The sequence below is a fragment of the Phodopus roborovskii genome, unplaced genomic scaffold, assembly GCF_943737965.1.
Source record: "Phodopus roborovskii unplaced genomic scaffold, PHOROB, whole genome shotgun sequence".
In the NCBI taxonomy this organism is placed as follows: Eukaryota; Metazoa; Chordata; class Mammalia; order Rodentia; family Cricetidae; genus Phodopus; species Phodopus roborovskii.
In genome coordinates, this window is record NW_026126418.1 from 25,171,442 (window position 1) to 25,292,306 (window position 120,865).

Here is a 120,865-nt window from a genome sequence, read left to right on the forward strand (position 1 = left end):
TTTCCTAGGTAATGTTTTGTAAATTTAGTGATTAAGTATAGAAACCCTATTGGATTTTGAAGCAGAATGTCTTTAATTCTTAGCTACTGTTGGCTGTTAGCAATTAATACCAACATGTCGTAACCCATAGTCATAAAGGTATTCATAAAATGGTAAAATAATAATGAAGAATGTTTTAAGGATCTAAAGAGTTCTTGAAACACTGCTGGCCCACAGTGAACAGAAATGAATATTGATTGGTATTTATCCAGACACTTATTTTTATTGTTGTTGTTGAGTTTGTATGGAAGATCCAAGGCAAGAAATTCTTTATCCATGCCTGAAATGTGGCCCCAGGCTAAATTTTGGGTCTGTCATTTGTCAGTTTTGTGGTCTTCTCCAAGCTTTTACTTCTCATTTTTAAAAGGGAGATAGTAAGAATATTTATCTTTTAGGGTTATTGAAATGAGTAAATTTACAGTGCTAAAAACTTTATGTGACACGTAGGAAAACACTGAAATGATATGATTTATAAAGGAAAGAACATTCTAGAGGTAGTACCCACTTCCCATAAAGTAACTTGAGTTTATATTTTATGTAATATAGCTGGCCTTTAAATTAGTTAACAATATTCTAAAAGCCTACATGATAGGACGGGAATATTTTTCCATGAGAAGTGTAAGCCAGCCATTCTACAATCGAGATCATATTATCTATCAATAACCCAAATTTGAGCATAGGTGATATAGACGAAAATGATATGGACAGGCTGAGAGTGAGATGCAGGTTGATGTACATGTACAAATAGAGAAGTAGAGATGGAAATGTTAATTGACCACCACTGGTTGATTTATCATGCAGGCAATCTGATTTTAGAATTAAAAATTTTAATGCAACCATTAAAGAGATAGATATTGAAATAAACATAAAATATCAATGGCCTTTATAGTTCCTTAATGGTGTGTTAAACAATACATATTATTGGTGATTCAAGTGCTGCTCAAGCAACAACAAAAATTGTGGTTTCCCAAACTACAACAACAACACAAACAAAGCAAGGCAACTGAATTGGTGAGCACAGAGGTACCTGCCTATAATTCCAGAATTTGGGATGCAGACACAGAGGAACACCACAAATTAAAGCTTAGCTTGATCTATACAGCTATTACCAGGGCAGACCCTACCTCAGAAAACAAGCCAATAAACAACAATGGTGCTTCTCAGCCTTTCTAATGCTGTGATGACTCCCCAACCATATAATTACCTCATTGCTACTTCATAACTGTAATCTTGCTGCTGTTATGAATCATAATGTAAATATCTAATATGCAGGATATCTGATATGTGATCCCCTAAAGAGGTCACAATCCACAGGTTAAGAGCTTCATTCTCTCTCTCTCTCACCCACACCAACTCCCACACCCACTCCCACACCCACAACCACACACACCAGTTGAATCCCATCCCCTATAATTTCCCATTAGCCAAACAAGAAAGCAGATGGTCCTTTATGATATGGAAGGTGCTGTGTAAAAGGAACAGACACGTGAACCATGAGTTAGACACAGTCTGAAAGCCAAATGAATCAATGCTGTAATCATAATCTTCAAACCCACCAGAGAACATGCTGTTATGAACATCCACGGGGCAACAGACATTCTCATGTGGAGATAACATGGAGAGTTATCAGCAGAAATCTACCAAGAGGCCGCATGTATCGAGGGGCCAGCAGAGGAAAAAAGTTAGCCTTGCCTCCCTCAACCCTCTCATGTCATTCTTCTCTGGGCTGCTTCAACACAGTAGATTGGAAATAATTGGGAAGCATTTATTAACAATTAATTTATTAACAATTAATTACTTCTGTTCTTTATTTAATAGAGAATAGGTTGTTAATATTTTTTCTTTTAAAAGACTTTATTTTTATTTCACTGTTGTAAACCATTTCATTTATTTATTGTACTTATATGTTTATTTGCATACATAAATACGTCACATGAACACATCCCTATTTCTCAACAGACACACGGTTAAATTTCACATTATATAATCAAAGAAATTTACTTTGGTGACTGTGTTTTCTCTCAAATATTATGATAACTTATTTATATAGATATAGTTTGGGGTAATTGAATGGCATTGGCTAATTTTTAATATTTTCCTGTGAATTCAACAGAATAATTAAAAATTACTTTATCATCTATTTCCAACGTGAATACTAATTTTGACAACCAAGCTTATGCTGATGTACAAAGCAATATTTAGTGGGACAATTACTATTTTAACCTCATTGACCCTTATGCCAAGACTCAGGTTTTAGAACACATAGTCTCAAAATCAAATAAAGAGGGTCCTAAGTGTTCCAAACACATGAAAAATGCAATAAGCGAGTAACAAATTTAAACCAAGAAATCTATGTTCCATTAGGGCAAAAGAAGAAAGCAGACAGCAACATATGGTAATGTAATTAGTATGAATGGGGAATCCCATCCACAGAGAGCACATTGCCAGACCACTGAAATGAGAAACCTGCCTGTCTTGTAATGTCTTGGAAAATGTTTCCTGAAGCAACAAAGAAAGAAAAAAACAATCACCTAAAATAATCAAGGAACTCTTAAGCCATCTGCCAGCTATTTGTGTTTAAAGTTCTCATTGTCTTGTTGCTGTGATTCATGTAAAGAAAGTCATTCATTTGCTACTTTTGAGAAATACAGTATTTTGAAATACAAATTCTAAGAGAAGTAAGTGAAAATGATCCTAGGCAGAGGAGGGGAAAAAAGAATAGCAAAAGTGACAATGTTTGAAACAATCTTTATGATTATTTTGTAGTTGACAATGTTATCTTCATCACATATTGGCACAAGCTCAGCAATACTCTCCTTTCGAGATAGTGGAGTTTTAAAAATAATTAAATTTTTTTTTATTTTATGTGCATGGGTGTCAGATCCCCTGGAACTAGATTTACAGGCAGTTGTGAGTTGCCATGTAGGTGCTGAGAATTGAACCTGGGTCCTCTGAAGTGCAGCCAGTGCTCTTATGCAATGGGCCATCTCTACAAAGAGAGTGGTTTACTTTTAAGAATAAATTTTTAAACGTGTGTGGGTATGTGCTGGTGTTGGTACATAGCTAGGCTATCTATGTGTGTGTGACGGAGGGAAGGTGGCCAGGGACACACATGCAAGAAGCAAGAATGAGATCTCAGGTGTTTTCCTCTGTTGCTTTAGTCTCACTGCCTTAGGACTGGGTCTTTCACTGAACTAGAAGTGCACTATTTACTCTATGTTAGCTGGCCAGCCGTTTTTGAGAATCCACTTGTCTCTATTCCCCCAATGCTGGTGTCACAGCTATAATATATAGCCATGCTTGACTTTTTACTTGCATGCTGGAATTTGAACTCAGGTCCTCATGCTTGCCGAGCAAGTGCTATTACCCACTGATCCATCACCCTAACCATCTGAAAATAGAAAATATTTTTAAAATGAAATACTAAGCAAGTCATGGTGGTGTATACCTTTAATCTCAAGATTCCACTGGAGAGTGAGGTGGATATCAGTGAGTCCAAAACCAAGCTGGTCTATGTAATGAGTTCCAGGCCAGCTAAAGCTACATAGTGAGAGCCTGTGTCAAAAGTCAAAGGAATAAGAAGAGGAAGAAGACAGGAAGGAAAAAGAAAGAGGGAGAGGTGGAGAAAAAGAGGTGGAAGAAGAGGAAGAGGGGAAGGAGGAAGGGGAGGGGGAGGACAAGAGGTAGGAAGAAGACAAGAAGGAAGAAAAAGAGGAAGAATGAACTGTCCAGCTAGTTGAAGGGTTGCTTCTCTTGTTAGAGTTTGCACAAATCACCTTAGTTTAAGTCAGTGCTGAAGAATTCAAGAACTAAGAATCTTTTCTCCACCTAGCTACATGAGGAAAGCTATCTCGTATTTTTTTCCTTGAAACTCCAGGGATTTAGTTATGAGTCACTCAATAGACAGTTGCAAGAAGCATGGAAGCCTATGGGTCCTAAGGAAGTGTGCTTTTCTGTCCTCACAGCTCTGACAGTTTCACATGTGGATCATAAGCTAATGGAAAGACTTGTTGAGTTACGAGTTTGCTTGGGGTCACTTTTTATCTGTGGAGTTAAATCTGCATCTACAAAGCAAATCTTACCTATTATGCACAAAAATTGGGTTACTAACTGAGAAACATAAGTGAAGGAACCTTATTAGTGGTAAAGAATGGAACCAAAATCAACTGGCATAGTTTACTAGCTAGATTTAAACAAGGACAATACTATCCCTTTTCACTGATACAACCCCAAGTGCTTAATCATGTAAACTTCCAAAAAATCTGTAGAACTAAACTGAATCATGACCAATGGAATTTGAAAAAGCAACAAGGGGATAAATAAACACAGTGGAATTTGAAACAGAAACAAAGGGAATGTGCTTGAAAGCCTCCTCATTATAAGAGAAGTCTCAGATTACAAAGTAGAAGAATTAAAATAGTTCAATTAAATTTTATCCCAACCCAAGTTCTCCCTTCTAGTTTTAAAGGGAAATAAAATTAAGGGAAAGAGCTTGACAAACAGTTCAGCACCAATAATAATAAACTACTTCTGAAAACATTATGCATGTTTTCTGAGAGCACGTCAGAAGACAATCCAGTTTGCTGTCACTAGTACATGGGGAAGGGGTAGGGGTGCTGGGGCTTATGGCTTTGTGTTGTACTTTGCCAAGCCCAGGCAGAGCACTGACAAGCCAGCTTCTGGCTGTTATCAACTTGTTTTTTGCACCTGGAAGAGAAAAAGAAAACACCCCAGAACACAGTGGAATCGTTCCAGAGAATTTAATACCACATCATATAAATCTTTGTAAAAGAAAAAACCTGGGATACAGCACTGTATAGCAACAGTTCACATGCTAGGCAGAGTAAATGATCCAGTTTGTGATTTGTGGCTGAGCAGTTTTCCTGGAGAAGATTCCAAATTAAAAAAAAATAATAATAACTAAAAGAACAAAACCAACTGAACAAATAAGCAACAACAACAACAAAACAGATTACAATTTTAAAGTCATTTTCTAAGGCCAAGTTTTAAGGTTAAAATTGTCAGTTACAACACTTATGCCATCACATGCTATATGTGTTCATACATCTCTGACTCATAACTTAGTTTTAGTCTGTTGGCCTTCATATAGTCACAGGAGGGAATCCCTTTTCTGATTCCATCTTCCCCTAATGCAGTCACCTCTTAGCTATTCCCATCTCTTCTTTTCTCCTTTGTTGCTTGTTCCTATAGAAGAATTAGAAGTGAGAAATGTATAACTCAGAATCAGAAGGAATGTCACATGGTCATCTACTTATCTTCCAGACATATGGAGTTCCACAGTGGATAAGGGGCTGGCCCAATGCAGCTTTATACAATAAAGACACCACATGCATTTTCTGTAACTTATCATTACCTTAAATGATGTCATTTATATAGTATATATTGACTGTCTCAACCACTTAATTCTATACCAATATATAGAACTAATCAATATTATTAGTACCTATATCCTCAATATGTTCTAAGTGTGGAGAATGTGAGAAACATTTGCATACATTATGAAAAATGAACTAGAGTTTTAGTCACTTGTTCACAAAATATACTTTTCAAAATTATACCAAACAATCTTGTGTGAACAATATGGAATGATTGAGGTTGTCTAGACAGTTTTATCCATCATGGATCTAGATTAAACATTACCTCACTTATGGATATTTAATTAGCACAAAGGTCTGGCGCTTCGTGCTAGTTTCATCTCCCCATCACTAACAATCAGCCTGTGAGTTTTCTAAGCCTCTGGATGAGGTAAATCTCGAAGGTCTGTTCACTGGGAACCAGATACTGCTGGCTTTTCACCAATATCAATGGGCCACTTATACCATGAGAACCTGAATTTAGTTGGGATGAGGCAAGAAGTCCAATTAATCTTGGCTGTGGTGGCATTAGGGAGGCAAAGACGTGGGTCTTTGTGCTTTGAGGCCAGCTGGACTACAGAGAAAGAGAGAATTCTAAGACAGTCAGAGTTATGTGGAGAAACCCTAGCTTGAAAAATGAAAAAAGAAACAAAGAACAAAAAAGAAATCCAATTAAAAACATTTGCTTTCAGAAACTCCTTTCTCCCAAGGTCTGCCTTATGACACTGTTCTGACTGTCGGATGATAGTTGAATGCCTCCCTTCTGTGGCTTTTGCTCTTCTTAGTCCCACTGATCTGTCTGCTTGGAGAGCCAAGGAAAACGAGATGTGGTGATACATTGTTTATGATTTAATAAAGCTTGCCTGAAGATCATAAAAGCAAAGCAGTCATCAAGTAGCCCTTACCTCTATCAAGGCCAAAATGGAGATCTTGTCTTCCCTGTGACTGGAAATTGAATCTCCTGTGAGACCCTTTCCTTCTTACTTATATACCTCTCTAGTGCTGGGATTAAAGGCTTGAGCTCCTACTTTATTGAGAAGTCTGCCAAGTACATTGTAACCTATGGTCTGAAAATGGATGTGCCAATTTACAGAAGACCTTTGGATGACTGGCCAGGTAGAGAGATGTAGAGTTTATGTACTATCATCCTTCTGTGGTCTTTGATGGAGTTGAAGACAAATAGTTATTATTATAGTTTTCCTTAGTTAGGATTAAAGATAAGTTACATAGAAGACTTTAGACTCACAAAGAGAATAAATGATGGAATATTTTCTTTAAATCTTACTAAATGTTAACTATAGTTCTTATTTGATAATGTTTTGTTGTATATTTTACTATATTAAAGACCTTTATATTTTAGACAGAAAAAAGGAGATGATGGGAGATGTCATTCTGTAAATATGTTTCTATTATTGGTTAATGAGTGAAGCACTGTTGGCCAATAGTAAAGCAAGATAGGTGGAACTAGGAGAGGTGGAGGACTGTGGGAAATGTAGTAAGTCTCAATGTGATCTCAGGAGGAGAGGATGTGAGTCTGTCATTCTCAATAAGATAAGACCATGTAGAAATACATATGTTGGTAATTATGGATTAATATTTAAGACAGAGCTAGACAAAAAGAAATGCTAGTAGCAGGCCAACAGCTTTATATCTAATACAGTGAGTGGCAAGGATGCTAAGGACAGTTTGGCAAGAAGTAATGATGTTTTATCAAAGAACAGGAGCCATCTAAGAGATGATTTCCACAGATGTGAATGGCTGACAAAGGGGATGCTGAGTCTTTAGTGTTGAAGAAAGGTAACTATGCAGGGATGTAGAGATGTAGAGATGGGGGAGTATGCAGAGAATGGTCAGTCTAGCAGAGAAGAACAGCAGTTCTGTTCAGTTGGGACATGACCAGAGCTGTTGAAGAGTGAGTGAGAGCTGATTACGTTACCCTGACATCCAAAAGTTGGCACACACTAGGTGAGGCTTAGATAAATACTTTCTGAATCTTTTGTAACTAGAAACAGTGACCAGTAATCTAGACATTTCATAGATCTTCCATCACTCAAGTCTCAAGAACAATATAGGTTCAAAACAAATGTACTTATTTTGCAAATGGAGAAACCAAGACTAAGGTTGGGAGAGATTGACTTTGAGTTAAACCAGCATGACTCAAAGCCTGTCTATGAACCATACCATCATTTTAGCAATGAGATTTGGCAAATATAAAATTTAAAGAAGTACTTGTCAATAACCTCCTTTGCCTATTCGGCCAAACTAAAGCCACACTGTTTTCTTGGGGAAACCAAAAACAAGAAAAATACTTTCATTATAGACTATAATTGTGTGAAAATGAAACTGAAAACCCATTATCTTGCCTCTGATTTCCTTCAAAACTCTGAAAATGTCACTTGTTTCCCAAGGAAAACTTAATTTTAAGCTGTTATTGATTTGTTTTTTGAGAGTGGACAAAGAAACAGAAGAAAACAATATTTCCAAGGAAAACTGCACCTTAAGGTTTTATGCCTTCATAGTTTTAAGAATGGAGATTGAAAGAAAAATAATTCAGAAGTCAGGCTGCTTATTTCCAAAAATAAAGATACAAAATCAGCAGAGATTTGGGTCCTTCTTCTCTTCCTCCCTCCCTCCCTCCCTCTCTGTCTCTCTCTCTCTGTCTCTCTCTCTCTCTCTCTCTGTGTGTGTGTGTGTGTGTGTGTGTGTGTGTGTGTAATAAAAGTGTCTATTCAATCTATTCATGTTAAAGGAAAGTGTGTGTGGTTTTATTTTGTTAATACTTCAGGGAGTCTCAATCACTCTCAAGGGGTGCCAGGGATGTTTTGAAACATAAATAGCTCAAAAACATTTACAAGAAATATGACATTGATGGTGTTTTCTATATAAAGAAACTTAGGAAGACAAATATCATAATGGGTGGCAAAAAAAATCTAAAGATTTGGGAAAAATTGATTTAGCAACAACAACAGAGAGAGGGAGAGAAGGAAGATAAGATAATAATAACAATAAGGAGAAGAGGGGGAGGAGGAAGAGGGGGATGAAGAAAGAGAAGAGGAGGAGAGAAAAAAAGGACAGAGGATAGGATGGAAGCAGGAGAACAGTATTCATAGTCTTGGGATACCTTTCACTGAGTAAAATGTTATTTCTACTGCACATATTAATACTTTCTCATAACTCTTTTAATTGCTACATTATAAAATTAGTATTCAAATTGAAAGTCACTTTGTACTTTTAGATATATATCTTATGATTTTATAGTATATTGCATATTTTATTTTTGTCCCTTTCTTAATTTTTCCTTAATGCAATTTTATGGTTATTCAGTGTGTGTGTGTATCCAACATACCACAGTGTGTATGTGAAAATAGGAGGACAATACCTCTCACAAAGTGAGAAACAATTGGTTCTCTCCTCCTGTCATATAGGGTTCAGGGATCTACTAAGGTTGTCATTTAACAACAGGTGCTCATACCAAATGACATATTTCACCAGTTTCTCCTTAATAGTTTTTGAGAAATTTTTAAATTCATGAGACCTTTGAACCTCATTAAAACCAATAGTGTAGAAATACAATTATCATCCCCAATAAATTGTGCATTCATATATCTTGAATAATTAAAATCAAAGGTCATAATGCTGTCTTCCACAAACTCACAGTAATTCAACTCCGAGAAAGAAATGAGTTTTCCTTTACTTTCATAACTTCCAAAAGAGTAAATTCCTAGGAAAGAACTCATTTTAAAGTAGTTGGTAGTAAGCATATGACAACTAATGAAAAAAGAGAGACCATGGATTTGAAAGAGGTTGAGGAGTTGTATATGGAAGGGTTAGAGTGAGGAAAGCAAAAGGAAGGTGATATAATATAGATTGAAAACACTAATAGAAAAAAACTTACAACTCCATAAAAAGCAGTCATTGACTTCATGGGCGAGACTATGAATTAATGAAGACCTTTTTTTTATTCTTTCACAGAGAAGAATGATAAAACACTAAGGGTTTATTAAAATGCAATGTGACTGAGGACAGAGCCTAGTGGATGAATATTTGCATATACAAAGCCCTGGCTTCATTCTCTAGCACCAAGAAAAAAAAAAAAAAAAAAAAACAGAAAATCCCAGACAAACAGAAAACAAACAATACATGATTGATGGCTTAACTTCACACAGTTAAAAAGGAGAACACAGAAGAAATTTGCCATGTTTTATTATAAATTTACCATTTCCTTTTCAATGATTAGATGATGCCGAGAAACCAACATTGTACAGCTTAGAAAACACAGAGACATTTGTTTCTTTAAGTAACCATTAAAACACCACTGGATGAAAAACATTTCATATCTGATGTGATATTTTGAATGAAGACAACTGACATCTACCTATTATTGTCTTCTTGAAGTAAACTCTGGTCTTATCTATAACAGAAGCATGCTAAATGCAGGTATTAAATTAGGAGCTTCCACAGACATTCCTCTTCCATTAATCCCCACTCACATTCATTCCAAATGCATTTAGTATTTATTTTGTTCTCTTACAATAATGCTCTCTACATTGACTTTAGAAAGTAAATCATATTAGTAGGCCAGGAGGAGTTCAGCTTTGGCAGTATCAAAATGAGAACATACACATGGTAGCAGATCCCTAGGCATTGTTAGTTTAAAAGAAAAAATGCTGTAAAATAAGTGCCTATCCTTTACTGCAAGTGGTACACAACACATTGCACTTGGTCTCACAGTTCAGTCAAGGAGACTTCCAGGAGGATCACAACAGCTGTGACTGTGGAGGATGAGGCATAAGAGCCTGCTGGAGGTGGGTCTTGGGAGTACCACTGGGTATTCAGAAGAGTGTGCAGTCCAGTTATTCCCAAGAAGTCCTCTTGCTGCAGATGAGTAACTAATGGTTCCACTTCTCTTCTCTTTCACTTGCATTTTCTTCTTCTTCGGGGAATGCTGATCCATTCTGGCCTTTCAGATGCTTAACCCCTGAAATTATAAGAATTGTGCAAAATTCAAGTGAATTTTATTTCTGGTAGATCCACTGCTGAGTTAGTGAAAACATGGGATGAGAAAAATTAATGTGTGTGTTTGTTTTCTCCAAGAATTTCAGCAATGTATCCTTTTCATTCACTGAGCAGTAAAAGCACACCCAGACAAATTTCCATTAGAGACAGGGTATCTTTTATAATTACATCTTCTCCATTAAGGATTGCATCACAGTCTATTAAACCCCTGTTAACTAAAGATCTGCTCAGAGGCCCTTATTATAATTCTGATGTATTGTTTAGTGAAAATATTTCTTTTGGCATGACTGAACTCAATTACAAAGAAGGCCTTTCAAAGTCATAATACCAAAAGGGATGTGTGCCATTTCTGTAATGTATAAACAAACAAGTAACAGTCACAATATTGTTAGCTTTATGTTTGGACCCATAATGTGCCCACTGGATTATTATTAATTCTTTCATTCAAAAATTTTCAGTAAATATGCCCACATAGTGGAAGAACCTATAGGTATACCTTTGCTGCTTAGATAGCCTGTCCTTATCTTGCCTGGTGGACTTCCTTTTTCACAAGGTTTTGTTTTCACCTTTCATAGTAATTTCTGCTCTAAGTTTCCTCTAACCACCCCAGGCTCAGTTAAGTATCTAAGCTTTTCTTCTTCTGTAGTCAATGCCAAAAAGTCTTTCTCCTCCTCACATATCTAACCATCTTCCACTCACCCTTCAGGTATCAGCTTGTCTCTCCTGAAGGAGAGCACAGCTCCCATGTGGAGTTAGAAAGTTGTCTCTCATATCTGCCTGCTGCGCTTGATCCCTTCATGTGTCAGTTACCTTATAGAGCTCTATTAACGTCTTTCTCATTAGACAAAATGCATTGATGTCAGAGAATATGTCATTTCACTTTGGGATCACGGGCAAGATATCTACCCAACAATAAGTGTTCATTAATACTCAGTCGAACTGATTGACTAAATTAATTAAGAAACAGTTTAGTATGTGTCCTGCCAATTTCACAATAATTTATCTTTCGATTTCTTTTCTATTCCAAGTCTGAAGTACATGATGAGAAGATTACCACTACATCCCCATTTTACCCACAGACTCATTTTCAAGTCCCCTTAGCTATGATCTGTTAAACAACATGCCAGCTGATATCTTCACTTGTGGTAATTTGTGTGAATTTTTATGTTTGCACAACTCTTTTATGATATTTTCTAAGAACCATGAAAATGTTCAAATTAGAACTGAAAAACAAGAGCAAGGTCTGGCTCATGTTTTCAGTAAAACCAAGACTCAAGAGATGTGTGAGTTTGTATGCATTGTTACCTTCAGTGTACAATTTGGCAAGAAATGATATCAGGACTTAGTGCATTATCTTGTAACAATATTTGAGCAGATGTAATATTTAAATGTTTTAATGTGCATATACAAGTCACTCACAATTTCTGTTGACACAAGACAATAAAGAGAAAATTATTAATAGCAATTGGGAATTACTTCTTATTACAATGAGCTACATGGAAAAGTCATCTAAATGCTGAGTGGAAAGGAAGGGAGCTCATTGAATCCAAGCAGATACTCAGCTGGAGTTTTTGCATGAATGGCTCAGAAAGCCTCAGAAGTCCATGTTGTAAATACCTGGTGGGGTGTTGAGATTCTGAGAAAACAAATGATTTGCTCTCAACTTTAAAGTGGTATGGTCCTAAGGGGAGTTCTAGCATATCCTAGTCACAGGGTTCCACTATCAAGGTATCTCAGCTGAATTTCAACTTTAACTTTTAAGATGCCAATCCATACTCTTTAGCCATTCTCTCAGACAAGTTATATATTTACAGCACCACACCCACTCTGGTGCAAAAGGCTCTTAGGGTCCTTTTGTCATCATTAGGTTTAACGTTCCCATTCAGCACACATTTTCCTGAGCAGAGGTTGACAGTCCCTCCCCGAGTTCACGTTGACTCTAGCACCCTTTCAATTCAACAACAAGGTAATTAATGAAATTGTGTTTAAGAATTTAAATGAGGAATGCTGATATTAATTTGGGTAAATGTAAGAAAAATAGAAAGAAAAAGGCCAACATACTTAAACATTAATCATTCCCCACATTTGAGGACAGGCCTATTTCTTATCCTGATTGGAATTGTATTTATTTTTTATGATAACAATCACCATAAATTTACATGAGACACATTTCCTGAAATAAAACCACTTTGAAATGAAATCTTTTCAAGGGAAAAGCTTAGATAAGGCCGAGCTGGTAACAGGTTGCCACAGAGATGTCCTGTAGAATACTAACCACAAATTCTTTAGTTTCTAAAGCAGTTTACCCTGATGCCTTCTGTCAGTTGAAGAAGCTATGGTTGATTAATTTCTATCTTGAAACCCTTGTGAACCATTACTTTATCTTTACCCATCAGCAATATTCATTTGATTATAGACCCAATGATGTTGAAAGTATACAGTCTGCTGATGTATGTTTTATAATGTCTCTCTCTACATAGCTTTCATCCATGTTTCAAGTTTCAATTTTTTAAAATATTTATTCAATATTTGAGCAACCCCATAGACAGAGAATAAACTATCCTGGAGGCATTGATGAAGTTCTAAGACTCCACCATACAGATGCATGAGGAAAGCATTTTTCTATACATGGTCTATGATGGCTCAAACTTCAGTCAGTATCCAGGGCAAGTGTACACTCAGTCATTACTTCCCACAGGCAGGAGACAAAGGAACCACAGAAACCACAATGGATGTGCCTTTTCCACAATAACATGAGCACACAGAAAAGGAGTAATACAGAAGACCAGGCTATATGGCACACATTTGTAAAAATATGAAGAAAATGGAGTTGAAGACAGACAAAGTAGACTGAGTCAAAGAAGAATACAGACTGGAAGGGAAGGAAGGAAGAAAGGAAGGAAGGAAGGAAGGAAGACGATGCCCAGAGGCAGAGCACTGTGTGTGTGTGTGTGTGTGTGTGTGTGTGTGTGAGTGTGTGTGTGTGTGTGCATGCTCCCTCGTAACTTTGTAAAACAGGTGGTTTGGCAGGCAGAGACAGGAACTGCCACAATTTATCTTCAGCTTTATAGTTCCAGACTTGCTAAGGACACATAGCAAGATGATTTCTCTCTCTCTCTCTCTCTCTCTCTCTCTCTCTCTCTCTCTCTCTCTCTCTCTCTCTCACACACACACACACACACACACACACACACACACACACAATGAGGCAACTTTGGTTAAGTAAGTGACCAGTTTCCACATGACACTATGGGATCTTCTCTTGCCAAGAGCAGAACATGTGACTTTATTGAGATGTTCCCAAGGACAGAATCCTCAGCAGTTTAGGAAAGAGACTTGGTCTCTTCCTGTATATATCAGAAGAACTATTCTATAGGAACTGTACATGAAATTAGAAAGTTTGGAATATAGAAAATTAAGAAATGATGATAGAGACTCCAACTTTCTAAAATAGTGGAGGAAAATTAAAACTGATCTATATAGGACCTATGAGCACAAATAGGGTCAATGGCTGACAATAAGGTAAAGAGCAGATTGTGTCCGAAATAGAAAAAGGAGCTCTCAAATCTCCTATTTGTTCAGCAAACAACATATGTGATTTTGCTTCTTTGTTTTGTTTTTTGAGCACAGGTATCACATGTAGTCCATTCTGTTCTGGAACACATTATGTAGCCCAAGTTGACTTTGAACTCATAGAATTTGTCTATCTTGGCCTCCTGGATAATGCTGGGGTTGCAGACTTCAGCTACCATGCTTGGCTCAAATGCACATTTGTTTAAAAAAAATTCAAAAATACATTGGTTAAATGTACAGTTAAAATTTCTCTTATTGGTAAAAGCACATTATTTACCTCTTAGTAATCACTCTAAAGTCCTTAGGGTATCTGTGGGTATATTTTTGAATATCAATCATCCACTTAGAAATCTATAATTTTTATTTATTTGTGCCTTTTGAAGGAAAAAGCCTTACAATTTTCAACAGATCTTGTCCAGCTATCTTATCTCCAAATAATTATAAATATGAATATTAACCAATCAAATATCTCTGGTTTAAAGAAGAAAGTAAATTTTCCTGCTACATTCGCTGAGAAAACTATTGAATGAACTAGGTCACACACTTTAGCCCTTTGCTCTTACTGAGAGCTCTTTGCCTGGGTAGAGTGTAATGCTCTGCTATCAGTGATCTTTTACAAAGTCAGAATCAGAAAGAAAATGCAGTAACTCAAGATCACTGGGCTCTTTTCATCATTAAACCAGATTTAACTGTAACCTATCCCATACTGTTGGTTTTATTGGAATAAAAAAAGGTTGAATTTAATCTAATTTATAGACACTCTTTAAACATAACCAGGCTACAAATAGAGATTGAGTTATGAGAAAAGAGGAAACTTTCTTCTTCTGTATAAAAACATTATGACTGGATTCTAGACATGTGCAATGTGGCCATTTAGTCTTCAGAGACAGAATCAAGCAGTTTGATTTAAATATAATAAATCCCATCTGGGAAAGAGACAAAACTAGGGATCAGATAGGATGTAGGATTATGAGTGATGGTGTGCACATGATTTAATTTAGTGGAAAATTATTATAGATGAGTAGAACAAGCAACTCTGATGAGTATAACAGTCCTCCAATTTGAGTAATAGCAATTTAGGCCATTTATAGAGCAATAATCTGGTTAATAGCAAGCTTGGTGTGTATGCAAATACTACTTGCAAAATATGTTGAACAAGTCTTAGTTTTTTTCTGAAAGCCTTTTGTGTATAAGGGAATGATTTCTGTGGTACTAGCAAGACAATTACTAATGATTAAACTTATTTAAAATGTAATGTTAGATAGAGTCTATTTAATCGTTAATGTGGCACTCAGAATGGCCTCTCAGTAAAGTCCTATCATTTCCTAAATTGGAAATGTGTTTTGCATGTCCTAAAATGCCTTCATATACTCTGTATTTTAACACTTTACCATTCATTTTTATAGGAATATATTAACATACTAAGGTCACAGAGATCAAATATTGATATTATTCCCCCCAAAAGTGTGTGTATCATGCCTTAGACTCACCATAAGTTTGTATCCTACTTTATTTAAAGTAAACTTGGTATAGATGGCATAGTCAACTACTGGTTTAATACAAGAAAGGCAACATAAACAACCTCTGCTCTCATACAATGAACACTCTATAGCATAAACTTCAGGTCAATACATGACCATTTTATTTAACTCTCCATCATTCAAGGACACACTTCTCTGCAGAGCAAATATGGAAAATAGTTCTCCATGTCGCATGGAAATAAGGACATATTTTTATATTTATGCATATTTTTTTATCTATCAAGTACTTTGTCAAAGCCATTGGACAAAAGTAAAGCCAAGATGAAAAAGTTATCAGGAAGTAGTATGAAACAATTGAAGAACTCACTCTGTCAGATATGAGCTCAGATAACACCTTTGGACAAAAGCTGGTATCACTTGGCAAGATGTGAAGAGCCACATGTTTATCAGCAACGCTGAGGCTGGGGTCAGGAAAGAATATGAAAATGAACGTGTGCTTTGGAGAGCCTATGACCCTCTTAGAAACAGTCTCATACGTGTGAGTGCGCGCACGTGCGTGCACGTGCATGAGAGTGGATGTGTATGTGTGTGTGTATATTTGTGCCTTTTTCAACACACACACACACACACACACACACACACACACACACACACGGCTAATCTTGTTGATTTGAAAGAATTTAGAATCACCCCAGAAGACATATGCATGTTGTGTAGACATTTCTAGGAGGGTTAGCTGAATGTGGAACTCCACACTGAACATGAGTTGCACTCTACAGTGAACTATGGCCCTGGACGAAATTACAAGGGGAAAATGAGTCGAGCACCAGCATTTGTTTCTCTCAACTTTTTCCAGTAGATGCAATGGGACCAATGGCCTCACCTCCTGCCACTGTGACTTCACTGCCATGATGAGTTATATTCCATACTATAAACCAAAATAGACCATTCTTTCCTACGTGGTTTTTGGTCAGGTATTTTGATTTTGTCTTAGTTAATAGAAAAATAATTAACACAGAACACACACACACACACACACACACACATATATATATATATATATATATATATTCATTTTGTGAGGATTCTGCTGTCCAGACTAGGGAGAAAACCACGTTAATAGACTGAAAGCCTTCTGTGCCTTCCATCTAATATCCTTTTTCCTCTGAAGCTAATGGATTCCCCCATGAATTTAAAAGTAGTCATAAATTTTTAAACTTACACATAATGGTGCCAAACAGTATTGGGTAGTTTTACTTTATAAAGAGATAAAATACCTCCCTTTTCTGTATGACTTACTTGGGATTGATTGAATGCAATAAGATATCTACAATTAAAAAAAAGAATGAATCAGTGAGAACATGATAGTTAGCCTCCAAAGCATTATTAAAAAAGAGAGAGAGAATTTCATTTAGAGCCACAGATGCAATGGTGTCCATCTAGTGCTGGCAGTGTAGAGGCCTTTGTCTTCCAGGAAAGGCACTTTCTGCTGGGGTGATGCTTACCACAGCCTCTTATTAATGGGTACCCCAATTAAGTCACATCACCAAGCTGTGACTGAAGCTTCCTGAGGGAGCCCTTTGGTAGGTAACCTCATCTCAAGGAAGGAAGGCACTATGTAGGTTACAGATATCTTCATTCAGTGATAGATTATCTTATTTTGAATTAATAATTTCAGTGTTAAAGACAAGTCACTGGTGTGATTTTTATTGAATATGAATATTTCCATTTCAAATGACTCAGACACCATGGAGAAGAGGCATTTTGAAAATCTGTCTATCTGAAAGGATGATTTGATCTGGAATTTGTCAATGTGTCAATGTGAAGAGATCTTTGGGAATGATGAAGTTAATGTTTCCTGACTCAAGGCTTACTGTAAATCTATAATATCCAAGACTGTATGGTATTGTTGAAAACTAACACATCAAACTGTAGAACAGAAATGGCTCTATGTAAGTGTAGTCAACTACCTTTGGCAAAAGGAGAAAAGGTAACAAAATGCAGCTAAGGTAGTTTTTCCAACAAATCATCTAGAAAAACTGAACACTCATAGGCAAAATATCCCAAACTTAATATGAAATACAAATTTTAAAAATACTAGAAAATAACAGAGGAGCAAATCATCAGTCTAGCAATGATTTTAGACATAACACCACAGACATGGTCTCTGAGAAGAAAACACTTGATAATCTGGTCTTTATTACAATAAAGAAATTCTGCTTTGTAGATTCAAAGTCCAGGAAAAGAAGACAAGCTATATAGACCATGTAAATAGAATGTGCAACAAAGGCACATCTGTTCAAAGTCTATTGTGTAATTACACAAAGGACCCCTTAGCCACAATAAGAAACAGAACAAAATTACCTAATATTGATAAATACCTAAATGTGTCCCCGTAGAAGAAAATATAATGAAGCCTCATGAGCATATCCAAGGATATTCCATATAACATGCCATTAGAAAACTTCAGATTAAAACAATGAGCTGCCACTGTGCATACACAAGACTGGTAAACATATTACAAGACATTTTAAGTGACACATTTCAGAAAGTAATCATACTCTTTGGGCTGGAGAGATGACTTATCAGTTAAAAGCACCCATTGAGTTTCCAATTGACCTGAGTTCAATTCCAGTCATGCACATGGATACTCACAATTGTCTTTAACTTCAGTTCCAGGGTATTCAAAGTCTTCCTCTAATATCAGCATGCATTAGGCACACACATGTGTTATACAGACATGTGTTCTGGGAAAACATTCATATACATAAAATAACAATTTTAAAATAACAAATATAATTATAATTAACCATACTCTTAACCCTACCATAAATAAATTTCTCTGAGATATTTACTGAAATGGACCAAAACAAACTTGTGTCTACAAACACACACAAAATAGCTCTATTTTGGAATTATCTAGAGATCCTTTGGTAGGTAAATAATCTATGATATATCCAGGCAGTATAACATTATGCACTGTTAAAAAAAGAAAAAGAAGAGATTGCCACAAAAAGACAAAGGAAATTTTGTAAGGATATTAGTAAGTAAAAAGATCCAATCAAAATGCAACACTGCATGATTTCAACAATATGACATCCTGGAAGTAAACAAGACTGCAGAGATTGGGCTAAATGAGGAGGGATGGATGGACAAAGCATTTTATGACAATGAAACTAGCCTATCCTATATTACACTAGTAGATACATATAACATATATTGTTCCAGGTTCATAGCATGTACACAAGAGTAGGCTCAATTTAACCCATGGGTTTGATCCAATGACACTGTCGATGTAGACTGGGGTGTCACTACAGTGCAGAATTTAAATAACAGGGAATATGGTTCAGATGTAGGAACAAAGGTTATGGGGGACTCTATATTTCCTGCCCATTTATTTTTGTGAGTCTAAAACTACTCTAAAATTAGTTTAGTTATTTAAAAATTATGTTAGATTTGATGTTAAGAATAGTATGCTGTGAGGCAAAGGTTTGAGATTCTGTTGCGGGGGAACTTGGGCATGAACAAGTTTTACATGAAGGCTTCTCATTGATGTGAGGCCATTCATTACTAACTAACTCAGTCTTTTTACTTGTACCATAGTTTTATAATTCAGTCTTGGAATTCTGTATGTTTAGGAATTTATTCTTTTCTTCTTGATCATACAATCTGTTGACATACTATTCTATTTTTATCTGCTGTATTTGTACAGTACCATTTATAATGTCTCCTTTTTCATTTATAATTTTATCTGTGTGAATTCTATTGCTTTAAATTTGTGTTCATATAAAGAAATGCTGGTTTGTCTTCTCAAAAAACAACACTTGATTCTATGGATCTTGACTGCTGTGTGTATAGTCTTAGTGTATTTATTTCTGCTTTGATCTTTATTATTTCCTTCATTCTGTTAGCTTTGATTTAGTTTTTTTTTTTTCTAGTTGTTTGAGGTGTACTATTGAGCTGCCTCTTTGAATACCCCTTTTCTTTAATGTAGGCTTTTATTCTTATAAACTCCTCTTTTATAATTATAATTATTTTCTGTATTTCAACAGTTTTATTTTCATATATATATATATATATATATATATATTCCAGTTTTATTTTTTGTCAACATACCATTAGACTTCTCTTTAATATCTTCCTGTATTTCATAGGTTGTTCAAAAACAATTTAATTTCTACATATTTGTTAATTTTCCAAAATTATTTTGGAATTTTATATTTTATAGTACGAAAGTTACTTTATGTTGAATCTCTGGGTGAACTCTCATTATCTTGAGAATTAGAATCAGGCTCCTTATGACCCTTGAATCTTCATAAATTAGGCTCTGTATCCTGACACATCCACCTCTACTCACTTGGTTAGACACTTACATTTTGCACATAGACCTTCTCCAGTCTTGGGGCCATGTTTTCCTGTGCCCTCCACACAGACTTTTCCTTCCTTTGAGGGACCCATATAGTTTGTTCCTTCACCTCATCCAAGTAGGCAGTCATCATTTCAGAGTGGCCTCCCTAAACATCTCATATAATAAATATCATGTTTTGCTCTATGGTGGTCTTTGAGACCACCACAGCCATCAGAATGATGAACTGCAGGAGGCAAGACGGTAGTTTGGTTCAACATGGTTCAGTAGCTGATGTTAGTTTAAACTCTGAGATCAGACCCTGAATGATTTATTTTAGGCATATTTAAACACAGCATGATTTAAACACAAACACAAGCTTTCTGGTGATAACTCAACTCTGTGTACACAGCAAAGCTTAAGACTTGACTACATCAAAACACTTTGTTAAGTACACATGATATTTCCATAAAGATAGTTTCTATAGATTTACTGAGTGAGATAAACTGGCCCAAAATCCCCTGGGAGAAGCTTCCATATGACTTCAGACACACATAGCTAAAGTTCACTGGGATATTAACTACATCCACTCCCAGCTTTCTATGGAGAAAACAGGTTACACTTTTCTCCCTTTGAAGAGATAACCCTGTATATTTAATATTCTTGATTCTCCTAGTCTGTTTTTGTGACCACAAAGAGCTACATACCTGCCTCTTCATTTCTGTATATAATATTTGCTTGTTTGGGGACTGATGAAACATGTATCCTTCACTCAGAATGTTAGCAAGATGCAACCAGAACAAATACATTATTTTATTCACCAACTAATTGGTTAGAGTCTAGATGGATGGCTGAAGGTCCCATATAACCAAGGCATTTTAACTAATGAAATGACTAGCTTTACTTTTACTTTCATTGAAACTCTTTCCTATTTTAAGTATGGATAGAATTAAGTGAAGTATTTTCTTCCAATGAGTAAATTTCTTTCCAATAATCTCAATCTTGCTAAACTAATTGTCTGCATATAGAAAACGATAGGTCGTTTGGTCTGTATTTAGCTTATTCATCTTAGGTTTCCACATAATCTTACGTCACCAGTCCAGACATCCCCTGCACTTCTATCTGGTGGCAAGGAAACTTTCAAAGAAGAAAGGGGTGGGGAGAAAGGAAAAAAAGAAAGAAAAGAAGAAAGACGGAAAAAAGAAAGAAATGAAGGAAGAATCTTAAGTTGTAATCACTAAATAATGCTTTCTCTGTATTTATTATTGCCTTCATCACTAAGCACAATCTCACTGGGCATATGGCTTTTTTCCAGGGAAGCGATGTAAATGAATCTAAGTGTTTTGGTCACCTCTGCAATTCTTCCATTACTGAAAACTCTTTCACTGAAGAGTGAACTCTCATGCATAAGTGTCAGTATCTTCCCAGTTCGCTCCATATCCCTAGGCTATTTTCCTCCATGCTCTGTTGCTGCTTCAGCTCAATTGATTTCTCTCATCCCACAGCCTGCTGACCCCCAGGAAATTTCTGAATGAGCAGATTGTTCTGCTTTTTGTCCTCTGTTTGACCTGTGGATACACAGGTCAGGCAGCTGTTTGGCTGACCTGTCTCTTCTGCCAGATTTACAGCTGTTCCCAGGCAGCCTTGCTCCCTGGCGCACCCTCTCAGTAACAGCAATGCACTCACTGTTCTTGCTACAGGGTCCCTCACCCACTTCCCTATGTGGTTTGCCTTCCTGGTCCTGCCCTTCGTTGCTCTCATTCCTTATTTGGCTTCCATACATAAAAGCGTGGCTGCCCTTCCTTTCAGAAAGGCACAGCTCCCATGAGCTAGTGCCTTTATTCTTTTCTTTCATAAACTTTAAGTATTCTTGATACAGAGGAGCGTTTATTACTCAAGTTTGCAGAGGAATAGTAATTTTACATTGACTATATGAAGGCAAAAATCAACACAGTCTCGGCTTGAAAGATTATTTCCTGTTATTCGGTGGTAGTAACTAGAAAGTGTTCGCTTACCTCATTTACTTGGTCTTCCAACACTAGTATTATTTGCTTGAGTTTTTTTTAATCATTCATTCATTCACTTATTTAGACCTTTGGACATAGGGTCTCATGTAGCCCAGGCTGGCCTCCAACTTATTATATAGGTAAGGATGAACTTGAACTTTTGTTCTTAACTCTACCTCTCAAGTGCAGTATAACAGTTGTGGACCAATATACCTAGCAAGAATTTTTTCTAATAAAAACATTGGAACCATTCCCCACCTCACAAGCATTATACTAACAACTTTGTGGGTTTTAAAACATACATTTTAAATTCCAAGATATGTCAGGGAAAGAACACTGTGTTACTTTCACTGTAAATGTGCTGTATCATTGGTAAAAGTTTATCATCTCCCAAAGGTGCTTTAGAAAAATTTCAGGCTGCATCAGGAATACTGATATCTTTTCAAAGTCTGGGCAGAATGTCATTTAAACCCCAGCTGGAAAAAGAGTTTTCAAGCAAGTGTGTTGTCATTTATCACTCCCTAGATGATCCTGGTCATGGTCATGGCAATTCATTGCTCAAACTTACTGTGCACCTAGTTTATTTATCTTAACTTGGAAACTTATTCTTATTTTGTTATGTTATGGATGATCTCCTTGAACTTTGTTCTTCCTCCTGCTGCTCCTGCTTCCCAAATACTTCATTTAAAGGCTGGTCATGGTACAATGGGAAGCTGTGAAATATTGGGGATGTAATGAAGTTGGTGGAGTGTTTGTTGAACATGCACAAAGTCAATTCCCAGTGAGTCACCAAGATGAGTATCAACATCCACTTCCTGGCTGTCTTTCTCTGACTACTGACTGAGTCACTGTCTTTCTCCACCATGACAGAATATTGAATTTTAGGGGTAAGATGTCACTTGTTTTTGCTTTAAGGCAACAGCCAAGGACTAGTGGCGAGGATAAGTTGGCAAGAAAAGGCAAGAGACAGACAGAGGGAAAGAGAACCCAGCTTTTTTTTCCCCAGCAGTTTTATAACCTTTAAAACATGAAAAAATGAATAATTTTTCTGACATTTCACTTAGGCCTAAGCTAATTTTGTTAGGCAAGTGAAATCAAATCATCTCTCTATCCCTTTCCCTTTAGGGTCTATTTACATTGGAGTCTCCTTTTGAGGTGGAAAGAGAAAAGGAAAAGCAACTTACTTGTGTGCATGCCTGCGTGCGTGCGTGCGTGCGTGCGTGCGTGCGTGCGTGCGTGCGTGTGTGTGTGTGTGTGTGTGTGTGTGTGTGTGTGTCTACAAGGATGGAAGCCACAGGACAACTTCTGCTGTCATACCTGGTGAGCCATCAACCTTGATTTTAGGCAAGGTCTCTTACTTGACCTGGATGTCTCCTGTTTGGTTTGACTGTCTTGCCACACCAAGCTGCAGAGAGTCAACTGTCTGCACCTCTCCAAAACTGGGATTAGGACCATGTGCCATCACACCTTTTTACTTGAGTTCAAGTCTTCATTCTTATGTAGCACTTTTACCAACTAAAATATCTCTCCACTCACAGAATATTTTATGTTTTTCTCTATATCCAGCTTTGAATAAAACTTTATTTTGAGAGATAAAAAACAGATAGAAATAACTATATTATAGATCAGAAATATCCTTCAAGTTGCATTGAAACTTTTAACTTGTGACCAAAAGTTATTAGCTTGGTGCATATGGAATCATGTGTTTGGCATTGTTGAAACTTGCTTGATATTGGAAAGAATTCTTAATAAATGAATCTATATTATGCATCACTTATTGTGTATTCCTCACTTTATCTTTGCTAATGACTTTTTGGTGTTAATTTTATACTATGGAAATTGTGATAGGCAAAAAGCAATTTTGAAAAGTTTTATTATTTGCATGTATAATGTGTTCATAAAGTAGTAGAGACAACTCCCTATGTTAATAACTCATTTGGCCCAATAATTGATGAACAACATACAGTGTGGTGGTAGTCCAGTAAGTATTGTGATGGGGATGAGAGTTTAGAGGATGGAGAGTGGATGGCCAACCATTGGAAGTTGACAATTACCAACTGAGAGCAATTGTCAAAGCTGATCCTCTTACAGCTAGCTACTTGAGAAGTTACCAAAGAATGGGATTCAGAACATTAAATGGTCAATGGGCATTTGAAGCAAATTGGAAAGCTGAAAAGGCTCAAATAATGAACATCATTCATGGGCTGATTAAATTTTTTTGGACTATTGTCCTTTCTGAGTCAATTGAGCAAACCATTTCTTGATAAGACTGTGACATGCCACAATGAGTTGACTGTATATGATAACCAGTGAGGAACCCTCTCAGAGGTTGGATGAAGAAAAAGCTACAAAGTCAAACTTGCAGCAGAGTATGTGTGTGGGTGTCATGGTGACGTTGGTGATCTGATCTACCATAGCTTTCTGAATCCTCATGAAACCATCTGAGTAGGATGTTCGACAGGTTAATAAGATGAACCCAAAATTGCAACACCAGCATCTGGCATTGGAAAGCAGAAATAACCCTTTCTATATGACAATGTCTGACAAAATAGCACAAAATAAATATTTCAAAAGTTGTGTGAATTGGGATAAGAGCTGTTGCCTCTTCTACCATAGTCAAATGCACTTTACAACCAACAACTATGTTTTCAAGAACTGGGAAAGCTTTTTGCAAGGAAAATATTTCTGTAACTAGCAAGATGCTGAAAACATGTTCTAACAATCTTTCCAGTACTGACTGACTCATGAATTTTCATGCTCTAGGAATAAGCAAATTTATTCCTCATTGGCACAAACACATCAATTGTAATGGTTAATATATGTTGGAATCTAGTTTTAATAATTCAAATTTCATGACCTGAAACTGAAATTTATTTGTACCAACAGAAACATGCCACATGCACATAGTACAAGACCCCACACTCACATGAAGCTACATGCAGTGTCAAATACTGCATGTGTTCATTTTTCCTGCAGATACATACCTATGATTAAGTTTACTTACAAGATAAACATACAGATTGACAATTAAAATGCTACTGTAAGCTATTTAAAACATGAATGTTTTATTTTTGTGATTTCCCACTTAACACTTTTAATACTGACTGACTCTTGACAATTAAACCTTAAAATGACACATCTGATGCTAGACAGGTAGTTGAGGAATTAAAAACATGAACTGCTTTTGCAAAGGACCAGAGTTTGTTTCCCACTCCAAATAAGGCAGCTTACAACCATTTATGATTCCAGCTCAAGGAGATCCAATGCCTTCTTCTGATACCCTTGAACAGTACACTCACATATCAACACACACACACATACACAGAGAGAGAGAGAGAGAGATACAGAGAGAGAGACATGGGGATCTAATCCCCTCTTCTGCCCTCCTTGGACACTGCACTTGCATGCACATATCAGCATACACATACACACACTCACAGGCACATGCATGAATACAAGCACTTATTTAAACATATAACCTTTGTAGCTTTGTTCACCTTTTTTCCTACTTAAGGAAGTTATCTTTTTTTGCCAGACATGACCAGGGGTCAGAGAGATAGCTCAGTAGTTAAGAGTGCCTATTCTTACAGAAAATCCCCATGGCACATCACAAACATCTATAATTTCAAATTTAGGGGATTTGACACCCTTATCTGGCCTCTGTGAACACTGTACACATATGGAACACATATACATGCAGGCAAAAATTCATGCATAAAAGTAAACAAACCATGCTCAGCTATGTTTGCAGTATCATTATTTGTAATAGCCTGAACCTGGAAACAACCTAGATGCCCCTCAACTGAAGAATGGATAAAGAAAATGTGGTACATTTATACAATGGAGTACTACTCAGCAGTAAAAAAACAAAGACATCTTGAAATCCTCAGGCAAATGGATGAAACTAGAAGAAACCATCATGAGTGAGGTAATCCAGACCCAGAAAGACAAACATGGTATATACTCACTCATAAGTAGATATTAGACATAAAGCAAAGGATAACCAGGTTATAGTGTACAACCCCAAAGAAGCTAGGTAACAAGGAAGACCCTAAAGAAAGACATACCATATATGAGCCTTCCTGGGAAATAGACAAGATCTCCTGAGTAAATTGAGGTAATGAGGGGGAGGATAGAATGCAACAGGGGAGAGGAAAGGGGAGGAGGGGAGAGAAGAAGAGAGGAGGGGAGCAGGAGGAGAACATGAGGGAATGGGATTGTTCAGTTGAAGGGACAGAGAAGGAGAGCAAGGAAAGAGATATCTTGATTGAAGGCACCATTATGAGGTTAGCTAGCAACATGGCACTAGGGAAATTCTCAGGAATCCACAAAGATGACCCTAGCTATGACTCTAAGCAATAGTGAAGAGGGTGCCTGAACTGGCCTTCCCCTGTAATTGTCATTATAGAACATCCAGCAAATGATGGAAGCAGATGCAGAGATCCATAGCTAAGCACTGGGCTGAGCTCCTGCAGTTCAGTAGGAGAGAGGGAGGAGCAATAATGTGAGAAAAGGGGTCAAGACTACACTGGGGAAACCCACAGAAACAGCTGACCTGAGCTAGTGGGAACTCACTGACTCCAGACTGACATCTGGGGATCCTGCATGGGACTGAACTGGACCTTCTGGATGTGGATGACAGTTGTGTGGCTTGGGCAGTATACGGGGCCACTGGCAATGGGACCAGGATTTATCCCTAGTGCATGAGCTGGCTTTTTGGAGCCCATTCTCTATGGAGGGATACCTTGCTCAGCCTAGATACAAGGGGGAGGGCCTAGGTCCTGCCTCAAGGTGACAGGACAGACTTTGTTGCTTCCCCCTGGGAGGCCTCACTCTCTCTGAGGAGTGAGTAGGGGGTGGAGTAGTGGAGAGGTGGAGGAAGGAGGAGAACGGGGAGGAAGAGGAACTTGGATTTGTATGCAAAATTAAAAAAAAAAAAAAATAGTTTCTTAAAAAATAAACTTAACAAACTTGATGTTAAAGTGAGATTTTTTTAGGCTCAACCCTGGCTTAGCTCAATCTCTTCTCTTTCATAGAAGAATAAGAGTTAATTTGGAAATTTTATTCTTTTTCCTTTTTTATTATTTTTACTGCATTTACTTTATTTTTTGAGACAGTGTCTCATGTATGCCAGGCTGGCATCACATTTGGTATGTAGCTGATGGTGACCTTGAACTTCCGGTAGTCTTTTTTTTTTTTTTTTTTTTTCTTACTTCTCCTATGAATGTTTATATTACAGGCATGTGCTACCATGCCTGGTTTATACAGTACTGAAGACTGAACCCTGCTTTGTACATGCTAAGCAAGCATTCTACTAGTTAACTGAACTACACATATAACTCATAGTGTTATTTACTAAAACCCACAGTTCCTGAATCCTAATTCATTTTTTCATCATGACAGCATCCATTATCTTTGGGCCAGAATCCCATTCTAGTAACAAGCTATTTCTAACTAATCTTACCCATTCCTTCTGTTCTATACCATGATTAATGACCCTTTCGATAGCTTTTCTTTCCTGAAAAATATGAATTCCTTTCTCAGACCTTAGAAGAAAGGTTCAGATAACAACAATGTTAAACTAGGTATCAAGAAAGACCTTGATAGACACAAATGATTCAGGATCTTATACTTCACACTGCCTTTCATCTTAGATGGCCTCATGTTCTCTGACTATTTATAGGTCAGTTATCACTTAGGAATAAAACGTATATATTAGGATAGTACTAATTTCAAATACTCAGAAATATTTTCCCATAAATATAGGAATGTCTCAGAAATTCCAACATCTCTTGAACTATTTCCTCTCCCAAGACTGTTACAAATTGCAAATGTTCCTAACCCTGATTTTTCTTTTTCTCTGTAGAAAGCATGGTCACCAATGGATCATGGGGAGACAGAGTACATATGTTTATAAAATGAATACTGGAGCCACACTTTTCCCCCACAAAGTTATTTTGGGGAGCTTAGTGTGATCTCTGTGTTATTTTTAGATCTTTACTAATACTTTCTATAAAAATAGCAGTGTGTGTTGGGAAAAGAAAACAGCTTGTACCTTTTGTTACATACCACATGTTACATTAAGAAGGCACATCCATCATATTTGAAGGAACTCCAAAGGTTTCTTCAAATGAGAATGAGAGAATCTGTGCTTTCTATTTCCATTCTTCAATTAAACTCTAAGACGTAGCTATGTTCTCAAGGTATGCATGATGTTTGAAAATCAATTTGAATTTCCACAAGTACAGATTCTACAATGTAGGGGATTATATACATATCAACTGATACAATGCAAAGCTTCAAGAAAAAAACACCAACATTTTCTATTATATTTTTCTCAGGGGAAACAGTCTTTTAGTTACCTGCATGCTGCTGGAACTCCAGGGACTCTGCTATCAGTTGGTATCTAGTATTAAATGAAACTGTTAGAATACTGCGTATTGTACAGCATATTAAGCAATGTTATGGATGCTAAGAAAAAGGATGCTATTCCTGAGAGGAGAGAAGGGGAGGAATAAGTAGAAATGAAGTTATGTCTGAGAGAAGGAAAGAGGAAGGGAGCTCTCATTTGATAATGTGATAGGTAGAGGTGACCTTGAAATGAAAGATGGCTCAAGGGTTTTAAGAATTTGCCTAGGAATGCTTGATACCAAGCTTCAATTCGTAATATGATTTTGTCAGTAATTTCTGCATTGCTCCCCTACATCAGTACACAGTAATTCAGTCACCAAACATGAAGAGTGAAAAGGAGACAGGAACATGAGCTGGTTTTGTGATGGTTATTTTGGAGAAATCTACAGTGCCCCACAACACATTGTGACCCAGGAATGAAGAAAAATAGATGAGTTCAAGCCCAAGCATGGCTGGCCTTGATTCTCTGACCAAATAGGTTTCAAGTTACAGTGAGTGGGAGGCATAGAAACAGAAGCAATCTCTTCAGACCTCTCTATTTCCAAGGAAAAAGTAAAGCCAGCCCCTCAAAGCCCTAGTAACAGAGCTACTTTTATTCTCACATCAACGCACTAAGAAACGAAATGTGTGGTAGAGCAGATTTTTAAGTGGCTCTTTCTATGTATGAGGGAGTCACAATACATTTCCTCACTTGTTCTATGTATGAGGGAGTCATACTGTTATATTTCCTATGCTTGACATCAGAACATGGAATGTTATATAGAGAATGAACATATTCAGAAAAGAGTGAACTCCCTAGGTGTGCCTGCTTAACACTGCACTCCAAGGGTAGCTAGTATTTGATTGATTCTAATACACAATTCCTCCCTGAAAAGCACTCTTTTAGCTCTAATCCACAGCAGAAATTTACCAGTTAGAATGCAGGGCACTAAAAGTATTTTCTTCTAAGAAATGAGAGGAATTTAAGAAAGTCTGTTTGCTAGAAGTACTGAATTGGCAACCTTGTTCTTGCACAGAGTATGTTAAAGTGTAGCAATAGCCTGTCTTCCTCAGAATGGAGTCCAGTCTTTTTTTGCAAGCATTTCATGGACTTTGCCTGTTAGAGAACCTAAATTGATTGATAGTGGAGACATTGAAATTTCAGAATACCGTGTGTGTGTGTGTGTGTGTGTGTGTGTGTGTGTGTGTGTGTGTTTCTGATGGTAGGAACTATGTGTAAAGAAATGTTCAAATAGCTGGGCCTGGTGGCTCATGCCTTTAATCCCAGCACTCTGGAGGCAGAGGCAGGAAGATTTCTTTGAATTTGAGGCCAGTCTGTTTTACAGAGTTGATTTTGAACAGAATAAGGGAGTCTACGCAGACTGAGTTCCAGGACAGCTAAAGATATACAGAGAAACCCTGTCTCAAAAAAACAAAAATGTTCATATATGCGGAAAACCAAGGACAGGTTTAAAGGGAAGAAGAGGCTTACAGCATTCACTCTCTGTAGGAGAGATGACAAATAAACTCACCATGTTTTTATCTAGAGGCAGGAGAATAGGTAAAAGAGAACTGAAATAGAATGCTGAATGACCCTTGACCTATTAAGAGGGATGACATCATCAAAGGCAGAAAGTAGGAGTTTGCATAAAGCCACATGCCTAATTACAAAGATAAGTCAGTTTACCTAGAAGTCGGTCATAAGACTCAAATTCCCAAATACTCCTACCCTGCACCTGGAGACCAAACTGATCTGAACAAATAAGAACTGATGAGTTCCTGTCAGTTTATTACAGCACAGCCACAACTGCCTTTTTTTTCTACAGACTTCACATGAAGCCCCCCTTTCCCTAGACCTTTGGCTCCTCTTTCCTTAAGAGTGCTGGGTCCCAAAATGATTCTGTTAATGTGTTTATTCTATATGCCCCTTGTTGTCCCATCTAGTGTTACAGGAGTGCTATTTATTCTCCTCTATACTTGCACAAAGACACACCTTATTTATGAGTTGAGTGTCATCAGCATCATGGTTTGTACACACTACCAGCTAACTTGGCTAAGAAAGTATCAGAAGTGGGTGAAGCAGTTGAAGTATAGAATGTGATAGCTCAAACACAAAAATCAGTTATCAGCTCAGATTTGAGGATACAGAAGTGAGTAGTGGGAACTTTGCAATGAAAATCCTCTGCTTCCTCTTGGTGAGATTATGCTTGGGTAGAGTTGGGGAGGGCCTCAAGTCAATGACAAGGATACTTATGTGAGTCAAGTATTTCACAAGAATCCCACATCTTACTTTCCAAGTTGAGCCTATCATTTTGTGTTAATTCCAATGTTCAACAATGTCAGCTACTTAAATATAAAACACTGCAAATTGTAAATAAACCATGACACTCCTTAACATTGATCTAGGTAGTGAATAAGTGACTTTCGATGTGTTTGGAGTCTCTCTTTGCTCATTCTCCTTTGCAGTCTAATTATTTCTATTTCATGCAAAAACTAAGACATTTAGGAGGCTGGGAATAGCCTGGTACAGTGCCTGTCTAGAAGGTGTGAGGTCATGCATACAGTCAGCCAAGAGTAAGTTAAACATTTCATTATAATTCAACACGTATTTGTTGAATGCCACTATACATGGTAGTGGCTTGGAATTTATGAAAGAGCTAAAGATGACAATCTCTTTCTTCTGAACTACCCTAAGCCTTTGTGGTCACTTATATCTAGGAAGTAAGCAACAATCCTGGAAAATGAGAAGATGCCAAGAAGAATGAGAGTGGAAAGGAAGAGGAAAAGAAAGAAAACCATGTAATACACACATGAGCTATGCAACCCTGTCATTGGCGCTATCAAGCCAGGGGTAAGTGGAATAGAGTAGGGGTAACTGGAATGTGACAGACATCTGAAGGGTGTCCACACTCTTCCAACTCTCATCATGGGAATCTGCCTTTCTCTTCTGTCTATTCTATTTTTCCTTCATTAATGAAATGTACTCAAGTATCTTCTAGTGTAAAGACAAGAAGGCAAACAAAAACTCAGAAAATTTCCTTTCAGGCTATGTATTCCTCTTGCTACCATGTTTGAACCTTAAAAAAGAAAAAAAAAAAAAAAAAAAAAAAAGAGCTGCCACCACTAGCTCCACCCTCCACTCTCTCATCGCCTCTAACCCACCCATTATTCCAGTATGGCTTCAGCCCTTGCCAAACTCCACTCCCTTACCATTACCGAAGCCCTGTGTTTTCCTTTGTCAAGCCTCAGTCCTTGTGACCATGTAATACTCTCATTTGAAGGTACAACTGCTCTTGTCTTCTAAGATGTATTTGTTCTGGTGGTTTCCATACTGCATTTAATTACTCACTAGTCACTCTTACACAAGTCACCCTTACACCTTGTTTTACCTATGCAGCTCTTGAATGGGAGAATTCTCCTAGTGCAAATCATCACTTCTCTGGGATTGGAAAATTGCCCTTGACCAGAACAGAAGCTGTAAATGCAGCATGTCAGAAACTATACATAGATTCACTCCCTTTTAATGCTAGTGGTGGTTCGCTGCTCTCAGCATTTCTAGGAAAAGAAGATAGAACTTTGGAGAACTTCCCCTGTTCTGGCAAGCAGGGTGTCTAATTTTACTTTGAAATGCAAAAGCTTTTATATTTTAAATAATGTTTTGTCTTCTCATCTGAGTGGGAAGACTGTGCATGTGTGAATAAAGATTTTTTATTTCAAAATTTTAGATGGAAGCATCAGATGTTTGAGGGCACTTATTAGTTATCTTCTGAAAATACTTAGCTTTGAATTGAAATGGTGTTTAAATTTATTCCTAAAGAAATTACGAGTACAGTGTCATTGTTGGAAGATTGTATCTGGAATGTTTTATTTGGATGTCCTGACAACTTTTCAAATAAGAGTCAGCATAAATATTAAGCATAGTATTTAAGGAAACAGAACTTATCTGAGCATCAGAGGCTTCAAATGTTCAACTCAGAAAGTTACAGCAGAAAGAAATCTCATCTGGTCTCCATCTGCTATAAATAGAAAATGTCATCCAACTTACTACTTGTTTAAGGTTGGGAAAACATTCCTTACCAATTAACTTCTCACAGCCTTGTTTGAAAAGAGCATATTGAACTACATAAGTCTCTGTCTCTCTTTAAAAATTTATAGCTTGAGAGAGTTGTTTAACAGGACTTTGACAAAATATTAGGTGGCAAAATGAATTTGGGCTCCACACTCAATGATGAACAACATCCATTTTCATATCATGACATTTTAAAGGATAGATTTGTTAAGCCTACAAGGACAAGAATGTCCTAATCACATATACAGCACATATGCTAAGGAAAATTAATCCATATCTTCTTAAGAGACTATTTATATTTGAAATGAGTTGCCTTTGGCTAGGCTTTCGAATGAAAACTAGGTTCAAATATATAATTTATGAATATGTGAATATGAAAAGATGATGTATTAAAACCATGTAAAACTCTAATATATTTAAATGAATAAAAATCACTGTGTTGGGAGATAATGCTAGGACAGAGTAAAACGTAGAAGACCTTTGTACCCAGAGAATAAAATTATTGAATATAATTTTCAGAGATTTATCTTCCTTGTTATTCATTGTATTATTAATGAAGTGGGTGACTAAGACAGAATGCCACAGGTTAATTAACAAGGCAGTGAAGATTGTCAACAGTGAAGGGAACAGTCCTGTGAGTATCTACCATTTTTCTCTGCATATTCTTATAAATTCACATAGAGTTTGCTTTGTGCAATGTAATGCAAATGGGATTCTAGCTACTGAAATAAAATCTGGAAAATCTAAATATGAGGGTAAATGCACATTGTGGTAGTTAATCTAGATGGTCAGTTTTACAGAATTTCAGCATGTTCAGGAAGTAAGCCTCCAGAGTATATCTGAGAGGGTTTCCAGAGGAGTTTTAATGAACAAGCAGGACACACTCTGAATCCTGAACTGGGGAGTACTAGTGAACAGACTTGAGTCCCAAGTACAATAAAAAGGAAGGAAGGGAGAAATCAAGAAATCCAACGGAACACCAGCCTTTTCTCCCTCAGCTTCCTGGTTACAGAAGCAGTGCCATGAGCTCCTAGGACTGTGAGCCAAATAAATCCTTCCTTCTTTAAGTGCTTTTGTTGGGGGTTTAATCATCACAACAAGTAAACTAACAAGTGTCTCCACAAGCAACTTGCATGCTGATGAACTACACAAGACAATTTTCTTAAAGGTGAAAAAAATGCAAAGATTTTCCACAAAGTCACTGACTTCTGCGTCCTTGGAAATAGGAACATCTGGCAAAGTGTGCTGAGACTGAAATCAATTTGAAATTCCAAGTAGTAGATGTTGGGACAGCTAAAACCACAAGGAACAGTTAATCTGCTCCTTTCAGCAGGCTTTCCAAGCTACTGCTTCATGGGGGTGGTCTGTAAGGACTTGCTCTCTAGCTACCTACAACTTCAACCCAGAATTTACTAGCAACAGTGCTTGCTGTGGCAGTATTTAGTTGTTCTTGGGTTGAGAAAATCCAAACAGCTCGGATCTATTTCAGTCCTTTCTGGCTCCAGTTTGACTTGCCTTCGAAAGATTCTTCTTCAGAGTTGGGGTTTCAGTGTGATCACAGAATTTAGTTTACAAAATCAAGACAGAAATGGCAGTCTGAATCTGACCCGGCTGTCTAGATAAAAAGAAATCCAGCTGTTTATTCATTCTTCTCCAGAATCTGAGACTGTTTGAGTCTATTGAAAGGATCCGGGGGTTTAGTTCCTTTTGGGTTTTATTAAGACAGCATAAATGAGTTTGGACAAGACATGTTTTGTCTACTAAGGAAAAAGTAATGTGATTCACCCAGGCCAGGCATGTTTATAGCGGGCTTTCTGCATATAACCCTATTAGCAAATTTGTTTATCTTTGTCTTGATTACATTAAACCAAACACAGGTCCAAAGCAAGAATGCCTTACTAGGTAGTAGAGAAAAATAAATGGCCAGGGGAATTGGGATACCACTGCAACTTCCCAGGGCCAAGGAAATCAAGAGATAAGGAAACTGCCTGAATCAGCTGTGCCTAATTGTCATGACACTCTTCCTTTGGTTAGTTCACAATCTCCATCCCCATCACCTTGACTGCTACCTGTGAACTCTGATGCATAAGCAGACAAACTCCAAACTCCATGAGCCTGCTACAGATGAACACCAACACCCTCAATATTGAGCCGAGAGTGATTACCCATACAACAATTATTTTTCTTTTGGAATTTAAATGAAGAATAGATCTCTACAGTAAGTTTCCTGAGCACATTTCTAAGTGTCTGTTTTTAATGTTCAAGGCAACAGGGTCACAATTTACTGACAGTAAAGCCTTTGAGCAGGAAATGGTAAGTTGAACACCCCTTTTAATTCGCTCTCCTAGCAAACTCTAGGAAGAAAAGTTGCAAGCAATTGCCTACAAGACCCACTTACAATATTTACAATCTACCACAGAATACCTGTCTGCAATTAGCAAATATGTATCTAGGGTTTTAGGTCCTCAAAACAAAATTATTTTCTTGTTTGTTTGTTTAAATTGCACAGAAGTTAAAAAGAAAACTACTGAAAACTACAAAATGATCCTTATTTCTAAAAGAAAATCTGATAGGAAATGGATAACTGTGTGCTTTAGGGATGGCACCACATTTGTAACAAGTCATTTTAATAGCATCATTTGCCACACCAGACAACAAATGTCATTTAATCTATTGTTGTACTCCACAAGAGCTTATTAATAGTTATTACCTTAGTGTAATGTATAAAGCCTTTAGAGGTTATACAAAGGAGCCTTGAAAACTACACAAGCATCAAAATTAAATACGAATAATTCTGACCAACAAAGAAAAACATAGGGTATTGTGAACTAGAGTTGTGTGATCAGAGATATGTAAATCATAGTTGGTAAAACACATTTACCCTTACCTTCTGTTTAGTACCCACTGAGTGTTAGGCAGATATGCTTACAGATACTCAGAATCCATTTACCCCTTTAACAGATAGTTTAGTGTGTGTACATATGTGTGGAGGTATGAATGTGTATGCATGTTAACACATGTGTGGACATGTATGTGTATGCCAGAAAAAGACCAGAGGGATGTCAGATATCATCTTCTTAGTTCTACATGTTATTTACTGAGGGAAGATCTCTCATTGAACCCACACTTTGCTGATTGGTTTATTTCTACTATGCTGCTTGCATTTGGTTTTCAGAAGTACTTTATTCCATCGTTTCCTAAGCACTACCTTTTTTCCTTTATAAAATCTTACTTAGTTTTTCAATTATGTTTTAAGTATTTTATAAATGTATATGCATTCCCGAACCCAACTGAATGAATATTATCCTCTAGATTGATATAAGTTGACAATTTTCAGTCTACATTTTTTTTGGGATTCACAGGGTGTTGTTGTTGTTGTTTATCTTTGTATCTGTGTGTATATGTCTATGTATGTATATGTGTACTTATTAACACATTTTCACTTGACCAGAAACCTAAAATATACTGGAGGCAAAAAAAAGAACAAACACACATGCTATGTGATCAGCTTTTTTGTCTGTCCTTTGCCTGTCTTAAACACATCCCTCCCTTGTGGCATGTACTCATTGGTAAGAAACTACAAGCGTCTGAACTTTAACAAATATACTGCGGGTTGATTTTGTCATACAGTCAGAGCAGACAGTAGCCTCGGGCAGGAGAAACATTAGACACACCAAATTCTTGTGGGATTGTTTTAGTGTGAGAAGCTAGAGGCAATGGAAAACAAGACATTTCCTACTTTGTCTAGGGTAAATTACAGCAGAATTTAATTATCTTGTAGAAGAAAGTGTCCTTGGCACCCAGATGCTGGTTTTTTTTTTTTTTTTTTTTTTTTTAAGCTTCAGGGTGTGGTTGAGGAGTAAAGCTTCATAAAACTCTGATGGATATTTTAGGGGAAAAATCACAACTACCCATGTCCTACTGCTGCAGATAGTCTCCTCAGAACTGGTTACTCTCCTGAAAATCAGTTCATGCTTGAGTGTTTGTGGGGACAGATGTGCATTACAGAAATTTTGCAAAAAATAAATCAATGTGGAGAAGTAAAGTTCCCTTTAATACTTCAGTTCCCTCTGTGTCTTACACTAAGATCCTATGAACATCATGTTTTTCCTTCACAATTTTGTTTTTTCTGTACTTAAAATAACGTGCAAAAGATCCAGTGATTCTTAGTATCACACATGCCTGAACCTCTGCTTTAGATTCTTTTACCCAAATAAGGTCCCCTTGAAATCAGCCATACTCTGGCCCTGTGCCAGAGCATCCATGGATCATCAAGGAACATTTGTAACTGTGGTCATCAATAAGTATGTTCAGTCTTCATGTGTTAACTTTATCCAACCAGGCTTTGTGGCTTTCCACTGGTACTACCAGGCTTGATGGAGTGCTGTACCCCACACCCCAGCAACTATATCTTTGCTCTGTAAGACATCAACTGTGGCTCTTCTATCCCCTAGGGAAAGGTGGTTTGGGACTACCCAGGAAAGAATGTTTTTTTCTCCTTGTAGGTTGCAGTTGATTAGTGAAGTTCTCCTTTAATATAATATGGCTGAGGCCTTCAATGCTTGACAGTGCTTTTATATATATATATATATATATATATATATATATATATATATAAAACAAAAAAGAAAAGAAAGAACCTCTTTCGATCTTAAAATTATATTTCAATTTCTAGAATAATCAGAAAATTCAGCAGCTGTTCAATCCTTGCTTTTCTGAGTGAGAAAAAGCAAGCATATGGAACTGGGGCTCACAGACAGACCTCCCCAATAACTCGGGCTTTCTTTCCAAGTCAAAATGAAATCCAGCAAACCCGTTTCTCTTGTCCTCCAAGGGGAATTCTAGAAGTGACTTTGAGAAGTCAGCTTCTACAGATGACTTAATACCAATCACGTGCAGGTATGCTTTAGAGCTAGTGTATGATGCATGACTGAGTCAGATGCACTCTGAAACCCACTTGTATACTATATGAGACCTTTGCTGCCTGGCTGCAGCCACTCTGCTCTCCCCTCCGAATTCTATTATGTTAAATGCAGACTATTCCATGTCACATGTGTGTGCCCATCCATTGTGCTAGAAGTGTGCTTCTGTTCTTTTTATGGATAAAGTGAGAATTCCCAAGTAGATAACAGGATTCTTTAGATTGAGGTAAAGTGTTTTTGGGTGCACTTGAAGAAAACAGCGCAAAAAAAAAAAAAAAAAATGCCTAACTCTGCTCAAATCTAGATATGGGTGTGTACTTTGTCAGGACAGTAGTTTTGCGTTTATTTATCTAGAATACAAGATAAAATGAGACACTTTACACAATGGTGTGTGAGAGTGTATATTTGAGTTTAGTTAGAATATATTTGTATTTACTTTCCCACTTGATACACATGGCTCGTTCTTCTTTGACACTTGTAACTTAATATGTAGGGTAATAAATTGGTCAGAGAAGACAGACATAAAGACACTTGTATCTGAATGTATACTGAACATTTGTATACTGGTCAAGTCCTCATATAGGATATGATATTGTATTGTAGTATTCTCAGTATGTTTTAGCATGTATATGAGACTCATAACAATATATGTTTTGTTGCTTTTTATAATATGTGCTATATAGTCATGTACATATACATTGTATCCACAGTCTCACTAGTTACACTGCAACACACACACACAACACACATACTTTATATACCAGAATTATTCTTCTCTCATTCTTTTCCATTAATAATCATTGATTATCATGTGATCCAGAACCCCAGAATTTCAAAGTCAATAGATGCTTTCCGTGCAAAACCACAAAGACCTGATGAATGTCAAATTCAACTTCTTCCCATTCTTGTAATATGGACACTAGAGGGTGCTACAACCAGAAGGGACACATTACCCTTCCATTTTTCTCAACTGCCCTTAATAGTTCAAACCACTTGATCACGCCAGACTGCCTGAAACAGAGTACAAGCTGATCCTACATTCAAAACAGCTGGACAAAACAGCCCTACAGACTACAGCCAGGATATCTGAATCTTATTTGAATCCCCCAAGACAGCGCCCCTTACCAGCAGGAAGTAGTTTGGAAAGAACGACGCCCAAATTCCCAAATATTGTGTATAAATGTTTGTTTTCATTTAATTGGACTTTGTTATATAAAATTAAATAAAATAAAAGATAAAAAATAGTTCAAACCACTTAAAATGAACCATCAAAAGTATCATAAGACAAATAGAATTTTAGAGAACTTTTGCCCATATGATATTAAAATTCTGTAATAACTAACAGCAGTGTTTTAAGGGTGGAATTCAGTGCAGGAGCAGTTTACATGTTGCTTTCTCACTTTTGTGAAAATGTTATGGATAGAGGCAACTTCATTTTTTTTTTCACAGTAAAACTACTCTGTGTTTGTTGTCCAATCTAAGCAAGACTTGATTGATCCTGCTTGACAGCAGCTCATCTGTCATATCTAATCAATCTTTAGAGGGTACCTTGAATGCACCTTACTGTTGTACTTTTAATATTGTTCCAGCTTAGGCTTCTCTCAACCTTCACTCAGATGACCTATGAACTAGTAAAAGCTATCCATTTTCTTAGCTCCACAGAAGGGTAAATTTACAACAAAAGCCAGTTGGGCCACAGAATGAGTAAGGCCAATGGTCCAAGCCAGAGCCAAGAGAAAAATGCACATCCTTTGGCTCATAATGGTGAGGTAGTGGAGAGGTTTACAGATGGTGATGTAGCAGTCATAGGCCATGACTATAAGCAGCACCGTCTCTGTTCCCCTAACAGTGTGAATGAAGAACAGCTTAGTGATGCAGCCATTCAAGGAGATGACTCTGCACTTTCTGAAGAGGTCAACTTCAATTTTTTTTCCTTATTTTACATATCGATCCCAGTTCCCTCTCCCTCACTCCCTTCCATACCCCCTGACCACCCTCCCATCCCATCACCCCCAGTCACGGGGGGGTGCCTTCCAGGAGGGGTCAACAAAATCTGACAAGTCATTTGGAGTAGGGACTAGGCCCTCCCTCCTGAGACAACTTCAATTTAAAGATGATAGAAATTATCTTTTTTCTCAATGAATCTTTATTCTACAATAGAGATAGTCTATGTGCAAACTCAGTAAATAAAGTTACCTTGTTATATATTCATAGAATATGTTCATATATAATGCATTCATGCTACCTCCAATTACCCTTGGGAAGACCTTTCCTTGCCCCTTCCATCTTCCAGTGGAATATATTTTTCACTGAATCATGAGAATTATATTAAATCATATGAGTTAAAAGAAATATTTTACCTATATTTCTGCTATAGTAAACTCATGGTGTGTGTGTAAGTGTGTGTGTGTATGTGTGTGTGTGTGTGTGTGTGTGTGTGTGTATGTTTTCATAGGTCATCTGAGTGAAGGTTGAGAGAAGCCTAAGCTGGAACAATATTAAAAGTACAACAGTAAGGTGCATTCAAGGTACCCTCTAAAGACTGATTAGATATGACAGATGAGTTGCTATCAATCAAGTCTTGCTTGGATTGGACAACAAACACAGAGCAGTTAAAATGATGCTGAGGGTTTGGATCTGAGTAAATGGAGAACAGTGGCAGCATTCATAAAACCTGGAGGACCCAGCAGTTTATTTATGGGGATGAAAATGAAATCTTTTCAGATGGCCTGAGTTTGAGGCACAGCCAGCCATTGAGAAGTTCTATTGAGCAAGCATGCATGCACACACTGAGAGTGAACATGGGGGTTCCTGTTCCTGACAATTATGAGTTAATATGTGAGTATAAGGAATTAATCAGAAGCAGAATATGAAAATCAGTAATAGGGCTGGAGAGATGGCTCGGTGGTTAAGAGTTTGTGTTGCCCCTCCAGAGGACTAAGTTCAATTCTTAGTATCCCTGTCATGTGGCCCACAACCACCTGTAACTACAGCTCCAGGAATCACCTGCAGGCACCACACACATGTGGCATATACAGATATATGCATGTAATCAAGAACAGAGTAAATTGTAGGAAGAAGACTCCAACTTAAAACATGTTTGAAATGGAAATGTGTAGCTTCTACATGACAGGGATGGGGGAGAGAATATTTCATATGGATTTTCCTGTTTCTCAGGCCAGTCTTGAACTCACAAACAGAAGTGACCCTTCCACCTCAGCTTCCCGCACAGTTAGAATGATAGCTATGTAATCCCCGTGTCTGGCTGTACATACAATTGGCATGAAATCCTGTTAAATTAGTTATCCAGTGTCCTAGATTCAACAATTGCCATCTCATAGAAGAAAAGCTCAACTCAGAGACTTAGTGCCTATAGGCCACATGAATAAAGATGCGGAGATTAAAGTTCAGACAACATGTAACATCATGTAGGATGATACCTTTGGTTGCTGGAAACTGGAAACTGGAAGCTGGAAGAGGCAAGGAAGAAGACTTGCCATGGGCTGGTGGGGGTAGCCTGACCCCTGACACCCTGATTTCAGATTCCAAGCTTCTCAAGGTATAAGAGAATAAAATTGTCTTTTAAGTCATGGATTTGTGGAGCTCATATGAAGTGTTCTTGTTGCTGTATCTTACAGATCAAGGCAGTGAAACCAAACAGAGCATCCAACAGCATTTTCAAGGTCACAGAGCTAAACGAGGCTAGAACTCAAGCACAGGCTTTCTAGCTTCACAGTTTTAGATTTACCCATCCCTGACTTTGTCTTTATTACTTTTTTTTATTATCTGATAATAAAAAGTGACTTAAACTGTGTATGGGGAACTGGAGAGCAGTGTTACCTGGAGGCAAATTGTCTTTCTAAACATATACAACATCAGGTTCAAACTACTTTTCCCTAGCTAGCATTTGGTAATAAAAACCAATGTGTACAATCTTGACAAAGCTAACATAATAAAAATCAACATTTTCTATCTAAGTAGTAACAGAGAGCTAACAGAGACATGGCTTATTTGTAATAATTTATGACATCTATACTCATTATCAAAACCTTGCTTCTCAGAATAAACTGTTTACCCATCTTCTTTTATGGCCACATTTAATGGTTTGAGGCCTCACAATTCTTCAGGCAGAGCATACTGTATTTTGGAACATTTTAATGTTTTGAGATTTGTTTGTATTGTATGTGTATGGATGTTTTTATCTGCATTTATATCTATGTAATGCATACGCACAGTGCCCAAAGAAGCCAGAAGGTGTTGGGTCCTCTGGAACTGGAGTTACAGAAGGTTGTGACCTGTCACATGGGTGCTGAGAATCAATTCCAGATACTGTGTAAGAGCAGCCAGTGCTCTCAACCACTGAGCTATCTCTCCAGACACCTCCTCCCATGCCTCAGATATTTTCTTTGTATCAAAAATAAATAGGTATTTATTATAGAACTATGGTAATCTGTTGTGGAATATTACTTTAACTATATAAAGATGTGTTGCATTTGTTTATACTGCATTTGTTTAGCAATGGAAAGATGTGTTGCTTTGCCTGATTGGTCTAATAAAAAGCTGCATAACCAGTAGCTAAGTAGTATAGGGGTAGGCAGGGCTGGTAGACAAAGAGAATAAGTAGGAGGAGGAATCTAGGCTCGAGCAAGAATGAGAACAGAGAGAACAAGAGAAAAAGAAAGGGTGACGCCCAGGGCTGGCCAGCCAGACACAGAATAGGACATAGAGAGTGAAAGAAAGGTTAAAAAAGAAAGAGGCCCAGGGCAGAATGTAGATGAAGAGAAACAAGTTAAATTAAGGTATAAGAGCTAGTGGGACAAAAATAAGCTAAGGCCAAGCATTTATGACTAATAAAAAGTCTCTGTGTCACGATTTGGGAGCTGGTTGGTGACCCCAAAGAAAGTCTGCTGCAGCAGTCATCCACTCACTTTTAAAAGGAGTTTGTATGAGTGACCATGTTGCACAGCCATGCAGTGTTTAGAGGGGACGTTAGCTCTTGGCCAAAACTTTTGTTAACAGGAACGGCATTAAGTCAAGTTAGTATGCACCAGCTGCTTACCAGGCGTACACTATTTTGTTTGGTGCATTATTTTATTTAATATTCATGACGGTTTCCCCTAAACTGTAGAACCATTATAGGAATGGTTATAGAAACGAATGAGAAACTGGAGGAACCGGAAGCTTGAAGATTACACACATTGGAACCATCATGGCTCAGGTTTCTTCTACTCCAGGCCTCTTTTGTGACTTTCTCAAATGAAGACTGCCACCGGTGTCTTAGGGAAGAGATGATAGAATTTAGTCAGTTTGGAAGAGACAGTTCCAGGTTTACTTCTTTTGTGTGCCACTTCTCGGTAGCTTAATACCTCCTGAGAATAATTCCCTGGCATGCGACGGTCCAGGGCTTTTCAGGGCTGAAAGTATGATGGTGAAGCTGGCCCTAGTTAGGGTTTTCCAAAGAAAATAACTGCCTATCATTTCTAGAGCCTGTTTTGTTTTACTACAGAAAGCAATATCCACTTGACATACATAATAGTTTGAATGGTTAAATGAGAACAATAAAAATAAGAACTCCCTCTGTTGTCTATTCATTTAGTGTAAGCCCATTTTGTGCTGGAAGGACAAATTTTTTTCTGATTCTTAGGCACTGCTTCCTACGTGGACTTTTGAAATTTTATGAACCAGCAGAGGGCGCTCCCCTCACAAGCTGTTCCTCTTTTTTTACAAGATGTTACCGGAACTGTATGCAAAACCCTTCTGGTCTCATTGGCAATGAAGAAAACAACAGTCAAGGATTCTTGCTCCTGGAGTGTTTGTGTAAGGGATCAAAACATTCATGGGGGATCTGTTGGCCAATTACCAGAGGTGGAGAGGAACAGTATTTATCCAACACACACTGGAATGGCTCCAAAGGATTTGTGCAGGTCTATCGAGTAATTACGCATTTATGGATGGATTAAAATGCCTGTCTAGAAAGCTATGGATGCTGATACAAAAGGTAAAGAATTTTTTTGGCCTGGCCTTATACCTAAAACTTCAGATCTGTGAAGATTCAACAATTGCTTTATCTTAATAAAATGAAAGCAAGCTTTTGAAGTTGACAGTGAGGCCCTGTGATATTTACTTTTGGGATATTCTAAAAACCTAATTCAATATATTGATAATTAAAATGATGCTTGCTAACATCAAGAGATTTTTCCTTGTCATCTTTGAACTCTGATAACATATATCTTAAACTTTAAAAGTTGTTTAAGTACTTGAAATATTATGATACTCAAAAACAGGTAGCTTGGGGCTGAGAAAATGAATAAGCTGATAAAGTGATAGCCACACAAGTGCAATAATCTGAGTTTGATCCCAAAACACACAAAAAGCCAGAAATGGTAGAATCCAAGTGTGATCTCAGTTTGAGGGTGTCGAGACCTGGGCTCCTTGGCCAGTCACTCTAGTTTAGTAAGTAAGCTCCAGGCCAATGGGAGATTATGTGTTCAAAAGCAAGGGACACACAGACCTGCAGGAACACATACTTAGGTCCATAAGTATACACACACACACACACACACACACACACACACACACACACACAATGTGACATCATGTAGCAATGTCTAAACTATCTAAAGCTTGAAACATTCCCTGACTTTGGAATTCTTCATAGTCAGAGGTCATGGAAGAGAATCTTAGTTCTTACACTAAGGGGTTGGACTTCTTCTAGCTTGACTTCCAACTGGGTGAACCACTAAGTTGCTTTTGTCAGGCATTTGGTCAGAATAATAAGGAAAAAAAAAACTAATAGCAAGCAATTATAGAAGAGTAATTAAATTGTAACTAAGTGACCCTTTTTATCCTCCATCTTCTAAGAAAACCCAAAAGAAAATATTTATTGTCTTCATAATTTTTGAATGAACAACATTGGTATAAAGGAATCTGTGGAAACTGACATTTCCAAATAAGCTAAGAATCTTTGCCAGATAAATCTCTCTTCCATATTTTTTCATGCTAGTATTTACAGGTGTGTTATTTAAAACCCAAAAGAGTTACCTAATAGCAGGGGGAAATGGAATGTTGAAGAAAATATCATAAGCAAGATGCTACAGGCACATATAATTATGAAAGATCAATAGAGGAATATTTTGAAAGAAATGATTTCACAGGTGCTAATTAATCTATTGTGCAGAGGGGCAATTACCTGAGGCAATAATGGTAGGATTAGGAGATGTGAGTTGACCTCATTAAACATCGCGACTCAAACCATGAAAGAGAATCCTTGTTGGAAATTGCAGATCCAAGATTCCTTCCTTCCAATCCCTTGTCATGAATTTCATATATTGTGTCTTCAATAACATCAAAAGCATTGATAGGTACTATTGTGATTTTGAGGAGGATAGCAAGTTCAACCTTGCCCTATAGCCAAAGCCAACCTTGGGATGATGTAAAGCAGGCAAGCAGAAAGAAAGGAAAACAGAAAAGAAGGGAGGGAGGGGGTACCAAAGGAGAGGGCAGATAGGAAGTAAACACATAGAAAGGGAAGATGCTTCTTATCTCATTTTATTCAAGGTCAAAATCCATGATTTATAGAAAACTTTAGAGCTATTCTCCAAAGATCCATACCAATTGCTACAATGGTAGAATAAATTGGTGCAAGTCAAATATCAATATAATAAATAGTATACATTTTAACTTAAATTCATCTAAAAATGAAGTACATTTAACATTAAATTACAGAGTGTTATAGCTGTTGTTTGTCTATTCAAAAACCCATTTTGAGGCCAATTTTAGTAAAATGTAAATTAGCCACTACCATCCTATAGTAGTGTTCAGTACATGATATATATTTCTTTCTAAGAACTACTAAAAACAGAGACATATTGAGCATTTTGTTTTTTTTGTCACTAAATGAGCCTACGAAAGAAAACCTCTTAAATATCTGAAAAGGGTACTCAGAATGCAGTGCTTCAGTGGCCTAATAAAACCACATGACATACTTCCCCAAAATCATAATATAGCTATGCTATCTATGTTCTAGAATAATCCATAAGAAAGCATAACTATATGGGTGTGGCAATAAACAACTATGGTGTTGTAATTTGTCTGGAGATCTCCCCACTCTAAAGAAAAGTTGTCTATTGCCTCAAGGCTAATCCTTCTGTTTTGTTTTTGTTGTTCTGGTTTGTTTTTTGAACTTCTTAGTAAGGGTCTTGAAGCAGCCATTCTTTAAATTTCAAAGAATTTAAGGAAAACTTCTATGTGTAGGAAAAGCTGGTATGTAGGCCCAGTGAGTTTTTACTATGTCCATAATATCTCTAACCTATCTAGAATACCAATGTGTGGACACAATTGTGGATTGCTATTTCTTGCCATTTCTCATCTTCACCCAGTGTCTGCTGTAAAAGATCAAGAGGAAGCTGTAAAGCATCAGAAATATTGAAAGAACTCAAGGAGGTGCTGGAGAGTTAACTTACAAAGTTGAGTGCTTCTTGCTTTTCTGAGGGAAACAAAGTTTAGTTCTCAGCATCCATGAGGGAACACACACACACACACACACACAGAGAGAGAGAGAGAGAGAGAGAGAGAGAGACAGAGAGAGAGAGAATCACAAATAAAATAAAGTCTCTTTTAATTAAAAAAAATGCACAGATTAGAACTATTTCTTAAAGGATGCTGAAACACATATAAAGTTTAAAAATCTGCACAAAAACAAAAGGTGAAATTTTAACTCTTTCAGCACTTATTGCTTTAAAATATATATAGTGAATATAGTGGGTGCTTTCAGTAAGTCTGGGTTGGAGTTTTGGATGGAAATTGCTCTACTCAATGATGTCATACTTCTGAGGGTTTCTGATGGGCATAAGCTCTCACAGCTGCCCTGTTTACTCCCTGGTTCTTTGCCCCTAAACTACCAGCATCCAGGAGAAGCAATCATCTTCCAAGAATTGAAAATGAGAAACACCTTCACAGTCGGAAAGAAAAAGACAATAGCCATTTGGCATTTTCAAAGACCTCTGTACTTTCTAGCTCCTGTTAAATTGAACGCTGAATTGTCTTGGAGTGTTGTCCTAATGGAGTATTGCTGAAAGTCAATGAAACCACTTAAGCTTGATTTTTGTAATAATGATGCCTCTCCACAGCGGTGTGCCTTATACAGTCAAGTGAAAAGAGTAAAAGGAAAGGATGAGCACACTTGCCAAAGACAAAACAAGTGCAGTGGAGCCCCCACTGCTAACTAGCAGGGCAGACTACATGTGGAATACAGAGTGATGTAAAGTTTGACGTTTGTTGTACATGTTTGGTGTTACAGACCTACTATTTTCCTGAAACTGTGACCTTTAAACCTCTCACTTCTACTTGATATTTTACCTTTTAGTAAACTTACTCAAAATTTGACCGATAGTGTTTACCATTTACTGGCCCCTTCAAAACAAACGGCCTGGTTAGTTTTGCTGTATCTTGGAATGTGGGTTTCACAGAGAGGATCTGCTGAGAAAGGAATCAGTGAAACTGTTCATAAAATTATCGAGATCAGACTGGATTTTGAAGCTCAGACAAGAACGCTAAGGTTTTAAGAGGGAACTTGTTTAGACAAGTTTTATAGAGCAGCACGAGTTTGCAAGGAATGTAAAGCTATCCTAAATTTGCCCCACTAAGAATCCCTCAATTTATTATGATGGCTTTTATATCATAACGCATTTTGACTAGGATCTCCATTAATTTAATTGGAAGATAGTGAGATGAGTAGTTCAACTCCTCGCAAGTGACAGCTATTACTTAGGAAACAAAAGGCAGGTTGGCTCTAGCAGTTAGCCACCCGTTCACAGACAACAGTATTGGAGACAAGCAGATAAACTGAGGCAATTATAATCATTGAAGGTAATTTTACTGAAAAAGCAATTATCTTTTGTGAATCAATTCCTATGTCCCTTTTCCCAACCCCCATATTTTCAGATCACTGGAAGGCTATGTAACATAATAATCTTAAAAATCAATTTGAGAGCTAGGGAGGTGGCTCAGCTTATAGAGCTATGTAAATAGCAGGCCCTGAATTCATCGCACGTGCACATATAAAATGCCTGGGAACAACTTTGTGTTCCTGCAATCCCGGCACTGGGGGAAGAAAGATAGGTAAGATTCCTGAAGGTCATTAGCATGCCAGCCTAGCCAACTCAATGAACTTCAGTTTCTGTTGGAGACCCTGTTTCGAAAAAACAAAACAAAGAAAAAACAAGGTTGAGACAGAACAAGAAAAAGCATTCCATATTGAGCTCTCTCTCTCATACACAAACACACACACACACACACACACACACACACACACCACACACATCATACACATACATTATCTGAAAGTGTATTATTTTTCTCAAAAGTGGAATCGACATTGTGTGTGTGTGTGTGTGTGTGTGTGTGTGTGTGTGACATGAAATCACAGAAGGAACTGTGTGGATGGAGAATGGAAATGGAGGCCAAGGAGGAAATGGAGGCAAGAGGGAAGAAACGAAACAAGGAAATTAAGGGATAAATGTTACATGATGTTATGTTTCTCTAACATGTAGACTCTGTCTACCTACCTATGTGTTGTGTATCTATTGGCATGAGAGCAGAAGAGAATGTATTTGGGAAAGAGCAGGAACAAATGATTATAAGGTCACAAAGGGGAGGGGGGGATACAGACAGAACTTCCGTGGAAAGTTTATTGGTGGAAAGTAAGTGAATAAAGGGAGGAAAAGGAGAAGAAAAGAGACAGAGACAAACAGATAGTTGCCTCTTCAAGAAACAGCAGAAAAGAGGGTATAGAGAAAGTGTGTGGAGTTTGTTTCTTAAAGAGACCCTTGTACCTGTGTACGGAGCCAGGGTACTGCTTGACATGTGCGGAGGAACTGTGCCAGGTTCCCAAGGGTGGGGCCAGGTCTGCCTGGATTATTACACTGTTGTCTCAGAATATAGCCAGGCTCCTGAGTACAGGCCTCAGAAGACTTTCAGTAGCATACAGTGTTTGGAACACAGGTGACTGACCTTTCACATTCTGTCTGTCCAGGTCTGTCAAATCATCTACCTGGAATCTACCCTCCACTCCTGTCTTTCAAGAGCTTGCTCTTCCTGCCTCTGACAACAGAAGTCTTGTTTCTCCTGTGAAGCCTCCCTTGGATATGGCAGGCAGAGCTAGAAACTTCCTCCTTAGCTTTCCATTGCTGCAATCCAAATCCATCTCAGTGAGCCAGTAATTAGCTTCCACACAGCTCACATTTTCATTTGGTATTTTTTTTTTTTTTTTCTGTAGACAGAGATGACGTTTAGCTCATGGCAACTCCAGAGTTTAATCTGTGACCTGGCAGACAATAGGCATTTTATAAAAGTTTGCAGCATGAAGGAATAATTAAGTCAATGAATAAAACACACACGATAAATTGATACTTTTTTCCAATGTGGACAAAATTAAGCTATTATTATAATTTCTAAATCAGAAAGATTGCTTACCCACTGATTCAGCGTTTATTATGAGTTTGTAATTCAAATGGAAGATGAAAATGAATACACCTGACATTGTCCCTGTCTGGAAGAGACTCTGTCTAGCTCATGGGAATTACAGATGTCCTTGACATCAGGTGATCACAATATCTCTTTATCTCTGTGAGTTTTTTTTTCCTGAAACCTATTAATCCAGTGAAATCATGAGAAAATCATCAGACAAATCCAAAATATTTTCCCTAGAAAAATAATCAACCAATATTTTCAAAAGTTTCATGGTTGTCAAACCAAGAGAAGTCTGAAAAACTGTCAAGTCATAGACAAGAAGATCCTAGAGACATAATAACTACATATAATGTGATCTGTATGTGACCTAACCATTGAATAGCCATCAGGAAGAGAACCAAAATGTTGAAAAACCCAAGACATGTACAAAAAAAAAACATCTATATGATTACTTATCTAATGTAAAACTTAGGTGGCAGAGATAAAGGATATCCAGTATATGGAAACAATATGCATTAATTGCCCAGTTTTTCTGTGACTCATATATATATATATATATATATATATATGTATTGTGGGTGTGACTTAAGCTGGAAATTGCCTTGGTTGAAAAATAATGTTGATAAGAAAAGCAGATATGAACCAGAACTTACCAAAACAATTCTAATGCATAAATATGTCCCAGCTTGCTAAATGATGATGTATATATAAGCCTACTAGAGGAAGCTACTTAGACTTTGCCTGGTAACAAAATCAGCTGGGATGGTCACAAAGATGGGTACTAGGTAGTCTAATTAACTTAATTTTGTCCTCCTCTGACTTTATTTTGTCTCTTTAACTTTTTATTACATTCAGCTTCTGCAGCTCCTTGGATTTTAGGAATGACAAGATCAATAGTTATCTTTATAGCAAAGGACCAGAACTATCCCTAGCAACATTGAGTCTTCCAGGACAGACATGCCATGATGAGATCACACCCCACAGGAGTACTCCTCCTAGAAACCAGTCTGCCCAGTCAAGTAAGTGAAGGCAGCTAAAAGCACTTTTCCCAGAAACCTCTGCAGAATTGGAAGTGTGATAACAGCTAATCAGACCTGTGGTTTGCTCAGTCAGCTTTGCCAACTCCACCCTGTCCTCTCAATGTTTCTTTTAGTCTTCCAGGCTCTGACTTAGGCTCACTGACCTCCTTTACTTTTTCTTCAGGATATTCTGTATCCATTAAAATCTCTCTTCTCTGTTCTTAGCTGCTAATCATCATTTTTATTGATGTATCAAGATGAGTGATACATTTGGGACATCAGAGCCATAACTTTGTCTTCAGACTCCAGTGACTAGTCATTCAAGATGTAACTGTCTATGATACTGGGTAATATTAATGCTTTGCAAGGTTTTGTGAGCAGATGGACTAAGATAGGTTTCAATTTTCCATGATCACTCCCATCTTATTTTCCAGACATATGCAAATGTGTCTCAGTGGAGAAGCTGATTCAATAGTGGCCTTACTTCCTAACCACTGGGTCACACATTGTCTTTCCAGGTCCCCTGGTGAGTTTATTTAAATCTTCATTGAAGGACTTGCCATGCTTTGGTCTGTCCAGTTGTGGCTTGCTTCTGCTCATAGCCTTCTGCAAAGGTTGGGACTTGCCTTTCCTACCTCTCCATCCATATCACTTTAATGCAGAGCTCAAACCAGAGTCTCACATGTGATGAAAGCTATGTGGTACTAGAAGTCACCCCATTAAATATAGTCATTTGTGTATTTGAGATAGATCTAAAATACTGGCCTTGATTTGGTTACCTAAACCAAATATAGAAACTCCTCTCCTCCCTCCCCCTCCTCTAAGTCAGCAAGTCGTATTAAAGGTTCAGTGTTGTTTATTTGAAAGGGATGTAAATATAAGGCTAATTTTTGAAATGGGTATATAGAGACAAAACAGTAGGAATATGTCGAAAAAATGGTGCCCTCATTTCCAAATGTTTAAGTGGCATCATGAAACTGATTAAATTACTGATCCCAAATTTCAATTTGAGGTTTAACACAACTCTCAGTTATTTAATCCTCAAACTAGTAGTCTGTGTTGATACTACATAACAAGAAGGCTATGCTTGTGATCCCTTTTTGCTCCATTCTCTCTCAATGTTTATCTTAGAAAGAAAAAAAAGAAAAAAGGAAAAAAGAAAGAAAGAAAAAGCTGTCTTAACTTGACTTCTGAGAGGGTTACATTTTTAATTCTCCATCCTGAATCCACCCTCCATTTTCAAAGATATGAGGGAAGATAAGTTTGAAACTCAGAGGAAGTAATTAAAGAGCAGCTAAGGAAGTGGGTCTAGAAATAGAAGCATACTTTTTTTTTTTTTTTTAAGGAGCAAGATTTGTGTATATTTAGAATGTGTGTTGTTAACTAGAAATCTTGTATTGAACAAGTGAACTTTGGCCTGCATAGTAAATAAATTAAACTAGCACACCACACAACCCCACACACACACCAATAACAACAACAACAACAAAAACCCCCCCCAAAACCAAAAACCCACAACAAAACAGCCTCAACAACAAAACCCATGACTTAGAATAACAGATGTGATGAGTATACATGCAGAGGAGCTGCAAAAAGTCAGAAATTCTCTAAAGCAATGGTTTTCAACCTGAAGGTCACAATTCCTCTGGGGTCACATATCAGATATTTATAGTATGATTCATAACATTAGCAAAATTACAGTTACTAAATAGCAATGAAATGATTTATAGTTGGGTGTCACCCCAGCATGGGGAACTGTATTAAAGGGTAGAAGCATTAGGAAGGCTGTCAAGAGACAGATGGGGTAGTGATGCCCTGGGAAGCAGCTCAAATGCCCCGCCCCCTCTCTCCTTGCCTTCAGTTTCTATACAGTACTTAGTAAAGGCAGACAAGTGTGATGCTGACTGGTTCCTTCTGAGGACTTCCTGAGTGACAATCAAGATACAGTGATTGCTAATTCACCCCACAGCCTTTGAGTTGTGTATCTGTAGGTTACTCCATCCCCTGACAATTCATGGTTAGTGCACATTTTGTGCCTGCACCCAAATTCACCACAGCCAACACTTCATTCCTATGCTTTCTGGAAACTTAGGTATCACTATGTCTAACTGCTCCATTGGTTTACTTGGGAAAGCAGGGTGTGGCAGCTGTGAGGAGCCGATGAGTAAAATGAAGCTACAACTAGATTGTGTTGAAAGGGAACCAGAATATATATATATATATATATATATATATATATATATATATATATACATACATATATATATATATATATATATATAAACTTTCTAAGTCTGGCTGTAACTGAACTAAATAAAATCTTGGTCTCCCTTGAAAGATGTGATGAACCTATGCTGTATAGGACCAGGTATCCTTAGAGCTGACTTCATTTGCGTTGGGCAAGGTCAGATCTGCAGCAGGATTTTTCATCGTTTTTCCAGCCATGGCTATGCTTCCCCATATCCTCACTGCTGAACTCCGAAGACCTGGATGGAAATGAACATGGCTGCACCTCGTTCTCCACTGAGGGTCCAAATAATGACTTAAAATGAACACACATATGGTATGCCTGCTTTAAGTATTATCAGTTCACATCTTGCTTCAGTCTCCCTAGCAATTTATTCCAGATCATCTCCCTTTCATCAATGAGAGAAGACAAAAAAGATTGACTCTGATTTTCTGAAGGCCGTGCAGGTCACAACTGGGAATGCTAAGCTATGGACGTTGATGAGCTGTCACTCAAAACCCATGTGCTTTCATCTTGGCTCCCTGAAATAAGCATGACAAGCAACTTCACCTGAAGATAAGATGGATCATCCTTCAGTAATATTTCATACCGCTTGCCACAACCTTTGGCCCCACTCCTTAAAACCGTTTTAGCCTTCTTACTGGGTCATTCGATTTCTACACTGAGTTTTTCCTTAATTTCATTTATTGCTCTATTTATGAGAGGAGACTGAATTAAGATTAAAAATTCATGATTGAAGCCATCTTCAGAGAAATTAAAAATAAAAGCTTAGGGCTAAAACGGCCTTATACATCTGAAAATCTATCTAGTACATCAACTCAGAAGAATAATCACAGGACACTGAAGCAACTAAAATATTCCTTTACAAGAAATTAGAAAGAAGATATTTTCCTGAAGTAAATGAAGCATATGGCTTGCTGTACATTAAGAACAGAAATATAATGCTAATGGGCTCTGCCACAGTAAGTGCATTTTCTATCTGCTCCTATGTTTAACGTTCAGGTTTCCATTTAAATCAATAGCACTTACTTTGCAGCAAAACACATTTGAATTCCAGTAGAAGACACACACACACACACACACACACACACACACACACACACGTGCACATGCACACGCACGCGCGGATGGAAATGAATCAGCCATTTTCTTTGCCAGGATTCAAATTCACTTTGCTCTCTGAAAACAAGATTCAAGCAACCCAATAGTTTAATTGGCTGTTCTGTAAATTGAAGGCTGACAATCACATAAATGACAGGAAAGTGTACAGGGACCTCCAGTCATCAGCTGTCATTTTTATGGTAATCTTCAGAACTTTCTGCTTATCTGATCATAAAACACTAGATTATGCTGTGAGGGAAAAGTAAGTGTGTTCAATGAAAATGTCAACTTCTGTCATTTTAAAGTATAATATACATCTTAAATTTATGATTGATCCGTATAGTTATAAAAAGTGTGGTGACCACAGAATATCTAAAACTCATCATCCTATCAAAAACGAGTTCCTCTGAGAACCTTTGATTTGAAAAACAGCATTTTGTTATGTGTGGTAGATAATCACTACATTGTGGCAGTCAGAGTGAGTGTCTGTGTACCAGGACTCTCCCTTTTTCTGTCTGCATTTTTTGTTCTGTTTTATAGATTTGTCAATGACTTGGACTAAGAATATGAAGGAGAAATGTACTTTTTCTGTGGATGACACACCACTGAGATAATGGAACACATAATGGACTGACTATGATGTGTCAATCCAACAGCCCCCCTTTCTAGAAGCAGAAAATCCTATTGAGATGACAGTGTTGACTTCCATTTTGCTGGAGCAAAAAAGGCTTTTAATTTTACTGTGAGAAATGATTAGTGACTATGGAAATCAGTACAAAAAGAGGTTCAGAAACTTTAGATTCATAGTCAGCTCGCGATGTGTCAACAATGTACATGGATGCTAGCAAAAACTAATTAGATATCTGTTGCACTAAGAGAATTAAGTTTTGAGGAATGAAGGAAATTTCAGGCATAATTTGTTTTTGTTGTTTTGTTTTTTGTTTGTTTCACAACTGTTTGCTACCTCTGTTGGTGCTCTACACTCCCAGCAAACCATTTATTTTCACTTATTGCAGTGACCCCCTGCAATCTGAAGAACTTTACATTTTGGGGCAACTGTTTTAATGTGTTTACCATCTCAAGAACACTCCCTTTGTTTAGCCACTCTTCTTATAATCAAATCTGGTCACTGCGTTCACAAAAGACCATGTGTTACAATAGACCATATGTTATGGTTCAATTGGTCTTCAGACACATTTCCAACTCTTAGGCACGGATAGATGGAGGAAATCATTTATTTTCTTCTATCACAGCTGAAAACTCACACAGTGATGTTCACTAAGTGACTTGTATCAGTACTCAGATCCCTTCTTGAAAACATGGCTGTACTTCCTTAAGGCTTTACCTCATTACTGTAGATGGTGGTTGTCAAAGAACAATGGCTCCACAGTGCAAAGTTATATTAAAAACGCTTTGGTAGGACTCACTTCCCTAAATGCTAGAATCCTACATTCTTAAGATATTTGAGAGCTAAAAATAATGAGGACCATGGCCCCTTAGGCCTTGGAGTTTAAGATTTTCCTTTCAAAATAATATATTCTCTGAGGACATGAGGACTGCTTTATTTAGCTCAAGCTATCCCAAAATAAAAACAGAGGAAAGAATTGGGAAACTGCACATGCATCTTTCATTGTTGTCCATTCATGCCAAAACTGATATGTCTTGAAGAATGCAAATCACTCACAATGAAGAAATATCTTTAACATGCTGCACCAATCTTTAGACAAGGATGCCTAGGAGTTTCAGTAATTACTGTGGGATAAACTTCAATTCAGATGAATGCATTATTTACTCATCCTTGTACAGACAGCCTTTCATACATGGGAAGGAAGTTTACTGAGAGTAGCTATGGGTCCACCTCCCTGGAAAGAGAATAAAAAGTGGAAAGGCTCACTCTCAGTTTAGACTTCTAAGCTTCCCTGCTGGCTTCTGAGGCACTGAAGCAGAATGGGGGTGAGGGGCAACAGCCAGGGAGCCAAGCTGGAAGGCAAGATCCTGGCCTGAACATACACGGCCTGTGTCAGGAACATTTTTGTGTGAAAAAGAAAAGAAGTCTTTCTTAGAACTAGTATTGGTCAAAATACTAATACACTTAGATGTTACTTGTCAGTTCCATTTTGAAGAAAAATTCTGGGAAAATGCCAGCATCTGAGCTAGCATTCTCCGTTGTCATTTGGGGAGCTGTTAGGAGTACAGCACATTGGTGCTAGATTGGATTCAGCAGACCCACTCCTGACACAAGGCAAACCTTGACATTCCATTTCCATCTAACTCACACTCTCCTGCTTGGCTTAAGTTAAGAGGTGTGGGGACACCTCCTGATAATCATATGCCAGTCAGTATGAATAATTAAAGATTATGGGGAAAATTCTCTCAAAGAAAAGATGTAAGGAAAGGTAAAAGACAAAAATCTTTGACACTGTTTTGAGAATTGCTTTTTCCATTCCAAGATTGTCAGATTTCACAGTCATCAATTCTTCAACTGCAAAAATGCTTCAAAGATGTTAATGTCTTCCCAATCACCACTCTGTTGAGAGTGGCAGAGCTGAGACAAGCATATGATCTAATGAACAGCCTTAGGGACATACAGCCTGCCAGTCCTGACATCCATCACTCATGACATCCATCACCCCAAAATGGCACCTGAACAATACCTTTCATGGCAGGTGGTGTGTACACACTCTGCTTCCTTTGCTTAGGTGATGCATTCTGCGACTGTGAACAAGGAAATAGAAAGTGTTAGACATGGGTTAACAAGTATATTACTGTCAGATGTGATGTAGATATCACACATGTATCTCAAAGGGCTTCCTGATATCTCCCTGTCAAGAAGCAGAGCTCTAATAATTAATTACATACATGCTCAGTGATTCAATAGACCTCTCTCTGAGCTATATAAAGCCAAAAGTCTGTTTATCATAAAATTTTCATGCTTTTAATTTTCATTATTAACATTAGTTTAACATTACTGTGTGTGATTTTATTGCTTTATTTATTTTTGTTTTTTTTGCTTATTTGTCCATTTTTGTATACCTGTGTGGGTGTGCACATCCCATGTTGCATGTGTTTAGGTCATAGAACAATTTGTAGAATCGATTCTTTCCTCTCACAATACAGGTCTAGGAGATCAAACCTAGGGTGTCAGACTTGGTGACAAGAGTCAGTGCCTACACTTAGTTTATTTTCAGGAGATAAAAGGACATTAATCTAAATGCAAGAGAGATAAGAGTTCTGAGACAAAGTATACTTCAAAAATATTCCAGTGGTATAACATATAGATATGTACATATACACAATATTTATGTGTATATGTTTTTTTTTGCCTCTGTAATTAATGTTCCAAAGGGTCCTTCATTCATAAAAGAAACCCAAAATCTTGAATTCCCACATTCAATCTAAGCCCTGCCTTACTCAGAATTAAAATGTTAAGGTAATAGTCCTCTGTTTGTCCAAAAGATAAGTCCTTTGTTATCAAACCTGTTCCATATTTTTGTTACCTAAATACACCAGATCAGGATAAGGTTATTAAGAGGTTTTACTTTTTAAAATGATAAAAGTAAGAACATATTTCATGGTTAAACCCACTGTTCTGTAATCATATGGAGATATTATTTATTCTTGTTATTTATATAGTTCAGTCACTAATCAGATTATATTCAAATGACTTTTTAACAATGTGCATTTATTGATACAATATAATAATACAATGTATTATTTATTTATATTTCTGACACTAATATTTATTGAAAGGATAGAAATATAGTGTTGCCTAGTGTGTATGAAGCCTTGTGTTTGGTCTCCACCACTTCATAAACATAGCTGTGTGTGTCTGTAATCCTCTCACTAGAGAAGTGGCAGAAGGAGGTTCAAGGCAAGCCACTACCGTCCAGTGACACTGAGGCTACATGAGACTTGGAAAACGTTTTGAAAATGACATTGATTTATATTCTAAAGTGTTGAAGGGAAGGGTCTTAATCATTGAGTTCTAGTGTCTGCAGTGATCTTTGCTGAGGAAAACTTAAGTATAAAATATTACAAGATGTATTTGAAGGGTGGCTTTATGTTTCCAGTGCACATAAGAAAGAACATGAGGTGTAAAGTTTGAAACAAAATAGAAACTATTTTGTAAACTTTAAACTTAAGGCATATTTATGCAAACTAAATTGTCCTCAAAATCATCATCCAGGTATTGGTATTCATTGATGCAAATACATCTATCAAAAAATAAAGGTAAGAAAATTAAAAAAAAAAAACTTGTCAAATGCTTAGCAAATGAAGAAGCTACTCCAGAGGTTGTTTCCTTCTTATACTGAGGATACACTCAGGGTCTCACACACAGGCACACTCTCTATCAAGCCATATGCCAAGCCGGCACATTCTTTGTAACACTTCTTTTGTACCAGTCACATTAACAATAACTGTGTGGGTGATTGATGACTCTTGGAGACCATTTGTTCTTGTGTCAGTCATGTGAGACTGATCTTGATAAGCAGCTACTACCTCTGGGATTCCTTGTATATTTTCCCATATACACATTCTAAGATTAAACATCCAAAGTTATTTCTATGGAAGTGTCTTGTTGTCTTTTAGTAGGATAATGATGAAATATAACGAAACCTACTTTACATAAGTGCTTAATTTTCAAAGCATTTTATCGTTTACTCCCAGTAAACTATTAATTGTGTGAAATTTTATGTGGTATTTTGCACTGTCTAGAATTTCCTCCTTGGGTGTTGTATTCTTACTCATGATCATGGAAACTGCTTACACCTACAGCCCATCCATTCTCTATTTGTTATATTACTGGACCTACTTCACTTCTTCATATTTAATCTATCAGATCCCCAAGTCTTCCCTGCCTCCTACTTCCTATCTCAATTATTAATTTAGATATGGAGTATGTAATAGATGTACAGTGTTCAGACTGGTGCTGAGGTTGCATCTGAACATGTTATCTGGTGAAACCATCAGTTCTGGTTACCAAGGCTCTACACTCTAGAGGAACTCACCCTCCTCACACTTGAACTATGGAGCTGACTTTGGCCCTAAAGAGCTGAAGACCTTCTAAGATGTGCCTGACACTGCCTTCATCTCCCTACACTTGAATTTCAGTGTTGCCTAGCCCTGCTTATTATGTTTATATATAATCACTCAGGAAATCAAAGCTATCAGTTTCATATCTTACAACTAAAATCAAAGCATTAACTTAGAAAGTTTTGTGGGATTTAGCATTTCATCTAGAAGCAAGGTAACTAAGGCAGACATTTTCACCATACCATTTTCCTGCCCATTCAGGAAAAGCAACCTGAATACCTTCTATACCACAGTGACCTTTATTTATGTCATTTGTTTGTGTTACTTATCTATTATCACCCACACATTAACATTGATATAGATTGACACCAAAGAACTCTATTCCAAAGAATATGCTAGACTGGGCATGTAGCTCAGTGGAGTATGTGAGAGACAAGAAAAACAAAGCAAAAACACAGAGATATTATCAGTTATTTGTGTTTTAATACATTAACACAAAATGTAGGAAAACTTACTTCTTGAGTGTTCACCCTCTTCTCATCAATTTCTGAAAGAGAAGTTGATATAATTAATTATATTATTTACATATATTTATTAATTAATGTTCTTCCTTATAATAGCTTACTTTTCAAAAACATATATAGAAATACTTTAAACAATTGCCATATTTGTCTTTAACAACTCTGAGGTAGAGCCGAGAAGGACAGGGAGATGGTGGACTGTTTCCTTCTGAAGAGAAGAAAAAGTATGGGTTTCTCCTTAACCCATAATGGAACCCTCTATCAAGGTATCTCTTTCTAGAAATTCCCAGGAATCCATAAGAACGACCCCAACTAAGAAGATAAGCAATAGTGGAGATAGTACTTTAAATGTCCTTCCCCTATAATGAGATTGATGACTACCTTAAATGTCATCATAGAGACTTCATCTAGTAGCTAATAGAAACAGAAGCAGAGATTCACAGCTAAGACCTGGGCTGTACTCCTGGAATCCATTTGTAGAGAGGGAGGAGTGATGATTAAAGGGGTCAAGACCATGATGGGGAAACCCACAGAAACATCTAACCTGAGCAAGTGGGAGCTCACAGACTCCAGACTGAGAGCTGGGGAACTGGAGTAAGACCCAACCATGGGTGTCAGCTGTGGGGCTGCTGGCAGGGGAACCAATATTTATCCCTAGTGCACGATCTGGCTTTTTGGAGCCTGTTCTCTGGAGGGATACCTTGCTCAGTGTAAATATGGGGTGGGGATGGTGGGCTTTGTCCTGCTTCAAATGATGTGACAAACTTTGATGATTTCCCCATAAGAGGCCTTACCCTCTCTGAGAAATGGAATGAAGGGGGTGGCATGGAGAAATGATGGGAGGGAGAGGGAATTGAGAGTGGTAGATTGGTACATAAATAAGATTGTTTGGAAAAAGAAAAGAAGGGAAGAAAGAAAGAAAGAAAGGGAGAAAGAAAGAAAGGAAGAAAGAAAGAAAAGAAAGAAAAAAAAAAGAAAGAAAGAACCTCATGGGAAGGCCCTGCACTTGACAACCCAGAATGCCGGCCTTTAGCATCCAGAAAGGACACTGGGGAAATGACTCAGAGCCATGACTAATGTTATCAGTCCCCCAGTGTCAAGGCACAAGAATCCTTCTGTTTTAATTGAATTTCCTGAATTTACTAGTAACTTTTAATTATTGCTGCTCAAGGGTCTTCCAGTTTGTTGCTGACAAGCTCTGCTTTCACTGCCAGGATAATCTCTGTGGCATAAGCCTCCCTTCCAAGAACCAATGTACAGAGCCAGTGACTGCCAAATATTTCTTATGCTAGTGCTCAGCACCTTCTCATGGCTGTACAGAGGGTCTGGAAGAGGAGGTGCTCATGTCCTCCCCTTCACAAAGGCCCACTTAGCATTGAGGCTCTTTCTTTCCTTCTGACTTTGATTTCTATCTCTTGGCTTCTTGACCTATAGTGAGCCTTTCCATTTTCTAACATTAGTCCCCAAACCAATGGTCCAAAACTTAATGAGAAATGTATCTATGAATATCAGCAACTTAACAGCTGAATACAAAATCAACTCACAATAATCAGTAACCTTCCTACATATACAAATGACAAATGGAGTGAGAAAGAAATAACACCTTTTAAAATAGCCTCAAATAAGTAAAATATCTTAGGGTAATTCTAGCTAGCAAGTGGAAGACTTGTATCAATACAAACTTGAACATATTGAAGAAAATATCAGAAGTTGGAATGATCTCCAGTGCTCATGGATTGATAGAATTGATATAGTTAAAAAAAAAAAAGCCATCCTACCAAAAATAATCTACACATTCAATATAGGTGCACATAGAGCAGAATGTACCATACAGTTACACAGAGCTAGCCATTGATAGCAAACAGGTCTCTTTCTAGGCATGAGTGTGGTGATATTTTGTTTGTGATCTAACCAATAAAGCTTGCCTGAAAAATCAGAATTTGGAACTAGCCACTAGTTAGCCATATTGGCCAGGCAGTGGTGGCACACACTTTTAACCTCAGCACTTGGGAGGCAGAGGCATGCAGTTTAAGGCCACCCTGAGCTACACAAGATTGATCCAGTCTGAAAGAGAAACAAACAGAGCCAGGTCGTGGTGTCTCACACCTTTAATCCCAGCTATAGGGAGTTGGAGACAGGAGTGATATGGCTGGGCAGAGAGAAGAATATAAGATAGGAGGAGACAGAAGCTCATTGCATTCAGTCTAAGGATTCATAGGGATAGGATCTCCTCTTTGTTCTGAGGATTCAAAAGGTCTCTCTTGTGGCTGGTTCCTTTACTCCTCTTCCAGCATTAACCCCAATATAAGATCAATTACAATTTGTTCTACACATGAGTATGTATTCTCAATGTACATTTTTTTATTGTTTGTAAAATAACAGTACTGGAAAGCTTTGGTGTCTTGCTATCATGTTTTGACTAAATACCATGAGCGATCCACTGTAGCACAGTGATCAATTGTAAAGCAAAATGACCACAACAACCAACACTGAATTTATGCTTTGGAGCTTTTTAATATTTAAGCTAGTATCTAACCTAGTATTTTAAGATTTGAATGAGTTCTAATTGTTCCCTTTGCACATTTTTTACTCTCTCATAAGACATACTAAGCGTATCTTTCCAACAAGAACTATATTCATTATATAATTCAATGAGGAAAATCCTTCATTGTTTTCGTTGGGTTATATTGACAAAAATTAGCATTGTTACAGAAGCAAAGATGGAGAAAACTGAGTCCTGTTTCTCCATACTGAAGATCAATGAAAGTTAAGTAAATTTCAAGTCAAAGTGACTCAAGCAGAGGTAAAGATGCCCAGAAACAAGTTACGGTTTTCCTGAAATTCACTGGTAACTCATTTCCTTCACTGGGTTGTTATTGGACTGGGAAGAAGAATCTCTTCTGCTGTCCTGACACCTTATATAAATCCACAGTGCATGCTCATAGGGCACATTTACAAGGAGAAAAACACAAACACAATGTTCTTAATAATTTGTCCCATGGCAGTTGTCATCGATGATGGATACCCATAAAAGCACATTCAAGCCTCACCAGCTCTCAACAACCTCAAAATGACATTTATAGTGACCACATGTTCCCTGCCAGGCTACAAACTGTGATCCCTGTGGCCAACTTCAGCAGTTTTCAGGAACACTGGGTCCCTGATAAAATATGAGAAGAGATCCTTGTGTTCAAATACTTTTGAACCTTCTCAGTAACCGGAAAAGTAATACTGCTTTTGGGTAAGATTGAACAAAACCAATTTGTTAGTTGATGAGGAGTTTTCTAACTGATTATTCATAGGTAAAAACTATAATATTTGATGACTAGAGCCCTTAACAGCATGTGATACTTTATCCTAACACCAATGTCAGCTGACTCACAATTCCTGTAACTCCAGCTCCAGGAGATCTGATGTCCTGTTCTGCCTGGTGCAGTTATAAACTCACACAGATACAGACATGAACACACACACACACAAACATAGACATACACATACACAAACTCAGACACAATCACACACAAATAATTAAAAGTAATTCTTTAAATTTATAGACATATTAAAGCTATAGTTTTTCAGGAAAAACTCACAGAGTTTTTACTTTTAATTTTCTCCTCTCTCAATAGTCATTCAGTCTGCAGGAAGAAATTCCTTCTTTTGATGTTGGAGATACAGAAGTGTGTGTGTAGTGAGAATCTATCATGCATGAAGACCTGGTTTCAATACTCCACTACCACATAAAGAGGGCCAACAGCATCACTCATGCCCATCATCCCATTAATTAGGAGGTGGAGGCAGGAGGATCAGAACATCAAGGTCATCTTCAGCTGTCAGATCATACTCCAGTCTGTGCAGAATGCTTGTAGCACAATGGCAATAGTCTCTGTTTAATTCTTCCACTGCTATTCCCACAACAGCACAGGGAACACACACCAGTATCTTATCAAACAGATACACTAATGCTTTATGTTTCATGAAATGAGACCATCTCCTTATTCCAAAATACAGCAGGAGGGCAACTCTTCATTGGTAATAAGTGCTAAAACGTTATTTTAATAAATAAATGCTTGATCTGGAAACTTCTTAAAGCAAAAGCCATAACTTCCATTTTCATCATATTTTAAATTTATTTTACAAACCAACCACAGTTTCCCCTCCCTTCTCTCCTTCCTCTCCCTTCCCCCACTTCTCCCTCACCCCCACTCCTACCCTCTCCTTCATCTCCACTTAGAAGAGGGAAGGCCTCCCATGGGAATCAACAAAGCACAGCACATCAAGCTGAGGCAGGTCCAAACTCCTCCCTGCTGCACCAGGCTGAACAAGGCACCCCAGCACAGGGAATAGTTTTCAAAGAGCCAGCTCATGCATCAGGAACAGCTCCTGGTCCCACCACTAGGGGCCCCACAAAAGACTAAGCCAAACAATCATCACCCCCTGGATGCAGAGACCCTAGGTCAGTCCCAAGCTGGCTCCCCAGAAGTCCATCCAGAATCCTTGAGTTCCCACAAGCTCATGTCAGCTATCTCTGCTGGCTTCTCCATCAGAATTCTAGCACTCCCCGCCCCTACCCACCATATGATCCCTCCACTCTCTCTTCAACTGGACTCCGGGAGCCCGGCTGTGGATCTGTGCATCTGCCTCCATCTGATTCTGGATTAAGTCTCCACCCTGACAACCACTAACCAATTTGATCACAGGGCAAGGCCAGTAAAGGACCGTCCTCACCACTGCCGGGATTCCTAACTGGGGTCGTCCTTGTGGGCTCCCAGGAACCTCCCTCCCTGGCTCCATGTCTCTCCTCAACCCCACAAAGGCCCCTCTATCAAGACTTCTCCCCCATCACCCGCCTCTATTCAGCCCACAACTCCCGATATTTCCATCCCCCATCCTTTCCCCTTTACTCCCTCTACCACCCTGCCCCCAGTTTACCCAGCACATTCCATCCACCTCCTCTTCCCAGGGAGATCCATTCATCCCTCTTAGAGTCCTCCCTGCCACCCAGCCTCCCTGGGGCTGAGGATTGTAACCCGGTTATCCTTTGTCTTACATCTAATATGCACTTATGAATGAGTACAAATCGTGTTTGTCTTTCTTGTCTTTCCTGGTCTGGGTTACCTCACTCAGGATGATTTTGTTTTTTCTACATTACTTCCATTTTTTTAAAAAATGGTTTTAGTCTTTGCAGTCAAATGCAACAGACACTCAAATGCCTACAAACATCACCACACTAAGTGATTCAAAATGGAAGTAGGAAAAATAAGGATGTTTTAGTTTGCTCTGTGAGTTTCTGCAGATTGGGAAGAAGTCAATATTGAGGTGTGTGTGTGTGTGTGTGTGTGTGTGTGTGTGTGTGTGTGTGTGAATTCATATGTATATAAATGTGTGTGAGAAATTCATACAAATTCTCATATATTTATATGAAAAAATGTAAGACCTTATGTCATATTAATGTTATTTCATAGATTTAGCCTCCTGAACTAACTAAAACCAAAGAAATGAATGATTTATTCAGGTCATCTCTTGAAGAACATTGGCTTGGCTTGTATACAGAAGGCTCTGGTGTACAGAGTCCAATTTCTTAGCCTAAACTCAAAAGATGCAGACTTCTGATGTGTTTAGAGAAACAGGATCATTTGAGCCTTTACTTAAGCAGCTATTTTTGAAATGCAACAAGAAAGTCAATTCAGACAGAATTGGAGAACTTAAAGTGATAACAGTATTGAAAATTGATACTCTGAAGACTTTCCCTGTTGAAAGGGAAGAGCAGTGACAGCCTAAACATACATACATACATACATACATACATACATACATATATACATACATACATACATGACTGAAACAATAAAGCCATGTTCAGAAAGGAGTCAAATAGCTCTGGGGACCAGAAACATTATAAACAAATAAATAATAAGTAAATAAAAGCACAATCTGATAAGCATGGGAGACATTGCATCCAGAAGTCTTTGGAATCCAGAAGTAGGCAGAAGCAACTGGAATTTTCAGTCCATCTGAAGAAGGACTAAAATTTTGTGAGAAAGAAACAAAAGCCAGACGTACTGCCTGGAATCAGGAGCATACAATCGTTACTTACCTGGGAGAAAGACTCCTATGTACACACCCAGGGCAAGACAGACAGCAAAGCACAACCTACCATGGACAACTACCAAAGAACTGAAACAGAAATGCCAATCCTTATAGGCTACCTCCTAATTTCCTTTCCTAAAGATGCAAAATGGCTGCTTGAAATTGAGACATGCCATCCATGCAGCATTAGTTATACTGATGTGACATTAACCATCAGGAGACATGAAAGAAGATAGCATGACTAATCATAACCCAGATAGGCAGGATTCACTAAAATAGGACTGACTGAACTTCAAAAAACAACCACAACCACCTGTGTGTGTGTGTGTGTGTTAATAGGGTCAATAGATCAATAGGGTTAATAAGTCAATAGACAGCCACTTGTCACAGCATTTGCTTGCTGTTATCTGAGCATAACTCACACTGATAGGGATATTATTTTCCTCCTATTTCACTGATATCCTTGTGTCAGATCATTTATCATGAGTCTATCCTTTAAATCAGCCCACCAAGGAGATAAAATGGGTTTGTGAAATGAGGATTTTTCAGAGGAAATAAAAGCTAAGCTTTTTATTTAAATTGCAAACATTTCTATGAACCACAGTGCCACTTAATACCTTTGACTTCTACCAAATGTATCATGAAGATCATAATTTTATAGTAGATAATTTACAATTTACTCAAAACTATAAGAACATGTGTATATATTTATTATTGTGTTATGTCAATTTCAAAAAGAGTTTATAAAAATTCAGCCATCAGTCTCCACTAAATCTAGAGTATCACTTTTACATCTTTATAACCCAAATCAAATGTTTTGAATGCCTGTACGTCATGGTAGAGGGTGCGGGGATGTCTTCAGCTATCTCAAAGCACACATACTCCTATGAGCAAGTAATATTTGCAGTTATAGAATACTATGAAATTTTCTTCTATGACAAGAATTCTACATACTTTAATAACAAATCCTGAATTGAATGATAGAAGTCATGCAGGTTTACAAAGAATAGAGATAACACTTTCTTGCTTAATTATTTTTATGTCTGTCAATGGAGATCCTTCAACTGGTGTGCTATTTAGTTTTATGTGCACTCCATAATATACATATATATACATATATATATATATAATGTAGAATATATATGTATATATATGTATATATATATGTACATATATATATACATATATATTCGTGTATATAGTTTATGTGTTTAGGTCAAAACTGAATTTATAAAACTCATAGAACTTTTTTCTCTATCAATATAAATCTTTACTTATCCTATAAAGTTGTACTGAGTTGCCAATATTCTTTCTTCTACCTAGAGCAGTGCTTCTCAACCTTCCTAATGCTGTGACCCTTTAATTCAGTTCCTCATGTTGTGGTGACCCCCAACCATAAAATTATTTTCATTGCTACTTCATAACTGTATATAATTTGGCTACTGTTATAAATTGTAATGTAAACACAAGATAAATTGGATATTTGATATTTGACTCAAGGGGTTTCGACCCACAGGTTGAGAACTACTGTTGTAGACCTAGAGGGTTGAGCAGATGGCACAGGTTTAGCATGCATGATATGGATGCCTCAGGGCCTGGGTTCAGATCCCCAGCACACAGACAAGAGTGCTAGGCACAGCAAAGCACCTCTGTCACACAGCAGTGGGGAGGCAAAGACAGGAAGGTCCCTAGAACATGCTAACCAACCAGGTTCACTGAGAAAGCCTGTCTTAGGACCACAGGATAGCTAACATCCATCCCATAAGCCAATTTCTCTCTGAGTGAGATTATAGCAACAAGTTCCTGCACTATTTCTGATTGGAAATGTGTGCTGTAAAATCATTTACATATCTCTAGAAAGGATGCTCCGGCAGTCTTTCAGTTTTATGTCCCTTCCTTCTGCCTAGGAAATGGGATTACCAAGCTAGCAGCAAGCTTGTATATGACTCTAAATCCCCAGTATATTTTCACCAGCTTGTCCCTTTGATCTTTGCCAGCATGACCAAAAATTAGTTTCATTTTATACAAGAGTAGCACTTCAGAAAAGCAATTTATAGTCTATTTTCCCCCTTTTAATGCCCTAATGGCTTAATTACAAGGAGACTAGTGCTATGTTTGGTAGTCTCTAAAGGAATTTACCATCAGATCGCTGAAAACAACAGTGGAATCCAAACTGTTGCCTTTTAGCTGATTCTCTATCTCCTCTCACATATATGAAGATGAGATATCCGTCTAAAAGACCTTAGAAATACATCTAGTGCTTTATGAAAGATTAATCTGTACAGTTAAGCAATGCATGGAGGAGACAATGGGAGGAGGTAATGCCACAGGGGACTTGGTGTCTGTCAGTTCAGGGTAGATCAGCACAGTGAGCTTCCAGGACTAAATAGGAATAAACCATGTGCAAATGAGGAATGATGCTGTATTGCTGAGCACACCTGATGTGATGCCCTTAGATTTGTCATCTCCTTGTGGTTTTAGTATCCAGGTTTAGCATAAGTGTGCTTCACATGTTGAGGAAACCTGCTCTCTATATTTCTTACAAGCAGTAGAGGACTGAACTGACTCTTGGATACTTCTTCAAGCAGGACTGGGTAGAATGGGGCTAAGCAAACTCTCTTTAGGCAGCTATGGCAAAGCCACTTATGCTGGCTTCCCCAACTTCCAATTCCCAGTGCCAGCCTTAGTTATTAGCCCTTTGACTGGAAGTCTGCTGCATCATGCTGGAGGCCTGCTATTTGGAGCATCAAATTGAGCAATTGGGCAGTGATTTCCTCTGTGCTCTCAGATTTATTTATTTATTTATTTATTTTGATGTCATAATTGGGTCCAAATTGAAACTGCCACACCAGACCAATGAATTCATGTATGCTGGGGAAGGAGATATCGAGAAAATAACCCTGGAAGCCTAACTTGGGTCTGCTTTGCCAAGAGTCATTGGGCTGTATTTTCTTTTCAGCATTGCTTCCGGCTTTCCATGTTTTAATTGAAGATCATCTCATCACCAAATTGATTTTCCCCAAGGCCCTCTATAACATATCTCAATTTAAGGGCTGTCCAATAAGACCTGGGTCCATTGTATGGATTGTCTGTGCCAATAGAGAAGAAAACGGCAAAGAAAACCCTGGATGGATTATGTAGAACACTCAACCACTTCTGTTTTAGGACTCCAAATTATATTTCTGCTCACATTTCACAGTTTCTGTGGCATCTCTCTAGAACAAAGAAAGGAAGCAGAAAAGGCAGTCTCTGAACCTGTTTTTCATGAGTCTTTCGACTTTTATGAGTTTAGATTCTTTTATCAGGTATTAGTTTTCCTCCCACACACTTATGTTACCTAAAGACCTAAAAGCTGTTGCATCGTCTTTCTAATCAGGCTTCATTTCCAATCACTGATAATGTGTTTTTGCTTGTTTGTCTTGTTTTGTTGTTGCTTTTTGGCATGTTTGAGTTTGAATTTGTCACATTTCTTCCAGGAAATTTGTTTCATTTGAATAGAATTAGTTTAAATGGCAACATAATAAGTCTATCAAGAAAAAAAAAAACCTCATTTGGAAAGAATAACCCAGGGAATTGATGATGAAATATAGATTTCTCACATTAATTGTATAGGTCAACCTAAAGATAAATCTCTGATGTTCTAGGAAAATGCAGAATGATCAATGAGATAACTGTTAGTAAGCATTCAACATCTTCCAATAATGTGTTTTATGTCATTTTTTATTTTTTGCTACAATTCCCTCAATGGTTGTAATTTGAATAACTTTTGTTTTAGACATTTCAAATCATTACCATTGTATATGCCTTTTACCTAAAATAGCACATTATTTTTTTTAACAGAACCATGAAGACCCTGGCTGGCTAGGAGTGGAAATGTCTGAGAAAGCCAGCAATGTGAATGGTGATACGGGAATTTGGAGAACACTCACTGTCCCTGAGACATGGAATACTGCATTTAGAACTGCATTGGCAGCTTACCAATATTTGAAATAATTGTTTCTGTTTCCACGCCGTAGAAATGCTTCCTCTTCCCCCCAACAGGTTGCTAACACTGGCAGTGACTTTCTGAAGCATCTTTAATATTTGCTTTTACAGCCAGCATTTTCTATTTCTAGAGAAGATGATGACATACAAGCAAATGCACAAAATATTTTTATATATTATACATTTTTCTTGTCATGAATTTCCAACTTAAACTTCTGATCTCTATTTGTTTGCATTGATGAAAAATTTGGGGATCTACAACTCACAAATAAATTTTATGATCAATATACATACCTACATATGTGAACACAAACACACACACTATACATGAAAAATGAATGGACATCTCACAGGCAGCATGGTGCTTTTTAGCTTTATGGGAAAGATTCAGGGTAAAGTGCATGAAGTCTCAATTGTATAGGATGAATGACTTTAAAGAACTAAGGTATACGCAGGGTGTTGGAGGCACATACCTTTAAACCTAGCATTGAGGAGGCAGAAGCAGGTGGATCTCTGAGTTCAAATCAACCTGGTCTACAGAGCAAGTTCCAAGACAGCCAGGGTTACATGGATCAACCCTGTCTTGAAAAAAAAAATTAAACACACACACACACACACACACAAGAAAAGAACTAAGGTTTGACATGAGATCATGGTTAATATGGTTGACACTGGTAATTTGCCAAGAAGAGTAGTTTTTTGGTGTGTGTGTGTGTGTGTGTGTGTGTGTGTGTGTGTGTGTGTGTATGCTCTTCCAAAGAGAGAGAGAAAAAGAAGGAGGAGGAGGGAATGGGAAGAGAGGAAGAAGGGAAGGAAAGAAGATAGATGCAAGAAAAAACAATTATTAGATATTAGTGTTAAGGAAATTAATCTGAGTGGACACTGAGCTGAAGAAGCCATCCAGTTGGGATGGGATGGCAGTATTCAGGCAATGGGTGATGAATCATTCATTCAGGCTGGAGAAACATTTAGGAGAAAGAATGGACAATCTTTGTACACTGACTGGATGGGTAGGGATGCAAGATCCAGCAACAAAAGACAGGGGTTTAAAGATTATATTTTAAAGATAAAAACCAGTGCCTGGCTCAGAATTTGCACGTTCATGAAATTGTTGGTTTTAACGTGATTGCTGATTACATAAAAGTGAGAGATCTAGAAATAGTCATGCTCAGGAGTGAAAGCCCTGCTGACGACAGATCTGGGAGTCATCCCATCAATGAGGCTATACAAAGATAGAAGACTGACAGAAACAGGGTTTGGTGCAAACACTGCCTGTGTAACCACACAGTTCAGGAAGAGACTGCAAAAGACAAGCCCATAAAGAAACAATGGAGTAGCCACCAGGGATATTAGAAGCTTTACTGATGGCCTACCTAATGAGTTGTTTCCCAGATTACCTCTGAATCTGTCTTGGGACATCCACTCTCTTTTTAAACATGGCACATGCATAAAACATTTATGTTGAATCTGGTGTCTACACAGATATTTAGATACTATTTCTTGTCTTGTATGTGATAAGAAATATAGTTCTATGTAAATATTTACTCTTAATTTTTTCCTCTTCCTGTGCTTGATGGTAACAGAAATGATAGTTGAGGCAAGTTCATCAGTATTTTAGCTTACTTTCTAGTTCAGCACATAACAGCTATGCTTCAGATCTTTGGAGCAAGTTTGGCCCAAGTTCAAGGATGTCATAAGACTCCTTGGAAATCAGTTATTACTAAATACAATGTTAGTGGTTTAAGAAAATAATTTAGGAACAGATGGATCAAATTTACTTCCACACACATGAATCTGAACATAAAGTGGTTGACCAAACACATTTCACATTTCACATTCCTCCAAATATAACTCTATGAATGCTAAATTGAAAGAAAAAATGCTGAGTGGTACGTTCTTCTTTGCCAGTAGTTGGCCATTATCTTACTACTCTTTTTTTTTTTTTTTCTCTCTCTCTCTACTCTACTCATTTCTTAGAGTTGCCTACCTACTTTTAAGGTCAAAGAGAATGTTTTAAGATAAATATTCTTGTTTTCATTTCTTAAAGATTATACATTATGGCTCACACCTTTCAACCCTCTCCAAATTTTTTATTATGGCAAAAATAAACAGTTGCCAAAAACAAACAAATAAAAAAAAACAAAACAAACCCTGATTTACCTCCAGTTAAAGGGGGTGTCCCCTTTCTTTTTCTTCACCTAATACCTTCAGTTTCCTCAATGTTGTAGATGTGATTTGTCATCCCACTTGTTTAAATTTTCCAAAAAAAAAAAAAAAAAAAAAAAAAAAGCAACTACTTTTTCTTAAAAGATTCTACAAAGCTGATATCAGCTGGGACTGTGGAGTTAGAGTGTTGTAGATCCAGAACAAAATGATAGATATCTATTCACTGTGCATCTCTCCATCTGCTTCTGCTCTAACATCCCCTACTGTCATGTGAATCCTTTGGGGCTGTATTAAAAAATCAGCTTCCATCAAGGCAAAGTTTGAGCATGTCATCCGTCAGCATCTGAAACCCAAAGCAGAGATTTCCCACTGTGCTATAACCATCCACTTGATGTTCCCACCCACACATCTGAAAACAAAACCCTTTATTTATGGATTTTCACCCCTCTGTAACTACAGGAGGTCCATGAAACTGTTTCCAAATTAAAATCTAAATAACCCATGTTTCTGAGATGTGATCACTCATATTTGGCTTGAGAATAAAGAACCTGTTTTCAATCCTTGAATGAGAGCTGTTTTGTACTGATGTTGATAAGAACCAAGTACATTCCAAATCAAGGTGCAGGCAATATAAGTCTATTATTGAAGCAAAATAATCCATGTATCCATGCACTTGTCCATGGCAACCCTGTGCATCTTTCCTTTCTTCTGAGAGAACCCTGTCTTTTAAAAACAAACAAACAAACAAAAAACAAACAAGAAAACATAGGAAGGCATAGTAAATACTCCCGAACAACTTACAGCCAGCAGATGACTGGCACCAATAGTCAAAAGCTTCAAGCATGGGCCCCTTCAGACAGAAGCCAGTAGAGTGGTATTTACCCTCCATTCCTTGGGCTGGGTATCTCTGCTAAGGCATCCTCTCTTGGTATCTCCTTCCCTTCTCTTGGTATCTCCACACAATAAAGCTTTCATTTCACACCAGTGAAATTGCCATAGTGTCTTTCCCATCTCTTTCTTGTTCTCTTTGCTTTTTAGGAGTACATTCCAGATAAATCACTTTCATGTAAGTCCTTTGCTCCAACTCACCAGTGCAGAAAATTCAAAGGCTAATATCTGATACTAAAGATTTGACCTGTGACCTAGAATAGTGTATGTTTGAATTTCATTAAACTAATGTCAAGAACTACTTAGTTCTCTCTTTCATTGATACCCCATAAAATTGTTGATAATGGATATTTTATTCTAGTTCTATAAATCCTTTACAGTGGATATAGCTAGTTCATCCAAATATCACAGTTGAACATGAACATAGGTACTGAGTACTAGGTGCTAAGTACTGTATCCAGTGCTGCTGTTGAGTAGAAGACAAGAAATCACATGTATAGGAGAGGGAAAGACAGCCATGACTGAGACTACCAGAATTTTATAATTGGGAAATATGAACTAGAAATACATTAAAAACACACATCCTACCAAAAGGACACAGGTGAGTACACTACCAATTAAATTCAAAGTATTATGAAACTGCCCAAAACAGATTAAACTTAATCAGATATTATTAGGAAATAGGGTCAAATATGAAGATATGCAATCTCTGGGGGGGATGGCCCAAAAGTATACCACCTGGGAAAACATGTTTGCTCATCTTACAATGTTCTGCATCACAGATGAGGTATATAGTTCTATTGCCACCCAGGAAGGCTGAGTCAGAAACCATTTCACATTCAGCTGGAGCAACCAACTGTTCCTTTAAGTCCCTGGGATTAACTGTTAGTTTTGTACATTCAGCCTTAGGCAGTTAAACACATGCCCTTACCTTCTTCCCTCACATCTTATCTTCTAGGATTTCAGCCTATGTAAATGGGTGGTAAGTTTTCACTTTGCTTCTGAATCTCTCTAAATACATCTGTCTATCTTTGAAGCATCAGCAAGAAGACCAACCCAGCAAAGCCTTCCACCTACAATTTGTCCTGCCTCCAAAATGTGCTGGGGGTAAACTGCAGAACTTCTGGGAATGGCTGGTCCAACTTGAGATCCATACCACAAGACAGCCCATGCCTGACACATCCTGAACGGCTAGGACTAGAGGCGGGATTGCTCAGGGACCTAGGATAGAACCAAACTCTACTGGTTCAAAGAAGACAAAATAAAGAAAAGTCAATGAAATGATTCCTAATGATATTCTACTATACTCATGGATCAGAGTCCAGCATAATTGTCATCAGAGACGATTCCTCCAGCAACTGATAGGGGTAAATACAAACACCCACAGCCAGACACTAGGCAGAGCTAAGTGAGTCTGTGGAAGAAGGGGAGGAAGGATTGTAGGAATTGGGTCAAGAACACCCTGAGAAAACAACCCACAGAATCAACTAACCAAGCCTCATAGGGGCTCACAGAGACTGAAGCAACAACCAGTGGGTGTTTAAGGGTCTGACCTAGGTCCTCTGCATATATGTTATGGTTGTGTAGCTTGGTGTTTTTGTGGGACTCCTAACAGTGGGAAAAGGGGATGTCTCTGACTGTTTTGCCTCTTTAGGGATCCTTTACCTTCTACTGGGTTGACTCATCCAGCATTAATATGAGGTGTATGCCTAGTCTTATTGTAACTTGTCATGCTATGTTTGGTTGATATCCCTGGAAGGCCTGCTCTTTTCTGAAGGTAAGCAGAGGAGTGGATCTGGGGGAGAGAGGCAGTGGAAGGGGGGAAGGAGAGAGGAAACTGGTCAGGATGCAATATATTAGAGAAGAAAAATAAATACATTTTTTAAATTACCTAACAAATCTGGAGAAGAAAATATTGAGAAAAGAACAGAATATTAAGGTGTTTACTGTGGACTCCTACTGATTCTCTGGTGTGGTTAAGAACTTGTGAATTGCATTATAATTAAAATTACTTTCTATTTTAAAGTTACAGTCCTTGTATATGATTGTCTACCCTCCTCCCCATGGGAAAATGAACAAAGGCATACAAAGATGAGTAACTATATCATAGATTCTTGCAGTGAAACCATTCTGGACTTGAAAACAAACTAAACTTTCTTCCCCCTAGGGGATTAAGAATTGGCAGTAAGAATACCAGGAAGTAGTTTTTGCAGAAAAAAATACATAATTCCTCACAGCTATAATTTTTAATACTAAGGCACTTACATTCTAGCTACAAGTTTATTCTTTAAAATATGTTACTAAGGGTTGATGAAATGAAAAGAACTTTTATTTAGGCATTGAAATGTAAAATCTACCCTTGTAAAGTACAATAATTTTATCATTCAAGCAAGGATTTATTTCTACAATAAACTTTGAAAGCCTATTGGGAAGAAATGAGGCCCTGTGAATCTAGATTCACAGCAGACAGATGTGGACTTGGGCATACAGTCTTTATCCCTTCACACAGAAGAAAGACTAGATGCCAAACTCTGGGCTTGCTAATAGGAATTTAAGGCCAGACCAGACATAGTCCTTTCTTTCAATAAAAGGCTGAAAAAAATCCAAGAAGAAAGACAAGCACAATGCAGTGTAACAGCCCAACCAGTAAGCCTTCATTCCAGTCCTCACATGCGCAAACAACTAAGGTAATTGGTATGATTGCTTCTCATACCAATTTGATGATCTAAAAATCTCGTTTTTCATTAATAATTAAAAGTAGCAACTTTGGGGAATTATACTTTTCCCATTTTGAAAAGTTTGGACAGAATGTGCTTTGCCTCAGGGTATCTGGATATGCTTGAATCCTACCCATTCGTTAACATTGTGGTGTGTGTGACTTTCTTAAATTCCCCATTTGAAGACCCTCCTTTGTAGTGATATTATGATTTATTAAAGCTTGACTGAGGATTCAGAAAAGCAAAGTCAGCCTCAAGCTATAGAGACCAGGCAGCCAACTTCTGAGTCCACTCACTATATGTATTAATTATATACTACTCTGCAAAAAGTAGTAGAGCTACTGAATGTAGTGGTCTTAAAATTATTTTATTTTTTAAAAGCCATTTTGATGGTGACCTTGTGTGTGCCACCAACAGTTGTAGGTCATTGGGATACATTGGTGAACAAAACTGACGTGAATCTACCTACTCACGGGTTTTTAAATTTTTCTGTAGCAATGGAAGCATAAACTAACAGGAAACAAGAGGTGTACTGTATAGTAATTAGACCATACTGGTAAGAATATCCAGTATAGTGATTAAGCTTATAAATTTACATAGGGTGATCAGAGTGGGACCCTGGGAAACTGACATTGGAGCAGTGGCTTGAAATAGTTGAAGAGATGATCATGAGACAATCTGGTAACAAATGTACCTGTTGATGTGCAGCTGTACTTAAGCCAGTATCTTATTGTTTCCTGAGATAAGACTTGCTCAGCTGAAAGAGACATCCTCTTGTAGTTTGGGCTGAACTATGAACACTTTTAAATGGTTTTCATAGATATCTACAATGACAGATCATGGTTACATCACTGAAATCAAAAATTTAAATGTATATCAATAATATGACTTCAGTAAATGGGGGTTGGGGAGTGGAACTCTCAAAGTTTAAACTGACAGTCAAAGGGGCTCCTCAGGTAAGGAAAGAAAAACTGTCAACTGTTACCACCAGGTCCCAAGTCTGAGATACCGACCTCTGCCCATACCATATGCAGTATGGACAAAATTAGCAATGACAAGATTCTTATTATATAGCCTTCCTAATTCAATAATTTATAGGCAAAGAAAATGGTATATTTAGTTTAATGGTAGTTACTCATGGTGGGTCATAAAAACATGTCATCAGACCTTGGTTATAGGACAGTGTGTGTTTGTCAAAGAATTGGATTAATGCTGCAGTAAGCCTGAAGTATGATTATTTTACAAGAAAAGGAGAGAGCTCACTGTAGCGTGAATTATTTCCAAGTAAGTGTGGCTAATCTTTGCATGTCATTAGCAATGTTTTGACAAATTCTTTAAAATTCTATTTGAAACCATGTTCATCTCCTCAGCCATGTGAATCCTTCCGAGTATAACTAAAGTTGTGTAAATATTTTCTGATTTTATAGTTTATTTTTTTGCTCCGGAGTATTTCTGGCCTGATGATTGAGCAATTTAAAGACTATTCCACAGAAAAATAATCTAAGCTTGTTAAAAATCAATACACTCCCAACTACAGTGAAGAAAGGGCATGGCTATACTCTGGTGAAAGGAATAGTGTTATTCTTTGCAGAAATGCATATATAATAAAGAGTAACATGCTACTGTTGTTAGAGGAAGTGCTGGAGATTAGAAGCAGGACTGACAGGGGAACATGTCCCCCACCTCACATGCCATGGCACCAGACCTGGTTCCCTCCACAGAACAGACTAATAGTATTAAAATTCACTCTGTTTCTTCCATTTAGTGGGAGAAAGATAATGAGGAAAATTTTAGAAGTTGCTGAAGTTTGGTGAAGCATTTTGAAGATTAACATAAAATTATAACAAAAGTTAGCAAAGAATACTTCCTTAAGTAATATTATTTTGAATGTAGTTAATATCAGTTGGCTGTGCTTTCACGCATCTGTACATCCAGACTGTTTTGTTTTGATTCCTGTATTTCAGAAATGACATTCAGGTAGCTACCTTTCTGTTTTAACTAAGTTGGCTGAGTTTTATTTCATCATCGAATTTGTAGAAAACCTCACAGAAACTTTGTTCTAAATTCTTTCATGCTTAAGGATATTTGTATTTTGATATATGAGAAGAGCATGGCTAAAATAGGTCACAATCTCTTTAATTCCATGGATCTATTGGTCAACCATCTACTATAATTTATCTGTTGTGAGGAGAAACTTGCTATTGCTAGTGCACCTGAAGAATTATTATTGAATTTAAATAATTTGTTAAGTATTACCAAACATTTTGTATATTATTAAACCTATACCAATGATTTACATTTTTACTAGATCATTAGATACTATTCTTATCCCTTTTTCTCATTATTATATTTGTGTTTATAATTCTAAGGGTTTTTTGTTGTTGTTTCTTTCCTTTTTTATTTATTTTATTTTTTTATTTTTATTTATTTATTTATTTATTTATTTATTTATTTATTTTTGATAAGAGTAGGATCAGGTCAATAATCCTGTGGAACTGCCTTTGTCTGTTTCAGTCTGTCTTATCCCTTTGTATCAGCCCTAATCATCTGAGTCGTCTATCATATCAGCAACTCTACTTTTGTTTGAAATGCATCTCTCGGTCTGCCTGTAGTCTCCCCCGTTGCTTCTCTTCTCATAATCTTCGATGTGACTGTGATACTGGGTTTCTAGGTGTTTATATATCACTAAACACTGATAAGGATATCTCTCCTATTCCACACACCATATATTTCCTATACTAGCTCCTTTATTTGTCTTCAGCAAGTCTGCACTGTATTCCTCAGTAACATGTTCACAAAGTCATAATATTATTTTTCTATTTTAATAAAATTAGCTATGGATCCTTCACCACTATCCCCACATTGAGATTTATTTGCCTACTTGCCCAGTTACAATGAAAAATGAAATATTTTTCTAGCCACCTCTGCATAACTCCAAAGGTATTATATTAGCAGGGGAAGAATGAGGAAGAAGAGTTTAAGCATATTATACATTCCCTACATTAGGGCTCATTAGGGCTCAGGCCTCGTCTTGACATCGCATTTCATTCATACAAAAATGCGTGTGTTCTTACCACTTCCTGCTTAGGAAGTTCTCTAATGTTCTTTCAGTATACCCTGAGTGTGTCGCAGAGATGACAGCCCAAACTTTCTGAGGTTTCATTTTTCCTCCAAGATTTCTATTGACTTTCTCCCAATAGAATTCTCCCTAAAGTGGGTATTTTAAATACATGTTTACAGAATTGTGTTGTATTACTTAGAAACATAGAGCTAGAGTTGGGATGGGTAACTGATTTGGAAATAAATCAGCCATTTCCTGCTGTGTGACGTTGTTTTCTTCAGTCATTTTCGTGCTGCTGCTTTTCATAATATAACATTCTTGATGTTTCACCCATTTTAAAATGTTGGTAACAACTGATCAAGGAGAGTTTACTACAGCAGATTTACGAGTTTTCCTGTCTGTGCCTCTGATGCTCCCGGCTGCCAGCCCTGCTCAGTGGTTAGCCTGTGCTCTATGACTACCTTCTAGTTTAATTGAAAAATGTAAATTGGCTTAAGTGAGAAGACAGCCTTAACTAAAATATGTTCCTCAATTTGTTTTCAGCAGCCTGTGGAAAAGAGTTCTTTAATTAAATTATTTATTTAATATAAATAATAGCTTCAATTAACTAAATAGTTATGTTCAACATTGCTTAAGAAAACAGTTTTGGAGACGCCCCCGCAACGTCCGGCACGATGACATCAGCAGGACAGCCAATGAAGTGGATCGCTGAGGAAGCCGGGTTGGGTTTGAATTTGTGGCTGAGCTTGAAGTGCCTGGAAGGCAAGTCTCCAAAGTTGTCACAGATGCTTCCTCTAGAGAGCTACACAGGCATTCTTGTAAGCAGGAATCAAGATAACTAAAAATGTCTGTCACTGAGGAAGATTTGTGTCACCACATGAAAGTAGTTGTTTGTGTGTCCTGAGAACACAAAAGAAAAAGAAAAGGCAGTTGCATTCCATAAAGTGGTTCATGCTGTGGATAAACATATACTTGTTTTTGATCCAAAATAAGAAATCAGTTTTGTTTGTTTTTGTTTTTTGTTTTTTTTTTTGTTTGTTTGTTTGTTTTTTTCATGGAAAGAAAACTAAAAATTTTGGTATTACTAAAAGGCAAAGTAAACATCTTAAATCTGATGCTGTTTGTGATGAAATGTCAACTCAAATGGAAGTTTTTTGAACACATTACCAAGCCAATTCTTCATAGTTTTCTGAGTGGATGTAATTGCACAGTACTTGCATATGGCACCACTGGAGCTGAGAAGACGCACACAATGCTAGGATCAGCTGCTGAACCTGGAGTAATGTACCTAACAATGTTAGACCTTTTCAAATCCTTGGATGAGATTAAAGAAAAAGTGTGCAGTACTTCTGTTTCTTATTTGGAGGTATATAATGAACCGATTTGTGACCTCTTTACAAATTCAAGGCCACTTGCTGTCCCGGAAGATGCTCAAAATGGAGTGGCTGTTCAGGGTATCACTTTACACCAGCCCAAATCCTCAGAGGAAATAATACAGCTACTAGACAATGGAAACATAAACAGGACACAACATTCCACCGACATGAATGCTACCTCATCTCGTTCCCATGCTGTTTCCCAGATTTATTTAGGACAACGAGACAAAACAGCAAGCATCAATCAAAATATCCATGTAACCAAAATGTCACTCATTGACCTTGCAGGATCTGGTGCTAAAGGGACACAATTTGTAGTAGATGGCACAAATATTAATAAATCCCTTTTAGCCCTGGGAATGCCACCAGTGCCTTAGCAGATACATAGAGAAGGAATCAGCATATTCCTTACAGAATTAGTAAGGTTACTCACTTGTTGAAGGATTCTCTTGGAGAAAACACTCAGGCTATAATGATAGCTGCTGTTAGTCCTTACTCTTTGTTCTGCGATGACCCATATAACACTCTTAAATACGCTAATCATGCAAAACACATTAAATCTTTGTTGAAGAGCAATGTTCTTAATATCAACAGTCACATATCTCAATATGTAAAGATTTGTAATGTGCATGAAGCAGAGCCTTTCGTGTTAAAAAAAAAAAAAAAAAAACAAAAAACCTAAAAGCCTATGAAGAACAGAAAGCATTGACTGACAAAAATGACAGTGCAAAATCAGTACATTCAAACACTCAAGACAAAGGAATTAAAAGATCTCAAGAAATTATGAAATGCTTGTTCCAGAACTTCAAAGAAATCAGGTAAGTTAGAAAAGTTGCTTAAAGACGATGAACTCAAGTCATTCTAACAACAGTGCCATCAGCAAATAGAGATGATGTGTTCAGGAGACAAAGTCGGAAAGACCACTTGCAAACGAGATCACAGACTTCAAAGGTTGAAAACTGTTCACTCTTTCCAAGAGAAAAAGAAGGAAGAGGTGTTGAAACAATTTGATGTGAATACCAATTGGCTTCATCAAGTGGAAAGTAAAATGAGATTCTAAGGTCAACATGGTGACATCCCAGAGGTACTCAATAAAATCTTCATTGTCACGAATTTCACCTCCAGACTAAAGACCTGAAAACACAAATTGCATACATGAAGGCTCTAGCTTGTCTGCAAGAGCAGCAGCACAGTCAGACTGAGGCAATATTGAATGCTTTACTTCCAGCCTTAAGAAAAAAAGTATTGCATGTCAGAAGAAACTAACCCATCAAACATTGTTTTTGATTCTGTCTTCGAAGATACTAAGTAGAAAGAAAGAAGGTGGTGGTTTGGGTTGACCAAACGAAACATTCAAACCAAAATGATCTTCCAGGGATTTCTCTTCTTATGACCTTCCCACAACTTGGACCAATTTAGTCCTTGTTGCATGTCCTCAAATGAAGCTGACTTGCTTAACATTACCCCATAAAAGGGAACCAGAAAAAAATTAATACTGTCTTTCTTGAAAGTAAAACATACTGAGAAGCCTACACTGTCTAAAAGTACACAGCTCAAGGATTCTTTCAGCAAAGAACTTGAGCCTATTGTTTATGCCCCAGAGAACATCAGATCTCTTCAAAACCCATCTCCAGCCTTAATAAGAACTTCATCACATACTACTAATAGAATCAATAATAATTCTCTGAAAACAGTGTGAAGTAGAATCTCCTCTCAACAGGAGAATAGTGTAGGATTTGAAATCTACATTTACTATTTGTAATGACATCAGGAGCTTGAAGAATAAATTTTCTGAACAGGAATCACTACCAAACACCAAAGGTAGTTTATACAGGCTTGAATCTTCCTCATTCTCAAGGAAGGACTCTAGAGCTGTGTCAACAAGCATGCCATCCTCCATGGCAATGACTAATGCTGAGAAAAAGAAAAGGAAACTAGTAAGTACTACATCAAATGCTTCATTACAATCTGAAGAAAATTATGGAATAACCAAATGCAATTTGAAAGGACAATTTAAGTGATAAGCTCTTTCTAGGAAACAGACTGACAATAGGTCCTAAAAGAAACACCAACAAAATAAATTCAAACATGCTTAGAAAATTTAGAAGAAACACTTCTAAAGAAAATATACACTAAGAAGTGTCTATGTCCTTCGGTATTTTTCCTTGTATTTCAAGTCTCTGAAAGAAGGCCATCTGAAACTGTTTACTAAAATATTTTCATCAAGCAAAATGAAACTTCTTTCATATTTTAAAAGGAAATATAAAATTACAACAGGTTGTTTCCCACTTCTCAGATCTTGGCTACTCTTGAAAAATCTCTAGGCATGATGTGAGTTTAGTTTTACTTTACCGCAGCTTGATTGGGACATTTTATAAAAAATACTGAAATAAATTACCCTTATAATTTTCAAAAGCAAGGAGACTTTGAAGTCATAAAATTAAAGCCAAGATATATTTGCTTTTCTGTAGTCTGTCAATATATTGTGATTTTACTTTCAAAAACTTTGGTGTAAAAATGTAGATATGTATCCATAACATTGAAAACATTATTTAAGTATCAACCATGAATTAAATACTAATATTTTATTACTTGTTTATTTAAAAGTATAGATTTTAAAGTTAAAAAAAAAAAGAAAACAGTTTCCAACTAGAGTGTAAGAAGTACCCACCTGTAAATTATTCATTATCAGGCCTTGTTAGGATGTGTCTTGCCATCTAAGTGTCTAAGTCTGCATTAACTTAAGGCTTTTAACTGTGATTTCTGCTCTGTTTGCTGTTTTTTACTGAGAGATAATGACCAAACACTTACAATACTGGTGGAAGTTCTCATTATCCTTTATTTATGAGTCACTGTTTTGGGTGGGAGTGGGTAATTGGCCCCTTGATATTTTCCAGAACTTACTGATTGTCTTTTTACATGACTTCCTTCCCTTCATTAGAACCCTTCTTTCTGGCATTTCTTACTTTAAGGAGCAATTTTAAGGGCAGAAATAACCAGCGTCTTTCTTATAGTTTCTAAAATTTTAAAAGAACAAAAATTTGTTCAGCAGACAAGAGTTGATAACTTGATATCGCTAGAATCTGACCCTTCCTTGGTAGGAACCTCAACTCCATCCATTCTATCCACTTCCTGCATGATAGAGAACTCTTACCACATCTTCAAGAGATGTACTTGGAGTCTACCTGAATGATAGCAGATATGTTCCACACCAACTCACTGTTTCCCATTATAGATTTTGAACTTTGACTATGACACTGTAATTCATACTATATTAAAATACCTGACATTATAACCTCAAGACATGTATCTTCATTAAAATAAAAAATGCTATAAAGAAACATGGAAAATGTATCTGTTTTGTCTTTCCAGAACTATTATTGCTTTCCACTGAGCTATTTCTGACAGATACTTGACTTTTACCAATTAGAAAATAAAGAAACTGTGTTGATTTTATTAGAACAAAATATGTACCGCTGCCATAAAGTTGTCAAAATAGAAATAAAGTTCCATTATTGTTATGATGTAAATGTATTCAAGAGGCTGATTTAAATTTTTAATTTTGAAACTATCTTGTACTTATGAATTTTGGACAGCATTCAAGTTAGGGGGTTAGAATATCCTTAAAATTTTTAAAAAGTTTTAAAAACAATTAGATTACAAATTGTCACTCACAAAATTCTAAATTAAAAATGTGTTTCATAGACTTGTATGACAAGAACTTTAAGTATTTGAAGAAAGAAATTGAAGCATATATCAAAAATAGAAAGATCTCCTGTGGCCATCTTAACAAAAGCAATCTACAGATTCAATGCAATCCCCATTAGAATCTCAACACATTTCTTCACTGATCACCAAAGAACAAAACTCATCTACATATGACAAAGCAAAGCATGCAGGATAGTTAAAACAATCCTCTACAATAAAGGAGTTTCTGTAGGTATCACCAGCCCTGACTTCAAGCTCTATTATAGAGATACAAAAAACAGCATGGTATTGTTATAAAAACAGACAGATGGATCAATGGAATTGAATTGAAGAACCAGATGCAAATACACACCTAGGAACACATAATTTTGTCAAAGAAGCCAAAATTATACAATAGAAAAAAGAAAAAAAAATCTTCAACAAATGATGCTGCTATAACTGAATGTCATCATGTAGAAGAATACAAATAGATCTATATCTATCACCCTGCACATAACTAAAGTCCAAGTGGATCAAAGAACTCAACATAAATCCAATTACACTAAACCTGATAGAAGAGAAAGTGGGAAGTAGGCTTGAATACATTAACACAGGAGACATTTTCATGAACAGAACACCAGTAGCACAGACACTAACATCAATAATTAATAAATGGGACCTCCTGAAACCAAAAAGCTTCTGTAAGGCAAAGAACACTATCAATAGGACAGAATGACCGCCTACAGAATGAGAACCAACAGCACATCTGACAGAGAGCTGATCTCCAAAATATATAAAGAATTCTAGAAGCTAGACATCAAAATACCAAATAATCCAATTTAAAAATGGGGTACATGTTTAAACAGAAAATTCTCAACAGAAGTGTATCTCAAATGGCCAAGATACACTTAAAGAATTGTTCAACATCCTTAGCCATTAGAGAAATACAAATCAAAACAACTCTAAGATACCATCATATACCTGTCAGAATTACTAAGATCAAGAACACTAATAAAAGCTTATGTTGGAGAGGATGTGGAGTGAGGGGAGCACTCCTCAACTGCTGGTAGGAATGCAAACTTGCATAGCCACTTTGGAAATTGACATGGCAGTTTCTCAGAAAATTGGGAATCAATCCCCCTCAAGACACAGCTATAGCAATCTTGGGCATATACTTAAAGGATGATCAATCACAAGGACACTTGCTCAACTATGTTCATAGCAGCATTATTGCTAATAGCCAAAACCTGTAAACAGCATAGACACCGAAGAATAGATAAAGAAAATGTGGTATATTTACACAATGAAGTATTACTCAGCTCTAAGAAAAACACTGGCATCATGAAATTTGCAGGCAAATGGATGGAACTAGAAAAACATCATTCTGAGTGAGGTAATCCAGACCAAACAGACAAACATGGCATGTACTCACTCATAAGTGGATATTAGGTATAAAGTAAAGAATAATCTGGCTACAATCCATGGCTGCAGAGAGGCTGGTAACAAAGAGGGCCCAAAGAGGGATGAATATATTTCCCTGGTAAGGGGAAATAGAAGAGATTTCCTGGGTAATCTTGGATTTTGGGGGACTCATGTGAACATGAGGGATCAGGTTGGGTAGGTTGGGATGGGATAGATGGGGAGAGGAATGAAAGAAATGTCTAGATAGGGTGGGCATTTCGGGGTTAAGAAGAAACCTGGTTCCAGGGAAACCCCCAGGAATCTATAGGGATGAACCCAGCTAAGACTTCTAGCAATAGTGAAGAGGATGACTGAACTGACCATCTTCTGTAATCAGATTGGTGATGACCCTAATTGTCATTAGAGAGCATCCATACAGTAACTGATGGAAGCAGATACAGAGACCCACAGCCAAGCACAGAGACCCACAGCCAAGCACTTTGCTGAGCTACAGGAGTCCTGTCTAAGAAAGAGAGACAGGATTCTGTGGAGTCAGGGAAGGTCAAGATCATGACAGGGGAACCCACAGAGACAGATGACAGGTGCTCATGGGAGCTCACAGACTCTGGACCAACAGAAAGGGAGCCTGCATGGAACTGACTTAGGCCTTTGCATGTGACAGTTGTGTAGCTTGGTCCGTTTGTGGGGTCCCTAGCAGTGGGAGCAGGACCTGTTCCTGGAGCATGATCTGGTTTTTGGGAACCTATTCTCCATACTGGGTTACCTTGTCCAGACTTGATGGAGAAGGAGGAGCTTGGTCCTGCCTCAATTTGATGTGCCATACTTGATTGATGCCCATGAGAAACCGGTTCCTTTTGGAAAGGAGGAGGAGGAATGGATGGGGAGGAGAGCAGATGGGAGGCTTTGGGGAGGAGCAATAGACAGGAGGAGGGGAGAGAGGGGAAACTGTAGTCAGTATGTAAAATAAATGGAAAAAAACTAATAAAAAAGGTAAAATATCTTGTTTCATAAAGTCTTTGTTTCTCAATAGATGGAGGCATTTTAGAAAAAACATAGTCAACAAGCTCTAAGTTCTCCTCCATTATCCTATAAATCTGCTTGATATGTTACAGCAGTGATTCTCAACCCTCCCAATGCTCTGACTCTTTAATACAGTTCCTCATGTTGTCATGATCTCCAACCAAAAAGTTTTCTCATTGTTACTTCCTAACTATAATTTTGCTACTCTTATAAATCATAAATATATAATACTCAGGATATGTAATACGTGACCCGCCAGTTGAGAACCATTACACTATAGTAAGCACATCTTCATGAGCAGTTATAAAGCAACCGATTCACATTCTAGGATGGTAAATAGAAGGAGAATGGCATTTGGTACAGATACTATACCACTCCTGTGCCAGCAAGGCACATGAATTAGTCCTCTACAAGTAAGTTATTCTTTAACATAAATTTAAAAGATCCCTATGTTCTACCTACTTCACAGTACCATCGAAAGGCATACATGTGATAATGTAGTGTTTTGCATGAAAATTCAAACACAATGAAGATAGGCATACAATGTCAAAGTTTGAATTTAGTTTACAGACTGAATTCAGTAGTAGAGTTTGCAAAACAGATACATGAACAAACAGGGTAATTGCAATAAGTTTAATACATAGAAACATATAGATGCTTGTATTATAATATGAGATGATCTTTTGAATTTGTAAAGTGACGTGCAGTACAGAGGGTTAACTATAAAGCCATAGCAAATGGGAACTGGCCATGTAGGGAATAAATGAACATCTGTACCCTGAGACCACACCACTCTGTAAGGTTAGAGGAAAGAAGACACAAGCTCACAGTGCAGTGCTGAGGGAGAGAATTTCACACAAGCAGTGAGAAAATAGAAGGTAGGCAATCACAAAAGCCGGAGGTGGCAAGAATTCCTGGAAGGGAATTGTCAGCATTTCCAACAGGGGATGAGGGAACAAGCCAGAGGAGCACAGACAAAGGACAAGTGCAGTTGGATAAGGTGAACACAGAGAATGGTGAGAGCCAAATTGAAGTGGCTGCAGTGACTAATGAGACTCTAAAACCAAGGTCAGACCAACCTTTGTAAAACTGAGTGATAAACAGTCAGAATGAAAACAAGTAACACATGGGAGTGGGTGGCGAAGGTCAGGACATCAGTTCTCTTATCATAAAATGTGAAAGGAAGACAGAGTGGAGGGAGGAGATAGGGCAATATCAGAGTGGGTACAGAGATGGAGCTCTTAATAGAAAGAGCAAAAATGAATTGAAGACCAAGGGAGGAGCTCCATGTGAAGAGCTGTGACACCTTCCTGTGCACCAGGAGCACGGATGAGTATTCAGAGAAAGCAGATGCAGACCATTGGACGTTTTATACATTCATTTTGTTCTTGTTTTTCAACTATTCACCATTACTTTAGGTCCATCATGGTCAAGTATAATCCTCATGTGGTCATCAGAGAGAGTAAGAGGTATTAATTGTATGGGTTGTCTAGTCATTCTCATCTTTTATTCCCCTCCCTATAACTTCCCAATGAAGAAATTATAACCATACCCAGTAATTCCTTCCTATTTGAGTCTTCTCCCTTCCGATCCTATGCAATTATGATATGGGAGAATGAAAGTGTATTCTCTGTTTACTTCCCTGCCAAGAGTCACACTGTAAGTATTTATGAATGTTTTAGACAATTCACCAAATCAGACACTGAAATAATGTACTTTCAATATGCTAATTTGTCCTTAGATTGCCTATAATCTCAAGCTCTAACCTGAAAACTATTTGCGTTTCTAATGAAGTGTCTGCATGAGTTATCAGCTGGCTTGCTTAGGCTAGTTTCCGATGCTTGCATTTTCAGAGAAGTGAATCTTCAGCATGCCACTTCTCCAGAACATCAGATGTCCTCCAGCTGAAGTCACAGAGATGGATCTGGAAGCCACTACCTTAATGAAGAGCACCAAATTAACTAGTAAATTTGGCTTAAGTTCCAGAATCTCCATTTAACTTGATTTGTTGATTTGGTGAACCCATAAAAACTTACTTCAACAGTGTCTTAGTGAAAACTGGGTGTCATTTATAAAAATCGTGGCTGAAGAACAAGGGCTGGTTAAGGGGATAGATCCAAGTTTAAGTGCCAGCTCTACCCTTTGTGTGCTCTACCTCTAGGAACCATATGCCAATCAGGATCATTATTTACTGTCCCTGAGCTCATTTTCTCAGAAAAAATTGGGAGAAAGCTCTGCAACTGAAAACTTGGATGTTTTACCACACTGTCAATGAGTTCATGAGTATTTTGATGTGTCTCTAAAACATTAAAACCAAAAACAGAAGAGTCTTTTTTTCTCTTTCTCTTTTTCTTTTTTGTGAGCCAACTGGTGACTCAGATCCACAAACACATCATACTTAAGATAATTGTTGTTCTTTTAATTCTGTGCAATTATAATACATAAAAAGGTATGATATCCACATGCACCTGCATGAAATGATAAGGCTGTACCCAATAAAGCAGTAGGAATAGCAAAGTGGTCCATGTGTGATATTGTGGAAAATATGTCCCAAAAACATTTGATGAGACGCAACTCATCACATGATATGGAAGGTTAATCCTACCAACTAATGGCTAGTACACTGGGGTGATTATGGGAATTCTTGTAAATGAGGTTGGTAAGATTAAAGAAGCCTCGGGCTGCAACTGTGATGATGTCAAATTTACTTTTTCAAAAAATATCTACTGTGGTGATTTGAATCTGCAGTCTGTAAGGCATAGGCAAGAGGACTGTGATTTTGAAGTCAACCTGAGCTGCACAGTTAAACTGTCTTAAAAAAAAATCAAATAAATAAAAATATCTATCATTTTATGTCTACCTGAAGTTGAGTTTTTATGTATAAGACTGCTGATCATGCTGCTCAATGTCTCACAGGTTAATCCTATTTTGGGGATGATGGGATATGGTTTCTCTGTATAGCTGGAACTTGCTCTATTGATCAGGCTGGCCTGGAACTCAGAGATCTGCCTGCCTCTGTCTCCCAAATTCGGAGTAAAGGAATGTGCCACCATGGCTGGAGCAGGTTAATTCTTTTGTTCATTGTCCTGGTATGCCAATTGTAGATATACATTTTTCATTCCTGTATGGTCTCTACCATTTATCAAGACCTAGGGCATGGTACTCATTATTCATTAACTGACTGAATGAATGAGGGAATAAAAATATAGTTTTGCTGGGCAGAGGTAGGGCATGCCTTTAATTCCAGCACTAAGAAGGAAGAGGCAGGCAGATCTCTGTGAGTGCAAGGCCAGCCTGGTCTGCAAAGTGAGTTCCAGGACAGCCAAGGCTACATAGAGAAACCCTGTCTTAAAAAAACAAATTTTTATTAATATTATATTTATGCTTATATAAATATATACTATTAACATATTAAATTCTGAATAATTTGAATTTATTCAAATGTTAGAATTTTAAAGTAAAAGTTAGTGCTATGCTTTCTGAGGAGGAGACACAAAGGGAAATGAGGCATAAATATGCTTAGTCTTAACAAAATTGTTTTTACTGTGTGTATGTTTCTCTGTCTCTGTCTCTCTCTCTCTCTCTCTCTCTGTGTGTGTGTGTGTGTGTGTGTGTGTGTGTGTGTGTGTGTGTGTGTGTATGCAATGTGAGTACAGAGACTGCAATGCCTGGAGAGGTCATCATATATCCTGGACCAGAGCTACCTGACCAGGGTGCTGGAAGCCAAAGCCAAACCTGTATCCTCTGCAAGAGCAATAGCAAGTGCTCTATCTGCTGAGAACATCTCTCTAGGCTCACAAATCCACTTTTTAAAAGTTCATACTGAAGTGTGATTCACCAATACCCATTCTGAAATTGTGGTTGGTAAAATGTTTACTTTACCTTGTTACTATTTTTATTGTATGTGGTTTATTTTATTCAGCACTGGTGATTCAACCTAGAGCCTTGTGCATATTAGGCAAACATCCTTACACCAAGCTCCATCCTCTTAAGTCCGTTGTTTCACCATATGAGACAAAAGGAAGGAGAAATTAATATACAGTTGAAATGTATTTTTGATTTTATTGCATTATTCATTTATATGTGTGTGTGCATGTGCATGTGTGTGCACATGTGCGTGCGCATACACAATAGCTTGCCAAAGCACAAGTGTGGTTGGAGGACAACTTGCAGGAGTCGGTCCTCTCCTTCAGCCATAAGGGTCTCTGGAATTGAACTCAAATTTGTCAGGACTGTTACCAATTTATTTATCCACTGCATGTACATGCAGTATAGAGTTTATGGTAGGTTATATGAAATTTAAAGTGAATTGAGGAAAAAAGTTCCTCTGACAAAAAATCCAGTTATATGGAAAAGGTGGCTAAACAATGATTAGATGGTTAAAGTGCAGACTGCTTAGGGTAGACCTCAGTATAAAAGTATTAGCTTCAATATATATATATGATACATTATATAAAACATTCATGTATCTGTTCCCAATGAGTTTTTCTTAATAAGTTTATTGATTTATTGTTAAACCAACACTAAGTAAACATGCAAATAAATAACTACTAGAGATGCTGTTGACCAAAATGGAATGTCTGCCTTTAGTGAAAGTTATAAAACCCGTTGGCTTCTCAGGAACTTGACAAAGACTCCAAAGGTGGCTCAAACGCCCAGAGGATGGATAAACTATCTACTATCAGGTATTTGTGATGACCAGGAATTATTTCCCTTGGATCGTGGATGAAAGTCACATTAAACATTAATTCTGTAGTTGAAAATTGGGCTGTGACTCACACAAATATTTTAGTGCTTCACCTATTAAAAAACGACATGAGCTTAAACAGATGCCTAGCTACTTGTAACTAATTACTGATGGGACGATGAGAACAATTGTGTAGCTGGGAAGCTAGATCCCTACAGCTGTTATAAACAATGACAAAGGAGATGCATTGTCTGACTAAATGACACCCTTGGCTTATTGAAACTATAATATAGACAGCTTTCAACTGTGAAAGACAACCAATCAAGCTTATATATAATTGTCTCCATTAGAATTCCTTCTCAACTGGATTTCATATATAAGATGAAAAAAAAGAAAAGAAACTATTTTAAGATAATTATGATATATGTATGTTCACATCATTTTTTTCTCACAAACTTCCCTTAATGTTCACATAAAAATACTATCTGCACTGATTTCAGATGCAAAACAAAAAAAAAACTGTATGTCAAGGAAATTGTACCCATCACAGATGTTTTGTATAGCTAGATTATAGCAGACTTGAAATTGAAACCCAAATAAATCTCCTGACTTTCTATAGGCAGCCTATTGTTGTTGTTTTAATGATACCGTCAATGTTGCTTCACAAAAAGTAGCAGAGGTAAACTGTTCTTATAACAGAAACATGAGAAAATAAGTAATAACTTAATCAAAGAAGTATCTATCTAAATGCTCATTTTGAAGACCAACACAGTGAAGTGCTGAAAGCTGTTACCAAACCAGAAGGAGCCAGGTTAAGCCCCTCGGATCCTGAGACTATCCATGCTTTCCACTTTGATCATACTTCAAGAGATTAACCTTCTTAGTCTATGTAGCATGTCAAATATGTCTACAATGACTTATATGTAGGGTGGGATTTCAACTTCTTTGTATGTCACTCATAATGGCACAGGACTTCAAATGCTTCGACACATCTGCATTTTGAGAGTGCCAAGATATCTGAAAACTATAAAGAAAATTTTCCAGTTGGTGCAAGAGACTTTGTTCCTAATTGTAATCACATTCAAAAATAACACTTGTCAGTCCTGAGAAACCACAAGTGTTCTGTCATTGTGCACTGCCTGGCTACGTGTCACTATTTGGCTCTTTTTCATTTATGTAGTCCACAGTGGTCTTGAACTCACTACTTTCCTGCATCAACCTCCTGAGTGCTGGGATTTCAGAGGTGTACTGTCATGCCAGGAATATTGTTTGGGTCTGTGTATTTAAAGAAATACATTCCACAGATTCTCTACACGCTTTGTAAATATCTGACCAACTTTAAATATACTTTGAGTATCTTTCATTGAATCCTTTTGATCTAAGGAATTAAATACATTTTAAATGTTTCAAAAGTTATAATGAAGATCAAAGTATATGTCTGTGATCTCTTATAAAAGCCAACATCATGAAGATTTAGCTTAGTAAAATCTTAAGCAGCAACAGGTGTTAGTCCAAATTCCCTTTGAGGATGCTTCATCCCTCAATCCATAAAATTCCCATCAACAATAACCAACAAGAACAAGGCTAGGCTGACAGAGTTTCTTCTATTCAAGCAAAAGAAAGAACATTTTCCTTGTTTCAAAGATATCCAAAATTTTAATGCTGTGTTTACCACTACTACTCCGGTCTCTATTGTTAAACATTTTCTTCGTTACTTTCCTGTTCAAAGCCACCCTATGAAGTAGATGTCCTTAATTATATTTTCTGGGAGACAACTGAAGCTTAAGAGAGGTTGAGTGACTTCCCTAGCATGACAGAACTAGTCAGTGGCCATCAAACCATCATCATTTTGACTATAAAGGTTATGTTTTGTGAGTATGGTACACTCAATTACTAAATACTTATTTTTCTAAGATTAAGGTTGAATAGAACAAGTGAATGACAAAATAAATTTTATAAACTGGATATTCTTGAAAAACTGAAAATGGTGACTTTTTTTCATTTTTTTCATATATCACATTTGATATAAAAATTATGTGTTTGTGTGGTGTGAAGGTTGATATTGACAGTAAACTTGACAAGATGCAGTAGGTAGGATGCAGGAACCCAGGGAACACCTGAGAATGATTATCTGGGTTAAGTTAACCTCAGCTGACATCAATGATGGATTATCAAGATTAGGTTAACTGAGTGGGAAAATCCAACATTCCTTGGGCTGGGGTCCCAGGCTGCATAAAAAGTAGAAAGCTAGCTAAGAACCACTGTTTACTGCTCTCTGTCACCTGACTAAAGATAGGGTGTGACCAGCTGCTGGAGCTCCTCTTAAATGCTTTCCCAGCCTGTACTCCCAAAACATGAGCCAAAATAAACCCTTTCTCAAACTGGTTTTGCTGGGTATTTTGAAGTAGTGAGACAAATAACTACTACTAATAAAGAAGTCCTTATTATAAACTGCAGCAACCTCCTAATACTGACTTGGAAATCTCCAAAACTACCAGAATGCACACTTAGATACTTGGAATACATGCTGACAATTCAAGCTTACTTTGCTGTGAGAGCCAGTGGTGAGATAACTGGCAGTAAGGGCACTTGTTAAACAAGTCTGGCAACCCAAGTTCAATCTTCAGAAGCCATGTAAAGTGGATGCAGAGAACTGACCCACGAGCTTGTCATCTGACCTTCATATGTGTGCTGAAGCATTCTCATCCCCACACATGTATTATAAACAAACACACCCACACATCAATAATAAACAAACATGATAAAACTCATAAAAAAGGCTAAAAATAATTGTTCCCATTGGGCTTTGCAAATGAGAAGCTATATTGAACTGAGGTCAAGCAATTAGGTTTAAGCATCCCCCAGAGCATTCATCCATGCATCAGCTGTGCAAAGCAGGATAGCACACCATATATCAGAAAGTCAGCAACACATTAGTGACTCAGACATTAGCAGATGGGAGTAGCTAATCTTACTTGCTTGGCTAATGATATATGAGTGATTACAGTTCTCTTAATGATTAAGAACTCTAATTGTTTCAGGTAATTATATTGAGCCTTTAATAGATACATTGCCAACATATCTAGTCATAATTATTAGGTAAACACACCTTTTTAAAAATAAGTATGTTGAGCTTACTCTTAAAAGGATCTAGTAAATTGGGTTTTAATACCTTTAATACTAGTGACTCCATTATTGAGGCATTACTTCCAGGCATGGTATGAATATTTCATAGGAAATTAGTACAAGAACTATCTTATCCTCAATATCTAGGGTATTATGTTCCTTATGACTCCATCATCCCACCCATTCCACCCCAAGCACTCAGAGTCTGCAACATTAATTCAATCTTCTTTCTTATTGTCACTTCCCACTTTTCCATCCAATAAATCACCAGTTTGACCAATGATTATGCAGACTTTCTCATTTCTATCTAATGTGTGTGAGTGTGTGAGGGAGAAAGAGAAAGACAGACAGACAGAGACAGAGACACAGAGAGATGGGGGAGATGGGGAACCTACATGCATGTGTAGGTGCACTAGCCAGCCATTGCACTCCAGAAGTCAACTTCAGGTGTCTTCCTCATTCACTCTCCACTTTAATTTTTGAGACAGGTTCTGTCATTGAACCTGGAACTCATTGACTCAACAAGACTGGCTGCTTAATGAACTACAAGGATCTTGATGTTTCTACCTCCTCTCACTCCACCTCAGCCCAGCCAGTTGGGATAACAGAAGCATACCACTCTACCTGGCGTTTGCATGCAGGAGATTTAAACTTAGGTCTTCATGTCAACATAATAAACGTGTTATCCATTAAGCCATCTTCCCAATCCCCTCAATATATTCTTTATCTGCACCCACAGAAACCTTTTTAGAATTAAGTTTCATCATTTTGCTTTCCTTCATCAAACATTCACCAAGCTCATAAATAAGAAACACCAAAGTCAGTTTCTACCTGAAACATGGGGAATGTTGTTCATTATTACATGGTAATTATTGTTAGTAGAACAGAAATATAATGGTTTACACAGAATTTATGTTTAGAAAATTGTTTTTATTTTGTTGTCTTATTTTCATCTCCTTAGAGAAAAGATTTAAGGTAGACAATCATATCATATTTTTCCAGATTACTTTATGACATATTTTGAAACTATTTTTCTAAGGAAGTAGTTTTCTTATAAAGAATTAAAAAACTAAAGGATTATTTTTTTTCAGATTTCTTTCATGATGCAAAATACTGAGCTATAGTTCTAAAGACAATGAAGAAATCCCAGACTTTTGCTGCTACACAGAAAAATATAACATTTCTAGATAGAAAGCTGGTTGTACTATATATGGGAAATTAATGACAGGAAGAATGTCAAACTAATTTAGCATCAAAGAACTGGAGCAGGTGCTTGCAATGACATCATTACTCTGCCATATAACAGCAGTGTGCCTGCATCGATAGGCATATGAATAATCACCTGGCCATCAGGAATATATGGATACAATCTTATCAGACTGATTCAGAAAATTGCACAACAGCAGGAATTCTATTAAAGGAAGCTATATATTTGTGTGCTTGCCAATAATTCATGGGATCCAAAATTAGTTGTTTCTTTAGTTCTGTGCATTAAAGAGCAAAGAAAAAGATACAGAACAAGATCCACTCTAAAGTAATTTCTCTCACAATCATAAAGATCTATTTACATAAAAAAATATTACCTGCAAGCCAATCAAATGCACTACCTTGCAAAGAACAATTATAAATGCTTTTGGTATGATACAGAAGTATTGGATTGCCAGCATTAATTTCTAATTTGCTATGAATTTTCTGGTAGGTTATAGGGGTGGGCAGGAATGATTTTAGAAGAATTGCTGGAATAAATGTTTATTTTATAATTCAGCTTTGTGTGACAAGTTCCTGTGTACCTTATCATAGCTCATCAAAATCTACAAAGGGTAAATGATGGGGCAAAAATTAGACCTTGTGACAGATGAATAATGAAAGTAGAGTTGCCACAGTCAAACACCTATTATATAGTATGTCTTCCAGAGCCTCACACAACCATAGCAGAGACAAAGGAATGGCCTGGGGTCTGTAGATGTATAACTGTCTGGCTGGTGTCCATACACCTTTCTGGTTTGTTCTGAGTCTCAAGGTAAGAATAATAATAGATGGGACAAGAAGAGAAGTTCCAATATATACATAAGCCATTCCCATTCTATCAAAATAAATCCAAAGACAAAAATCATAGCCTTCCTATTTAAAATGCTTTAAGCCAAGACAATGATATTTTAATTATGTTTAGATATATAGGTACAAAACAGATGAATAGCTATCAAGATCCAACTATAAGAAGGGACAATAACACAACTTCCCTTTCTTTCTTTTTGTTTATCTAATTGTGGGGTTTTCCATTACATAATAAAATGCCCACTGTTAGTAATTTTTAAGACCATGTTTTTATTAATAATCACAAAGAAAAGGTATAAAAGTCTTACTTCAGAAATAAATTGACATTGAAATAAATAAGTACAGCTTTACAATGCTATATCAAAAAGAATCTCATGTAGCCAAGGTACAAACAGGAATTTACTACTAGTTACTTCCTGAGGACAACAAATAAAATATCGAGAACCTTTTGACGTTACATATTTATGTAAGTAAGAATGTTATGGGATGAGAGATGACCTTAAATCAATTTGTCTGTTTATACTTCAGTTTGTACCAACTTTCCAGCTATTGGGCCATCAATAGCTCATCACATCATTGTCCCTCTATTTATGGCAACAGATTGCTCTCAGAGTTGTTGAGGAGATGTACTATAAGACAAGAAGCTTTGCAAATTGTAAACCAATAGGAAGATTCATCACTAAGAGGATTTTTAAATATGTAGGTGTATTTTAAAATGCCTTATACATTTTTTTTTCTTTTTAAACTACCTTGTTCATATTTTAGAGGTACTTTTGTCCTTTATATCTTAAATGTACTCCAGAATATATTCCTTATTTGGTAACTGTCTATATAAAGAATACAGCTGGCATTTGCTTTGAATCAATGGCTTCGACTGTAGACCTAGACTGAAAGTATTTTCAGCCATCTCTAGGCTCCAGTGTCCTTTATTGGCTGAGTGAAATGGGAACTCTGGGATAGTTACCAAGTGAAATTACCTGTGGTAGAATTTGAGATGAACCACTTTAGCTCAATCATCTGTGCAGTTCTCCTTCACTGAAATGTAAGTGGGTTTCTGGCATTATTTCTTGAAAACCCTTAATCACCAAGGGCAAGTGGGTAGTGCTTATAGCCAATAATGGTGAAAAAATGGATAGTCCTTACTGTGCTTTTGGAAGCACAGTCAGATCAAGCCTGTCCCTACTGGACCTGACGTCTGTGTACATACTGAAATTTATTTTCAGCGTGAATTTCTATGTGGGAAATGAACAGAATTTGTATATTATTTCAACACCCAAAATGGAAAAGAAAATTAAGTGGCACTATTAAGCATAATTGAATATAATTACTTTTCTTCCTTTTTTGTTTGTTTGGTTTTTTTCTTTAAAATCATGTCTCGGCTTTAGTGTAATTGCCAACAATTTATGTAATAAAGGTTCTGTAGACTAGGAAAGAATGAGTGAGTCATTTAAAAGTCAAGATGAGAACAATGTGCAGGTGGTGATAGCTTTTCCTGTGTGCCTTATCATAGCTCATTAAAAGCTAGGATGGATAAATGATGGGGCATAAATTAGAGCTTGTGACAGCTGAATTATGAAAGTAGAGTCACCGCAGTCAATCACCTATTATATAATTATGTCTTCCAGAGCCTCACAAAACCATAGCAGAGACGAAGAAGCAAGACTGCAATCTGCAGGTCCCTTTGATGCTTCTTGTAATTCCAGCAACAAAGCCAGAGGCATGACTGCCATTGTGTGTCCTTCAAGGAAGTGTAAGATTGAGACTACACATCCGAGCCACGATACACATCTACATTCGCTAATTCTGTATTTGTATTTAGGGCTCTTCGAATTACACATCTCAATGTTAAAGTCACAAAAAAAAAAAAAAAAAAAAAAAAAAGTTTGGAAGTTACCATGGAGTGTATGATTTTAGATACTTAACAAGGAATATTGTTGATAAGCAAAAACAATACAAACAAAAAGATAGGTTCTACCTGTAGAAGAGAGTGGGTAAATAATCGAGAGAGAAAAGCCAAATAATTTCAAGGTTATGTGTGTGTCATTAAGAAGAATGCAGATAACATTTATAGCAGCTGTTCTCAGCCTTCCTACTGCTGTGACTCTTTAGTACAATTTTTCATGTTATGGTGGCCCCAAAAAACATAAAATTATCTTTGTTGCTACTTCATAACTGTAATCCTGCTACTGTTTTGAATCCTAATGTAAATATCTGTGCTTTCCAATGGTCTTAGGTGACCTCTGTGGAAAGGTCATTCAGTCTCCAGAGGGGTCACCACACACAAGTTGAGAAGCGAAGCACTGATTTATAGAAATGCTGAATTGCTCTAAAGATGAGGAGTACAGTTACGTGTGGTAACACAGTTCTGTCATTTCAATATTTGGGGATCTATGGCAGAAGATTTTCAAGGTTGAAGCCAACCTGGGCTGACAGAAAAACCATATGCCAATTAAAAGTAAATGAATAAAATAAAAACAATGGTCATTCACTTTCAGAAGGTCTGAGCTTTATATATATATATATATATATATATATATATATATATATATATAGTTATAATTACATCCTAAAACAATACTAACAAACAATGAATACAACTTATTTTTAAATTATCTTTTTACACTTTTTCCCTATTTGTTTGTGGTTTTATGCAGAGGTTTGGAATACATATATGTGGTGCATATTTATGCTGGCAAACTAACCTGTGCATAATGTGCATAGGTTATAAGATGTCAGATGGCATGCATGTTCTGATTTGTTCCCTTGAGACAGAGCCTCTTATTAACCTTTTTATGGTAACACAGTCCTTCAATCTCAGTACTTGGGAATCTGACCTTGGAGTTAGACTGGGAGCAAACAAGCCCCAAAGATCCCTCCGTTCCCAACTCTCACCAAAGTTGGGTTGCAGGAGCATGCAAACTTACACCTGACTTTGTACAGGGGTGCTGAGGAATCAATTGAGTAAATAGTTGATGGCAGGACTAATTGAGTTTGTTATCTTCAGCACCCCAAATAAACCACAATTCCAGGAGGGTAGGAGACTGAGACAGGCACATCCCTGCGACTCGGTGGTAGAAAATGGTAGAAAATATGGTAGAAAATGAATGACAAAAACACCTATATCACTGAGGGTAATTATTTTAAAACTGAGTTTCATTAAAACTGCCCTAATTCTTCTCTTCTGTATTGTTCATATATATATACATATATATATATGTGTGTGTGTGTGTGTGTATAATTATTTATGTATTCTTCTTGTTTATTTTTGCAACTGCATTTTAATTACTTTTCTCACTTCTCTTTCCTGTCTCCACACCATCGCATATGCAAGCAAGGCACTAAAAATTCATATGTGAAGAGTAAGATTCTAAAAATTATTTTCCATAGAGATAAGAAAGTACCCCCAGAGAATACAGGAAATAAAAAGTCTAATTTTCTGTTTTATCTCCAACAGTATTTTCTTTTAGTATTATTGCTAAGTTTTTATTGTAATTACATTAAAATCAGATTATCATTATATTGCCCTTTGATGATGCAGAATTAGGCAATTATATTTCAAGATACCATTGTTCAATCCTCATTGTTCCTGTGCCAATTTAATCTAAATAATATAAAGTCATATAGCTATGTAAATGATGCAGAGAAGGCTTATAGATACAGATGTAGCATTTCACAATATGCTGAGATCCCCTGAAAATTAGGGAAGATCTGAGAGGAAACAGTAAAGTCTTCACACTTTGGACACTTGCTTTGGGGAAAGGGTTTCCCTTCTACGTCTGACTTCAAGTAGCCACCCAACTCTTGAGCGCTTGAAGAATACTTTCCAAAGATCTCAAGATAATGTGTTTCTAGAATATTTGTGTCTCAGAAGTAATAGCAACAACTTCAAAACATGAGATAGTATGTAGATTGATTATGAAGGCATCTTCTAGTAGCTCTAAAATTTGTTTTTTGATTTAATTTCCCTTGTAGGCTAATCTAATTTAAAAACTTGAAAAGGTTTTATGTTCTTGAAGTAAACTAAAGTTCAAATCTCATCCTGAGATAAAAAAGTAAAATCCTTCATTTTTAGTCCCTGGTAATCTCTGCTGCTAAACTGTGCCTGGAGGTGCTTTGTATGATTCTCTAAAATTCTTATATAGAAACAGATAAAAAGATAGAAAATCCCAAGCCTTGAAGGCTTGTTTCTGAGCATTCTCCTACCAAAGACATTTGAAAGTCATACTTTTCAATAAATTACCCACTTTGTTAGATCCCACCACCATGTCAACCCACCAGACCCTGTCACCTGAACTAGTATAGGTCTACTAGTTCTATAGTTTGGTGGATTTGATCATCAACTTGAAGCAATTTGAATGATCTGTGAGCAATTTAAGACTTAAACTTCAAATTGAATGTGAAATTTGAAGTATAATGGAACCTGACAATAGTGTCATCCATGCTTATAACAATGTAAACACACACACACACACACACACACACACACACACACACACACACACACACACAAAATGGATGTGTATTTATTTCATGAACTCACACCAGCATTCTCTCAAATGACCATCTGCAATCCTTACAATGGTAGTGGATACATTGAAGTGTTCTAAAGCTTCCTCACTGATAAGGTCTTAGGAAGATGAGCAGATTCCTTGTAGTAACACAGGAAGATAACCTCCATCAGAGATTAATGCCCCACTTCAGCAGCTTCTGCAAACTCTACCCATTTACATCATCAAAAACATGTTACTATCGTTACTATAAGTCAAACACCTCTTCTCGGAACCACAGCTTATTTACAACTTTAAAATACAATCCTAAAAAGGTCCTATGGTGGACATTCTTGTGCCAAGGTGAAATACATCGCATTTTTTTTTTTTTTTTTTTTGCACACATGCATTCTTCAGCCCTGTACTACGAGCTCCACTATCAATACTATATAACGTCAAATTATGACTATGTCTCATGCAAGTTTCCCCATGAGCATAGTGATGGGGACATGTCCATTTTAACCCCTAGAGAGTAATGTGTTCTCTAAAATGTTGGAAAGGTTTATAATAAATTTGCGGATTTTCAAAGTGCATGTAAATTTACTGGCTTATCAATATTTAACAACTACTCTATAAGTGATTTAGAATAAACAATAAAGTTTAGTTTCAGCCTCATCTTTAAACACTTAAAATTAAAAGATAAAATGAAACCAAACATATGCTTACTAGAAAAGTGAATGTGATAAATAAATAAATGAATTAGTTGGCCAGAATTAATTTTACCACAGTTTTAACAATTTGGGCTTATATTATTGTAGTTATTTCCTTTTTCACCCAAACACACTTATCTCTGTCTTCAAGACTACCCATCCTTGGAGGATTTAGAACTACAGACTGATTAATGAATATTTACTGAATTAAAGTATACTATATATATATATATGTATATACGTATATATATGTATATATACGTATATACATATATATAGTGTAAAACAATAAGAAGTTCTAGAGAGAGTGGGAGAATATGTTAAAATAACATTTCAGACAATAGGTCCAATTAGACAGGGCTAGCTTTTAAAGTTTAAGTGAAACTTATCCTGCAGTTTAAATATGAGAAATTGGTGGGAATTATGGAGACTGATTCACACAAATGAGTCAGTTGGGCTAGAGAGATGGCTTAGTGGTTAAGAGCACTGACTGCTTTTCTAGAGGACAGAGGTTCAATTCCCAGCACCCACATGGCAGTTCACAACTGTCTGTAATTCTAAGATGTGACACCTTCACACAGACATATAGGAAGGCAAAACATCAATGCATATTTAAAAAGAATAAAATAATAGAAATGTATAGTTTTTTAAAAGTTCAGGATAATTCTCCTTTATATCATGAGTTTGAGGAAAGTGAGTTTGTGATCCAGTGCCAAAAGTAAACAAATGAATCAGTGTAGAAGAACTCTTAGAAGGTTGGCTTAGAAGAATCACTTCAAAGAATCATAGAAAACAACCCTGGTAGAATATAAGGCAGGGGATGATGTATGAAAGGAAGTCAGAACAAATGAAGTGAAGTTAAAAATTAGCCATTAGCCAGCAGAGGGTTTCAGGGGTGTCAGTAAAGGGCACACACACACACACACACACACACACATATATATATATATAACATCACTTGACTCGCTTTCTTCACAATATTAAATATATTTTTTATTTAGAGTCAAAAGAAGTTTATTAGATATATGATTATTGTTGCTAATAATCTTGATATTATTGTAGACAACGTTAGAAAGTTAAGATTGGATAAAGAAAATATGGTACATTTATACAATGGAGTACTACTCAGTGGGGAGGAAAAAAACAATGGAATCTTGAAATTCACAGGCAAATGGATGGAACTAGAAGAAGCCATCCTGAATGAGGTACCCAATCACAAAAAGATGAACATGGTATGTAGTCACTCATATATTGATATTAGACATAGAGCAAAGGATTACCAGCCTATAATCCACACCTCCAGAGAAGCTAGGAAACAAGGAGGACCCTAAGGGAGAATTACATGGTCCCCAGAGAAGGGGAAAGTGAGATCCTGAAAAATTTGGGAGCACAGGGGTAGGGGGCAGGGAGGTAGGAGAAAAAGAAGGGGACAAGAGAAGGGGAGAAGAACAATGGGGATCAGGAAGACTGAATCAGTCAGAGGAAGTATTGAGGGAGCCATTATAGGTTTAAAGAGAAATCTGGCACTAGGGAAATGTCCAGAGATCAACCAGGATGACCCCAACTAATTATCTAAGCAATAGTGGAGAGGCTGCCTTAAATGCTCTTCTCCTATAATGAGATTGATGACTATCTTAAATGCCATCTCAGAGCCTTCATCCAGTAGCTGATGAAAGCAGAAGCAGACATTCATAGCTAAGCACTGAGTCGAACTCCTAGAATCCAGTTGTAGAGAGGGAGGAGGGATGAGCAAAGGGGTCATGACCATGCTGAAGAAACCCACAGAAACATCTGATCTGACCAAGTGGAAGCACATGGACCCCAGCATTGGACTGAACCAAGTCTCTGAACGTGCCTGCCAGTTAGAAGGCCTGGGCAGTCTATGGGACCTCTGACAGTGGAACCATTGTTTATCCCTAGTGTACAAATGGATTTTGGGAGCCCATTCTCCATGAAGTGCTACTCTCTCAGCCTAGATACTTGAGAGAGGGCCTAGGCCATCTCCCAAATGATATGACAAACTTTGATAACCCCCCATGGAAGGCCTCATCCTCCCTGGAGAGTGGATGAGGATGGGATGTGGGAAGTCATTGTGGGGAATGGGAGGATGGGAGGGGAGCGGGAACTGGGATTGATATGATATGTAAAATTACATTGTTCCTAAATTATTTTTTAAAGAACAAATAAACTGTTAAGAACTCAAGTTCTATTTTATGAAACTTGTATTTGCCAACAAAGACATACACAGTTGAATCAATACTGCAATATAGTGTATATAATAATTTTTCAGCTGTGTATACTTCTAATAGATTTTAAGGTATTAGACTTCTTCTTCCAGAGGAGGCCTTATCCTTTGGTGACTATTTATGACTGCCTAAGAGGATTCAAAACCAGCAGTTATTCTTTAATCATAAATATGAGAAAACAAGCTTTCTCAGAAGTGATAGAACATTGGAAATCTTCAGGATATGCTTGGTAGTCATCACTCTGCAAGTCATTTTTTCATGCTTCAATATTCTCTTTAGAAAGAAACTCATTCCAAAGAGATAAAGTATACACCCAGTAGCTCACTAGCTACTGACAAAACTGGAATTCAAGTCAGGGCCATGCCACAGCCTGGCATCTCTGTAACATGTAGTAAGTATCCTTCATAGGTGTTTTCATCTTCAAGCCACAAGCAGAAAAACATACACTAAAAAAGAGCTGTCAATCCACCAATAGTCATTCTATCATATTTCCCTAATTATATTTTAAACTCCACATAAAAGGTGAATGTGTGCTATTTATTCAAAATCAATAAAAACTATCATCTTGTCAAAATAAACTTGAAGTATTTCTTTTAGTTATTTACCCATTCATTTGTTTAATTTGAATATTATATTCCTTCATCTGAATACTTATAATATACCTTGGCATTACTGAGAATCAGAATTTGACTTTGACTCGACCTTTCCATTTGAGTGTACAATTTGGATGTGCAGGCTGAATAATGATGAAAAAGTAAGTCAATCAATTGCAGAGTGGTTCATTTTTAAAAACAACCTACACCATTTGTCTTTAAATCTTTCCACATGGTTTGACATCCCATAGTGCATAAAAATAAAAGCTGCTGAAGAAAGAAAAAAACATGGACATCTCTGACATTTCCTTAGGAATTAGTATCAGATAACTCTTGAGTGGTCTTCAAACATTGGGTTTGGGATTTTCACTGTAGTCAATAATGATAAGGCAAGATAATTTCTGAGAAATCAGTGGAGATGGTAGATCAGGATAAAATGACATTCCCAAAGAAGGTAAGAAAATTTAGAATGAAAGCTATCATGTATACTATGAACCAGCATAACTTTTATTTGAACACAAGTAATTCTAGGTCCTTGGAGACAATTGTCACCTCTGAGTCTGGTTTGACACCTTACTCAAATAGTCAAGTTACCAAGAAAATTCTCATTGTCTCCCTGGAGCTTTCATTCATGGTGTCCTTTTGACGACACAGCCATTCAATTTGAAAAACAACAGGATTGCCACTAACAGGTTCATTCACAGAAAAGACTATACACTTTGACTTGACAATGCTGCAAAGCTCCCCATTAATTCTGAACAAGGATATTCATGAGAAATCACCCAAAATTCCTGGGGTTCCTTTGTGTTTGAATGATAGCATGTTTTCTAGCTAGGATTCTACATATGGAGCTTTCAAAATCTCATTACATGACTTAGTTTCAGAGTCATAAAACATATGTCTTGTTTATAAGTCACCTTCTTTGGTATACAGAGCGGCACTGGCTTTCTTTTCAGTTTGCAGAGCCACATAGTCCCATATGCTGGGACACCCAGTTCTCGCCAATCTCTCGACTTACTAACAGGATTGAAAGGAGATGGCATGTTCATGAATACTGCAGCTCATAAGTTTCATATTAACTAATTTTAGGACCCCAAGGTATATGATAATACCTTTCCATTTTAATTCCTATTTCTAAGATTATTTAGGAAATAGAATAGTCAAGAGAAAGCCAACTTTCCACAAATTTGGCTTGGTAGTAAATTCAATAAATACCTGTCCAAATCATTTTACATTTTATTTCTAGTCACAATTTTAGATGTATAATAAGCTTTTAGAGTCTTGGGTACTTACCTAAATCTTCACTTAGCTTCTTGTAGTCAATCATGTTTAATAGGCCTACAGCCCATTAAATATAATTGTAACCATACAGCCTCTGCTTAACAGTAAGTGGGAAAGAATGGATGCCACAAACCTTAATGTTCACAAAGCTTGGTTTAGACTGGCTTTTTACTGGAAAACTGTGTTCAGCTCTGGGCTCAAAATGCAGAGAAATTGAGGAGAATTTGGAAAAACTTCACTAAAGCCCTGAGTGGTTCTGGGAAATGGATACATGCTGTAGAAAATGACAAGTAATTTTTTTATGTGTCTATATAGGTGAAAAACAACTTTAATAAAGAGAATAAGTGAAGGTTTATTGTCAATTAGAGAATTTATATTCAACTTTGTCATAAGAAATTATTTTTTTTACCTCTAAAATTATTAAACTTGGACCTGAAATCCAGATATAATTATGTGTTTTTCTCTGAGATGCGTAAAATGGAGCCGTCTCAGGGAGCTGAGATGATTTACGTCCTTCTGTAACAATGTGGGATGAGACTGGGAGTATTTTCTAAACATTTTTCTCTTCCTAACTCTTGAGTTCTAAGTCTGTGGATTAATCAGTTTTCTGTTGCTGTGAGGAGAGATTCATTTTCTTAGATGGCTTTACAGTGATCTCCTAGCCCTCCTGTTTTGGACCTCTGGTAGGGTAAGGCATCATAATAAGGACATTACGCCTGTATCCCTGCTTCCTTCCGGAAGGTCCTACTTCCACTAATGGTCAAGATTTGAGTATGTTGGGCCTTTAGGGGACATTTAACATCCAAACTGTAACATTCTTGTAGCAAAATACACAGGCTTATGTCTGTTTAAAGACAAACAATGTTCCATAAAATCCATATACAAAGTGGAATAAATTACAAAAGGCAGCTGTCATTTTTTGCTGCATTAACACGATTTGTGTGTGATTCCAGATAAAGCTATAAGGACCACACCAGTTGACCACAGATTACAGAAGAGTAAAAGCTAACTGCATTTACTATAAGAACAATAATAACATTCTAAGATACAACTTCAGGGAAACGGATAAGCTCAAATAGAAGGCAATCTGAAAGTACAGAGAGAGAGGCAGTTTCTTCAAAAGTCACTCAAGTTACAGGCCTGAGAAGGCAGGGAGAAGGTGACATTTGTCTTTGATGATTCCCGAAACTCAGATCTTATGCTTTGGGTATCTTCTTACTGCCACCTGACTGTTCAGAGTTATATCTGAATGCAAGTACTTTGACTCTTCCTTTTCTACAATAAAGATACAACATTTTCTATTAGCCTTTTTTATTCCTATAATTTTGAATTAAATTATTTGCTGATCAATGTCAAAGGGTAGTATAACTTTAATAGTTGCATGTCTGTTTTTGTTTGCTTATTTGTTAGTGAAGAATTGAAGGGATAGTTTCTTGCCATGTTAGTCAACATTAGGTGTCTACCTTTTCTGTGCATTTAAAATATCATATGCAAAGTATTGAACACATGAAACCACTGGAGTAACACGTTAAACACAATCCAGTCTACTGTTCCATTCTGATATATGTCAGAATAAGGAATGCATATGTATACTTATGTCTAAAATTAAGCTAGTCTTCTAAATATTCTTTCATAATTTACTATTTGTGATAATAGCAAATAGTAATAGCAAAAGAAAACTATGCCTTTTATTTAATCATGGTTGCCAGTCACTAACATCACACTGAAAATAGTTTTGTTCTAGTATTAAAGACAACTTTTTATACTGTGAACAATGTAACCCTGGTTGACCAGGTACACCTTATATAGTTCAGGACAGCTGGAATTCAAAGCAAGCCTATCTTAGCCTTCTAAGAGATAGGATTACCACAACCAGATAAAACAACTCATCAATTATCTATCTATAATGAAGAATATAGCTTTCTTTGCTTTATTTATTTACCATAAATAAACATTTCATAGATTTGAATCTTAAGCAGTATTAATGGTATATAATCTCCAATTATTACATGGGACATTTCAGTACATTGAGAATTGTTTAGTCCACCGCCATGGCCATACCACCACCCTGTACAACCACCATCACCACCAGCACCATCACCCCAGTATTTAAAGCTCCATTTTTTGTTTGCTAAAGTACACTGCTTTTGAGGGCACAAGAAACTATTGTTTGCAAGGTAGAAGCTCTTAGGAAATGCTTTACAAGTGGCCAAATGTTTGTAACTAAGAATTGTTGCATAAGACAGATATTCTCAGGGCAGATGTGAACAATGAAATGTGCAAACTTGTAATGAATCTTAAGTACAGAATGCAACTTATGAGTTCTCAATTACATCAGGTAACAATGATCCTTAATATTTGTTTTGCATTTTTAATGATTTGGTCATTGAAATAGCTCCTAAAGTAGAAAAATGGACATTATCATATCTGTCTGATACATGATACCCAGTATTATAGGATTTATAAATACCAATAGCCAAATTTGGTTGAGTTTTAACATCTTTCTGAGGAATCTGACCTCAAGCTCTTTCCTCAGTAAATACAGAATCCAGGTCATATCATTTTATTAGGAATAGTCTCAGAGTTAGGGCTTTTGCTGCAGAATCTAACACTCATTCTAAATATGGTTCACATGCATACTGATGGCAGTTCTATATACAGCCAGTCTTTCCATAAAGAAGGATAAAGACACAGGTAGATAAGGTCTTCAAGAGACACAGCTCTGTGTAAAATGCTTCACACAGTCAATTTCTCTCCAATGGCACTCACAACCATAGAGAGGGGCAAGGTCAACAAGGGAAATAGGAAACTACTGGTTGTAATGTCTCCTAAGTACAAGCTTACTGGGTCAAAATGAAATCTTTTCCTGGGATATCAAATATACCTCATTTACCAAAGGAAATAGTACAGACAAATTTACCTAAACACTACTTTTCCCTGCTTGTATGAACTAAAGGGGTCTATTCTGTGCAATGAAAAACCAATGTTCAAGGCTAGTGCCAGGCTATAGGGAAACATGGGCTCTGGGGTCAGAAATGCCTTTGGAATGCCCCATCTTTAGTGAAATAATATCACAAAAGTCACTTCACCTCTCTCACACTCTCCTTTTGTGTAAAATGGTCCATGTTTAGCATTCCAGACACATCACGTACAAAGCTACAAAGACCAGTAGCATGGCCTTACTATGTTTAGATCATAAAAACAGTTACATAACTCTGATAGTTAATTTATAGTGGTTTGAAGGATAGCTGTGAGTCAAGCTGGACATTATTCTATCAGGAAGCAAATCCCAGGGTATTATGGAAATGTTTGCTATTATGAGTAAGGTATGGATTGAAAATTGCTATAAAATCACTTACACATTGAAAAAACTTAGCCATTGAACTTATAAACTTAAATTTATTTGTAAGCTATAAACATGCAAGTATGTGTCATGAGTACCTCTTATTCAGCTACATATAAGTTAATACTTAATAACCTAGGTGGATATACTAGAAGATGATTTTATGATGCCATGCACTTCAGTGCTTAAGGATCAAATTATAATGCTTTGTTCTCAGCACAAACAATTTACTTGTCTCAGTGAGCTGTTAATTTTCCTGTATTTAGACATAATAACAAATATTCTATGAGAAATTTTCTTTGTCTTTGTGTTTCTCCAATTAGGAAGGTTCCAGAGAAATCAAGGACTATTTTATTGTGACATTCCTAGAACAAATCATTCAGGACTTAGAAATAGATATATTATCTTTCCATTATTCAAACTCTTCTTTTTGTTTACAGACACAATCAAATGAACAAATGAACAACAACAATAAAAACAAAAACCCACTGTGATCTGCTAAGTTACAAATTAATGACCTTTCCTCATCTGCTTATATTTCCAGGAGCTGCCATTAAATGTAAGATGAAAATCACTTCACTCCGTACGTAAGCTTACTGTTTGTGTATTATAGATCATGGCTCTTTATCAAGACTAATAATGCAGTTTTACTTTTTACAGGAAATGGAAACTAAAACCTTGACAAATGGATGCAAGCATTTGAAATGGCTCTCAAATGAGCAGTGCTGAAAATTGATCTGGTTCCTTGTCAATTGCATCATTCAGAGATGGCATCAGCAGCAAGGCTGCTGCAAACACTGGCATGCGGCCCTTCCCATGCCATAAATAAAATCCCACTCTGCAAAAATATAACCATCTCCAGGTCTGCAACTTGAACCTTGAAACCTAATTATGGAACATTTTACCAACTTCATCAATAAGGTCTGGACCAGGTTCCACATAAAGACACAGCAATCAGTACTGATAGAACATGTTATAGCTTGTCATTACCAGTGTGTCATCCTAGAAGACAGTTGGCTGCTGACTGAGACAGTTCTTAGGATATGTATTTCTGATTTTGTTTTTGATTCCTTTTAGCTAACTGGAACCCTAAGCTGGAACTTATCATCCACATCATATTGTTTTCTCCTCTTTAGACAGTCCCATCAATAGGAAAGACATCATGCCTCTTTACCTGGGGGGTTATGCTCATTGAGAATCACAAGCGATGCTGGTGTAGGTCTTCTTTTCCTGATCTGTGGACAGCAAAGGCACAGTTGATGTCAGAGTGAGAATGAGACACTGGCCTTCTACAGCTTGAAAAGCTGCCCACACTCTGCTTTCCCCAACACACATGAACAAACTTCTAGAAGGAACATCATGAATGCTCACTATATATTTTAGAGCACAGGAAGCTAGCTAGAACTGCCAGGTATTACTAACACCTTTTTTGTTCACAAAGTTACATTTCCAAAGGAAAACATAATAATAGTTGTATCATCAAAATACACAAGTGAAAGTAATCTGCTGTAAAGTACAAGGCCGGCTTTCTTATTTTAGTGACTGTGGTAAAGTCCCATGATATTGGCAATGAAATCATGGTCCCTTGCCATCATCTAAATGAATCAAAAGGAACTTGGAAGCCTCAAATTTCTACTATATACTGTAATTAATTTGTGAATGAAAGTTTTAGATTTCAATTAGTATGACAAAATTTGTACTTTCTAATACTTAGAACAAAGCGGCAGGTCAACAAAAATCCAGATCTTAGAAAAATGTGTATTTTAGTTCTTTCAGTCAGGGTTAGGGTAATCAGACTTAGTGGGTTAGAAAGAATAAAAGGGAGAGAACATGACAGTAAGAGAGCATATTAGTGGGTGTTAATAAAATGGGAGGGGGGAACTATGTAGCTACGATTAAGATATATTTTATATGTGCATGAAATTGTGTATAAATAAGTAAAGGTTACTCAAAAGTGTAGAAGAAGAAAAAATAATATATATACTTAATTGAAACTAACATTTGGTGGGTCCAGCTCCTTGTTATAAGAATTACAGGAACATGTTATTACTAGACTCTCTTGCTTCAGGCAGCCTTTAGTCATTCAATGTATCAGTTCATAGTTAATTCCCAGAATATTTGTCCATAAAGGATAAGTGTACAAATGATGCTGTTCAAGATGGAAGCAATGCTCAGGTTAGTAAACAGAACTGGTCAAGTTTATATTTATCTGGTCCAAATCTGGGTGGTTCTACTATCAAAGTATCATATAAAGTAAGACTCCCGGTGTCAATACTTATTTTTAAGGCTTTGTACCAACTATTTAAAACAGGATTTGGGGATCTTCTGGGTTTTAAGCAATTAATGAATTAGACTGGAGTTCCATTTTCCTTGCTATTCACAAAGTACTCCATATTTGTTTTTATGTCACATGACATCTTTTAAGTGGGTCCATTGTACCCAGAGTTTAAGCAAATATGGACATGATAACAGTTAGAAACCAATAGCCAACATAGAAAAGGATACCAGAAAAAGTAGTGTATTATTTTTCATATCCATTGCTCATATGTAATATACAACTATAGTCTAGGATATGCAATAAAAACACATAAAAATATGACACCTATAACTCTAAATTTACATTTCTTTTTATTTTATAAATAAAATAGAAGACGGACAACTTTTGGTAATTTTTCACACTTTCTCTAAATACTGAAACTGTTACTTTAAGAAGCTGAAGCCAGCACATATTGCTTCAGACCAGAATGTCTATTACACTGGTATTAATTCTATATAGAATGAAGTGTGGCTCAAATCTTAGTCAATTGTTCCCCGGTGCACCCCAAACACAAATGCAAAAGCAGACTCGTTTCTTATCCTAAAGTCACAAAATTAGGCAAATGCAGAAAGCCGAGACCCTTTCACCTAGTTAGAGCGTGTGCCCTTATTGCCCAATATCCAGAAATTGCTCCCCATCCGCTCCTCCTTACCTGCTCTGCCGCCTCTGGAGCAATCTGACTCTGGAATAAAGGCACAGCAAATTGTATCTTTTTGGGACTGTTGGGCTCCATGTTAATGATGAGAATAATACAGAGTGATGAAGCACTCCAAAGGACAAACCCCAAGTGGTATCCGGAGTGTTCCTGGGGTACACTTCACCAAGCCACACACGGCACTTTGTAATAAATCTATGTAAGTCCAGCCTGAGAACTGAAGATGTCTTGGTTTGAGCAACTCCCTTCTTCAGTATCCAGTAATGCCTGGCTTGCCTGATCCCCCACGAATCTTTTGGATCCTCTCAACACAAATGAGAGAGGAAGAATAAGCTAATTGTGTCCCTGTTCACTAACACACATGCCAAGCTTTCACTCAGCAGCTAATTGAAATTGCAATGCTAGCCTTGAAGGGCCTGCTGCCCTGGGATTTAAAAGAAAGGCTCTATCCACTGTACATTACTAACCGGCTGCTCAAAAGTGCAGCGTAAGCTCCCTCTGAGCATTACAGGGATGGGTCATTCATTATTGATGGACATAAAGCAGGAAGTTTTCAGAGCTGGGGGCAGGGCCTGGGTGTAGGATCATGTCATTTCTTTGTAGCAATTTCTAAGTCAGACATTTTTGCCATTTCACACTCAGCCACCACACACCACATCGATGAATGGCTGTCAACAGTAAGTCACGACCAATAATATCACCCATATCTGTGCTTCAAGAAATGGTTAGGATAGCACTGCCCCAGGGCTGAGCAGATCTTAGTTCAAGTTCCATCATTAATACCTATGGCCTCGAGCAAATCATAGCATATGTCTAGGCCCCCACCCTTTCGATGGAAAAGGGGGAGCGTTAGATTAGATGACCTTTAAGCTCCCATTCTCTTCTCATATTTCGTAAGTACAGGCCATGGTTTTAATCTGAGTAGAAAGTATTGAACAGCTAAATTTAGCAAACAGCTTGGAAGTCACTGCTCTTTATTTTGTTCCTGATGGAGCCAGTTACAGCCTCTGACTTGGAAGAACCCAGAAATGAGTGGAAAACATTAGTGGAAACCCAGGCATGTCTGACACTATGGCTTTTGTCAATTATGGGGTTGTATGCAAAGATGAAGATTTGAAGAAAAACCTATGAAGGATCATCTTCAGAAAGACGATGAATCAAGTGGTGGCTGTGGTCACAGGAGACACTGACCTGATTGTCTCAAGTAATAGCAAGCGGTAGACAGCCATATCAGCAAATAGGCTTCACATAAGTCACTGTTTATGGAAAGAAGCCTGAAAATGAGTCTGCCTCAATGGAAAGAACAACTCCAGATCTTTCCTTTTCCATTTGAACGGTGTGATTTGATGACTACTAGATTTTAGAATCTAGTTTTTAGATTCATTAAATGCATTTTGATACAGTCTAAAATTTAATGAAGTTCCCTTTAGTTTGAAAGTCTGCTTCCATAACAGAAATACATATCAATGATTTAATCATGCATTATCATGCAAAGTATATTGAAAATATTATACATTATGTAAGTAGTTTGCTATATGTGCTAGAGAAAAAGCAAATGGTGACTGGAAAGTAATTTTGGAGAAAAATGTTGACATCAAGAAATGTTGCAGAGGATTCATCTCTGTAGAGAAGAAAGGAAACTTACAACTCAAAGATTTTATGGCAGCAATTACAAAAGGCCTTAGAAAGAAAACCTTCATAGAAGTTATTCCTCTGAATATTGCTTTAAATCCCTAGAAAAGGCACATAGGCTTTTGGTAGGAAAGTAATCCAGAAGTTGCTCAGCAGTCATCAAGAATTTGTACTTGGTAACCCCAAACTCAAACCCTTGCTCTGCTACTTACCAAGATGAACAACTCAGGCCATGAAAGAAGTTTTTTGTTTTTGTTTTTGTTTTGTTTTGTTTTGTTTTCCCTGTGAGGTTTAGAAAAGAGCTGCTCATAACATCAGCCTGTAGCCACTCTACGGAAAATAGCAATTACATCTTTACTGGATTTTTCAAAGAACTTAATGATGCACATTTTTAGCATGAATTGCTAAGAATCTATACTTACTGGAAAATTTAATGCTAATAAGAAGAAGAGATGATAAAGTGAAATTCTATGTGTATGTTATAGGATGAAGGTTGTTCACATGTGTGGGCAACAGTGGATGTGTGTCTGTGCAAATATGCATGCACATGTGCACATATGCATGTGGGATGCTGGACGGCATCAGGATGTCTTCTAGATAACAATCCATTTTATATGTCGAAGCAGCCTCCCACTCATGCCTTGAGCACAATGATTCAGCTAATATAAATAGCCAGCCTACTCCAGGGATGTAACATGAAAAATAAAAGACCCAGAGACTGATAATGGGGTTCAAGCTTCAAGCCTAGGATCAGAGAAGCAAAGCAACCAAGAGCCCTTACCTTTACCTCGGGCTGAAAGAGTTGATCATGTCTCCACGAGCTCTCCACCAAGGCTCTGACTTCCACCTCCACTCAGTGTGGCTGGAGAATCAAACTCCACATGGGATGCTTTGCTTTTCTACCTACCTAGTGCTGGGATTAAAGGTGTGTGATTCCAAGTGCTGAGATCATCTTTGTGTGAAGTGTTTCTCTTCACTCTTGTGTAGGTCAGGTGACCTGAACTCATACAGATCCATCTTCCTGTCTCCTGAGTCCTGGGATTAAAGGTGTGTGCCATCACTACCTGGCTAGCTAGTATGGCTAGCTAAATGTATGCATAGCTAAAGCTATCACTGCTGCCTAGTCTCTATAGCTTGAGGCTCGTTTTGCTTTCTGAATCCTCCACCAAGCTTTAATATATCATAAATAATATATCACCGCAATTACCATTTTTTGCCTAATATAAAAAGAAGGCTACAGCTAACATAAAAAAATCTATATACAAGTACAATAATATATACAATATATACAGGTAATAATTACCAATAATGTCTAGTCCATTTGCAATTGAGAAATTTAGAGAAAATATTCTATTATCTGCCCTATCTTGGTGAGTCTAAAGTCTTGTACCTAATTTACTTTCTATTCTAATTTTCATTACCAATTCAAAATTATTTGTTGATGTCTCTCAACCTTATAAACTTTGCATTTGTTTAGTGAGTTTCTTTCCTGAATATGGTAAACAAAGGAAAACTATAACTATCCAGCCCTCAATTCCCTCAGACACCCAAGAAGGAAATAATATTAATTGAGTAAATAGGAGTTGCAGGCAAGCAACTATCTTTAGTTAATCTATTAAAAGGGGCACTAAACTGACGAAATGGCTCATCAGTAAAATACTTGCTGAGTAAACCTGAGGACCAGAGTTGAGATCCCTATCTTCCATGGTCCATGTGAATGTCTTGTGAGCATGGTGTGGGCCTAAACTTTCAGAGTGTGGAATGCAAAGATGAGCATCCCTGTGTGGTGATAGTACCTAAAGAAACTTTCTGGACCTGTTAAGATTATTATTCTTCATCAGTACAGCCAGCTTCTGTGTACTTGTCAGGACTCAGCCCATGTCCCCTTGCTTTTAGGAAAATGCTATGGATTTGTGTTTACCCAAACAGGGACTGGTGAGGTACAGCAAAAGGGGCGAAACCATCTCTCCTATCAAGATAGAGCACTCAATATACCTCCACATAGCACAATAGCTACCTGTCTCTCTCTCAATTATTTAACATTTTGAAAACCTATTCACATAACAATTCAATATCATTATTGCTAAGCTTTTTTGCTGTATCATTAGAGGAGAGACTGTGCTAAAAGGTTTCATTTGAAATCCATTTAAGGCTAAATTGTTAGGCCTGGAGACATGCCTAAGCAGGTATGAGAATTTAGAATTGGTTTTCTAGCACCAATGTTGTGGCTTATAATAATCTATAACTCTAGTTCCAGAGGATCCAGTGCCCTCTTCTAGCCTCTGAGAGTACTGTAAGCATGTGATGCACAGATACCCATGCCAAAAAAAAAAAAAACATATAAAATAAAAATAAATCTTTAAAGCTAAACAGTTAATCTAATCATATAATGTAAATAAATTTAAATTTAAAGTGATTGAAAAAAAAATTCACCATGAAGTTTACCAAACACTGAAGGTTTAATCACACACCAGAGCCTCTGGTTATATGAAAAGGTTAGGTGTATTTATTTTTATTAGCGATAATAATAATGACAATAACAATAAAGCTACCCTTGTAAGGTAGGTACTATTTCCATTTAGTATTCTCAGTACTATGCCTCTCTCTATTAATACTGATGATGGCCACTTTCAGTTTGCCCTGTTGCTATCTAATCCTCTCATTTCAAATGAGAACATTGTGAAACAAAGAGTTTGGGTGATTTGCTTAAGTTCTTCTAGCTAATGAATGGCAGATACATTTCAAACCCTGGATTTTATCACAAAGCTGTAGCTATATTCTAATGCAAAGGCTTTTGGAACAGTTGGTAGATGACACCAGAACCTCTATAGACACCTTGTGTTCTAATACACAGACTCCATGGCATGTGAGCAAAAGAAGAAAGTGCATGACTGCAGGAATTTGATCATCATGAAGATCATCTACAGAGCTGATGTGGAGGTGAATTTCGTTCTTTCTCTTTTAAAATAGAGACAGATTCTACGAACAGAGATGTGAAGATGTCTAATATAATTTAAAAAAAAAAAGCCTACAGTATCTTTTCAAAGTAAGCGTTACTGTGGGTATAGATGACAAACAGAAAGTAAACATGGGTCTTACTTTACTCCATGTTACTAATCTGCCTGCTTTCTACAGGCTTTTAAGATCCTCATACTGGCTACATCACTGGTCCTTATGTGCCCTCTCATCTTGTATCTGGTAGACTTCCTACTCTGCCTGACTTACTTGTATACTTGTACCAAAGTAGGTTAGTCCTCCAATTCTACCTACTCTGAAAGGGATCTTCAGAATCATAAAAAAGAAAAAGAAAAAAAAAAAAAAAAAGGAAAGGATTCACTCAATTTACTTTCCCTTTTAGCTTGTAATTGTGTGCATTTAATGTCCAATTTGCATTGCTGTATGATTTTCCCCTCATATTATAAACTCTACATTTCAACACAAACACAATCAAGATGTTGTTTTCCTCATTACATAAGATCAGTTAGGTTCTACCTTTATTATAATGTAGGTAAATATAAAAAATTTCAATAAAAGGAATTCTCCTGAAAACATTAGTCTGTATTTTAAGGACTATGATTTACAATTTTTATATTTAATGGGCACTTAAATATATTTAAAATTTCATTGCTTTTCAAAGGGAGAGCATCAACCATAATTTGTCCTTTGTTGCTGCTTTCTAGCCATGCATATTAACATTGATATACAGTCATATATACAGTTGACCCAGAAGCTATTATTTCTTGCTACCCTGACTGCTCTTCAAACACCACAGATACATAGTTATTATGGCAAGTAAGTGCTTTATTTATGGAAGGAAGGAAAGGGAAGACAGAAAATGGGAAATGTATTGGATGTCTCTATGTGTTGTGAATGTGTTGCTCTCATTGGCTGATAAAGCTGCTTTGGCCTGTGGCAAGGCAGAATAGAACCAGACAAAACATCCAATCAGAGATAGAGAAGTAAGGCAGAGTGTGGGAGACATCAGCCAGCCACTGAGGAAGAAAGACATGTAGAAATTGAGGTAATGCCACAGCCATGTGGCAGTACATAGATTAATAGAAACGGGTTAATTTAAGATGTAAGAGTTAGCTGGTAATAAGCTTGAGCCACCCGCCAAACATTTATAAGTAATATTAAGCCCTAAGGATGACATGACCTAGTTTGATCACAGAAATGTCCCTACATTTATGATACTGATATTTTGTATCAGTTACTTTTATATTGCTATGACCATAATACCAAATAGAGAAAACTTAAAGGAGAAAAAAGATCCATTTTCAGCTCATAGTTTTAGGGGTTGCAATCTACCACAGCAAGGAAAGCATGACAGAGAAACTCAGTTCATGGCATTGGGAGCATGTTCCAGAGGCCAATCTCATCATGGCAGACCAGGAAGTTTGTCATTTCCTTCTAAATAGCCATTCTTTTATTCCTTTAGTGTTTTTCTAAGTTTTTCTAAGCTCTGACAGAAAGTTCAACATATTCTTTCTGCCTTTTTATTTACATATTTGCATAATTAAAAATTAACTGAAGACAGGGGAATCAAAGCAGGTGGAAGATGAAGTGCCTCCACTCTTAGTTTTTAATTTATTCTTTTTTCATATATTACATCCTCACCTCAGTTTTCCTTCCCTCCATCCCTCCAGTACCCTACTACCTCCCTTCTCTCCCAGATCCACTCCTTCTGCTTCTCCACCTTCCCTGTTTCCCTTCAGAAAAGTACTGTCTGAACACAGCGTAAAAGAAGACTAGGCATATCAGGGCTGGATGAGACAACCCAGTAGGAGGAAAAGGGCCTCAAAAGCAGGCAAAACAGTCAGAGATAGCCTTGCTCCCTCCCACTGTTAGGACTCCCACAAGACTGTCAAACTATAACATAAGCTGAAGACCTAGATCAGACCCATAAAGACTCTGATTGTCCTTTCAGTTTCTGTGAGCCCTTGAGACTCTGCTTAGGTGATTCTGTGGTCTGTATTTTTATGGTATCCTCAACCCGTCTGGCTCTTACAATCTCTTTTTCCCCCTCTTCTATGGGGTTCCCCCAAGCTCTGCCTAATGTTTGGCTGTGAATTTCTGCATCTTCTCCCATCAGTTGCTGGATGTAGCCTCTCTAATGATAATTGGACTAGGTACCTATACGTATAGTAGAATATCATTAGGAATCATTTCACTAACTTTTTTTTATTTTATCTGTCATGTTTGGTCCTATCCTATGTCTTTTCACCCTTTAGGAATGTCAATTCTTCTACTCAGAAGACAGTAACCCCAATAAAGACATACTTCAGTGGCCACCCACCTCAAGCTGTTCAGTCTCATCTTCCTAGATAGCTTTCAAAAAAAATCTACAGTAGACAAAGCATTATAAGAAAAATGAAATAGGCAGTAATTAATCCCCCAGGTAATATACTATCTCCACACCTGTTCTTCAAAGAATTCTCTCAAATTCCCTTACATTCTGTATGACATACAAGGTTTTTGACAAAGGTGTTTGTCAAAGTACAGTTTTGTAAGCCATTTAAAGTCAGTTGCTATTATATTGTATGATAGATGTCTGACACAATATGACAGCCATCAAATTTTTCAGTAGCTTTGCAGCCCTTTCATTAATTTTTGCAGGTATCAGGAAAAGAATTTCTGGGTATATCTTCAGACAAGGCTGATTTAAATGATTTAAGCAGACAGGAAAACACTGTGTTCCTAATAAGGTTTAATATTTTAAATACATGTCACGTGTGTGTGTACAAAGTTGCTTGTATTTGTATACTTTTTAATTTTTGAAATTATAATATAATTGCATCATTTTATCCCTTCAGTTCTTTCCTTCAGAACCCATCAATGATCAATGTACATCTTCTTGCTCTCTCTTTCTCCCTCTCCTCCTCTCTCTCTCCCCTCTCTCTCAAATTCCTGGCCTCTTTTCTTTGTGTTTCATACAAACATATTCCTAAACAAATAAATAAAAACCTGATATCATTCATGATGCATCAGATGAGTACTATATTCACACTGCTTATAATTTTGCTTTTTAGAGAAGTTGTTTTTTTTTATTAAACCATCTCTGTAGAAGGCAGACTATTGTTTCTGTGCTTTCACTGGCATAGAAAGGTCTACTTTGACAACAAAATGATAGCTGTTTTATATCTTTTTAAATCAGAAAACTGTTAACTTTAATTGATACAAACATCTATTACTTTGTCTTTTTTAATTGTTATTTTTTATTTTTTAAACTATAATCACATAATTTTTTCCCTTCATTTTGTTCCTTTTAACTTCTCCTATGCAGCCCCCTTTCAAATTCATGGCCTTTCTTCAATTTCTGATAAATATATATATATATATATATATATATATGTATGTATATATATGTGTGTGTATATGTATATATGTATATGTACATATACAGATATAATTGTATTAGGAATATACAAATAACATATGATAGAAATATATTATTTGTATATTCCTAAATATGACTTGTTTGACCCATATGCTACCTGTATTTCTCTTTAAATTATCATTATAAAGTATTCTATCTCACTCCTTTACCCCCACATCTGCTTTGTGCAGTATATATCCTCTCACTTGTCCTTAAACAAATGTGTCCTTTTATAGTCACAAAACCAAACCAAAATCAAGACTCTGGAACAGCCACAGGTTTGGTGCTGGGAGGGGGGAAATGAAGGGTGGAAACTGATTACTGTTTAGAATGCATTGCATACATACATGGAATTGTTAAAGAACTAACTTCACTAATAAGTAGGAGCATTGCCAGCAATAAATACACATCATTTGATCCAATAAAAGGAGTTTTCAAGTACATTTAAAAATTTTTTTAAATAAATGTTTAATGATTAAAACCTGGTTGAAACTTTTGACTTCATGTTGAAATTCAGCAGTCTCTGAAAAAAGAGCTGTGCTTGACTATGTGTCTGTGTTTCCACACTCCAGATAGGCCTACTCACATCCACAAGTGAGCTCCAGTAATGGAATGTTAAGGAGTAGACTCATTTACTGATTGGAATGAGTCATTTCTAGCAAAAGCAAATGTCTTCTTCATAAGGACACGAAACCTGTATTGGATATCTGAGGCCATTTGCCTGTTGCTGGTCCAGTTGGTTTGTCATGACTCTGGTTTGGTCAATAAGCCAAAATTCACTTCTTAACAACCTGCTATTAGAGTCCCTAGTGGCATCTCACAATGTCTGCTTTATGATCTTTTAAAATATTCATCCCTTTCTATGATGTTTCCAACCACCTAGTTTTGAAATGTGTAAGTTAACATATGAGTCATGTGCTCTTATGTAATATATTCATGAGGATCTTGGAAGCAAAGACATCTTCTCAGTGTAGAAAGAGTATGACACTCAGTGTAGAAAGAGTATGACAGGTTAGAATGTGCTGAGCCTCATTTTTCCGGAATGAGTCACAAGTGAAAGTGATGATGGGTGTAGGCACTTAAGAAAATATGATAAGGAAATCAACTGACATTCTCTCCTGGCACTTTGTAGAAAATGAAAATAAAATTTTATTTTCTAGGTGCATCTCAGATAATGGTCCCCTTGTCCACTACTGAACTATATTTTGAATAACTGGAGACCTTTCACAATTCTGTAGTATTTACATATTGGTTAGGAGAATCTTTTCATCCCTCTCACACAGTTCACCATGTACCTCTCCTTTTAGGGATGGGTTCAGATGTTCTTTCTTCTAAACTGCCATCTCAGAATTCTCCAAGTGGTTTTTGTTGAATTGTGTTCTAAGCTTTTATTGGACTTTGCCCATAAATGTTTTTGTTTTGTTTTTTCCCAGTTAAAAAGTAACTTGGGGGCAGGAGCAATAGCTTAGTCAGTAAATCACTTGCCTCACAAGAGTAAGGGCCAGAGTCTGGATATATAGTACCTACAGAAAAAGCTGGGTCCAGTGCTGCACACTTGTGATCCCAGTGTTGGTGAGCTGAGAGGCAGATGGTAGATCCCTAGAACTCTATTCTCTTATCTCTTTATGCGTATGCATGCATGTGCACACATGTACTCACATTTATGTGCACTTCACACATGAACATACCTGCATTATTATGTTAATAATGAAATTGATGGATATGCACTGATGTTTACATTTACCTCCAAGCAACAAGACACTTAGCATGTCCCTGTCCTGATATTACTCACTCATTGGTCAAAGCAAAGCCATCTCTTACTACATACCTAATATTGTTTAGATAGGATTCTTCTTTGTCTTGATTTTATTCTGTCAACCAAAATGCACCCTTTTGTAAACATTTTAGAGGTGACTCATAGCTATTAAACTTTCTACGTTTTGTGTATCTAAGATGACTTTTCACCGTTTTACATGAGTTAGCTTGATTGAATAAAATACTGTAAGTTTTCTTTCAAGACATTGATAATTCTCTACTGTTAGATAGCATCCAGGGCTACTGATCTTATTTCAAAGAAAGCTATCATCAAAAGTCTGATCTTTTCTCTTGAAAAACATTCAGTATATTTTCCCTTAATATTCTCAAATTACATTCGGGTGTGTATAGACATGGGTGGCAATTTTCTATTCCTGTCTCTCAAAAACTGGATTTTCCCAATATTTTAGATGACTCATTTTATCCTGTTTTTTTTTTTCCTCAGTAACCTTGTAGTTTGAGATTGTTGTGTATATTTATAACTGGTATCCTCATAAAGAGATATCATTAGAATAGATTTCATCAG

At 37.1% G+C, this 120,865-nt stretch overlaps 1 protein-coding gene and 1 pseudogene across 1 annotated transcript; one reads left to right on the plus strand and one right to left on the minus strand.

Annotated features, from left to right (window-relative positions):
- Nucleotides 1–9,600: 9,600 nt before the first annotated feature.
- Nucleotides 9,601–110,705, minus strand: Ppp1r1c (protein phosphatase 1 regulatory inhibitor subunit 1C). The gene is made up of 5 exons (XM_051184394.1): nt 110,514–110,705; nt 108,719–108,779; nt 58,603–58,634; nt 55,708–55,768; nt 9,601–10,392 (listed from the first exon to the last, which is right to left on the minus strand). The coding sequence occupies exons 1-5, from the start codon at nt 110,592–110,594 to the stop codon at nt 10,304–10,306; spliced, it is 324 nt and encodes a 107-aa protein (XP_051040351.1). The 5' UTR covers nt 110,595–110,705; the 3' UTR covers nt 9,601–10,303.
- LOC127222362 (kinesin-like protein KIF18A) lies at nt 78,356–81,034 on the plus strand (annotated as a pseudogene).
- Nucleotides 110,706–120,865: the final 10,160 nt, after the last annotated feature.

Bases quoted from the DNA above. Each gene is read 5' to 3' on its own strand.
- Ppp1r1c (XM_051184394.1), bottom strand. From the start codon at position 110,594: ATGGAGCCCAACAGTCCCAAAAAGATACAATTTGCTGTGCCTTTATTC. The intron at 58,635-108,718 runs GTAAAGAGGCAT...CTTCTCTTTCAG, and splicing joins CAATGAGCATAACCCCCCAG to AAATTGATGAGAAGAGGGTG. The intron at 10,393-55,707 runs GTATTGTTCAGG...TTATAATTTCAG, and splicing joins CACACCACCTGCCATGAAAG to GGGTTAAGCATCTGAAAGGC.